Source organism: Artemia sp. Qi Xiang Cuo, chromosome 1 (assembly GCF_049724085.1).
Source record: "Artemia sp. Qi Xiang Cuo chromosome 1, ASM4972408v1, whole genome shotgun sequence".
Lineage (NCBI taxonomy): Eukaryota > Metazoa > Arthropoda > Branchiopoda > Anostraca > Artemiidae > Artemia > Artemia sp. Qi Xiang Cuo.
Genome location: NC_142794.1, coordinates 87,709,208 through 87,853,386, shown reverse-complemented (window position 1 = coordinate 87,853,386; position 144,179 = coordinate 87,709,208). Strand labels below are relative to the sequence as shown.

General features: G+C 36.6%; 2 protein-coding genes and 1 long non-coding RNA gene across 4 annotated transcripts; 1 reads left to right on the top strand and 2 right to left on the bottom strand.

Moving 5' to 3' along the window:
• Window positions 1-39,201: 39,201 nt before the first annotated feature.
• LOC148956881 (uncharacterized) lies at window positions 39,202-127,531 on the bottom strand. 2 transcript variants are annotated; one of them, XM_089087645.1, is made up of 6 exons: window positions 127,493-127,531; window positions 76,488-76,693; window positions 70,164-73,474; window positions 61,875-61,991; window positions 47,291-47,414; window positions 39,202-40,290 (listed from the first exon to the last, which is right to left on the bottom strand). In XM_089087645.1, the coding sequence occupies exons 2-6, from the start codon at window positions 76,603-76,605 to the stop codon at window positions 40,094-40,096; spliced, it is 3,867 nt and encodes a 1,288-aa protein (XP_088943771.1). In that variant the 5' UTR covers window positions 76,606-76,693; window positions 127,493-127,531; the 3' UTR covers window positions 39,202-40,093. The 2 variants fall into 2 exon arrangements, with proteins under 2 accessions (XP_088943771.1, XP_088943764.1); XM_089087638.1 differs by lacking the exon at window positions 127,493-127,531 and adding an exon at window positions 114,457-114,508.
• LOC148956883 (uncharacterized) lies at window positions 46,091-68,427 on the top strand. Its single transcript, XR_016141634.1, has 3 exons — window positions 46,091-46,185; window positions 57,166-57,279; window positions 68,222-68,427. It is a non-coding gene; the product is annotated as an uncharacterized LOC148956883 (long non-coding RNA).
• LOC148956882 (uncharacterized) lies at window positions 117,203-118,018 on the bottom strand. The gene has a single exon (XM_089092540.1). The coding sequence runs from the start codon at window positions 118,016-118,018 to the stop codon at window positions 117,203-117,205; it is 816 nt and encodes a 271-aa protein (XP_088948666.1).
• Window positions 127,532-144,179: the final 16,648 nt, after the last annotated feature.

Sequence of the window (144,179 nt, the reverse complement as noted above, 5' to 3'; positions counted from 1 at the left end):
TTTGTGTGCATGTAAGTTTTCGTGTGCATGTGTAAGTTTGTGTGTGTGTGTGTGTGTAAGTTTTTGTGTTTGTGTAAGCTTTTGTGTGTGTGTGTTAGTTTTGGTGTGTGTGTGTGTGTATGTTTTCTTGTGTTTTTGCTTTTTTTTTTGTGTGTGTGTGTGTAAATTTTCGTTTGTTTTTTTAATTTTTCATGTGTGTGTGTTTTATTTTTTGTGTGTGAGTGTAAGATTTTTAGCATGTGTGTTAGTTTTTGTGTGAATGTAAGTTTTTATGTTCATTTAAGTTTTAGTGTGCATGCGTTAGTTTTTTGTTTTTTTGTGTGTGTGTGTGTGTTTGTGTGTGAGTTAGTGTTAGTGTGTGTGTGTAAGTTTTTGTGTGTGTGTGTAAGTTTTTGTGAGTGTGTGTAAGTTTTAGTGTGTGTGTAAGTTTTTTTGTAAATTTAAGTTTTTGTGTGCATGTAAGTTTTTGCGTGTGGGTGTAAGTTTTTGCGTGTGGGTATAAGTTTTTGTGTGTGCGTGTGTGTAAGTTTTTGTGTGTCTAAGCTTTTGTGTGTATAAGTTTTGACGTGTGTGTGTGTAAGTTTTCGTGTGTGGAAAAATTTAGAAGTGTCCAACTCAGAAAAGCCCGAAAACGTAATTTACATATCCCAAATCCTAAGTTTCAGACAACACACTCCTATGAGTGGCTAAGAAATCTAGCTCAGAAAAGTCTGAAATAGCAAACTAGTCATCCCAAACTATTGGTTTCAGACAACAAACACCTATGATGGACTAAGAATCCTAGCTCTGAAAAGTTCAAATAGCAAACTACACATCCCAAATAGTAATTTTCTGACAACATACACCTTTGAAAGTCTATGAAACCTAGCTAATAAAATCTGGAAATAGCAAATTAACCATCCCAAATCATAAGTTTCAGACAGCACTCACCTATGAACGGATAAGAAATCCAGCTCGGAAAAGTCAAAAATAGTAACACACACATCCCAAATCATAGGTTTCAGACAACACATACCTATGAAAGACTAAGAAATCCAACTCAGAAAAGTCCGAAATAGTAATTTACATATCCCAAATCATAATTTTCTGAAAGGACACACCTATGAAAGGCTAATAAATCGAGCTCGGAAAAGTCAAAAATAGCAAACTAGTCATCCCAAAATATAGGTTTCAGACAACAAAAACCTATGAAAGGCTAAGAAATCCACCTCAGAAAAGTCAAAATTAGCAATCCAACCATCACAAATCATAGGTTTCAGACAACACACACCTATTAAAGACTAAGAAATCTAGCTCATAAAAGCCGGAAATATTAATTTAAATATCCCAAATCATATGTTTAAGACATCAATCACCTAAGAAAGTCTAAGAAAACTAGATCAGAAAATTCAAAAATAGCAAACTATTCATCCCAAACTATAGGTTTCAGACAACAAACACCTATGAAAGGCTAAGAAATTCAGCTCAGAAAAGTCAAAAGTAGCAATCCACCCATCCCAAATCGTAGGTTTCAGACAACACAGACCTATGAAAGACTAAAAAATACCACACAGAAAAGCCCGAAATAGTAATTTACATACCCCAAATCATAGGTTTCAGACATCATTCACCTATGAAAGACTAAGAAACCTTAGCTCAGAAAAGCCTGAAATAGCGAAACTACTCATCCCAAACTAGAAGTTTCAGATAACAAACGCCTATGACTGAATAATAATCATAGATCTTAAAATTTAAAATATCAATATAAACATCCAAAATAATATTTTTCATACAACACAAACCTATTAACTTATAAGAAATCTATCTCATAAAAGACAAAATTAGCAAACCACTCATCCCAATCATAGTTTTCAGTCAACACACACCTATGAAAGGCTAATAAATCCAGCTCAGAAAAGTCAAAAATATCAAACTACATATCCCAAATCATCGGTTTCAGTCAACACACACCAACGAAAGACTAAGAAACCTAGCTCAGAAAAGTCAAAAATAGCAAACTACACATCCCAAATCATAATTTTCTGACAACACATACCTATGAAAGGCTAAGAAAACTAGCTCCTAAAAGTCGAAAATAGCAAACTACACATCCCAAATCATAGGTTTCAGACATCACACACCTATGAAAGACTAAGAAATTTAACTCAGAAAAGCCCGAAATAGTAATTTACATATCCCATATCGTAAGTTTCAGACAGCATTCACCTACGAAATACTATATCCCAAATCATAAGTTTCAGACAGCATTCACCTACGAAATACTAAGAAACCTTAGCTCAGAAAAGTCTGAAATAGCCAACTACTCATACCAAACTCGAAGTTTCAGACAACAAACACCTATGAGTGACTAAGAATCCTAGCTATGAAAAGTCCAAAAAGCAAACTATACCTCCCAAATCATAATTTTCTGAAAGGACACACCTATGAAAGGCTAAGAAATCTAGCTCAGAAGAGTCAAAAATAGCAAATTAACCATCCAAAATCATAGGTTTCAGTCAACACACACCTACGAATGGATATGAAATCCTGCTCAGAAAATTAAAAAAATAGCAACCCACACACCCCCAAATCATAGGTTTCAGACATCACACACCTACGAAGGACTAAGAAATCCGGTTATGAAAAGTCAGAAAAAGCAAATTACATATCCCAAATCATAGGTTTCAGAAAACACTCACCTATGAACGGCTAAGAAACCTAGCTCTGAAAAGTCAAAAATAGCAAAATAGTCATCCCAAACAATAGGTTTCAGACAACAAACACCTATGAAAGGCTACGAAATCCAGCGCAGAACAGTCAAAAGTAGCAAACTACATATCCCAAATCATAGGTTTCAGTCAACACACACCAATGAAAGACTAAGAAACCTAGCTCAGAAAAGTCAAAAATAGCAAACTACTCATCCCAAACTATTGGTTTCAGACAACATTCACCTACGAAATACTCGAAAACCTTAGCTCAGAAAAGCCTGAAATAGCAAACTACACATCCCAAATCATAATTTTCTGACAACACTTACCTATGAAAGGCTAAGAAATCCAGCTTAGAAAAGTCGAAAATAGCAAACTACACATCCCAAATCATAGGTTTCAGACACTACACACCTATGAACGACTAAAAAATCCATCTCAGAAAAGCCCGAAATAGTAATTTACATATCCAAATCATAAGTTTCAGACAGCATTCACCTACGAAATACTAAGAAACCTTAGCTCAGAAAAGTCTGAAATAGCCAACTACTCATCCCAAACTCGAAGTTTCAGACAACAAACACCTATGAGTGACTAAGAATCCTAGTTCTGAAAAGTCCAAAAAGCAAACTACACCTCCCAAATCATAATTTTCTGAAAATACACACATATGATAGACTAAGAAATCTAGCTCAGAAAATTCAAAAATAGCAAATTAACCATCCCAAATAATAGGTTTCATTCAACACACACCTACGAATGGTTAAGAAATCCAGCTCAGAAAAGAAAAAAAAATAGCAAACCACACATCCCAAATCATAGGTTTCAGACAACACACACCAACGAAAGTCTAAGATATCATGATAAGAAAAGTCGTAAATAGAAAATTACATATCCCAAATCATAGTTTTCAGACAACACTCACCTATGAACGGCTAAGAAACCTAGCTCAGAAAAGTCAAAAATAGCAAACTAGTCATCCCAAACTATGGGTTTCAGACAACAAACACCCATGAAAGGCTAAGCAATCCAGCTCAGAAAAGTCAAAAGTAGCAATCACCCCATCCCAAATCATAGGTTTCAGACAACACACACCTATGAAAGACTAAGAAATCCAGCTCAGAAAAGTCAAAAATAGCAAACTACATATCCCAAATCATCGGTTTCAGTCAACACACACCAACGAAAGACTAAGAAACCTAGCTCAGAAAAGTCAAAAATATCAAACTATTAATCCCAAACTATTGGTTTCAGACAACATTCACCTACGAAATACTAGAAAACCTTAGCTCAGAAAAGCCTGAAATAGCAAACTAGACATCCCAAATCATAATTTTCAGACAGCATTTACCTATGAAAGGCTAAGAAATCCAGCTCAGAAAAGTCGAAAATAGCAAACTACACATCCCAAATCATAGGTTTTAGACAACATACACCAATTAAAGACTAAGAAATCCATCTCATAAAAGTCAAAAATAGCAAACTACATATCCCAAATCATAAGTTTTAGTCAACACACACCGACGAAAGGCTAAGAAACCTAGCTCATAAAAGCCTGAAATAGCAAACTACTCATCCCAAACTATTGGTTTCAGACAATATTCACCTAGGAAATACTAGGAAACCTTAGCTCAGAAAAGCCTGAAGTAGCAAACTACACATCCCAAATCATAGGTTTCAGACAACACACATCAACGAAAGACAGGTGCTCGGGGAGAGTCTTTGAGGGTCTGTGGGTCCCTTGAGGGCCGGTGGTCCTTTGGGAGCCCGGGGGACCTTTGGGGACCGGGGGAGGGCCTTTGGGGCACATGGAGGGCCTTTGGGAGTCCGGGGGGACAGTTGGGGGGGGGGGGGCCATTGGGGGCGGGGGGAGGCCCCGTGGGGGCCTGGGTGGGCCTTGGGGGGCGCCGGTGGCCCTTTGGGAGTTTGGGGGGCTTTGAGGACTGGGGGCTTCCTTCGGATTGGGGTAGGAGGATTGGAACCCTTTGGGGTTGGGTTTGGGGCGCCGGTGGCCCTTTGGGAGCTTGGGGGGCCTTTGAGGGTCCGGGGGGGACAGTTGGGGGCCTGGGGGACATTTGGGGACCGGTGGAGGGCCTTTGGGAGCTTGGGGGGCCTTTGAGGACCGGGGGCTTCATTCGGGGTTGGGGTAGGAGGATTGGAACCCTGTGGGGTTGGGTTAGAGGACCTCACAACACTATTCAAATGAAACATGTGTATTATAACGACCACAGAGTTTCACCATTAAATTCTCTTCTAAAATCTCTTCAAAATCTTCTTTTAAAATGTCTCTATCTGTTTCGCCAAAATAGTTCCATAACCTGTCTAAAACGGTTTCGCCCAAATAATCCCTAAACGCAAATTCAGCGTGTTCCTTTGTTATTGGCATATTTCAACTGCAACAGCAGCAACATCGAAACTTTAAACGAACAGAAAATATTATATATATGATTGGGTTCACCCCGTAGTCAATGCCTCGCTCTTTAAGCCAAAGATTTTTTAGTACTTTCATAAGAGCTATTTATTCTAATTAGCGGCCTTTGTGATTAAGCGGTCATTTTTAAAGAATTTGAACAAAATTCAAACTTTCGCTTACAGAGCAAGGTATTGACTAGGGGGCGAACCCCATAATAAACGTATTAAAGATATATGAATATAGAAGTTCGTTACGTAAGTTAATTCGTAAGTTACGTATATTATTACTAATAAAAACGTTCGTAAATAAAATTAAGCAAGTTTCGAGAAAGCCATTTAACTAAATAAAAGAAAATAATATGAAAATTTTGTTTTAATTATTCATGTACGGTAAGCCAAGATCAAAACCTGCGTTCATTCAAAAACGTTCAAAAATTAAATAAAAAAAACAAGTTTTTTAAACTGAAAGAAAGGAGCGACATTAAAACTTAAAATGAACAGAAATTATTCCGTATATGAAAGGGACTGTCCCCTCCTCAACGCCTCGCTCTTTACGCTAAAGTTTGACTCTGTCTCACAACCTTATTTTTTAAAACAATAAAACACTTCAGCGTAAAGAGCGAGGCGTTGAGGAGGGGACAGTCCCTTTCATATACGGAATAATTTCTGTTCATTTTAAGTTTTAATGTCGCTCCTTTCTTTCAGTTTAAAAAACTTGTTTTTTTTTTATTTAATGTACTAGAAGAAACTGATCTGTTTCTGTTGATGCTTGAATTATGCAGGTTTACCATCAGGTTGAATTATCATCAGGTTTATGGTAGACAGCATAGATTATTCTTTCTTTGTTTTTTTTAGGATTAATGTCAACAAAGGTCAGAGTTGATGAATTCAACACAATACCGAAACTTAATTACTGTTTAGTTGAGCCTGGCTAAACATTTTGAAAGTAGAGTGCTGATTTTTGCCATTTTGGGCAACAGAACAGCAAAAATAAAGGAGTGAAAATCCCGATCATTCTGCCGTGGCCAAACTTCTTAGAGCTACTCATCATGGCTGCAGAAGTAATTACCATCTAATGACATCTTAGCGATACTTGGATCTAAGCTTTGACACAATACTCTACATGGCCCCCCTCTTCATAGGTTGAACCTTTGTAAACCTATATAAGAAAAAGTGATAAGAGGGCACCTAAAAGGGTTTTGGGGTTGATACAAACCACCAGAGACTGGGGTTGAGGGTTGTAAGTTATGCCGCGGGGCATTTAAGGCTTATATGGAAGGGATAGTTGTTTAATATCAGAAGAGACTCATTTGGTTGAAAATTCGAAGTTCTAGTTCCCTTTTAAGAGTTAAGTGATAGAGGGCACTTAGCCGCCCCCTCCTCTCCCCGACAACCCCTATTTTCACCAAACGCATTTGATTGAAATTATGAGATATCAATTTTTTTCAAAATAGTCCAAAGAGCATATAATAATGCCTCTAGGGTTGACACAACCCCCCAGCGTCCTGGGAATAGACCAGTCATAGGGGCACACAAACCCTAATCTTAGTGGATTTGGAGGAGGGGTGGGTGTGTGAAATTAGAGATTCATTTTTAGACCATTATTTTTCAATAATTTAGTGAAATAGGTAATTCTGGCGAATTACGGTGAGCGACTCTTTATCCTCCCTGTTTGGACAAATATTTTCGTGATAATAATGAATTTTGCTGCACTGTATTTTAACTAAAACCAAGCCTTTTCATTGGATTTATCATTAAAGTGTTGGATTTTTTCATTGGATTTATCATTAAAGCTATCATCAGAATTTGTAAATTCTGACCAATTTCAGCACTAGTGTTTCCCTTTCTTCCCCTGTGTGTGCAGTCTGAATTTGTGCAGTCAAAAATTTAAGTGCATCCTCGAAAAATTGTGGCTTAAGTTGAAATTTTTATTAAACCACAGACTTGTTGTTTGCCTAAAAAATTTGCTCAGTTGCCCTCACTGCGATTACTGTCGACTTGATGTTAAGAAATTGAAGATACAGATATGTTTATTTAATTCTTTCGTTTTTAAAATGAAACATTTCGACAGTAAAATAAAGCCTTTCGACCTTAAAAATACGGTAGTCTTGTTTTGTGTTCCTGTTTTGACCACACCGTCTCTAAAAAAAAAGAAGTAAAAACGGGACAACCTTTGATTTGACAGTGTAAAGGTCACACAATTGTATAAGTGACTATTTATTAACATTTTGAAATCTGTTTTCAAAGACAAATAAATAAAAAATAATGAAAATTTCAAAAAAGAGGGAGAGAAAAAAAGACAATGCAACAACATCAAAATCAAACCAGTAACAATGTCCAAAGACTATGGGTAATTTGTATGGGTAACTGGCGCTAGTATTGACAAGAAAAAACTATCAACCTCATCTAGTGTTTTGTTACACTTGGTATTTTTGCAGTGTAATAATAAAAACAAATAAATTTAATCAGTGTAATTGGTAAAATAATGGTAGTGTTCAGTCTCAGTTCCTAACAGAAAAATGATTAAGGAATTTGAAAAAGTCAAGTGTTGCCAAACGCTAGATGGCGTTGATAGTTTTTTTTTATCAACACTAGCGCCAGCTCTCACTCTTATAGGTTATCCATTCTTTTTTAATCAGACCACAAAGGCCCATTATCTCCAAACAAAGTATGTATACCGTACTAAAGGAAATAGTAATTAAATTATTTTAAATAATTAAAGCAAATTAAAGGAAATAAAGAAGTTTTTCTGCCAGGACTTCTAAGTCTATCATACATAATATGATTGATTTATTTGCAGTAATTTCAGCTGTTAGTTTAATTTGTTAAACCCTTCTTTTTGTTGAGTCAATTTTGTTGAAACCCTTAAGTTATTATCAAAAATTGTTTGAGCATTCTAAAATAAGATTTGGATTTGATTTATTCATATTTTGGGGTTTTCCCAGGCTATGGTAAAAAGGTCTCAGAGGTGTTATCAAATTATTGGATTTAAAATTTGCATTTTTTCACTTTTGGGATAAAGGGTTACCCCATTTTAGCGATTTTCAATATATTTGATTTCGAATTCCTTAAATCGTTGAGACGTAAATCATTTTTAAGTTTGATTTTACCAAATACCTATATCCTATTCTGTTTCAAAACGTGATTAAAAATACATGTACCCTATACGAGTCCCCATGACAATAAACAAAAAGTTGAAAGTTCAAACTAATAAAATCACGAATTAAATGTAAAAAATATGGGTACTTTGCTAAAATACTCAACAAGGTTGTGGCACGCTCAATTTCACCGAAAAAAGATCCCAGATGCAGTTTTCAAATTATTGGGTTTTAAATTTGTCTTTTTTCACCTTTAAATGTACAGGACAAAAATATTAATCAAAACCCCTCTTAGTTGAACCTTTAGAAACAAAAAATAAGAAAGAATTTTTTTTTTAATGTTTTCACTTTTATAACTTTAAGAAATAAAAAAAATGATTAAGATTTTAAGCATATGTATATTAAACTGACAATGCACATTTTATCAGTAAATTCCTTTGAATTTTTTCAGTAAGGTACAAATTATGTTCAAGCCTTTAGAAAGCATAGGGTTCAGAACTCTACACAGTTTAATTTCTGCTCGTTTTGAGTTTGACTTATTTTAATATCTGTTTGTTTTGGGTTTCATTTATTTATTGATACTGACTTGTGGTAGTTGTATGCTTGGTAGATTATTTGATTCTATTTTTTTTTTCATTTTTGGTTTAATTGATTTACTTACTTTTTTTGGAAAAACTTATTTTTTGCAAGAAGTTTTCTCCATTAATCATATTACAAAGGAAAGTGAGGGCAATTTTGACATGGATCTGGCCACTAATCGAAAATTTTCGTCCAAAAGCAGATTCATAATTTTGTTATTTTTGATTTGGAGAAGTTTTTAAAAGAGTTTACACAAATATATATATATTTATATATATATATATATACATATATATATATACATATATATATATATATATATATATATATATATATATATATATATATATATATATATATATATATATATATATATATATATATATATATATATATATATATATATATATATATATATATATATATATATATATATATATATATATATATATATATATCGAGTTGCGAAATACGGAGACATGTCGAATGTAGTTGCTAACTGTATTAAACGGTTAACTGAGCACCCTTCTTTTAATTGCCCCACTAAACGTAAAAACCGATCAAGAGGACATAGGAAAAATAATAAAAGGAATTATTTAGATTTAAATGCATTTTTAATGCATTTTAAATGATTTTTAATTATAATTCAATACTTAAAAAACTGGACAGGGAGAGTAATTGGAAACCGGTTTGTAATTGTGAGCAATTTTTACCGTATGTGGATCAAACTTATAAGCATATTGTAACGGGGGATTAGTCCATTATAAAGCATCGTGATCTTCAAAATATAATGAAAATGGGTGCTAAGTTCCGTATTTCTTACTGCATAAGGCCAGCATATATTCTTAGGGGATTAAAGAATGATTTAAACTTATTTATTGATAATTGGTGCAAGAAGGAGAAAATTACTAAAGATAGATTTCAGAATTGGATAAATTTGATTTTGACTAGTGTAAGAAATAGTATGTATAGAATTAATTCAACAGATACTGTGAAAAATTCAATATTTTATAATGACAATATGAAACAAGCAATTGCTAATATACAGAATGAATATATAATTGTACCAGTTGATAAAGCTAGCAATAATTTTGCCATAATTTGTCAGAAACTCTATTGTGATATTTTATCAAAAGAGTTACAAACAACAAATACATACGAAAAGGCCCATATGGAGGAGAATAGTTTAATTGAAAATATAGAAGAAAGAATTTTGAAAAAAATTCAATATTAAAATAAATGATAATGATAAACAGTTTCCTTTCTTATATTGGACGATAAAATTTCATAAAAATCCACCAAAACCACGTTTTATTGCTGGGGCAGCAAGGTGTCCAACAGGAATTGCGGCTACTGACCTATCTTTAATTTTAGGAGAAATTAGAAATACATTTAAAGCATATTGCTCTGGAATTAAAAAAATTTCTAACTTTAACCCATATTGGAGTGTTAATAACTCGTTACAAGTGATAGATTCTTTGGCGAATGTTTCAGCTAAAAGAGTTGATTCATTTGATTTTACTACTCTGTATACAAATTTGTCACTAAATTTAGTATTCGAAAAATTGAAAATGGTCATAAAGAAATCTTTTCTTTTGTCTAATATCGGATTTTTGAAAAATTGATACTTTTAATAAAAAAGCCCGATGGACGAATTTCTTTAGAAGTACTATTAGTTCAAGATGTAATAGCTTGGATATGGTATGTGATCTATTGGAATTGGTTCTATTTAATACATATATAAGATTTAATGGGAATTTATATAAACAAACTGTAGGTATTCCTATGGGTGGGAATGCGAGTCCATTCATAGCAGACCTGTTTTTAAGTCAATTAGAATACGAATATATGATAAATAAAAATAGCCCAAGCAATGTAAAATATAACCTTTCAAATAATAAAAGATATCTGGACGATCTCTTAGTAATAAATCTGCCAGAAAAATTAGTTGGCAATTCAAAAAATTTAGTTTTATGTATCATGGACTTTTAAGTAAATATACAAAAAATTATAAAGAAATACTGAATGATATTTTAATATAATTTCTCTTGCGCTTTTCTTTTTTGGAAGTTTGAGTTTGTAGTGGTTTTCAAACAAGCTTGAGGATCTTTAAATTGGTAATTGGTTCCAGATACCACTAAAAGATACATCTGGAAATGTCTTCATTTGTACCAGAATGGTCTCTGTCAGTGAACTCTGGGATTTTATTAAGGAAACATTGAAACACTTTTTGTATGTAATTTTTAATAGCTTGACTAGTATGCATGTACTTCACAAGTTTTACCCGACATAGGGTTACCATATAGATCGTGTGGTAGAGGCTCCACCGTGCCGGGTAAGGAAAGTAAAGCCTCGAAACCCGTTAAGGCAGGTGGTGTTTCTTCTGATGAGCCCTAAATGGAAGGTTCTACTTGGAAATATTTTGGTAGATTTAAGGTGGTTTTGCTTGTAAATTTACAACGACTTACATTTATTGATGACGACTTTGCATGGACTTGGACATTCCTATTTGGTTGACGGTTCGGGTATACTGTTTGGTCCTAGGTAGTTGGATAGATGGGTAAGGTAAAAGCCTCGTTCAAGCGCACATTTGTCTCAATTGCTGGATTAGGACGACAGTTTTTTTTTTTTTTCTTTTTTTTGCCAAGTAATTACCTCTTAAACATAATATATATATATATATATTTATATATATATATATATATATATATATATATATATATATATATATATATATATATATATATATATATATATATATATATATATATATATATATATATATATATATATATATATATATATATATATATATATATATATATATATATATATATATATATATATTTATATTTATATTTATATATATATATATATATATATATATATATATATATATATATATATATATATATATATATATATATATATATATATATATATATATATATATATATATATATATATATATATATATATATATATATATATATATATATATATATATATATATATATATATATATATATATATATATATATATATATATATATATATATATATATATATATATATATATATATATATATATATATATATATATATATATATATATATATATTGTATATAAATCGACTTGTATTGCTCGTGCATGTATTGCTTCGCTCAGGCGGGTCATAAGAAGTTAGGGCATTCAGCCCCCTTGGCTTCTCAGTGAATTCCAAATGTTAAGACTTTCCACACAGTGAAGACAAAGTTGCGAAGTCTATACTTGCATTTTAATATGCAAGTCCATACAGCTGAGTCTCTAAAATTTTAAAGTCATTTTTTCAATCTCTGAAAGTAGAAACTTCCTTTCAGCCAGGCTGGAAGAAACTGGCAACATAGCAAACACCTTTCATAGTATATAGCACAGTGGGATGAAATTAGTGTCAAAATCGTTTACTGCATTTTTCATATTTCATTGTTTCGGTCGGGCTCCATAGCCCTTATCTCATCCAACTTTAATATGTAAGCTGTAATGCCAAACTCGCAAAGCTCCAATTCTGCTGTGAAACAGCCCAACTCGATTTTGGGCAAATCACTTTCATAAAGCTGAACAAGACTTGTGAAGCTTTTCAAATCTTCTGAAGAAAGGAGTTTACGAGAAAGCAAAACAAAAATTAAATAAGAAACAATAAGAGCAAAAGATTTAGTTAACAGCTTGGTCAAAATTAATTAGGCATTTTAAATGTATTGCTAGAGTAATAGTAAAAGCTGATGAGAGGCTACATTTAAGTAAAGAAATTTTCCATTTTTATCAATTCGTAAGTAAAACACTGTCTGCTCAACACACCTGTAGCTAAACCAATACGTTACAAAAACGCCTTCGCTGTAGGACTTCAAAGTAAGGGTGTGTCGAGTTATCCTATATATGGATTGATTGAAAAAAAAAACAGGCTTCTTCAGCTGAAAATAAGGAGCAACATTATAACTAAAAATAAACAGAAATTATTCCGTATATGAGGTGGACTGTCTCTGCCTCAGCCTTCGCTCTTTACACTAAAGTCTTAAAATTCTTTAAAAATACTTCTCATTCAAATTCAACGTCCTTTGTATTTAAGCAGTTTTTTTTAAAGATGTGTGATAAAAAGTCAAACTTTAGCGTAAAGAGTGAAGATTAAGGAAGAGACACCTCCCCCTCATGTACGGTACACAATACTTTCTGCTTCTTTTAAATTTTAATGTTGCTCCTTACTTTCAGTTGAAAAAGCTTTTTTTTAACTTAATTTCTGATCGGTCTTTTAAATCATTCCGGGAAATCCGTGTAAAAAAATCCCCACCGTGTAAAATTCCCACCATTAAACTTTGTTCTCGACGGAATATTCCCCCCTTTGGAAATTACTCCCCCCCCCCAATTTCCGTTTGTTTCCCAATAACAAATGCTAAATGTAAGCAGTGGGTAAATTGGACAACCTACAGTTCTTTCTCCAGGGCTTATGGGGTCATGTCATCCTGAGTTGCATGGTTATTGGACCTTTCAACTATGCTGAATCAAATGGCCATCTCAAAATTTGGATCATGCGTCTTTGGGAAAAAAGGGGAATGGGAGTGAGGCTAGTTACCCTCCAAATATTTTTGTCACTTAAAAAGGACACTTGAACTTTTGATTTTCGTTCAAATGAGCCTTTCCCCGATCTTCTTGGACCATTGTTTCGATACGGTCACCCCGGGGAAAAAACGAACAAACACGCATCTGTTATCGGTCTTCTGGCAAAACATACAAAATTCAACATTTTTATACATAGGAACTTGAAACCTCTACAGTAGTGTTGTATGATATGCTGAATCTGATGGTGTGATCTCCATTAAGGTAACTTGACTTTTGGGGGTGTTTCACCCCTTTTTGAAAAATCACGCAAATTTTCTCAGGCTTGTAGCTTTTGATGGGTAACATCAAACTTAAGAAATTTTATATAATTGTTATCATTATCAAAAGTCATTTTTTTTAGTGCATCAATTGTTATTGAAATTATGTTTTTTAGAATTTCGGTTGCTATTGGGCCGAGTCGCTCCTTACTTACAGTTCGTTGCCTCTAGGCACGAACCGTTTGATTAAATTAAAATGAAGCAAGTTTGTAGTGACATTAAAACTTAAAACAAGCAGAAATTTTTTCGTATATGAGGGGCTCTACCCTTCCTCCAACATTCGCTGTTTATGCTAAAGTTTTATCGGGGTTGAACAATATTTTTTATTCACTTCTTCCTTGTCTTTGGGTAGTCGTTCTTAAAACATTGGGACCAAAAATAAAAGTTTAGCCTAAAGAGCAGGGGGGTTGAGTATGGGGCAACCCCCCTCATATACAGAATAATTTCTGTTTTAAATATTTTTTAAATAATTGTCAGAAACAATTTTCTGCAATATGAAGGGAGTTGTCACCCCTTAGCACCCTTATATAGGCTTAATCTAAATGAAGGGAGATGAGAGATTAATTCCTACTTCCCCCAGACACGTCTCTTTCTATATTCATTTGAAGACTCATGGAGCGTCTGGGCATTGAAATGCACTCTTTGAGGTATCTGCCCCCTCCCTCAACCTACACAAATACCCCCTGTCCCCTTTTAACCATGTCCCTGGGGTCCATAATAGAATCTGGGGCACCCTTGCCCGGGGTCATAAATACAGGCGGAGGAGGAAGAAGGCCCCTCAAATGTACACTCAAAAGGGCCCACTGGTTTATCCACAAGTTCTTTGAGTTGCAAACCTTCTCCCAGTAATGGGTTAAATTGCATGGTGATGCAGAACACCATCGCGGGAGGATCTTCTATAGGAGGACATCTGTGGCAGGGCGTAAGATCCAGGTCTATGGACACAGGCATCTGCAAAGAGCTGTCTCGACCTTTTTGGGATACCTGCAAGACTGGAAACCTTGCGGTCAACTCTATTCCTACTTGAAGAGTGGTGCCTCCCAAGGAAATTATAGCCTAGTAAACGACACAGCATTCGCACGGGATTCTGACTAATGGACAATTCTTCTGGGATTGGTATGTTTTGATAGGCGTCTTTGGGCTGAAAAACCTCTTCCTAGCTAATTTATCTATTACGGGTTGCCTCCCGTATTAGCATAATATTTGTAGGCATGAATATATAATGAGTCGGAGGTAATAGGCTTGAGATTGTCTGTGCAGGATTTCGACTCTTGTTGATAGAAGAGCATCGCCAAGTGCTGAAAACCATGTTGTGACCAAGATGGGCCCAGGATTGCACAAAGCCTCCATTAATGGAGGTCCCAGGGACTTCTTGCTGTCCGGTTTTAAGCCGGCTTAAGCACTTCGGTGTACACTTGAGAAGATATGTGATCCCCATCCTGCACTGGTATCCGGGATCATTGCTTTTCCTGAGGCGAAAAAAAATTTCAATGATTTAAAGAACATGAAAATTGGAACTTGGAATGTTACGACATTAAAAAATGACTATCGTATCGACATTTTGACTGACGAATTCAGACGATTCGAACTGGATTTATTAGGAACTTCAGAAACTCATATCCCAGGGGTAGGAAGCATGAAAATAGGTGATATAGAATTTGTTTACTCAGGCAGGAAGGATGGGTTACATAGACAGGGAGTAGGGCTCATGATGAATAAGGAAGCTTCTAAGTCTTGTTTAGGCTGGGAAGGTATTAATAATAGAATACTAATTGTTCATTTTATGACTAGAAAGTTCAAGGTATCAGTGAACTTTATACGCCACTGTAGAACCGACTGATGGAGATACTAGTGACTCAGATGAATTTTACTTACAGTTACAGGAGCAAATAGACAAGCGCCCAGGTAGAAATATGATGTTATTTCTGGGAGATTTTAACGCCCAGGTTGGTAGAAATAAGGATAGATGGTATCCCAGCTTAGGTAAATTTGGTGTAGGAAAAGAAAACAGTAATGGCTACAGACTTTTGCAATTTTGTAGATATAACAATCTAGTTATAACCAATACAGTATTGGGTCATAAAATGGCCCATAAATTAATATGGTATTTACATGATGGTAAGACAGCTAACCTCATTGATTAAGTTATTGTTAACCGAAGACTGGAAGGGTCAATACAAGATACTAGGGTATATAGGAGTGCTGTTATTGATGTTAAAAGTAAAGAGCACCATCTAGTAGTGGCAAGGGTTAATTTAAAGCTGAAATATCGGAAGGGTACTTACCTCCCGGGAAGTTATGATGTTAGTAGACTCCAGGATGAGAATTTGAGAGAAACTTTCCAGGAACAGTTGAATACTAAATTTGAGAGTCTAAAATTTGAGAATGTGGAAGATGGTTGGAATAATTTTAGAAAAACAATTTGTGAAGTTGCTGAAGGTGTATTAGAGAAGAAAGCTAGAACTGCAGCTAAGAATATTAGTGAAAAAGCGTTAAGTTTAATAGAAACGAGAAAGGACTGGTACAAGAATTATCTGAGTGATAGATCACATGAAAACAAAATAAATGTAAAGAAAGTGGAGAAAGCATTGAAATATGAACTAATGAGGTGTGAAGTGGAGGCCATGGATAAAATTGCCGAGGATTTAGAAGATGCAGCTAGACGGCATAATAGTAAAATATTGTACTGGCACGTTAACAAATTGAGAGGTAGTAGTCAATCAGGACTTGTCCCAGTTACAGATAGGAATGGGGTGGCAATTAGCGATAAGGCAAAAGCTAAAGTGAGATGGGTCGAACATTTTGAGAATTTGCTTAACCGAGATAGAGTTGCAGGAAAAAATATAGAGGGAAATGAAAAAGTTTGTGATACCTTGGATGTGAATGAAGATTTGTTTTGTGAGGAGGAATTAGAAACAGTACTAAAAGGATTAAAGAATAATAAGGCTCCAGGTGCTGATAGGGTAGTGAATGAGTTTCTTAAATATGGTGGCTCTGAGGTTAGAAATAAGTTACTGAAGATTATGAATATGATATTTGAAAAAGGGGAAGTACCTAACGATTTTAGGAAAACCTTAATTAAGCCACTTTATAAGAAAGGTGATAAAAGTGAGTGTGGTAATTATCGAGGCATTAGTCTGGTCTCTGTAGGTAGCAAATTGCTTAGTAATATGATACTTTTTAGACTGAGAGATGCCGTAGACAAAGTTTTAAGAGAAGAGCAGTGCGGTTTTAGAAAAGGTAGAGGTTGTGTTGACCAAATTTTCACTCTTAGGTTAATAATTGAGAAGTGCCTAAGTTTTCAAACACCTTTGGTCCTCAGTTTTATAGATTATGAGCAAGCGTTTGATTCTGTCGATAGAAGTGCTTTAGTAAAGATTTTATCCTTGTATGGTATACCAGAAGAATACATTAAAGTGATTAGTGCTATGTAGGAGAATAACACTGCTGCGGTTAAGGTAGGAAATGAGGTTAGCAACTGGTTTTGCATTATATCAGGAGTTAAGCAGGGTTATGCTCTATCCCCTTTTATATGGATTATTGATGGACTTTGTCTTAAGAAGCACAAGAAAGACAAAGGAAGACCACGAACTAAAATGGGGAGGAAAAAGTCTCCTGGACTTGGATTTTGCTGATGATTTAAGCATCCTAGATGAAAGTGTGAGCAAAATGAATAAAGTTTTAGAGGTTTTGCGAGCTCAGGGTGCTAGTATTGGTTTGAAAATTAATGTTAGGAAGACCAAGTCACTAAGGCTAGGAATAAGGGAAGATGAAAAGGTGACGTTGGGTAATGAAAAGATTGATCAGGTGGGCAGCTTCACTTACCTTGGTAGTATTATTAGTAGAGACGGTGGGAGCAGTGAAGATGTTAAAAATAGAATAGCCAAGGCTCAGGGTGTTTTTTCACAGTTTAAAAAAAATCTGGAAGAATAGGAAGATAAGTCTGCAAACCAAGATTAGAATTTTAGAAACTACAGTGATGACAGTGGTCAAATATGGCTCTGAAGCATGGACGCTCCGAAAAGCGGATGAAGATTTGCTAGATGTTTTCCAGAAAAAGTGCTTAAAGATTGTTGTAGGTACCCAGCTGACTGACCGTATTTCAAACAATGGGCTATACGAAAAATGTGGTTCAATACCGCTTTCTAGGTCTATAATGAAAGAAAGGTTGAGGTGGTTAGGGCATGTTGTGCGGATGAAGGATGACAAATTGCCGAAGATTGTTCTTTTCGGCCAACCATTTAGGGCTAAACGGAAAGCAGGTCGTCCCCGTCTGGGGGGGGAGGACGTCACAAAGACATATTTAAAGGAAATGGGAACTTTGTGGGCGGGTGTAAAAAGGGAGGCTTTGAATAGATTGGGGTGGAGGAGGAGCATGCGTAGCTGTGTTGGCCTCAGGCGGCTTGGTGCTGCGATGAGTTGTTAGTAGTAGTAGTAGTGATGTGCAATTATACATCACTGAACATAATTTTATGAAAAATTAGATGGACGAGTTAAATGAAACATTAAAATAAATGTCTATGTTGCCATTTATCTTATATGGGCTGTGTGACTTTTCTGTTGCAAATGCGCCACCGTGTGGCATGGTTTGCTCTGCAATTAGGAAGCTCAATGTATATTTTTTGATACTTCGAAATCGATTGGTGATTTCAGAATTTTCGATCGATAGCAAATTGGTCCTCTTTGGGGCAAAATCGTAGTTTGGTGCCGTTAAATGGCAGAATATGCCACTTCCACGTGGTACAATCGTTTTAGCCACTTAACAAGGGTTCTAGAACTCTTTGCTTTCGTTCAAGTGATCCCTCTCCCGACTCTTTAGGGCCATTATTTTGATACAAAGCCTCTGAGGAAACAAAAACAATGAACAAAATAAACACGCATCCGTGATCTTTCTTCTTGGGGAAAGAAAGTACAAAATTCTACATTTCTGTTGATAGGATTTTAAAACCTCTCCAATGGGCTTCTCTGATTACTTTGATAGGAATTTGTCTGAAGGAACACGACAGAGGTTATGGGAGAGCACGTAATCAAATGGGAAAGTAAAACTCTCCTATGACTTTGATTATGCTGATGACTTGAGTGTCCTAGATGAAAATGGAAGCAAAATGAATGATTCTTTGGAGGTTTTGAGGGTTCAGTGTGCAAGAATAGGTTTGAAAATTGATGTTAAGAAGACGAAGTTGCTGAGACTTTGAATTAATTGAGGCGAAGAGGTGATCTTGGGGAACGAGAAGATCGATCAAGTAGATAGCGTCACTTACCCAGATTATATTATTAATAAAGATGATGGAGAAAGTGAAGATGTTAAATAGCCAAGGCCCAGGGTGTTTTTCACAGTTGTAGAAGTTTGGAAGAGTATACGCAGATAAGTCTGAGGACCAAGATCAGAATATTGGAAGCTACAGTGATGACCGTGGTAAACTGGGGTTCTGAAACGTGGGCGACCCGAAAGACGGAGGAGGATGTGTTAGATGTTTTCCAAAAGAATTGTCTACGGGTTCTTTTGGATACCGGTTTGGCTAACCATATTTTAAACAGTAAGCTGTGCAAAAAAAAAGGTTCTATCCTGCTTTCTAGGGCTACAATGAAAAAAAGGTTGACATGGCTAGGACCCGTTCTGCAGATGAAGAATGACAGATTGCTGAAGACCGTTCTTTTTGGTCAACCATCTATGGCCAAACCAAAAGCAGGTCGTCTCCAAATTGGGCAGAGGAGGACTTAGAAGGATTTAAGGGAAATTGAAACTTCTGGGAGAGGGGTGTAAAGAGGGAAGCTTTGAACAAATTGGGACAGAGAATGAGTGTGCGTAGCTTTGTTGGCCTCAGGCAGATTGGTGTTTCGGTGAGTTGTTAGTAATACTAGTAGCTCCTTACTTAAACTTCTTTATCACAAGCTATTTGAAAACAAATGAAAACAAAACGGAAAAATTATTTAAACATAAATGATATTTCAACCGTAAAAGAATTTACAAAAAGTCACAATCCTCAGTCTCGTTACAGTCCTGTTTGGAGTCTATATAAACTGGGTCTTGTCATAGTTGGTGAGTGTAAAGCGCTGGGTTCTGGGTTTATATTTCTCTGCATTTCTGTACTGTTGAGAATAGTCCATGTTTTCAAGCGGTAGTTCAACTTACTGATTCGTTTGTCTTGACGAAAAAGTCTATATTAATTGACGAATAAGTCTATATTAATTGACGAATAAGTCTATATTAATTGACGAATAAGTCTATATTAATTGACGAATAAGTCTATGTTAAACCTACGAAACCGATTCCTAATGACTGTTTAGGTCTATGGGTAGAAACGTCAGCTTATCACCGAAGGGTTTTAGATCGACTCTTACCTAAGCCAAATGCTTTTATTATTTTCTTCTTTTCAAAATTATGACAATTTATGTATGCCTCTTTGCAGACACTTTTAAGGAGGTTGAGGGAAGGTTATATATGTAAAAAAATCAACAGTGAAAACACCAGAGATTTTTACGAGACATTTCTAATATTTCACATGTTGAATGTTTAAAGTTTTATTCAAATTTTGTTTTAAATTAAATAAACTATTTAAATTATTCAAAATTATTTTAAATTTTAATTCCTCTTGATTTTTCGGGCTGCTGAGGACCTTGACTTTGACTTCACCGGTGTGCACCTATGCCTGTCTTGTATGAATGGGCTGTTGGATAATAAATGCTGATTATAGTGTATCAAGCTGCATCCACATCGAAGCAGTAGTATGCATTTAGGATTTCCTTTGAAAAGGGGAACTTTGTGATTTTTCGGTACTTGTATGATATAGCCCCTGCCTAATATTCTTCTGATGTGTTTCTCTGACGCTCAATCCTAACGAAATATACCAAAGTTAGATAAGAATATAACACTTTAGAAACAAATTTGGGCTATTTATTTGCACATTAGGGGGGGGGGGGTAAGTGTAGCGGGTTTGCATGCTTAATGTGTTAGGTACAATTATCCTGCATATTATGTACCGTAGTAAGAATTGTTTTTTTTTACTTCACACTGTCCAACTACTTTACCATACTTCACCAAAAAACATGTGTAAGTTTGCTGGAATAAGTTAAAGGAACAGAAGACATTACTCATTTGGCGGAAAACAATCAAAATGGCTTAAAATCAACTGGCTTTTAAAATGAGAATCTTATTGATTTTTGTTTACCATGCTGAGAAAACTCAGAGCAGCTAGAAGATTGGGGCGATGGATTTCTAGGAAGGATCTTGAGCTTCTATTCCACGTGAGACTAAGCCAAGGATTGTTAACACCATAACTGAATAAACAAAAAACTTACTTACTTAATCCTCATGCCGGTTTAGCGTTGAGAGCATCGTCAGCCTTCTCCATGAGGGACAGTCAGCAGCAAGGGCCTCTGCATCGGACAGCAAAATTCCTGCCTGGTCCAGGAATTTCCGAGACTTTCATTCCGCCGGAACTTGGGTCTTCCTCTTGGACGTTTCCGGCCACTACCGGTTTATTTGAAGTTGTAAAGAATCCGAGCCGAAGTGTCGGAAGGCAGTCGTGAAAGATTTCAGAACCAGCCAAATGTCCGCTGGGGAACCTGATGTGACAAGAGCAGGGGCGGATCCAGGATTTTTTTTAAGTGGGGGCAAAAGAAATTGATCCAATAAACTTGCGTTTGGAGCAAGTTTAATTAACGCAAACTTGCGTTAATTAGGTAAATTACACTATTTTAGACTACGTTATTGGGGGCGCGCGTCCCCTCGCCCCCTGAATCCACCACTGTACAAGTGGAAAATTAAAAACAACCTTGAGTTTTACCATTTTCACAGAAGGGGGATTACTGATTTTACACGGATTTGTCAAGAGAAATAAAAGAAGAAGAATACTTTAAGGTAGTAGTAAGTACTGACATATGCTGTTTAAAGAAACAAATTAAAATACTAATTTTTTTCTGGTGTTGAGGGTTCAACATGTATCAGGGGCAAATCTAGAGTAAAGTATTGAGAAAGGCCCAATATGACATGGGCGCCAATGATTAAAATATTTGGGGGGGGGGCAATGTGAAAAAGGTGCCAATGATTCACCAAAATGACAAATTTATTCTAAAGAAAGGGGTGAAAAACAGTGAAAGAAGGTGCCAGAAAGAAATCTTGGGGGACCCGGGGTCCCCAACGCCCCCCTGGATCTGCCAGTGACATGTATATAAAAGGCTAGAGCGTTATTTGCGTTTTGCCTAAAACTAAACAGATAGTTTAGTTCAGTATTTCTTTTTCCAATTGGTATTTTATTCATCTAAAAGGGAAGAAAAGCAAAGAAAATTTGTCGTGTTTTAGACTAGTAAAACTAATAAAACTGATTAAATCGTGATAAAAGTTTTGATCAAATAAATCTTTAAAACTATTTTATTTCCAGCTAATGCCTAGACTTTTGGCGGGTTTTAGAGAGCTTTTTCGAACACGCCAAAGCTGTTTGATAACAACATCGTTGAATTGTCTGTAATACTTTCTCAATATTGTTTTTAATGCTCCATTTAATCTAAGTAATTCTTTACATATTTGAAAACAGTTAAAGTGATTTTCGGAATATTTCTTGTTTTTATACATGCTTTCTATTATTTTTGGAAGCCGGGACAATAAAATATTTTACGATCTCTCTTATGTCACAAGAAAATTCCAGGGTTTTTATCCATTACCTATCTACTGTGTATGTATTGGTATGTATTAGCTAAACCCTAATTAAAATAATGGCTATGCCGCAAGGGAAAGAGCAAACAAACATGTACATTCTCCGTCATTGACCTAACTTTAGAACACCTGTCGAAAGTAAAAGTAGCAACTCTACATGATTTAACTCGTTATCTCTTTAATGAGAATAATGCCCCAGTCACATCAGTCGTGCCCAGCGTTGCCATTGCAGTACAGTTCTACCTCTTTTGGAACATTTTAGAGGTCCCGATACATTACGGTACAGTGGAATTTTTAGGTAAAAGCGAATTTTTCGTTGATTTTTGGTTTTACTTATATCTGTTCAAGTTTCTGTTTATCGAAAATTTTCGTCTTGTTATGGTAAATTTTTAACCTGCTGTTCAGGTGGCACAAATTAATCTCTTGCGATACAATTTTAGTCGGAAAACTGGTTGGCCTATGGTTTCATTCAAAGCGTTGGCAACGCTGCTTGGCAGGTGGGTACAAGGTGTACTAAATATGGCAATGTTTAGTATTACTAGTGTTCAATAAGCCTATATAATTTTTTAAATTCGAAATAAAAAAAAGTTTTATAAACGATTTTGTTTTTAGACTATGATACCGGTAGGCTACTAGCTCATCAGTTTCTGCTAAATTAATATTAACTAAACCAATAAAGATGGAATACGCATCATGCATCCCTAATTCGTTATGTTCGTTAACTGCACATCTTTGTACCAGGCCTGGTGCACATCACCATGCTTGGCATAGTCTCGCCACAATGAAATAGCTCCACCACGCCTGGCACAATTCCGCCACCCTTGGCACACGGCACCCGATGTATATGAATCTGACAGACGATAGCCCCTTGGTATAAATTAATCTCTTGCGGTAAAATTTTACTCAGCAAACTGGTACAGTTTATTTCAAAGCGCTGGCAACGCTGGTTGCACCTTTCGATAAAAATGAGTGGAGAATTGAAATAGCAAGAAATTGGTTTGATAAGTTTGTATTAGCACTGAGTTGTTCCTTACTATTGCATACTAATTTTACGGCCTACGTCTGTGTACCTTTTGTAAGATCTGTCTTAAACATCCTATAGATGTCCATGTTGAAATTCTTATCCACATAGCGTGTGAGTACTCCTTTGTGACGTTTTTTGATTTCCTCGCCGTGTGTCTGTATAAAGTACACCTTCAGGCTTACAAACATACCACGGGAAATCATGTTGCTTCCCGTTTCTGATTTAAAAAAAACAAAAATTTATTTGGCACCCGACATTTCACTAGCTCTGGGTAAAGCCCACTCCAATTAGTGTAGTCCATCCGCAAGCTGATGATTACACCGTGCGCCAAATCATCAAGTAGGTTTGGGGTTTTTACTTTTAGCAGTAAAGAATCTGTGTCCCCGTAGCAAACCTCTACTTGCCCCTTCTTCGGCCACTGTACCCTAGCCAACTTGTAGCAGAATTCCAACGTAAGCTTTTTAGAAATCTTCAAGATAACACTGCCTACAACAATATTTTTATTCAATACAATGCGTCTTTTTTTTCTATTCAATAGTACCATGTCTGAGGCAATGATTGTGTAGGAAGCATAATTCGGATCGGCAATAATTCTAGCACATTGTTTGGGATTGGTCACGACATCAAAACGATTTCTATTGCGAACACTCTCGCACATTTTACCAAAAGCCAAATTTAAAATGAGCCTATAAATTTCTTTTTTGGCTTTTGTCTGCGCTTCAGAACGTTTCTTGACAAAAGTGTCAACAAACATTTTCAGATATAGGTTTTGAATAAACTGGAGGGCTCTATGAACCTTTGTGGAGTTGAAACCATTGTTGCACATCCATTTTAAAGCCACATGATGTACAACAATATTTTTCTTCGGCAGAAGGTCAGCAGTAAGTTTTTGTTTTGAAGGTGACCAATGCAATCCGTCCACCTTGACCATACGTCTGTTGCGGGGGCTCAAAGAGTGCCTAGTCACAGGTCTATTGATGCATGGAAAAACAAAATCCTTTACCGAATCGTGAAGCTCAACTGGTATCTACCCATCAATTTCAAAAAACCATCCAACCGGCCCATTCTCCTCTACACTTATCCAGTGGAAATTACTCTGTTTTGCCCCTCCTCCCTTCCCTGAGGTTTTGTCTGACTCGCAAAATAGCAATATAAATATATAAGCAAGTTTTGTCGCGTTTTGTAAACTTTTGGTTTACCCCCTCCCCCCGAACTAATATTCTGGATGTGGTCTTGCTTGGCCCCCTAAATTTTATAAAACGTAAATATTCCAAGAATCAGCACCAAAACGAATTGAATCAAAATATATTTTGACTGTCCTGGCTCAGTCGCTTCATACCATCCTTTTTCAAGCAGGTTGTTACTTATAAGAATTAATTTAAAAAAAACAAAGTTTTTCCGAGGAAAGTAAAGAGTGAAGTTGAAACTTAAAACGGACAAAAATTATTACTTCATAGCCTATTTAATATATATTAATAAAAATAGCACAAATAAACCAACCAATTATGTTTCCCTCTGCTTTTAGGATTATACAAAACTAGCGCTTTACTGAAAACACAAAAGTCAAGTAAAAAAATAGGATTATTGATCTAAGAGTCAAAATTGAGTATTTCGCCTGACAACACTAAACGAACCTATAAAGCTTTTCCTAGTTTTACACCAGTTGTGACATTAGTAACTTTAGTATACAATTAAATTATCTTAAAAATATAGGCGTAAAACTAAATATTTTGTAATAACCGCGAAGTAATTGAACAGCATACAGAAATATTGGATTGATTTATCAAGCAGCATTTCGGTCTCATGAGAGTAGAGTAGTAAGCTATACTTCTATGGAAGCTATAGGAATTACCATGCCATTCTATGAAAGCTATAGGAAAACATTTCTAAGGAAGCTCTACACCTTTTCAAAGAGAGTCAGTACTCCCTCACATGGTGTACACAACAGTTTGACATGTACATTGTAAAAAGTGAGCAGTACGAGTGGGGATTCCCCACTGGTTCCTGAAGTCTAGCTTGTTACACAAGTTTGCTTCAACTCCACGTTTTCAACCAGACTGGTTTTTGAGACAACACCCATTTTTTAGGACCAATCAGAGAGAGTGGAGGTTACTCCATATACGATAACTTGATCAGTAATTGGATTCAAATAAAAAGAAATGATGTTCATTCGTCCTTGAGATTTTTATAAAATACTCATGCCTTACGATTAAATCTTCATAATGTTTTAACACATCATGGATCACACATCTGATATTTTTGACTTTGAAGCTATGGATACATCAATTTACAATGTAAGTTCAGTTTAGTAATTTTTCTTAATTTATTTCCAAATAAAATCATTTTACCACCCCACTAGTAAATTCAAATTCAGGGCATATCCCCACCCCCCCCTCAATAATACAAACTCTACAATATGATGATTATAGTCGGTAGAAAACGTAAAATACGCTCTTTTTTACATTATGTAAACCCCATCGTCCCCCCAATTACAAGTTTAATTCATTCATTACAAATAGTTCTTAAAAATAGTTCTTAAATAGTTCAAAAAATGTCCTTTTCCCGTTCATGCTTTTAAAATGTGCTTTCTTTATGGGCTTAAATAAAACCACCTGTGTTTGACCTTTTTACAAAAGGGTGATTTTCATAAGACAAAAACTTCACACGCTTCTCTTATCACTATGGATTAATGCCATATGTGTTTGTGTAATTCAATACACTTTGAAAGAGAGATTGTATTTTGACCAAATTAGACGAGATATTCTATTTAATGAAAGCAAATGGGTTTCATCGATGATTAAGAGGCTTTTATATAAATATAAGGCGGGGAAGGGGGGCAATGTATCAATTCTAACACCTTCGTTGTAAGGTGATAAACAAACTATTTCGGCGCATGAAAAGTAAGGGGGGAAGGGGATTCTTTGTGCAGACACGTATACCCTTTGACAAGAAAAACTAATGTGATCATTCCGACATGCAACACTGAAGTTTAGTGTTTGGTTAGCTTTTAATTATATCATACTTATGGCTGACTATTTTTAGATCTATATTTTAAATAATTGTATTGGATTTCAAGCAGCGGGGAGTAGTAATTTTTTTTCTTCTGTAAAAAGGGGAATCATTTTTCCATACTAAATTTTTTCTTCTTTTTAAGGACAATTTTGAAGAATGTCTGCCTCCCCCTCAAAAGAGAGCTAAGGCTAATGGCGCTACTCCAATACAACAACAACTGGAGATAGCTAGCAAATCGAGAACCACCCACATCCCTTCCAGACTGCAGCTGCCTGCACAAACCCCATCCTTGCCAGCCTCTATTCAGCCAGGTAGAAAGCTGAAAAGAGAGTGGATGGCTGCTCACATGTTGGTGACTCCCGCTGCTCCAACCCCCCAAGCTAGTGACATCGCAGCCACCACCAGATCTATGCAAGAAACGGACGTCACCGTCCCATCTATCCCCCATCATGCTTTGCCAGGACCATCCAGCACTCAACTGTAGTCTGAATTTGGAAATGTGAGCATTTTACCTCTACCTTCTACCTGATTATAGAAATATCCACCTCTTTTGAGCGTGTATGTGTGTGTGTGTGTGTGTTTCTATGTGTGTGTGTGTGTGTGTCTGTGTGTCTGTGGGTTTGTGTTTGTTTCTCACTGTCTCTGACTGTGTCTCTTTGTCTGTCTTTGTGTGGATTTGTTTGTGTGTGTGTGTCTGTTTGTGTGGGTATTTGTTTTTTTGTGTCTGTGTGTGTCTGTGTGTGTGTGTGTGTGTGTTTGTATGTGTGTGTGTGTGTGTGTGTGTGTGTGTGTGTGTGTGTGTGTGTGTGTGTGTGTGTGTGTGTGTGTGTGTGTGTGTGTGTGTGTGTGTGTGTGTGTGTGTGTGTGTGTGTGTGTGTGTGTGTGTGTGTGTGTGTGTGTGTGTGTGTGTGTGTGTGTGTGTGTGTGTGTGTGTGTGTGTGTGTGTGTGTGTGTGTGTGTGTGTGTGTGTGTGTGTGTGTGTGTGTGTGTGTGTGTGTGTGTGTGTGTGTGTGTGTGTGTGTGTGTGTGTGTGTGTGTGTGTGTGTGTGTGTGTGTGTGTGTGTGTGTGTGTGTGTGTGTGTGTGTGTGTGTGTGTGTGTGTGTGTGTGTGTGTGTGTGTGTGTGTGTGTGTGTGTGTGTGTGTGTGTGTGTGTGTGTGTGACGGGACGGTGACGTCCGTTTCTTGCATAAATGTGATGGCGGCTGCGATGTTACTGGCTTGGGGGTTGGAGCAGCGGGGGTCACCAACATGTGAGCAGCCATCCACTCTCTTTTCAGCTTTCTACCTAGCTGCATAGGGGCTGGCATGGATGGGGCTTCTGCAGGTAGCTGCGGTCTTGAAGGGATGTGGGTGGTTCTCGATGGGCTAGCTATCTCCAGTTGTTGTTGCATTGGAGAAGCGCCATTAGCCTTAGCTCTCTTTTGAGGGGGAAAAAAATACACCAGTCTGACTTTCGCCAACATTCGCCCCATTACACTCACTTCAGTTTTTTCCAAACTTTATGAAAGTTTCCTCTGTGACTAGCTTCCACCACCCATTACCTTGTGCTCTTAATGCATACCATCGTAAGTAACCTTGATAAACCAAATATTTTGCTGAACCTTGTCTTAGTTGATTTCCAAAAAGCTTTTGACCTGGTTGACCACAACATCCTAATTCATCCACTACTGGTTAACTTTGAACTTGATCCTCTGTTAGTATATATTGTTATTTCGTTTCTTTCGAATAGATCCTAAGTTGTTAAATACAAAAATATTTACCCTGGCCTTCTTCCTAGAGATAGTTGATTTTTACAATAAACCTTATTGGGACCACTTTTATTTCTAGTCATGATTCAAGATCTTGGTACAGGTTGTTCTCAAAGTTACAAATACATAGATGTATTGTGGATCCTTGAGGTATGTCACAATAATGCTAAAAGTGACCCCCTAGGAATCCTTACCCCCATTTCAGATGAAGCTATGAACCTAAACATGAAAGTAAATTCCACCAAATCAAATATAATGACGATAAATTTTTTGAAATCCACTCCCGCTTTCCTTGACCCTATCCCACCCGAAATGCTTGTGAAAAATGTTAAACTCCTTGGTGTCACAATTTCAAATAATCTTAAATGGGACATGCATGTTTCTAATATTGTTAAAAAAGGAAACGTTCCATTATCTATGTTAAAAATTTTAAACAAACTTAATTGCCCCAAGATGCAGTTCCTCCGTGTTTATTTATCATTTATCAGGCCGCTATTAGAATATGCATGTCCGGTCTGGCATTCGCATCTTTCAAGGGAGCTTAGTGACAAAATTGAGTCGGTCCAAAAGCGTTCGCTCCGGATCATCTACAAAAAGAGCAAAATTCCATACTCCTTCCTCCTTAAATCCGCAGGTATTACCACGTTAAAAGAAAGGAGAGAACAAATTTGTTTGCGTTTTGCTAAATCCGCAATATCTAATCCTCATACTGAGGACATCTTTCCCAATTTACACGACCCCATTAGACCCCGTATCCCCCACTTAGCTTCCTTGACAATTCCAACATATTCACCTATCCATACCGTTACTGAGAGGTTCCGGAAGTTTTATCCCCTTTATTTTGGTGCACCTAAATAATCCCTGAACTATGCTCTGTAACAAAATTAACTACTCCGTCACTTATTTTAGTTGTGTATGTTGAAAATTATCATGCATCATTTGTTTTCTCTTTATCTTTGTTACTTTTATTTTCCCTTTTTCTAATACTTATTTATGTTAAATTTCTTTTCTTACCTTTAATTCTAATTTTTTTTCTCCCTTTAATTGTATTCCTTTCTTTAATTGTAAATTTTATGTGTTGGACCTTGAACACAATGTTACTAACACTTTGCTTCTTGATTCTGGTTACATTTTATCCCTAAGCCCTTCTTCTATTCTTATCTGTCCATCCCATTCATTTTCGAATTAATTATCATCAATTTTCATGATTGATTGACTTTAACTTTATTACTATATTATTTGTTCCTTCGTTTTGCTTTGTCTATTTGTTTTTGACATATGAAGCGAATTTGGCTCTATTAGAGCTTGTGTTAGCTTTTGGAAAAAAAACATTATTTTATCTTATCTTATTTCAAATCCTGGCAAATGAGCAGACATAAAGTTATAAGCCAGGGATGAGACAAGCTACTCAGCAAGCTGTTGACGCTCAGATAAAGAATAGCCGGCTGGAGCTGTTGATTCAGTTGTAGTTTGCTAATTTAAGAAGGAACTTGACTGAGATGGCTACCCAAATGGAAGATGCGAACTCTAATTTCTCCACTGACTGCCCTGGGAGAGTTCTTTTGAATGGCTATCATGATGCACTTATGTCGCCACAGCAGCTAGGTCTTCTTCTGCATGGCTTTCCTCCTCTACCACTTTTTTTGCCCCCTTTACTTCCTCCTTGATTTACGGATCGACTAATTACACTAGGACTAGGATCCCCTTAATTTATTTCACCTTATTGCGATTATGAATGAAGATTAAGGTCCTTAAAAAAAATGTTACTGGCTGTGGTGACCCAGCTTTCGGTGAAAGAAAGTTAGCAGAACTAAAAAACATGCGGTTTTTTTAGCACTACCGCCAATTTCCGCTTCTATCAAATTCCTATAGGCCTTTTAATGGACCTTATGACGCAAATAAATTGATGAAGAACAAACCATGGAGCCCACCTTATCTGATCATTACTACCAGTAACAAAACCATAAGCGTACTCAGTTATCGGAATCACAAATACAAATAACAGTTAAAGTTAATTAGATTATCAAATTCTCGCAACTTCTTCTGTAATAGAAGTATAACATATGCAATTTTCCAGTCACTAAAAAGTAACTGAGTTTCGAACAATTTACCACATCATAAAAAAATAAAAATCCTATTCGTTAAAAAAAAAACATATTATTCCTAATCAACAAATTTAGTTTTATTTCGTAGACAATTAAAACACAAAACCACCGCACACTTTAAACACTCTTTAAAACACTCCAACTCCTACCAGCGTATGGTGACTAAATCTGATTCCGAATATATTTCCAATGACAGAACTTCAAAAAAAGCACAAAATAAAATCATTAGTAAAACACATTTTTCATAAAAAAAAAATTCAAAAAAAAATACAACATATCAGTTTGAAAAGAAAATGTTAAAATTCTAAGACGCCGCAGCGTAACGTAAAGAATTCTTAAAAATAAGATAGAAAAAAAACAAAAATAATAGTAGATATGTCTCAAGACCAGCTTCCAATTCTTCAATTACTACAAGTAAGAAATATATAAACGCAAAAAAATAAATATAAAAAGGAATATTTAGCATAGATGAACTAAACTTGTCTTTAAAAAAGCGAAATGATTATATTCATTTAAATTAAAAAATAAACCCATTACAAACCCAAACAAACAAATAAGCCATTCCCTCCGAATTATACACATTTTCAGATTCATTCGCAAGCAAAATTCAAAGCCTTATATATTACTTAACAAGCAAGTTTTTTTCTTTACTTAAAGGCCGTAGATGAATAGGATTTACTGTTGACATGGCTTATCGTTATTAAACATAATTTATCGTATTTCAGAAACTGTTTTATAAAAATATTGAACGGATACCAGGTTTGACCCCCCCAACCAGACCTTTTTATCTGACTCGTAAAAATGTAGCAAAAATGCATAAAGCTAAATTTTTTATGCGTTTTTTTTGGTTTTGAGTATGTGACTTCCTACAAAGGATAATACCCCCCACCCCCACGAAGGAAAATCCTAGATACAGCCTTGACCGCAATGTATGTTAGGAGAATGAAAATTACTATTATAAAATGCATTTTGAAAATATAATCTTGACGGCAGTACTTCAAAAACCGTTTTCCTACACTCAACTTTTAGAAAACCAAAAAAGCATGATTTTTCGGCTGTTGTTAATGACCGGTTTTTGTTTGCAAATTTGTTTTTTTTTTTGCGTCCTCCTAAAGTACGGCAAAAGCTGTTTTCATATAAAAAAGGTCTAATCTATAAGTATTTCTGTAAGTGAAAAAAAAACTACCGCATTAAAAAAATTGAAACAAGGGTGTATCCATCATTTTTGTTCAGGAAGGTGGGGGTAACGGCACAAAAAACTTCACAAAACGAATTATTATTCAGCCATATACATTTTTTTACTTTTTTCCTAGCCAGACAAAAAATTAATGGGGGATGGGTTCAAACCTGATAACTCCTTATACAGCCTCGCAATTAATCTATGAATTTTTTTTTTGCAACTTCGAAAAAGAAACAGAAAACATTAAAATGATAGAACAAAGATAGCGCCGTTTAAACCAAAGAATATGGGCAATTAAAAGAGTGGAAACTGACACTGGTAATAATTGTTTGGTCTCAGTTTCTGAGATGTACACAATTAAGAAGTAAGAAAAATGCCAAGAAACACCAAGTCCTAGATGGTAGTGATCACCTTTTGTCGACACTTCCACCAGCTCCCACTCTTACAGGATGCCATACTCTCGAGTAAACATCAAATGCAACACAAATTACCATATTAAACATTACCACAGGAGCAGTAAAGCATCTTTACATTCAGGGCAAACAAAACCTACCAGACATGTTTCTGGGTCAAACCAGACAGGTTTCTGAGCCATAAGCTATAGGGAATATTGGAGGAGATCGTAGCTACACAATATGTTGTACAAATACGTTTGGATCGATTATTGATGAAAGAGGTAAAAAATTAAAATGGCTTACCAACTAAAAGATAAGTCTCACCGGACACCAGACACACAAACACACACACACAAACACACACAAACACAAACAAACACACAAACACACACACAAACACACACACACACAAACACACACACAAAAACACACACACACAAAAACACACACAAACACACACACAAACAAACACACACACATGCGCAAACACACACGCACACAGACAACAATAACACACACAACAACAACACACACAGACACACAGACACACAGACATACAGACACACAGACACACAGACACGCAGACACACGGACACAAAGACACACAGACACACAGACACACAGTCACACAGACACACAGACACACAGACACACAGACACACAGGCACGCAGACACACAGACTCTCAGTCACACAGACACACAGACACACAGACACACAGACACACAGACACAAAGACACACAGACACACAGACACACAAACACACATACACACACACACAAACACACACACACACACACACACACACAAACACACACACACACACACACACACACACACACACGCACACACACACACACACACACAAACACACACACACAGTATCAGATGAAAATGTAACAAAGTACTTAGGCCTCCTTTTTATGACATGCAGCATCATTTTATAGCCATTGAGTAAGTACCACTTGTTAACTGAATTTTCACATTTCTATCCAAAATTTTATTCTGCTGATCGTCGGTTGAGTCCATTCCAGTTTTATTAGTATTCTTTCGATTATCTGTTGTTAGCTACCCAAGTTTTCATATGCTCTGCAAAATTAAAGAGTTTTTAACTATGGGTATTTGTGCTAAAAACCTTGTAAAATTCAAAAGATAGAATATTTTCCAGAACAAGATTAATGAGTTTCAGCTTGGCTTAAAAAAAAATAGTAAAAATTTCTTTTTTGGAAACAGTGCCTGCGTTCAGTCACTTAAAAATTCTTCTTATGTATGGTTTAAATTTTCTTCGGCTCTTATCGACTAAATTATGAGCAATTAACGCACATCTGCTTCAGTATTAATAATAAAGAATAATTAAATCAAAAATTAATTCATGAGCAATAAATTTACTTTCCTGTTTGTTATAAAAATAGTAAATTCAGATACGCTGATAGTAGTCATGCAAAGGGCTCGCCACATAACTAAGCCAACAAGGCTAGGAACGCTCTTCGTCCATCCCACCCTTTACAGTTTTACTCTGATCAGTTCAATAAATTTCCTTCATCATTCAGATGGATTTATTCAAACTTAATAAGCACTAAATTAAAAGAATTGTGACTAGTCAGGTGTTAAAAGTATATATGAAGACTAAAGTCTTAAGTTTATACAACACAAACTTACTGCAAGTTTGGTGCTACCACGGCACTGTGAGAAAAACTGAACAAGAATGTTAAAGCAAATGCCTCTATAAATATTTTAATCTGACACTATTTTCAGGAGTTATGGGCTATTACATTTCTTAGTATTGTACGTGATCGGCTCTTATTAGGTTGCTAGCTACCGCTGCAACCCGGATAGACATTGTATAATAGCGGCAAGTAATATCAAGAAATTATCTTTTTTTCCGTTGATTATATGCTCTCCTTTTTTTGTTTCATTTTTTGTGCGCAGGTAATAAACAAATAAATTTACCCTATCCTCATGTGCCTTAAGAAAAAAAAATCTCCCATTTTCATTTGTTAAGTCCAAGTACTCACTACTAATAACAACTCACTGCAACACCAAGCTGCTTGAGGTCACCATAGCTACGTAGGCTCCTCCATCCCAATCTATCCTAAGCCTCCTTTACACCCTCCCAAAAACTCCAAGTTCTTACCACCTCTTCTCACTCCTATTGGGGACAACCTGCTTTTTGTTTGCCCCTAGATAAATTGGCCAGAAAGGACGATTTTTGACAATTTATTATCCTTACCCGCAGAATGTGTCCTAGCAACCTCAACCTTTTTATCATTACAACCCTATGAATTGGGATAGAATCATTTTTTTTGTATATCATGTTGTTTGAAATAGGGCCAGTCAGACGGGTACCAAAACGAATCAGTAGGCAATCCCTCTCAAAAACATCTAACAAAGCCTCCTCCAACTTTCGGAGCAACCAAGTTTTAGAGCCATACTTGACCGTTGTCATTACTGTAGCTTGCATCATTATAATTTTGGTTTCCAGACTTATATTCCAATTCTTCCAAACCTTTTCAACTATGAATAATACCCTTGGCGTTGGCTATTATGCTTTTAAATTTTTCACTGCATACATCATCTTTACTAATACCTAGTTTCATGAAGCTATCCATTTGATTGATTTTCTATTTACCCAATAGCATCTCTTCACCTTTACTTATTACCAATCTAAGTGAACTGGTCTTCTTAAGGTTAATTTTCGAACCTATTCATGCACACTGAACTCTTGTAACCTTCAAGAAATCTTTAATTTTACTAATATTTTCATCTAGGACACTCAAATCAGCAGCATAATTTAAGTCCAGGAGAATATTACTTTCCCATTTGATTTGATGCTCCCCCGCAGCCCTTATCTTTGTTCCTTAGGACAAAATCCATCAAAATAATCTATATAAATGGCGAGAGAAGGCAACCCTGCTTTACTCCTGATTCCAAAACTGTTTAAAAACAGCTACTAATGTCATTTCTGCAGCCATGTTATTCTCGTATATTGTGCTAGTCATTTTAGCGTATGTATCTGGCATACCCTAAAAGGATAAGACCTTCACTGAAGCTCTTCAATCAACAAAATCAAACGCTTGCTCATAATCTATAAAACTGAGGAACAAAACTGTTTGATAACTCAGGCACTTCTCACTTATTAATCTAAAAGTGAAAAGTTGCACGAATCTTCCTCTCCAATTTCAAAAACCAAACTTTTCTTCTCTTAAAACTTTATATACGGCATCATTGAGTCTAAACATCATCATTATACTGTGTAATTTGCTTCATTACAAGACATGTATGACAATGTTAGAGGAATTTGAGAGGTAATACGACTTATCTTTAGCTCCATATTACCTATATGAGCTTTAAATTGAAAAACTTGGATTGAATAATAAGGGTTAACAACGGATTTAATAACGTTACCTCCGAACAGCTGCAAAGAAGCCAAAGATAAATGCTTTGCAACGAATCAACTTAACTTTGGGCCAGGAAGAAAGATATATTCTGAAAATGACTCTCTAAGATACCTCTTCTCCCAGCTCGCCAGTTTTGTGCCCAAGATGTAGTATCTGGTGGGAGAATTGGGAGTAGATCTTTGAGATCCGGAGATATTAGAGGGAAAAGGTACGGCCTTGAAACCCTGTTGTTTCTAAACTCTGTTATAGCCTCCACAATTACCACACCCACCCTTATCAGCTTTTTTATAGAGGGGATATAGAAGGGTCTTTATTTGGCGTTTTTTGGTAAGACTGGAAATTAAATAAACCAATGAAAGTGAAAGAAGCAATTTTCCGCAGGTTATATATTTGTTAGTTATTCTCACCATATATTTTTCTCCTGCTGGTCACAGCTGCAATTCTTTGCAATTATTTTGAGATCAGTAACATACTGCTCAATGGTTTCAAGCTCTTTTTGATTCCACTTGTAGTATTCCAAGATTGGATTTGAAGAAGGTACTAAAGATGTCCCTGTCTTTTTCTCTTACCCTTATGAGAATGTACGAATATTTCACCGCGTTAGATTTTCCTTGCAAAGGGCTGCTGATCTTTAGCTCCAAATGTTCGTAGATATTGAACCGCGGCTTGAAGTCAAGTTCGAAAATAGGTAGCGCTAAACAAACAACAAAATTTAAACTTAGCGGCACGCAAGGTTGCCACGGGTAGTACCAAAGTACTACTTTTAGTACTTTTTGATCAAAGTAGTACTTCTTGAATACTTTCTGCAAAAGCAGTACTTTTTCAATACTTTTTGTCAAAAGTAGTACTTTAGACCGAAAAGGGCAATTTTACAAGCATATTAGGAATCAAAGTTATTTGTGCCATTGCCCATTGGATTTTTCGCTTTCAGTTTCGTAGGGATTTTAAAATCTTATGTAGCGGACTTCGTGAAATCTTTTTGACAGCGCCTCTTGCTCGCGTAGATTTCGAATGAATTCATGAATGCGACTTGTTAGAACCGATAATTTCAATCTGAGGTAATTTTGATTTCAAATCCTTGATCACTCCAGAAAAAGTAAAGGTAAAATTTTACTTTAGCTACTTATGACTATCTTGGAAAGGGGTTAGGTTAAGAAAATGAAACTTTCAGGGATGGTTCTACAGGCTAAAGTATGTCCCGGGAAGATATTTTGAAGTACCCACCTCCACTCCTTTAAAGTTGCACAGATAGCCTACTGCCCAGTAGAAGCAGAACATAAACAAATCACTTTTCACTTTATATCCTTTTTTTTTTTTTTTTTTTTTTTAGGGTCTTTGCACCCTACATTACATGGGTAGCTCTACTACACAACATAATAACCTCAAAAATTTTGAGAATATTGCAGTCCAGCTTCATGGGAAGAATAAATGAAGAATAAATGAATCAATTTTTTATACATCACTGTTCAAATGGGCAGCTCTATGACAGTCTAACCAAAATAAATGTTAAAGGTGCAAATTAGTCCCCCCCCTCCCTGATAAAAACAACTTATTTCTTACTGCATATTATTCAGTGGATTGAGCTGTAAAGTTGCTGTCCAATAGAAACAGGATATAAACAAATTGCAGTAAAGGTCCTGCATCAAAAGGTAGGATATACAGTAAGAAGTGAGTTGCTTACATCCTGCTTCTACTGGGCAGTATCTCTGCAACTTTACAGCCCAATTGACTGAATAATAGGATACAGTAGCCTACTAAATTGGTTGTTTTTATTAGGGGTAGCTAATCTGCACCTTTACCCAAATCACTTCTTACTGTATGTCATGCTTCCAGTGGTAGGGGCTCTGCACCCTACACTACAGTCGTAACTAATTTGCAAATACACCAAGTAAATGGTAATTGTTTGTTACAAAATTATTGTAAAATGAGAAGTTTAATTACTAATAACAAATACTCTAGAATTGCATACTTACCTACTTGCCTTTTCTAGGCAATTAGAAGGTAAGCAAAGGCATTTCTTTGCAAGCAAACTGAATTGCCTTTTCTATTACCCTGGCACAGGACTATCAAAATATCCAGTTAAAATAGTTTGTCACAAGTCAGATAGTCAGATTATCATAATTCAATTTTATAGTCAATTGCAAGGCTTAGACAATTCAAGCTCTGCAGTTCAAACCCACTGGGTAGCATTGCCCCTCAGGTATATGCATTCAGGAGCAGTAACTTTAGAAGGCGTCTCATTTTGTGGGGGCAGTGCGTTTACCAATGATGTAAACTTGGAGGCACCTTATCTGATTACAATTCCTAGGGATGCACACTGCTGCTGCACCTCCTTTAGAGCTGGCATCTCTGACTTTTTGCCACTGCTAACAATACTGCCTCCTCTAAATGAGACGCCTTCTAAAGTTAGTGCTCCTGACTGGGTATATGGCAAGTCTGCACCAGCCATTACCCAAGCAGTTTAAAGGTGGAACCACAGCATAACCAGTAACCTCAGATGAGTGTGCCAGAAGTTACAAATTACAGGCTGTAATTTGTAACTGGAAGTAATTATTTGTTGCTTTTAATTAATTACTGCCCATCTCTGTGTACCCATATATAGGGAACAGCCAAACCTTTATTTCTTTTTAATTTTCCAATTGTTTTACTTTTGGCAACCAAATTCTTAGATGGTTGGCTAAAGCCATGTTAAGTAATAAAAACACTTGTGGAGGGGAAAAATCACTACTGCTTGTTCTTTAGCTGAGCCAAAGGTGAATAAAGAGAGGCTGGTGTACCCTTGATGAGTAAAGGTATCCCAGTGGGAGCTAGTACCAGATCATTGGGGAGTAGTCAAATCCAATTTTAGTCATATCTCTCTCTCTCTCTTGTGGGGTCATAGTCCCCCAAGAACTGGCATCTTTGAACAAAACTTATGATCAAGTCTTACCTTGTTTTACCCTTGTCAAGTCACTACATAGAGTAGCTTATTAGTGTAATAAGCTGTAATAAGCTATTAGTGTAATAAGATAAGATAACTTTATTTATTTAACAAACAAACAAATTAAATGAATAAATTATTTTCTAAACTGGCCGACGGGGAGCAGGGCTCGATGTGTCGGCCAAAAAAAAAAAAAAAAAAAAAAAAAAAAAAAAAAAAAAAACCGAAATAACAAATAAAGCATATCAATAATGAAAAAAAAAAGACACACATGACAGGAGATAACAGAGGAGGCCACACCAGCGCGAGAACACCACAACAAATTTCATACTAAAATCCAAATTCACCAATCCCAACATCCAGGCAAAAACAATTTTTGAAATATGTTTTCAAAGAAAATCGGCTCTTGAATCTTGGGGACACATCTATTAAATTAAATTTATTTGCAATATGAGGAATCTGGTATCTGATTGAGAATCTAGCTCTTTGAGATTTAATTGGGGGAAGGTGATACTTCTTGGAGCGGACGTGGTGGGCAGGAGAAATGGGAGTCTCAATTATACCCAGATCATGGAAATAATTTGCCGAAGATTGGATATCATAATACCACATTGCTGTATGCAGGTCTTTCAGTTGTTTGAGATTAAGTATATTGAGAAAAATATATAAAGTTTAGGTTTCTGAAAGATTTTGAAGCCTCACTGGGCGATGAACAAAAGTACCCAGGATTCTAACCGCCTTATTTTGAATTATCTGAAGAGGTTGGAGATGGACCATAAATGTGTTGAGGTATATTACAGGGCAATATTTAAAATATGATTCAATTAGAGAATGATATAAATTTTAAGGATGGAAAAAGAAAATACATGTTTCATTCTATGAAGACAACCTAAGTTATGGGCAAGTTTCAATCTCAAATAATCAGAATGCTTACGGAAAGATAAAAGCTCATCAAGAATAATCCCAAGGTAACGAAATGAATTTACTCTTTTTATCCTACTTTGATTTACAATTAACTCTTCTATGGTAATTTTATCTACTGCCCGCTGTGACCGCCCAAAAATCATGAATTCAGTTTTATAGGAATTCTGAGCCAGGTAGTTACATGCAAACCAATTATTCAAAGAATTCATTGCTGTCACCATTTTCTCAGCCAACAAAGATGGGGTTTTAGCTTTTACTGTCACCGCCGTATCATCTGCAAAAATTACTGCTAAACTACTATCTTGGGGTAAACACCTCGAAAGGTCAGTTTCGAAGCTGTAGTTTACTGTATTGTTCAGTAATGATATCAAACTGACAAGTTTAGCGTTTCGTTGCTTTGAAATTTTGAACTGAATCTGATCCTTAAGGGACACCATGACATTCTTCAGATTAGCATAGGTGATGCCACCAAAACATCAAGTGACAATCAAACTGAAAAAAATGGTCAAAAATAGACAAATTATATAACCGCCGTTACAATTAAAGGTCATATCTGATATTTTCACATTTCTGAATTAATTGCCAAAACCGTTTCCTAAGTGCTCCTCAAAGCGAGGAGGAGGCACAAAGTGTGATTGAATTATTGCCTTACTAATCCGCCTTTTGAGATGAGTTTAGCAAACCATTGTTAGCAAATATTTCAGAAGTTTTAAAACATCAGATACGAATTTTTGCCGTAACAGCGACAATACACAAAATATAATTTTGTGTAAATTTCATAAAAATTTTGCGATTTGGGTAGGACAGTACCAAACGCTTTTAACTCGTACATTTGACATCTAAGCACTTTATTTGTTAACATTAAATAAGTATTACAATGTGGTGTCAATTCACGGAAATGAATGGGAGGGGGGAGGCAAAATGCATTTTCTAAGATCTTCAAACATTCATCCACTAGGTCCACACTCCATCCAGCCATTTCAAGGATTTTAAGACTGGATAGTAATGATAACTCGGATCAATATACACAAATGAGCCCCAATCAATCACCACAAAATTTGGGTTTCAATATACGACAAACATTCATTGACCAGGTCGGCACACCATCCAGTCATTTCAAGGACTTTTGATACATTTTCCGGGTAGTCTAGAAGATAAGAGCCAAAGTTGTACAGACGTAAATGTGAAACACACTCCACAATCCATTTTCGGTCAATAAATAATATCCCTTTCTCGGTTAAATCTGAAAAAAAAAAAATATTTTTAAGCTTTACTTACACTCTGATGTAGATACACATTGCTGGTTTATAAATTTCAAGTGCCCTTTCAGAGCCCGCACTGAAATACCCCTCCCTCAACACAGTATTTTTTTATTTTAAATTAACTTTCTTCCTGTATTTTAGCTAGTTTTGTCGTATTTAGCTAACTTTTCTTTTCTTTTCCTTTATATTTTTATACATTTCCTTTATTTCACCTTCTTGATGTTATTTCGTTTCTAAATATCTAGAATGTCCATCCAGAATGCCCTTTCAGAAGCCATGTTGAAATAACCCTCCTTCTGCACATTTTAATTAATTTTTGTAGTACCTATCCCCTTCATCTCTTTCTTTTTATATTTTACATATCTTTTTTTCTTTAGTGTTACCTTCTTCGCATGTTATTTTGTTTCAAAATATTTGCAATATCCATTTGGAATACTTGTTCAGAGCCCAAGCTGAAATACCCCTTCTTCAACACAACAGTTTTTAATTTCAAATGACATTCCTTTCCGTAATTTAGTTAAGATTAAGAAAAAAGAGCATAAAATTAGGAAAGGAGAGGAACTAAAGAAAGAATAGAGAGAAGGGGATATTAAGACCTTATGGCGTATAGTTATGAAATCTTTCAGAGGAATAGAGGTTTATGATGGTATACCAGCAGTGGATTCTTGGCCTACATATTTAGAAGAGAGAAAACGAAGTGATAAGGGACCAAGGAAGAACTAGTTTGAGTGTAGATCTGGTATCTGTAATAAGTAATGATAGGCCAATGAAAGAATGTGATTATGATTTTGTTGCTCCCATCCAGGTAAATGAAGTTTGGGAGACAATGAAAAGAATGAGAGGCGGGTCTCCTCCAGGTATAGATGGGACTCCAGGCACACTTTGGAAGTGGGGGCCTGTGTGGTTGCTGCCGGTTATAGCAGGGACATTTTCTTGTGTATTGAATAGTGCAGAATGGCCTTTGTCTTGGGCTACGTCTATTCTAGTGCCGTTATTTAAAAAGGGGGATAGATTTGATTATGGGAATTATAGAGGTATAAGCCTAGGTAATATGCTTAGTGAGGTTTTCACTAAGATATTACGTTGTACAATAAATAGTTGGATAAACCAAAATAGAAATTTATCAGATTCGCAGGCAGGGTTCAGAAAAGGCTATAGTTCTATAAACCAATTTTTTTATTTTATAAGGGATGATTAGGAAATAAATTAGGGAAGAGGACAGACTATTTTGTTGCCTTTTTGGATTTAAAAGAAGTTTTTGATAGAGTGGATAGCTTAATGATAATGAGAAGCTTAATGATAGAGTCGTTGTTAGCCATAGGGCTAACAAGGTACTTGTTAAGATTATAGCATCTATGTATAATACAGTTAAGATTGAAGTACGGGTAGGTAAGGATTTTTTAGAGTTATTAGGAGTAGAGATGGTGTTAAGCAAAGATGTACAATTTTCCCAAGGCTATTTTCATTGTATATTAATGATTTTGAAGAATATTTGATAGGTAGAGGCACCCAATAATTAGTCTTTCAAATGCAAGTGTTCGTGCACTACTTTTTGCGGATGAACTAGCACTAGTAGCAGAAAGTAAAAACATTTGCAGCAACTGCTAGATCTAGCATCTTCTTATTTTAGGAATAAGAAACTAGTATTAAACGTAAAGAAGTGGGTGGTTATGGTTTTTAGGAAAAGTGGAGAACAGATTGATTCGCAGTGTAAGTTTACGTATGAAGGTAGGACACTAGACGACTAGATTAATTTCAGTACTTAGGTTGTATGCCATCGTCAGGTGGGAAGTGGAATAAATATTTAAAGATGGTAGAAAGTAAGGGAAATAGACTACTAGGGGTGTTAAGTAACAGTAGTATTAAAGAAAATAGGGATGTAGGATTTCATAAGGGGGAAAATTTAGAAAGAATCCAGTTGATGTATTTTAAGTGTATGTTTGGCCTTGATAATAAGTTTAACAGGTTAGTGCTGAGAGGGGATATAGTAGTAAAATGTATGAGACATACTAGGCTAAGGCTAGGTAATTGTTGAAATGAGGGAAAGAGGATAGGAGGGATGGCAGAGACCGTATCTAGGTTAGTTGCTACTAGGTTAGATACTCAGGAAGTTCAGGTTTGGCAAGCTGAGAAGGCCGCCTCACCGTCCCTGGGGCTATATGCGGACGTCAAAGAGAACTGGGGCGAAGAAATCTATCTAAAAATGGGATTAAGTCCGGAAGATTTAATATAGGTGATGTCTGTGAGGGGGAATTTTATGCCCCTTGGAGAACGAAGGCATTAATTAGGGGGGGGCTAGATTAAAGGATGGTCTTTACAGTTACCCTATGTGTGGAGAGATAAATGAGTCTTTGCATGATTTTCTAGGCGAATGTAAGGAATTGAGGGAATTGCGGCTAGAAACATTTGGTAGGGAGGTCGGGGAGAGACTGGATTTCCGAAATTTTGAAAAGTATGTGTTATATAGATATAGGCTAAATCATATTGGAAGGTTCGTCCAGATAGGTATGAGGCATCGTGACGATTTTCCTGAATAATCAGTTTTAGTGTTTAGTCGGTTTACGTTTTGTTATTGTATTTTTTTGCTCGTTTGTTGTGTGTCCCAATAGGGTTTTCGTGTGAATAAATCTATCTATGTATCAATTTATCTATCTCTCTATTTTTAGTATACCTCCCTGTTTTCTTTCATTTTATCTTTTTACAGATCTCTTTTTCTTTATTATTTCCTTCTTCATATGTTATTTCGTTTCTAAATATTAATCTGGAAAACTCTTTCAGAGCCTGTGCTAAATTACATCTCTCTCAACATAGCGTTTTTAGTATATTTTAAATAGCCTTTCTTTGCGTATTTTAGCTAATTTTGTAGTATCTACCCCTTTTTTTCTTTACTTTTATTATTCTTATACATCTTTTTTTCCTAATTATTACCTCCTTCACAGGTCATTCCATTTATGATAATGGTAATAAGCTTACCTTAGCTATGGATGTCAGGTTATTTTATTTAGTGATTTTATATTCTGGCAAGAGTCTTGAATTTGAACCTGATGATGACAGGCACAGGTCCTGTCGAAATTATCGTTCCAAGATAACACAATACCTGACATCCATAGCTAAGGTAAGCTTATTACCATTATCATGTATAAGAGTCAGGTTGGCCTCAGAGAATATATTAGTAAGACCTATGGAGGGTATGTGGCCAAGCAAGTCAAAGATCTATCTCTCCTATTTAGGAAGAAAGCTAGAATCATTAATCACCAAAAATTCTTACAACAATGTATGAAACAAGATTTAATTCCACACTCTAAGAGACCCAGAGTGAAAAAATCTATCAAGAACGATAAATCTGGTCAACACAATACAGGCCTAATCTTTATTAATCATGAACTAAAGGACCTTCGACGGAAGAGAAACATGGTTTTTCAACAGATCAATACAATTAGACAACAAATGAGTAATACTCTTACCCCAAAAGATTTCAGTAAGGTTGGCAAGATCCATGACAAAGATTTTAAGTTTGTCTTTTTCAATTACCAGGAAAGTACATGTAGACAAGCTAGAAAAACTTAAATTTGAGAAATTTGCTACTAGGATTACACATAATCCTAGAGTGTCACCAGGTCTCCAGCAGTCATCAATTTAAGTCAACGAACATTTGACCAAAAGAAATTAGACATTCTTTCAAAAGGATGGAAATTTTCTATCCCCCCCAAACATTTACCAGTAGAAGAAATCATCTCCACTCCACTTTAATTCTAAACAAGAAAACAATCAATGTTGATCCACAAGATATTAGAAGCTTGGTTTCTAATACCCTCAGAAAAGCTTTGTCCAAAAAGAAACATATTGAGGAGAATCTAACAAGAGATGAAATGAAGGTCCTCACAGATCTCAAGAAAAATACCAACATCATAATTACCAAAGCTGATAAAGGTAATACAATAGTAATCCTCAATGAGACCGAGTACGTCAGCAAATCATTAAGCCTCCTGAATAACAACAAAGTATATGAAAAAGTTAATGTCAATGCTGTAAAGGTTGCTTATGATAATGTCAAAAAAGCTTTGGATAGTCTTAGTCTCACAAATAGGATTAATGATCAACTTTATCAGAAACTCATTCCTGTCAGACCAGTCATTCCTAGATTTTATGGTGCACCCAAAATTCACAAACCAGATATTCCCCTTAGACCTATTGTGTCAACAATAGGTTCAGCTACACAAAAGTTGGAAAGGTATTTGGCTGGTATTTTAAGATCCATAACTCTTAGCAGTCAACACACAATAAGAAATACCAAAGAAGCAGTTGAAAGGCTAAAAAGCATCAACATCTTGGATAATACCACAATGTGCAGTTTTGATGTTGTATCTCTGTTTACTAGCATACCCTTGCCCCGACTTATACCAGCTTTACAATCAGCTTTGGAAAATGATGATTCCTGGAAAGAACTGACCAGCTTAGACACCACCGACATCATTATTCTCACGTCTTTATGTCTGAACAATGCTTACTTCACTTTCAGGCATCAAACCTACAAACAGAAGTGGGGCATACCAATGGGATCAGCATTGGCACCAGTTCTTAGTGAGGTGTTTCTCCAATATATCGAAAATAATATCTTCAAGCAGGACTTCAAGGATCTCCAACTCTACATGAGATATGTAGACGATTGCTTAATAATTTGGAATGGGACAGAAGACAAATTAAGATCCTTTCTCAATACTTTTAACCAGCAGGATCCAGATATAAAGTTCACCATTGAACTTGAAAATAACCACAGTTTACCCTTCTTAGATGTTCTCATCACCAAACGGGAAACTAGGTTTGACTTGAGTGTATATAGAAAGCCAACTCATAGTGATAGATATCTGAGATATGACTCTTATAACCACCCAATAATTAAAAAAAAAAAAAAAATCTGTAGTCTATTCGCTGGTTGATAGAGCGTTTATAGTGTGTTCCTCTGATTTGGAGCTGAAGGCTGAACTTGATCATATAAAAGATGTTCTTATAGGCAATGGCTACCCCCAACAAGTCATTGATAACGTTATCTCCAGGAGAAAGATTAGCACAAAAACGAAGAGCTCCCCTAAGACTGAAGAAGATAAAACCTTTTTGTTATTATATTATATTAAGGGGATTACTGACATTTTAAGCTCCAAACTCACTAAGCTAGGTTTTAAGGTGTTTTTTCCTTCTGGAATGACCGTCTTCTCCTTCTTAAACAAAGGCAAAGATAAGATCACTTCAGATTCACCAAGAGTATATGAGATTCCATGCAGTTGTGGTGATACCTATATAGGTCGTACCATGAGATCTCTACATCACTGATTAAAAGAACATGCTGATTCCATTGATGCCTGCCTTAAAAAGACAAAGCTTAAGGAGGAAGATAATTTTTCTGCACTGGCCCATCATATTTTTGAAAACCCTTCTCACTCCGTTGATTTTGACCAGGCTCAACTTATTTCTATTGTTCCACAACTCTTAAAGCAGAAAATCAGAGAAGCTCTTGAAATTGCTAAAAACAAACCAGCACTTAATAAGGACAATGGAAAGTTTTGCCTCAGTAAAATGTTGTAACCCATTACCCATATGCTAAGAACTCACAAAAAATTCCACCCTGCTTCTATAGTACCATACTTTTTGAGACCTACAAGGATAGTAGCCATCAATGCCTCTACCAAAATCCGGCCCATTTTACAACAATAATTCCTGGTTCGACTGATTATTAGTGTTGTTCAGTGATGTTAGTTTTATTTTATTTAGTCATTTTATATTCTGGCAAGAGTCTTGAATTTGAACCTGATGATGACAGGCACAGGTCCTGTCGAAATTATCGTTCCAAGATAACACAATACCTGACATCCATAGCTAAGGTAAGCTTATTACCATTATCATGTATAAGAGTCAGGTTGGCCTCAGAGAATATATGTCATTCCATTTCTAAATATTTAGAATGTAAATTTGAATGCTTTTTTAAGGGCCCGCTTAAGAAATGCCGCCTTTATTGTGTCTTGTAAGATCAGATCGAAAAATAATTTTTTATATGTTCTAAGCTACATATTCTGCAAATCAAACTGCATATGCTTCAAACTACAACTTTGACTGCAGCAACTTAAAACTAGTTTATTATACACAGTCCTTTGATTTTGGATGACTATGATCTACAAACTTGAGAACAGAGTGCTATATCTAATAAACTTCAAACTGCAACCTGATGCTGCAGCTACCAAATAATGTGTCTATTTTATATACCGCTTGGAATATGACGACTAAACTCTTCAAACTCTCACATGAAATGCTACGATAAACTTAAAACTATTTAAGTTTTAAACCACAACTAGTACTTAAGTTTTTTTATGTTTCGATTTCAAAAGACTGCGCACTTAAAACTCCCAAAGAAAACGCTAAGTTGATAAGTTTTAAAATCAAACTTCTTACCACAGCTACTTAAAGATTCATGGTCTGAAATAATTTTTTAATTCCAGGCAACTACGTTCTACAAACACTTACATAAAACGATACGTTTAACAAACTTCTAACTACACAAGCTTTAAACAGGAAGTACTAAATACATCTACCGAAAACTTTATAATTTACGACAATATTTTGACTGTAGATGACTGCAATCTTTTAACTTCCCAACAAAACATTAAGTCCAATAAGCGTCAAACTACAGCTCCAAACTCCAAAGTCCGAACAATGAATTTAAAAGGTAAGCTTAAAGATTATTGACTTTACAAAATATTTCGGCTTTCGACAAACTGCTATTTAAATTCCTAGATAAAACACAAAGTCTGGTAAGCTCCAAACCTCAACCTGCGTAAAATACAAACTGCATCTTCTCAAACTTGTTTATTTTAAACAAATTGACTGTAGACAACTATACATTCCAAACCCAACTAAACATTCCGAAGCCCACCCTACGATACAACAATTCGTCTGATCGGTCCCTTTTGTAAATCCAAGACACGTCTTTACCTCTAATCATTTCAACATATTTCTGAGACTCATCCATTTCCATTATAACAGCCTGTCGAATTCCTAATGGTTTGAGTTCATTCAAGTTTTCGACAGTAGTCCCTCCACATGAACAAATTATGTCCTGAAAACAAATATATTTAAAAAAATGAAATCAGAATAAATACAAATTATGGTAACCGGCTGAAGTTTATTTGTGGGCTCAACATAAAAAAGAAGAAGAATAAATGATGTTCCGCATCCAAATCAAATGAGTGAAAGATAAGCTAAAATAGATATATCTACAATAATAAGTTTAAAAGTATTGAGGGCTCCAAGTACACTAAAAAAAAAACTTCAGCTGCTCACATAAGCCAGATCTGTTCACCTCAAACATGGTCAAATAATGTCGTGTAAACAAATCAAAAGAGCAAAATAAAAGCAAAAATAAACACAAATTATTATTATAGGTATAAATTGGATTACATTTTCATTTCAACAGTAGAAATATTTACTGCACAGAGGGACCCAAATAATAAAAAAAAGAGAAAAAGAAAAACAAGAGCTTTTCGTATAAGCCAGATCTGTTTAACTTGGACACGGGCAAATCAATTCCTATAATTAACGAAACAATAGCAAATTAGCGAAACAAAGTAAAAGTAAATATAAATATGATAATAGGTTTAAGTAAATTAAAGGCTCTGCGTAAATCTGATTTCAAATATTGTGTTGTGACCGAGAGTTCTAGGACAAGAACCAGAACTATTTCTAGGAAAAGGAACAGCGGTTGTGACATGTATGTATAAATGTTATGACATCATTTTATCAAATCTTGAAATTCTGACCGCCAGTGGCCAAAATCATGAGCAATGAATTTATCGGTACATCCAACTTGCACCTGTCTTCATTAGCACGCAGTTAAGAACAAAGTTGAGAGGTGGCTAACCAAGAGGAGTGGTTAGGTCATTCGGCTTAATCCTTTTCAAGATGGATTAAGCCTGTGAATTTCAATAAATGCTATCTTTTATGAAAAATTATAGTACTAGTTCTTCTTATATAATTGATTTTGTGTCGGAATACAATAGTCGCTAATGTTGCAACTGCTCTGCAGTTCCCTTAGTCCCCCCCTCCCCCAAAAAAAACCTTTCCCAATTTTCTCAATTTTACCTTTGATCTTTAATAATTAATATAGAGCATTCTTATATATATTAAATAAAAAAAACAAATTTTTTTTAACTGAAAGTAAGGAACGACGTTAAAACTTAAAACGAACAGAAATTATTCCGCATATGAAAGGGGCTGTCCCCTCCTCAACTCCTTGCTCTTTACGCTAAAGTTTTTTATTGTTTAAAAAAATAAGAGTTGTGAGAAATTCAAACTTTAGCGTAAAGAGCGAGGCTTTGAGTAGGGGACAGCCCCTTTCATATACGGAATAATTTCTGTTCGTTTTAAGTTTTAACATCGTTCCTTACTTTCAGTTAAAAAAAACTTGTTTTTTTTAATTTAATTTTTGAACATGTTTGAATTAATACAGGTTTCGATTTTGGCTCACCGTACATGAATAATTAAAACAAAATTTGCAGAGCAATTTTACTTTTATTTGGTTAAATGGCTTTCTCGAAACTTATTTAATTTTATTTACGAACGTTTTTATTAGTAATAAATATACGTAACTTACGAATTAACGTACGTAACGAACTTCTATATTCATATATTTTAAATACGTAGGCTATATTAGGGGGCTCGCCCGCTAGTCAATACCTCGCTCTTTAAGCTAAAGTTCGAATTTTGTTCCAATTCTTTACAAATGACCCCTTAATCACAAAGGCCGTTATTTAGAATAAATAGCTCTTATGAAAGTACTAAAAAATCATTGGCTTAAAGAGCGAGGTATTGACTAGGGGGTAAACCCAATCATACACGTAATATTTTCTGTTCGTTTTAAGTTTTGATGTTGCTCCTTATTTTCAGTTGGAAAACTTGTTGTTTTTTTTATATTTAATTTCTGATCTTTTTTTTTAAATAATGCTGGGAAATCCGACGCCCCCTCATAGCAATGTCCCTTACCCCATTAAAACTTCCTTCATGGAAAGATCCTCCCACATAACGCCCGACCCACCCACCCCCGTACTACCAGAAAAAATCCCCCCTGAAAACGTCTGTGTACTTCTTAATAACCAATAGTATATGTTAACATTGGGTAAAGTTCATAACTTTCAGCCCACCCCCCGGGGACTTCGGGGGATTAAGTCATCCTAAAGGACATAGTTATCAAATTTTTAACCATGCTGAACAAAATGGTTATCTCAAAGTTTTGCTCGGGTGACTTTAGGGAAAAAATGAGCGTGGGAGGGGGCCTAGTTACCCTCCATTTTCTTTTGTCACTTTAAAACGGCACTAGAACTTTTAATTTTCGTTCAAATTAGTCCTCCCGCGATGTTCTAGAACTACTGGGACGTTACAATCACCCCTGGGAAAACAAATAAACACGCATCCGTCATCTTTCTTCTGGCAAAAAGTACAAAATTCCACATTTTTGTAGATAGGAGCTTGAAACATCTACAGTAGGGTTCTCTGATACGCTGAATATGATGGTGTGATTTTCTTTAAGGTTCTATAACTTTTAGGGGCTCTTTCCCCCTTTTTCAATAATCAGCCAAATTTTCTCAGCCGCGTAACTTTTGATGGGTAGGACCACAGTTTATATAATTAACAGTATGATCATTCTCTATCTCACCCATTATAAAAACCCGGACCTGGGTGCCAGTGCACCGGAGAACGTTTTTGCAGATATAAACATAGGCGAAGTCAGATTAGCGGGGATGCTGGTTAGTGTGTTTCTAATTGTTTCCATCAAAGTGCATTGAAAAAATCGGAAATAGACTAACCAGCATCCCCGCTAATGCAGAAATAAGTGGGAGGAGCTTTTGTTCGCACCGAGAACGAAGACCAGAAATGATCTGCGATAAGCTTACTGGTATATTCTGTCTACTGTGGGTAGGACTAAACTTGATGAAAGTTATATATTTGAAATCAGCATTAAAATTTGATTCTTTTAATGTATTTAATGATATTGGTATCAAAACCAGTTTTCTAGAGTTTCGGTTACCATTGAGCCGGGTTGCTCCATACTTACAGTCCGTTACCACAAACTGTTTGATATATATATATATATATATATATATATATATATAGGAAAAATAATAAAACGAATTATTTAGATTTAAATGCATTTTTAATCGATTTAGGTCACATATTTGAGACTAATGGAATGACTAGTTTAATAAATTTTTTAAATAAGTTATCAAGGAATAATTTAATAAAAGTATTCTGGATTGCAAAAAAATAGTACAACATGTAACTCAAAAATAAATTAATTTATGATGCAGTTTGCATTTTAGCTAAATCAAAATTCATTTCAAATTATAATAAATGTGATAAAATTGAAAATAAGGATAATAGATTATATTTGTCAATTAATTTTTGCTCTAAACAAATAGAAGATATTAATTTGCCAAGAATCTTAAACCAACGGAGAGTAAGGAATGCCCTTCCATGTAATTTGGTGTATAATGGTAGTCCAATTTTAACATATAAATTTTCAAAAACAATCGGTCAAATGATTTTTAATTATAATTATATACTTAAAAAACTGGACAGGGAGAGTAATTGGAAACCGGTTTGTAATTGTGAGCAATTTTTACCGTATGTGGATCAAACTTATAAGCATATTGTAACGGGTGATTTGTCCATTATAAAGCATCGTGATCTTCAAAATATAATGCAAATGGGTGCTAAGTTCCGTCTTTCTTACCGCATAAGGCCAGCAGATATTCTTAGGGGACTAAAGAATAATTAAAATTTATCTATTGATAAATGGTATAAGAAGGAGAAAATTACTAAAGACAGATTTCAGAATTGGATATATTTGATTTTGACTAGTGTAAGAAATAGCATGTATAGAATTAATCCAACAAATTCTGTGAAAAGTTCAATATTTTATATTGCCAATATGAAGCAAGCAATTGCTAATATACAGAATGAATTTATAATTTTACAAGTTTATAAGTCTATAAATAATTTTGACATAATTTTTCAGAAACTCTATTGTGATATTTTATCAAAAGATTTACAAACAAAAAAAATACATACGAACAGGCCCATATGGAGGAGAATAGTTTAATTGAAAATATAGAAGAAAGAATTTTAAAAAAATTCAATATTAAAATAAATGATAATGATAAACAGTTTCCTTTCTTATATTGGACGATAAAATTTCATAAGAATCAACCAAAACCACGTTTTATTGCTGGGGCAGCAAGGTGTCCAACCAGAATTGCGGCTACTGATCTATCTTTAATTTTAGGAGAAATTAGAAATAAATTTAAAGCATATTGCTCCGGAATAAAAATAATTTCTAACTTTAACCCATATTGGAGAGTTAATAACTCGTTACAGGTGATAGATTCTTTGGCGAATGTTTCAGCTAAAAGAGTCGATTCATTTGATTTTATTACTCTGTATACAAATTTGTAACTTAATTTAATACTCGAAAAATTTAAAATGGTCATTAAGATATCTTTTATTTTGTCTAATATTGGATTTTTGAAAATCGATACTTTTAGTAAAAAAGCCCGATGGACAAATTTCTTTAGAAGTACTATTAATTCAAGATGTTATAGCTTGGATATGGTATGCGATTTATTGGAATTTTTTCTATTTAATACATTTATAAGATTTAATGGGAATTTATATAAACAAACCTTAGGTATTCCTATGGGTGGGAATGCGAGTCCATTCATAGCGGAACTGTTTTTAAGTCATTCAAAATATGAATATATGACAAATCAAAATGACTCAAACAAAGGAAAACATAACATTTCAAATGATAAAATGTATCTGGATAATCTAATATCAATGAATTGTGCAGAGTTTATTGAGATTTCAATAAATATTTATCCACAAAAGTGAATTCTTGAGCCTAGTTATGGGATGGGACACTCCGACCATTTCTTAGATTTAAATATTAATATTTCAAATAATAATAAATTAGTTTTTGAATTATATAATAAAACAGATGATTTTAATTTTGAAGTAATTAATTTTCCATTCCTTGAAAGTAATATACATTCAAATATTACTTATTCGGCTTATTATTCCCAATTATTTAGGTATGCAAAAATATGCAGTACTTACACAGATTTTAAAAATAAACTGATCTCAAGAGGATTTTCTGCCAGAAAAATTAGTTGGCAATTCAAAAAATTTAGTTTTATGCATCATGAACTTTTCATTAAATATACAAAAATTGTAAAGAAATAATGAATGATATTTTAATATAATTTATCTTGAGATTATCTTTTTTGGAAGTTTGAGTTTTTAGCGGTTTTCAAACAAGCTTGAGGATCTTTAAATTGGTAATTGGTTCCAGATACAAATAAAAGATACATCTGGACATGTCTTCAATTGTTCCAGAATGGTCTCTGTTAGTGACCTCTGGGATTTTATTAAGGAAAAATTGAAACACTTTTTGTATGTAATTTTTAATAGCTTGACTAGTTTGCATGTATTTCACAAGTTTTACCTGACATAGGGTTACCATATTATGGTAGAGGCTCAACCGTGCCGGGTAATGAAAGTAAAGCCTCGAAACCCGTTAAGGCAGGTGGTATTTCTTCTGATGAGCCCTAAATGGGAGGTTCTACTTGGAAATATTTTGCTAGATTCAAGGTGCTTTTGCTTGTAAATTTACAACGACTTACATTTATTGATGACGACTTTGCATGGACATTTCTATTTGGTTGACGGTTCGGGTATACTGTTTAGTCCTAGGTAGTTGGATAGATGGGTAAGGTAAAAGCCTCGTTCAAGTGCACATTTGTCTCAATTGCTGGATTAGGACGACAGTTTTTTTTTTTTTTTTTTTTTTTTTTTTTTTCCAAGTAATTACCTCTTAAACATAATATATATATATATATATATATATATATATATATATATATATATATATATATATATATATATATATATATATATATATATATATATATATATATATATATATATATATATATATATATATATATATATATATACATCAAAGTAAGGAGCGACCCGGCTCAATGGTAACCGAAACTCTAGAAAACGGGTTCTGCCTTCCCACTGATTTTTCTTTATGTTTGTTTATTATCCTTTTACCATGATGTAGCTTGGCTTCTATAATGTTTTTGTCATGTCAGCACACTTGCAGCTCATATAATTTTCACTGGTCCTATATTGCATTTTGGGCAAATATTATGAATCATATATGTTATCCCACTGTTATTTATTTTTTTTTTATGTTTGTTTGTGATCCTATCACCTTTATTATTTTTCTCATGTCAGCACACATGCAACTTGCATAATTTTGACTGGTCCCATATTATATTTTTGGTCAATATTTTGAATAATATATCATCTCATTGATATTTCTTTATCTTATTTTTTTATGCTATTACCCTTGTGTACCCTGAATTCTATCATATTTTTCTAATGTCAGTATATATGCAGCTCTTATAATTTCTTACTACCCATAGTATACTTTGGGTTAATATTTGGAATAATATGTGTCATTCCATTGATATTCATTTATATTTGTCTGTGATCCTATCACCTTCAGGTAGGCTGACTACTATTATATATTTTTTTTCATGTCAGCATACTTACAGCTTACATAATTTTCTGGTCCCACATTATAAATTGGGCCATTACTTTGATTCTACTTTCATTCTACTGATCTCTTACTATCTACTTGATCTCTTTATGCTTTTTGTGATCCTCTCACCTTCATGTAGCCTAACTTCTATTATTTTTTTGTCAGTCCAGTACACTTGCAGCTCATGTAATAGCAACTGGTGTCACATTATACTTTGGTCCAATACTTTGGATAATTTGTGCCATCCCACTTATATTTCTATGTGTATATTTATTATGTGTGATAATAATGGGTGATTTCTCTTTTCTTTTCAATTCTCCTATTCTTAATTCGGTTATATTTGATCAACCAATTAGTGCTGGTAAACAAGATACTCACACGCTTGACCCTCTCCTTGAATCTATGGTTAATTCTAGCTGTAATTATCACACTACCATTGATTATTGTGATAGAAATATACCCTCACTGTCTTTAAATAGTAGCTTTAATGTATTTTGTTTGAATGTGCGTGGGATAAGAGATAAGTGGGATAGTCTGAAATCGTATTTGTTGTCTGATAATTCTTGCCCTTTTGATGTAATAGGTTTAACAGAAACATGGTTATCTGAAGGTGAAAATTTTATAACCTATGATATGCATGGTTATTTTGCTGTCCATATCCCCAGAATGATAACAAAGTGTTCAGGGGGTATTTCTTTATTTATAAAATCTGATATTGAGTTTAGAAGAAGATCTGACCTTGAATCCTTGTTTACATCAGTAGTGTCAAATAGTAGGACTGTTTATTCTCTTGTTATTGATCTGAAAAGCCAGTTTGCATGTGACACTGCTTGTTTGTTTTATAAGTCCCCTCCTTTTCCAACACATTTGTTCTGTGATTTGCTTGATCAACTTTCTTGTGTGGGGTTTTTCTCTAAAAAACCTATTTGTGTTTTGGGAGATTTTAATTGTAATATGTTAAATTTTGGATCAAGTGATGAATGTGACCATCTCTTTGATGTGCTTTCTACTGCTGGTCTACTTCCTTCAATTTTTTTTCCTTCTCGTGTTGACCCTACTAGAAATTCTGCCACTTTTATAGACAATATTTTCATTTCTCATTATTCTAATTTGAAGTTTACTTCTGGTCTTTTTTTCACTGATCTTTCTGATCACTTCCCTATTTATGTTTCACTTTTTGTGCCTCAAACTGAGATTGCTGTGGATGAGCAGGGTGAGTCTTCTTTTAGAACTTCCACAGATAAAGAAATTTCTAATTTAATACATAGTCTTCAGAGTAATTATTGGTCTAGTGTTCTTGAAGCTAAATGATGTCTTATTTCAAAGTTCAGAGCAAACACATCTAAAATCTAAAATCGGATAACTTATGAACATTATTAAATCAGTGAATTTCGTAACAACAATTGGTTTGGGATTATAGTGATGTATAATCCTGTCCTATGTTTATCAATTAATTCGTTGGTGATATACTTTTGACGAAAAGTGGATATTTTTCTTGAAGCTTTTGGTGAATTTGAGATTGGATAATTACTGATTAGATATTTACTTTTCGTGAACTGGGATGTCAGAAATCGTAGGTAAAGCTTAGCAGGCTCCATGGATCACTGAGCCAGCTTTCCATAGAGTTGATAGCCACTTCAGCCGTGGGCCTCCCCACGTAAAGATAAGTCTATTTCCTGCCTTTTTTCTTTTTTTTTCCTGCCTTTTCTTCGAAGCCGTGATGCCCTTGTTTCAGGATTATGACCTAGCCCTGGCAAGCTTTGCGAGATATCCTTTATGGCCAGTCAGAATTCTCCGTTCTGTCGCAGATAAATCTGGTCGATTTAAGTACCAAGTATTTTGTTACGGATCGCATGAAGTTGAAATGGTTTTGGAACAAAATTTAAAAAATTTCGAATCAAACAAAACCGAAGCTATGAAAAAAGTTGGAAGGGAGTTAAAGGCTCTTTTGAGGAACTCGCTCTCAGCCCGCTTGTTTATAAAAATTCGGCTACAAGTTCAGATACTTTGGGGCTTATTGAGCGAACTCTTAAAGATGTAGCAGTAACAAAAGAAAATATGAAACAGGCTATTGCGCAAAAAGTTAACGAAGCACTTAAAATTCACCCCTCGACCACACCATCCGCTGCTGAAATTGAAAAGATAATTGGCGTAGTTCACGATGCGATAATACTGGAATATACTCCGAGATTTGACAGGATTGAAAAAGACCTGAAAATATGTCAAAATCAACTGGAATTACTTGAAAATCGAGTTGATAGAGTTGAAGCCAAGATCGATGATGCTGACCAAGAGTTGAGACTGGATACACTACTGTTTAACGGTGTCAAGTAACCCCCCGGTGTTGACGTAAAAGATGCAACAATGAATATTATACGCAATAAGATGGCGTTTTTAGGTCTTGCTGATAGTGATGTTATATCTGTGCATAGGTTTCGGCTGAACTCTGATGATAGCCGCTCTGATAAAATTGTTCCTATTTTAGTGAAGTTTAAAGACCGCCACACAGCTGTGAAAGTTTTTGCTTGCAAAAAAAACCTTGTGAACACGAAGATTTTTGTGGCTGAGAACTTAACAAAGAAAAAAAGAGAATTGTTGAATGCTGCAAGGGAAAAATACGGCAATAAGTTCGTGTGGTCAAACCAAGGTCGGATCTACGTCCATCCGAAGAATGCAACTTCTGCTCGTAGACTTTGGTCTCTGAATGACATATTCGATGGTGATTGAGTGTCCTGTTTTTTTTGTACTTAAATTTTGAGTCTTTCTATGTGTTTATCTATTCTTATTATTATTCAATTATTCCTATTTCCTTTCTTTCCAGTTTATGTATGGGTTTTATCCCTAATGAAGAAAACGAGATCATGGCTTTTTATTTTATTTCCTTATTATGGTTAGTTTACTCCCAATACCTCGGTTAGAGTTGCTTGAAAAAAATTAGTTCTTAGTTGATGATGTTTTATCACATCAGATAGGTCTCAATGTTTAAGACTCCGCCCTAGCAGCTAAGTTCGTTTTGAAGAGTTCGGTCAAATTAAAAAAGAGATGTATAGTCTGTGTGTTGATCAATGGAGTTGCCAAATAACGTCGGCTTTTAAAGAAATATTACAGTTTTTAAATAATATTAGTAGTGTGATTGATGTTTTGGGAATTTGTGAATCATTCTTGAGTTTGTATAGACTTCTCTCTTCCTACGCTTTTCCAGGTTACCAGCTGATATCGAAATCACGGCTTTCAATGAGGCGCGGGGGACTTGCATTTTTGTTGAGAGAGGGATTGACTTTTAAGGAAAGGGAGGACCTTTATTTATGGAATGAAGGTAAGATAGAAATTTTTTGTATTGAGATTCAAATAGATAATGGCAAACATTTAATTGTTTGCCTGGTTTCTAGACCCCCTGGTGCTCGTCCGGAGGAATTTTTTCAGGAGTTTGATATGTTTTTAAGCAGGGCCCAGTCTAAACGATCAGACTGTGTTTGGTGTTTACCTCCTTGAGTTACCTTGATGTTAATACTTCTAAGACAAATTATATGATTTTTAGTAGGGTGGGAAAAATTGTAAATAGTGCTTCCGTAGTATTTGAAAATTTGTCGCTTTCACAGGTTTTTGAAAATAAATATTTAGGATTTTATGGTTGATAATAATTTGAGTTGGAAGAAACACATAAATATGATTTCTTCTAAACTTGCACGAGGTCTTGGAGTGATGCGGCGTTTGAAACATGTATTACCCTTAAGTATTTTAAGAAATATATATCATACTGTTTTTCATCCTTTTATTTTTTATGGTTGCTGTATTTATGCATCTAATTTTACTTCAAATATTAAAAGACTGCAGATTCTTCAGAATAAGGCACTTCGAGTACTGGGTGAGTTTGTTCAGTATGAGCATACACGTGAATCTTTTACTAGTTTTAGAATTTTAAATATTCATCAGATCAGGGACCATCAGGCGGGAGTGTTTACTTACCAGGTGCTTAATAGATTATCTCCAGAATATTTTAGAGAGTTTTTTAAGTTTAATTCTGATTATCATCATCATAGGACTAGAGGTCGTGGAAGCTTAGTCTCAGAAGTAAGGAGTACGAGTCGATCTAGTTTTGCAATTAGAAATTATGCAGATATCTTGATATCTTGAATGATATTTTACGGTAACTTGTTGAAGGAATTATCTTCCCGGTTGTTGAGGGTTTGATTGCGACACTTGTGGTAAAGATTATGGCAGAATACTAGGAATTTAATTCTTAGAAGTTGTGTGAAAGTGAAATTGTTCCGGGTGGAGGACTAGTGTTATTTATTTGTTTGTATTTAAATCGGTTGAAGGTTCGGCTCTCAGTGTTATTTGAAGGTTGGTTAAGGATGTTGTAAAAAAAATTTCTTGGGTATATATTTTTATTTTTTGGATATTTTCGATTTTGTTTATGTTTATTCCATAGGTGGCACTATATAGGGGTATGCCAGATTATGGCATGGCGCGCTCAAATTGCCTGGGTAATGAAATTTAAGCGCCGAAACCCATTTAGGCAATGAGTTTTCATCTGATGAACCCCGATATATGGTGATCACCTTGGGAACAAATGTTTTTGTAGATTTAAGGTGCTATAGCTTGGTTTTGGAACATTGACATATGCTTATTCATGCTGATTTTGCTCTATTTTGGACTTGATTTTCAGATTGTCGGATTGGTTATACTGTTTTGTCCTGGGGAACTGGATGGATGAGTAGGGTCTAAACCTTGTTCAAGTGCTCATTTATTTCAGTTACTAAAGTAGGAAGACTTTTTTTTTTTTTTTTTTTTTTTTTTAAGCCAGGTAATTACCGTAATACACTATATTTACTCATTTAAAAAAAAACGTTAAATTGTAATTAAGTTGTAAAACAAAAAGTTAAAAAAAAGTTAAATTGAGTTAATTTGTATTGAATGGTATGAAAAGAGTAGAAAGAGTGAATGAGTTTTGGTTTATGATAAAAGATTGTGAGACGCTGCTCAAGTCACAATAGTGGCTTAATAAAACGTCATACGTTCTTACCATTTCTACGTTTGTTGATAATGTTATTCAAAAAAAGTGTTGTAAGTGCTAGTTAAGTATGATGTATTATTAGTTGAAAATAAAAGTCAAGTCAAGTAAAAAAAAAAGTCAAGTCAAGTCAAAATTTATTTTTGTGTCGTATGGGAGCACTGTTGGATAAGCATTTTCCTCTTAGAAAGAGGCCAAGGAATTCCATACCTAAATTTCCATGGATGTTTAGAGGGCTAATCAATGCTGTACATATGAAGGCATCTCTGTTCAAGGCTGCATGTAAAAGTAAGACACAGGAAGATCTTTTGAAGTATAAACTTTATAAAAATGTGCTTACTTTTTCCGTACATGCAGCCAAAAAGCTCTATTTTTCGCGTCGAATTGATGAGTGTAAGGGGAATTTGCGAAAGGTTTGGACTGTAGTTAACGAAGCTCTTTCCCGCAAGAAACTCAAACAGTCCCCCCTGGTCGCTAAAGGAAAGCTGATGGATCTTTCGTGGACAAAAATTCTTCAGCAAGCGCCTTCAATTCGTATTTCACCTCACTTCCTTCATTTCCTAATCCACTCTAGCGCAGAGTAAGTAGTTTTCCCTTAGCAGAAGAGGCATTTTTCCTTTTCCCATGCAGTGATACCGAAATTTCTGGAATTATTTCTCAGCTTTCAAGTAGCCGTTCAGTTGATGGTTTTGGTTTGAGCTGTAATGTTCTTAAAAAAATTGGTCAGTTTGTTTCTAACCCCATCTCACACATAACTAACTCCTCTCTTTCTTCTGGTGTTTTTCCTCATTTATTTAAGGTTGCTAATGTTGTAACTTTGTTTAAAAAAGGTGATTCATCTCTAAATTCAAACTATAAACCTATTTCTCTCCTTCCTGTAATTTCTATGATTGTTGAAAAAGTAGTGTATTGTAGACTCTCTTCATTTGTATTTAGTACTAATATGACTGCAGGAAATTCTCTCATAACTAACCATCAGTATGGCTTTCGTCCCAGTTTTTCTACCTTGCATGCACTTTCAGATGCAACAGAGTTTGTGCATGTTAACCTTGATAAGGGCTTGTGTGTTTTGGGTCTATTTCTTGACTTTTCAAAGGCATTTTATATGGTCGTTCACTCTGTTCTTTTGCCTAAATTATCTTAATTTTGAGTGCATTGAGTCCCACTTGAATGGTTTAGGTCTTCCCTCTCAGGGAGATCTCAGTTTGTTTCGGTAATGGTACTTCTTCCTCTACCTTGCCTATTTTAAAAGCTGTCCCACAGGGCTCTGTGCTTGGACCATTTTTGTTTTTAATTTATATTAATGATCTTGTTGATGGTCTTCATCCCCTTTTGCACCCTTTTCTTTTTGCTGAAGACAGTAACTTTTTCATTGCTGCAGTGGACCTGCCATCTGCCATTTCCCTAGCTCAAGGTCCTCTTGATAAAGTAAAAGATTGGTGCTGGTCAAATGGTATGACTCTCAACAGCCAAAAAAGTGCCATTGTACACTTTAGAACCCCTTATCGTATGAGAGACGCAAGGGAACCAACCATCCTGACTTATGGGAATGATATTATACCGCAAACTACTATAGTGAAATTTTTTGGTGTGTATCTTGACTGTTTTCTTTCTTTTAAACCCCATATAACTCATACCCGTTCGCTTGTCCTCTGCCAATCTTCAATGTTATACAGGGTTAACTCATTTCTTCCCCCAGATGTTATGCTTTCTCTTTATTATGCTTTTATTTTTCCTTACTTTTCTTATTGCTGTTCTGTCTGAGGTAGTACTAATAAATCTCTTCTCTGCTCACTTCAAAGAGCCCAAAATAGGGCAGTGAAGGCTACTTTTCTTCTACCTCGTTTTTACCCTTCTTACCCGTTTTTCTCTGATCTTTATAATGATACTGGAATAGCTCCACTGGATCGTATTGTGGGTAAAAGTTACCTTTATTTAGCACATTCTGCTTTTCTAGGTACACTTCCACCCTCTCTGCAGGAGTGTTTCTTTCTATCAGGCTCAGGTATATATATATATATATATATATATATATATATATATATATATATATATATATATATATATAATATAACATAATACATAATCTTTTCTGAAGTCACTTCACCATCAACAAATCCACTCATCCCTTTCAGCGAAATCCACCTCGTCATCTCTTTGGCTTTTTCCAAGTGGAACGGGGGGGGGGGGGTAAATGCATGTTTTTTTTTTAAATTTAGTATTTTGACTTTGTCAAAGAAAATACCAAAAGGCATATTTCAATTAAATTACCAAAAAGTGGATTTTTCAAAATCTAGGGAACAAGGGGACTCACAGCCCCTTTAAAGAGTATTTTTTACTCAGTATTTCTATTTTTGCACTGAGAGAGGTTAAACGAAGCTCTCGAATGAAATATTTACAATATATTTTTTTTATCACAAGCTGAAATTATCCTCTTGTTTCCTCCGTCAAATTTTTTTTTCATTTTGTTATTCCCCCACTCCATTTAACACTACTGCTTTTTCGCTACTTTCGGTTATTTTTTCACAGTTTCCTGTCGCAAAAGTAAAATGTGAACAAAAAAGGGGTTAGATTCGGAATCGAAGCAAAGACTTACTCCATGCAAGGTAGACATCTTAACGCCCATCCTGTCGTATCATGTAAATCAATCTTATTTTAAATATCAAGACACAAGTACAAGAATTCTAAAATTCACCTCCGCTATAAGTTGTGTAATTGTATTAATTAGGTAATTCATTGACATAATAAAAATTTTAATCGTATTTTTCACTAGTCAACCAAGGATTCACAAATTTTCAGACTTTCCATAGTAACTTATTAATTAAAAAAAATAATTTGCATTTAAAAATGACGGATGGCCATTATTTGTCAACTTTTGACGATTATGAAGGACATACCTCTAAATCTTCTTTTGACACTTCGTTGGTTGGGCCGAGGATATGAAAAGTGCATCCTTGAAACACGTCACAACCATGTTCTTTCACTTTTTGGATTGATTCAGTCTGGAACAATTCCTAGGAGAAAATAATAAAAACAGGATAAATAAACGTTGAAAAAAAAAAATGAAATTCTAGGCATAAAAGCAAACTAAGAAAAAGATGCGTTCTAAGTAAAACTCGATCCTAAAGCTTACTGATGTTACGGGGACGCAAATTCACGCTGATGTCCGGGGGGAGGGGGGGGCAAAGATCTTCCACAATTTGTGCTTAATGAAAGTACAAAAGGATTTTTTCAATAAAATAGCCAAAAAACGTAATTTTCAAAATCCTTGGGGTGGGGGATATCCAGGGTTGGGCTAAAAATTCAGAAAGGTAAAGGCGCTCCCTCCCCCAAATTAGCGCCCCTCGATGTTACTTCTATCCGGTTTTCATAGGTTGTACCTTTCCTTTTAGAGTAAAATAATTGATTTTTTTTAATTTTTTTTTAGAGAACTTAGTTGTCAAAAAACTTCGTGGATGTAAAATCTGTCCAACACATTAATATGTATTAACTTCAGCTTCTTTATCTTATATGACGACAAGTATATAAGATAAAAATAAATCCTAATCTCATATGATTCGAAAAACAAATAGAAGTAAAATAAATTAACTAATGATGAGTGACTAAAAGAAATAAAATGAATAAGTAAACAGAATAAGAAACAAAATTCTCACATAATAAGATATATTTTTACCTAATTTTTTATTATTTATTTGAAAACTCATTATACAAAAAAGACGGAGCAATAATAATAATAATTAAAAAAAAACATTAGAGATAGAAATTAAACACTTCCTAACATATATGAAGTCTATCACTACATCACAATACTAAATTCCTTATACATCACAATCTCAACAGATTACTGTGTCAGTACCGATATCCAATGATGATTCAGTTTTTATAGAACTGTGCTTAGAAACTTGCTATTCTACGGCGGCAATGGGGTCAACTGTGTAGAATTTTCTTACAAAGATAAGAATTGCGAGTCCATGAGAGTGGCGTAATAGATATTTCTTGAATCCAGTGAAAACTAAACAAATTTTTGACTTATCTGAAAAGTAAAAAGGTCCAATGTGTAGACATTCGAAAATAAGTAAGTAATCCAAAAGTATGGCATTCGAAGGGCCGAAGCTTATACGATAGTTCAAATCGACGTTCAATGTAAGCTATTTGTATTTGTCGTGTAAGCTTTACGACGAACCAACAGGGAGGCCGAGATAAGCGATGCGATCAACTGGTTGTATCTGCCGATCCCATTGATCCCAAAAGAAATGTCCACTGGCAGTATTTAAACAGCAGGTAACAGCTTCAGGCTTTTGGGTATTGAACTAGAGGCCAAGCTTTGCATACTTAGATTGCGGTGATACAAAAACCTTACTAATGTGCTCGAACGTACAACTCAAATTCAGAATATAGTGTGCATAGCAGATGAGCGACTAATGACGACTGGTAAGCATGAAAGACGACGGAGCAGCTGAATTCATATCAGGAACTCCTTTGTTGAAGAGTGAACGGAAAAATGGTACCTTGAGGGGTACCGTTCTCATCACCAACAAAAATATCGGGAATGGGTAGGTATTGAGAAGAGTCAGCAAAAGATTCGCAAAAAAAAAAAAAAATCAATACACTTTGTACTATATTATCAAGAAAATTTTCAAGTCAATTAATAATAGTTACATTTGCAAATATAAGTATTTACTAGTAGCAGTTGGTTACTACTACTACTACTACTAACAACTCACCGCAGCACCAAGCCGCCGGAGGCCAACACAGCTACGCACGCTTCTCCTCCACCCCAATCTATTCAAAGCCTCCCTTTTTACAACCGCCCACGAAGTTCCCATTTCCTTTAAATCTTTCTTTATGACGTCCTCCACCCTCAGACGGAGACGACCTGCTTTCCGTTTAGCCCTAGATGGTTGGCCGAAAAGAACAATCTTCGGCAATCTGTCATCCTTCATCCGCACAACATTCCCTAACCACCTCAACCTTTCTTTCATTATAGATCTAGAAAGCGGTATTGAACCGTATTTTTCGTATAGCCTATTGTTTGAAATACGGTCAGTTAGCCGGGTACCCAGAACAACCCCTAAGCAATATCTGACCACTGTCATCACTGTGGCTTCTAAGATTCTAATCTTGGTTTGCAGACTTATCTTCCTATTCTTCCAGACTTTTTAAACTGTGAAAAAACACCCTGAGCCTTGGCTATTCTATTTTTAACATCTTCACTGCTCCCACCATCTTTACTAATGATACTACCTAGGTAAGTGAAGTTGCCCACCTGATCAATCTTTTCATTACCCAACGTCACCTTTTCATCTTCACTTATTCCTAGCCTTAGTGACTTAGTCTTCCTAACATTAATTTTCAAACCAATACTAGCACCCTGAACTCGCAAAACCCCTAAAACTTCATTCATTTTGCTCACACTTTCATCTAGGATGCTTAAATCAGTCAGCATAATCCAAGTCCAGGAGACTTTTTCCTCCCCATTTGATTCCGTGGTCTCCCATTGCCTTTCCTGTGCTCCTTAAAACAAAGTCCATCAAAATAATCCATATAAAGGGGGATAGAACACAATCCTGCTTAACTCCTGATTTAATAAAAAACCAGCTGCTAACTTCATTTCCTACCTTAACCGCAGCAGTGTTATTCTCATACATAGCACTAATCACTTTAATGTATTTGTCTGGTATACCATACAAGGATAAAACCTTTACTAAAGCTTCTCTATCAACAGAATCGAACGCTTGCTCATAATCTATAAAACTGAGGACCAAAGGTGTTTGAAAACTTAGGCACTTCTCAATTATTAACCTAAGAGTGAAAATTTGGTCAACACATCCTCTACCTTTTCTAAAACCGCACTGCTCTTCTCTTAAAACTTTGTCTACTGCATATCTTCCTTCACATCCAAGGTATCACAAACTTTTTCATTTTCCTCTATATTTTTCCTGCAACTCTATCTCGGTTAAGCAAATTCTCAAAATGTTCGGCCCATCTCGCTTTAGCTTTTTCCTTATCGCTAATTGCCACCCCATTCCTATCTTTAACTGGGACAAGTCCGGATTGACTACTACCTCTGAATTTTTTAACGTGCCAGTACAATATTTTACTATTATGCCTTCTAGCTGCATCTTCTAAATCCTCGGCAATTTTATCCATGGCCTCCACTTCACACCTCATTAGTTCATATTTCAATGCTTTCTCCACTTTCTTTACATTTCTTTTGTTTTCATGCGATCTATCACTCAGATAATTACTGTACAAGTCCTTTCTCCTTTCTATTAAACATAAAGCTTTTTCACTAATATTCTTAGCTGCAGTTCTAGCTTTCTTCACCTAATACACCTTCAGCAACTTCACAAATTATTTTTGAAAAATTATTCCAACCATCTCCCGCATTATCAAATTTCAAACTCTCAAGTTAAGTATTCAACTGTTCCTGGAAAGTTTCTCTCAAATTCTCATCCTGGAGTCTACTAACATCATAACTTCCCGGGAGGTAATTACCCTTCCAATATTTCAGCTTTAAATTACCCCTTGACACAACCAGATGGTGATCTTTACTTTTAACATCAATAACAACACTCATATATACCCAAATATCCTGTATTGATCCTGCCAGTCTTCGGTTTATTATAACAAAATCAATAAGGTTTACTGTCTTATCGTCACGTGAATACCATGTTAACTTATGAGCCATTTTATGACCAAACACCGTATTGGTTATAACTAGATTCTTATACCTACAAAATTGCAAAAGTCTGTATCCATTACTGTTTTCTTTTCCTACACCAAATTTACCTAAGCTGGGATACCATCTATCCTTATTTCTACCAACCTGGGCGTTAAAAGCTCCCAGTAATAACATCATATTTCTACCTGCGACCTTGTCTATTTGCTCCTGTAACTGTAAGTAAAATTCATCTGAGTCACTAGTATCTCCATCAGTCGGTTCTACAGGAGCGTATACTACTATAACTGATATCCTGAACTTTCTAGTCATAAAATGAGCAATTAGTATTATATTATTAATACCTTTCCAGCCAAAACAAGACTTGGCGGCTTCTTCATTCGTCATCAGCCGTACTCCCTATCTTTGTACCCCATCCTTCTTGCCTGAGTAAAAAAAATTATACCGCCTAGGTTCATACTTTGTATCCCTGAGATATGAGTTTTTGAAACTCCTAATAAGTCCAATTAGGATCGCCTTAATTGGTCATTTAAAATTTCGGTACGATAGTCATTTTCTAAGTAAGTTGGTTACTTAACCAACTTACTTAAGTTGGTTACTACCAGTTGGTTAGTAAGGTAAGTTAATTAATAAGTTAATTAGTAGTATTCTTTGTTCTCAGAAACGCATTCAAAATTGTGAGAAAAACGTGAAACTGTTCAAACAAGAAGAAAAACATATCAGTTATATCGAAGAAAAATATATCAGCCCATATTGGTTTCAAATAATACCTACAGAATATAGTCTAAATTATTAACTATTATTATTAACTATTAATTATTAACTAAATATAAATTATTAACTAAATTATTATTAAGAGAATTGATTGATGCCTGGAATCCTGGGACGATATCAGTTTTGTGGCATTCAAGGAAAGAAGGCTCAGCATATTCTCAACGTGTTGCATGACATGTTGGTACGCAGAGGCGACGAACTGGAAAAGAATAAGGTGTTTCTCGTACTAGCTTGTCTACTGTGTATGGATGTTACCAAAACGTATAGTTCGGTTATAAGATTGATACTGTGGACACCGATGAAGGACAACTTTGGGTTTGATCAACGGTTTGTGAAGTGGTATGAAAATTTGTAAAAGAACTCGATGGCGATTGTGAATATAAATGGTTACACTAGTGGAAGGCTGAAGCTTGAAAAGGCAGTGCGAAAAGTGATCCGAATGCAATTTATTAATTCGAACTTTATATCGATCCGCTTTTTAAGTACGTCGAACGGCAGATACCGGGATTGCGATTACAACTAACATTTCCTTAAAATCACTGGCTTTTGTAGATGATGGGTCCTTTCTACCTAGGAGTGTGGCTGATTTGATGGAAGTGATGAGAGGTCTCAAGTGGTATGAGGAGCATTTCCTTGTAAAAAATATACAGAAAAAAGCCAGTTACTAAACATAAATGAGTGAGCACGATTAGATGATAGTGTCATCGATAAAATAATAAAAGGATAGGCCTTAGCGGAAGTAAATACTAAGGAGGATGAACTAGCAAAACAGAAAATGATCAGCGATGTGACAGACAAAATTCATGAAGTTATATGGTGCATTGAAGAGACAAAAAACCTAGGCGTGCTGAGCGAACACGTGAAAATGTCAAAAGGAAAAAGAAAATGGATGGATATTTAGAGAAAACGAAAGAAAAAGTGTATTTCTAGGTGAAAAGAAAGGAACCCTTTGTGTTGAGAAAATGCATAGTATACCGTCTAGTCAGTTTATGAAGGAATTTATGTTTATGTTTATTCATGAGGTACGGCCGCACCAACATCGAGTGAGTCCTTTTACTCGAGACGAAGGCCCAAAGTGCAAGCTATGTGACGAAACAGTGATAAATGGCCTAAAGTACGAATTTTTCGATTGTAAATATAATGATGGAATTGTAGATAAATATTTTAGTGTCTTAAGTGTGGAGTGGTTTTGAACACTGAGGAAGATAAGATAAAGTTGATCAAATTGAATCTGGGAATTTCCAGAAATGATGTGAGTGAGCGAGCTGTGGTGTTGATTGTGATAAAATCTTGTGAATATGTATGGAAAAGCAGGAAGAGGAGAAAAACGATTGAATTAAGAAGGTTTCTTTTCGAGTGTAGGAGAATGATAGTGCGTTTAAGTGAGAGTGAAAGGTGGAAAGAGCGAGTGGGTATTGAGTGGATGGAGTTTTTAGTTGAAGAAATTATTGGAAAAACGTAGATTATGTCTGAGGGAATACGTTGTGTGCGTGTGTTTGTGTGTGAGTATAAATGGGCAAACCAGCGTTGTTAGTTTTTGACACTGCTTTTTTTTTGTTGGAGTTAATTAGTAACGGAAGCATAATTTAAAGGGGAAAAATATGAAAAGATAAAGTTGAGAAGTGGTAGCACTTTCCTCCGATGTTTTTGTAGTTTTTTTGTAAATATTTTGGTGTATTTTACTGTAAAAGAGTTATAATGATAGTAAATTTAAAATTTTTTGTTTTATTTTGTTTAAATTTAATAGGTTGTCTTGAATTTGTTATTATTATTATTATTTGTTTTTAGATGAGTGACACGTGGGACCACTCTCCAGAAAAGATTTGAAGTATGGTAAGAAATAGCTACCGTATGAAGGGCTTCCTGTTGGCGAAGGGCGCCGTTTCCTACGGGAATAGCAAGATTTTTATAGGGAAGTTTTTTGGTAGTATATGGGGACTTGAAGTGCATCTATTTCAGCTGCTAATTAATGTTGGAAAAAAGAGTAGGTGACGTTTAAAGTTAAAACTAGATGTATTTTGAAAGTGAAATTTGTAATTACTGAGAGGAGAGAAGGTGGGATTAAAAAAAATGAAAAAACAAGAAGAAAAAAAACTACGAATAATTGTACACAGAAGGAAAGGAAAGATACAACAGAAGACAATCGTCTCCCCTATGATAGTATTTATAAACACACCTGAGTAAAGAAACGGACTCAAGAGTGGGAGGGGGGATGTCATGCCCGTGTCCCCTAAAATTTTAGGATTTTTTAATTTACCCTATCACTTTGTATTTTTATTAGAATTTTACTGGTAAACGCGACAAGGATAGGCCGGGTATAAAGGTTGGAACTGTTCCGGTGTTGTCAGATGGTTGGGGGTCTTCGTTCCGCCATTAGCTTCTTCCTCCGTCCCTATCCCCAAGAAGGGAATCCTGCTTGCGTGGCGTCAGAGTACGCATTTGGCGAGTTTGCCAAACCCGAACAGTGACAGAAAACTGCAATGCAGGGTGATATATGGGAGAGGCACACGTCGAGGAAATAATAGAGTAGTAAACGACATTTCCAGAGGAATTGTCTTGGCCTTTTTTAGGTACCCGTATAGCTGACCGAATTTCAAACAATCTGTGCGATAAATTAGTTTCTAATCCGATTTCTACGGCTATAATAAGAGAAAGGTTCAGCTGGCTAGGACACATTCTGCGGAAGAAGGATGACATATTGCTTAAGATCGTCCGTTTACTAAACAAAAAGCAAGTCGTCCCCGAGTGGGGTGAAAGGTACTTGTAAAGAAGTATTTAAGGGAGAATGGAGCTTCTTAGGAGGGTGTAAAGGAGGTGGCTTTAAATAGATGCGGATGGAAGAGGAGCGTACGTAGCTGTGTTAGCCTCAGACGGATTTGTGCTACAGTGAATTATAAGTAGTAGTAGCAGTGTCACATGTATTTTGCGGTCTTTTGAATGTCCCCCCCCCCCCAAAAAAAATAGTTGCATTATATGATTGGATAAAAATAGCATAGAAATCTTGAAAACTGAGGCTGCCTTTTCAAAATGAATATCTTCATCACTTCCCCTCGCCCAAAGACTGAACAAGTGTTATACATAAAACAACAAACAGCTGTTATACAAACAGCTCAAGAAGGTGTAATATTCCCTTGAAAGTTTTATTTGTCTTTGAGAGTCAACAGATTGTTAGCATTTATTTTCAAAGCAGAGATGCATTTTCAAATATAACTAATAAGTTCTACTTATTTCTTTTCAAGGTCAACGCGGCAACACTGACGAAAATATGAAACATCCCTAAAAACTTTATAATCTCGAGACAACCAAAAAAAAAGATTTTAATAAAATTTCAACTTTCACGTATAAACTGACCTAAGATGGTTCCACGGGGTGAGTGATGGCTTTAAAGTCTGCTTTACATGTAGTAGAACTCGGGGTCGACTCCAGATGAGCCGTTTTTTTTATTTTTTTCACATTTTGTTTCTGCGACAGGAAACGGTAGTGACAAAAAGAAGCAGGGAAGGTTTAGTTTTATCAGGCACAACCAAAAAATTAAAGACAACACTTCTTCAAAAGCTGGGTAGAAGGACCCCAAGGAAAATATAATAATTAGGACTGAGAGCGCGCTTGGGCTTAGTTAACATACAACACCTCCACCCTCATTGTGTCAAAGAAAAAACAGCTTACACTAATGTAAATTGTGATGGAAACAGGGTGTCTGAACTTATCATTAGTCTATTTAAACACTCACCTCTTCAAGCAGCTCTTCGGCCTCCAAAGATTTTGATATCCAATCAATCGGTAACACTGTCTTTTTGTGTGCCAGTCCTTTGATATACTTCAATGTTCTCACAAAATTTCCTCTGCTATCTGTAGCACAAATGACATGTGTGATTTCATCTGTAAACGTAGAGCGGTTCACAAAGTCAAATTTGTCACAGAAGGTTCTAACCAATGATTTGCTACGTGCATATATACCAGTAGTTGTTAAAACTTTCGTATGGTCGATAGGCACACTAATCTTGATGAACCTGGATGAAATGGAAAAATATGGTCGTGTTCTAGGGGTATCAAAAGTATTGACATTTTCAACACCCTTTAAAGGACTGGGAGGGATTTCGATGCTTCTCTTTGGCGCAGCAGTACCCAATAATTGTTTATTGGAGGCTAAGTTTTCTTGGCAATTTTCGAAATAGTCACCAACAGTAACTGGTTTATAAGTGACTCGCAATCTATTTTTAGTTGGGCTGGATTTTTTGAGCATTGTAGTTCGTTCAAATTTTCTCGCTTCTCTGCTTTCTATATTCACGGGTGTTTCCACCAAAACTTGAGAGTCAATTTTCAAAGCTCTCTTTTCATCATCTGCAAAGAGATCTTTGTTATCTTCATCAACTGGAACAATGTCATGAACTAGAGTGCATGCATTTTCTACATCTGGCTCAGTTACTGGTATGCAAGACTCCTTCAAATGACGTTTCTCAATATTTTCTTTGCAAACATCAGCGTCGTCAAGTATGATAATTTGATGCTCATCACACAAATCTGATTGAGTTTCCAAATCAAGGCTCTCACTTTCAAGTTCAAAAATTGATACTTCTTCAATTTTAGCTGAAGCCAAGCGCAAACGACTTAATCTAGGAATTGTGCCACTTTTTGCTTCTGAAGAAATGAGAGCTTTTCCTAAATCGTCGGTCTCTTCATTCGCTATATTTCTTTTTTTTTCACTGACTTTTCTATTCTCAGGGCTACTCAAAGAGATATTAGAGACGGTAGCTACGTTATATTCTCTCTTTAGTCGCTTAGTAGGACTTTGAAAAGAAGTTACCACATCGTCTGACTGGAGCTCAATGACTCTATCATGGACATTATCCTCAACCCCATCAAAGGCTAGCGGGGGGTCACTTTCTCCAAGTGGGTTTCCCACGTCTTTTTCTACTTGACTAATAGGGCTTATGGAGTGTTTTCTGCCCTGTTGAACCAGTGAACTAACAACAGTGTTAACATTAAGTGATTCTTCAACAGGTAAAGGTGCATCAGAATGGCTTAATTTACCTTTCAGAAGGAATGGAATCGTAGGTCTGACCTCAGGTGATTTAGGCGGAGTTCTGATAGCACCCCTTCTAAAAAAAGGAACCCTTTGAAATTCAATAGGCACTGATTGTTTCTCATTTTTTAAATTGGGTTCAACATTAACATACAGGCTTTGCGTCACTTGAATTTCAACATTTCTAGTGTGAGGGTGAGAGTGGCAGCCCCACTCATTCACTTGATCAGAAGGATGAGTTTTATCCTCACAGTTTGCTGTCACAGTTGCAGTACCTTCCGATTCAAGTATCTCAGTTGCCGCTGTTGAAATATTTTCAGCAACTTTTTCAACAGAAAAAGAAGAGCTTGGTTTTGGGACAATTCTTATTTTCTTACCCAAAGGAAATGACAGAAGTGGATCTTTGACACTTAAAGGTGGCCGAGTCTGAAGCTGCTCTTTCTTCTTAATCATTTCAACAAACAGGTCTTGTGTTGATTCTTTAGAAGAAATAGCAGATAACTCCTGTGTTTCAGCTTGAATTTTAAATGTTGCGCGGTTAAGTAGCTCTGGAATATTAATATAACTAGTTTGTTTTTTCGGTGAAAAAGGTATACTACGAGTGGGTGAATTTTCATTGAGATTAGATAAGACCATAAACTCTTGCAGTTTAGAATCCATTTTTGGGACATCAACTGCTTGTATGTCATCAAAAGAGGAGCAGATATAATCAGCTTCTTTATTCTCAGGTCCCCGGACTGCGTTTGATGTAATAGTCACGTCTAATTTCACAGTTCTTTGCCTTTTATCCAAATCTTCTTTCAGTCCCTCAATGCGGGACCAGCCGGGGGATTTCGGTAACTGCCCAACCTTGTTTCCACTTTTTACTGGTGAGGTAATGCATCTATTCAAAGGTGTTGCAGGTTGTTGCGAGGTTAGAACAACCTTTTCAGGGGTAGTAGTAATAGGGTTGTGTTGCAACTCTTCAACTATACTCGTTTTTTCTTTCTCTTTCTGGGTCGTTAGTGATTGTAGCACTGAGCTTTCGTTACTTGATCGAACGTCGTAAAGAGCTATTTCTGTTGGGTGTTGGAACATGACTTTCTTTTTGCATACTTCTCTTTCGCTTCCGGGCCCTTTCAAGACTGACACCAATGATTCAGCTTTCTCAGCTGAAATAGGTGCAGGTGGCTTAAATTTACCCATATTCTTCACAAGCTTACCATTGAAACTCTTCCTTGACACATCTCTACTCTCTTCTATTTGTGGACTATCATTAATTTCTGGAGGAATAAAACCCGATTTAGACGTTGTTGCAACAACTCGACTTTCAAAAATAACATTCTTCTCATTCGCAAAAAGATTTTCCAAATTTAAATCGTCCTCAATCAGAGTTTCAGCTTCTTTCTTCGATTTGGAGCGAGGTACTCGTTGTTTGGTCTGTCTAGGCTCTAATTTCTTAGAAGAAGCCTTGGTCTTATGAGGTGGTTTGTCCCAATCTGTCACATAATCATTAAACTTAGATGGCTTTTTTTGACTTGAAGCCCTAGGCTTCTTCCCAAGTTGTGATCTCATAGGGGTTCCGGGGAAGGTATTAATTCTAAATCTCTGAGGCGGTTCCTTTTTGAAAAATTTTCTTGCATATCTCTCCCCACTCGTGTATGTTTTTTCAAAAGCATTGCCACTTTTATTTTTTACTTTTCTATCTTCCCGTTTCTCTGTCTGTTTTGGACGTCGTTCAGGTTCTTCTATTTCTGCTATCATGGTTAACGGTGATGCATTTTTTTCGTCGATTGTTTCCAACCAATCTGAAACTTTTTGTTTTCCTGCTGTGCTTGATTTCAAGTCAATTTTTTTAGCTTGCTTCAGGGTTCCAAAATCGTAGACTGGCTCAGAACGCTGACTGACCGATAGGAACTGACTATCTTCGCAAACGTGTTTCTGCCTTGAATAGTCTCTTTTTGCTTTCTGGTTAGGCTTTTTGGGGAATCCAATATTGGCATGGAACTTACCGCCCTCTTCTTCCTTTATAACCGGATCTGGAAATAAAATAAATACTAAAATCAATACTTTCTCGAACTTTAATAATTTTTATTTGTCATTTATATCCAAGAAATTTTGAGGCAGACTAAAGCAAAAGGGTCGTTAGCAAATTATGCGTGGCTCCTTACATCTTTTGCTTTTATTTTCAAACCTTCAAGACAAAAATTAGCATGCAATTAAAGAAAGAACTAAACCTAACTAGATTACATTTTAAATAATTACTTGTGAATCATTTTTTTTGTTAAAAAATTGAGGTAGAGTCTGGACCTATGGAGTCCTTAGCAAACCATGTTCCAGTGCCGTACATGTTTAGTCCTTATTTTCAGGCATCAATTCAAAATATTAGTATAGAAATAAATAAAGAACTAAACAAAAAAATATTTTTTTCTTTTAAACTGAAAAACATCAGTCTTTTGCTTCTATGTTCCAAAAAAGTTGAGAAACAGAGTGACACAATTCAACATCTAGAAGGTTGAGTTAAAACGTTCAGAGGATCCTGAGAAAGGAAGGTCTGAGCTCACATGGGTGAAGAGAGCGGTAGGCAGTGGATCACCGAACTTCGAAAAGCCTTTAGGTTTCGTGCCATGGACAATTTTAGAGAACGGTACAGCGAAAGAGTTTCGTGCCATGGACAATAAGAGAGGACGGTGCGGCGAAAAAGAGTTCCGTCCCATGGACAATGAGAGAGAATGACACGGGGAGAAAGATACGAATCTAAGAAAAATAATTTTGCGTCTTGGCTGTTAAAAATTTTTGACAACCGGTTATTAGGGAAGGTGTTCTTTATTGTTATCTGCTAGGAGGTGTTGGGAAGGACAAAGGGTACCTAAGAACAGCTAAATCCGTCTTGCCTTATGTATGAAACTTCCAGAACTTACAGAAACTTACAGAAACTTCCTTATGTATGAATCTTATTTTTCAGGACAAAATTTATTATTAAAAAACCTAATATTGTCACTAGTAAACTCAAATCTAAAGAACAAAGAACAAAATAACAACGGCTACAGCTTACGTCAACGTTATAGCTTACGTCAACGTCCGGATGACAAAATTTTGGTAGTTCAAAATTGTTTTTAGCAACCACTAAAGACAGGTCAATTAATATTGGAGGAATCAGCAATTATTGAATTGGAGTTACGGAATCCTGGACTTAAAAGAATTGATTCAGGATCGTTTGTATACGAGCTTCCAGTAGAGACAGCAGCAGAACCTTCAGAGATAACGGAGGCTAGCTCCGTTTCTAGAGGACAACCGGATGTCCGAATAGAGCCTAGTCCTAGCTGATCCAGAAGTAGATAAAGGTTAAATAGAGGAAGAAGTAAGCTCAAGTGGAGAGTAAATTAGAACTAGTTGTTCTCGGAGAATCAACTTATAAGCCTCCAGGTTATTACAGAGTGTTAAAAATTATTATTATTATAGAGATAGGTAGAGTGAGGTTACTATAGAAATTATTAAGAGACTGGTATGTTATTACAGCATAAATGGTGATGGAAATAGAAGTCACAGTCAAAATGAAGAAGTAGATAGGTTTTGTGCTGATTAACTTGACAGGAGAAATGCTTTCTCTGAATAAGAAATAAAAGAAAGATAAACATGAGAGGCGAAAGCTGTGTAGCAAATTTTCATAAATGGCGTATTTACTTTCTATTCATATCTTGTGAATAGTAAAAGAATCGAATAATTTGAGGGGCAGAAAACTTAAGTTTTGATGAAAGAAAGAAAAAAAAGAGGAAAATATAAAGAAACTTTCATTGTGGTTGAAGATTTGTATTTTTGTTTGAACGTTATATATAAGGCAAGTTCTTTTAAAAGATATTTTGATTATGTTCAATTTTTTTCTATTAGTGGAACGACATCAATGATGCCAAGATGAGGCTCGAACAATGGAAGGAATACTTTGAGGAAAAACTGAGCCCAGAAGTAATGACTGACCCAAATGCCCTAAACTCCTTCCCAATCATAGGTCGAGACCCCCCTCCACCTCTACTTAGAAGCGAGACCAAAGCGACTATAGAATCCCTGAAGGGAGAGAAAGCTCCGGAAACAGACGGTATCACCGCTCAATTGATAAATATTGGTTCAGAAGACGTTGTTGACCTATGCCCCAGTCTTATATCAGCCACCTGGTTTACTGGACACGTCCTGCAGCAGTAGTGCAAGTCTAACAGAGACCTCAGTCAGCTCTTTATTGACTTCCGATAGGCATTTGACCTAATATGGAGGAAAGGCTTGTGGCATATTCTAAGACACTATGGTGTCCTGATACACGTTGAACATGTATCCAGAATAGGCTGACTGCATTTCGCAGTCAAAGAAGCCGTTTGGTATGCAGATTAACGCAAACAAGACCAAAGTCATGGTTACATCACAACAGGAAATGACAGCCGGCCCCCCCCCTCCCCTCGATAGTAATAGACGGTGAACAAACGATAGTAATAGACGGTGTAAGGGTGTGAAACCTGGACATTAAAAGCTGAAAACAAGCGCAACCTCCTTGCATTCGAAATGAGATGTCGACACCGGATAGCCAAGATCAGATATACTGACCATGTCACAAACGAAAAAGCCTGAAGTAGCGAGACACTATCCTGAACAAATCCCAAAAACAGCAACTGCGCTGGTTCGGCCAGGTTAAATAAATGAATCCCAAAAGTTTGCCCAAGATCGCGCTCGAAGGAACAGAAGGACTTCGACCACGGGGAAGACCTTACACAAGATGAGTTGAAAACTTTGACCGACAACACATTACCAAATATCCGGAACTGCACTTGACAGAACAGCATATCGAGCCCTAGTTCCTCAGATTTTGGAAGAAGTGGCCCCAAGATGTCACAAGAGGATCGATTGGACTTAAGTAAGTAAGTAAGTATGTCTATTTCCTAGCAAACTAAATTCATTATTGACATTTCTTGAAAGTCAAGTCTTGACATTTGAAGGTTAGGTCTTGGTGAAGTTTTAGGGGTTTAAGTGAACATAAGCGACAAGTTAATAAATGAAGCTGTAAAGTACCTTTATAGACTTGAATTTTCTTCTTCTCATTCTTGCTCTTTGTCTTTACGATTAAATTTTCTGGACCAGAGTATCTTTCTACTTGAACAGAGCACTTAGGCAAAACTTGAAGCTTCATTCTACTCTTCCCTTGAGGCCAACAGATACTGGCAAACTTCCAAATTGACTTTTTCCTCTTGAGATTTAAACTTCATGAACAGTCTGATCTGAAAAACAGCAAAATTAAAGTTTCTAAAGTGCTCACCATAGCCTCATTAAGTCAGATTTACAGCAAAACCGAGCTGTTAGTATCATCAGAAATGGAAGTTCTATACATGCATAGGAGAACTATAGTAGGTACACACCTTAAAAAACCTATAACGTTTACAGGAGTACCAAAATCCGAGCCTTTGGGTGGCAAAAGATTATATACCAAGGGGTCTTAAAAATACGGAATGAATGGATTAATAGCCCTTTTTTCGGAGGAGGGAATCGATTACGGGAGTTTCCCTACGTCTCTATACAACTGTGCACGCATGGTACCAACCAAGGTGTGTCTCAAACCACCTTTTAAACTAACAAATTTTTTTTTCTTGGCTATGTTGGAGCACAAAATCTTTTAAGGCAGGCTCGTATGCAGGAGCTTACTTTGCATTCAGTTACGTTAAATTACGTTTCAATTACATCAACTACGTTAAATTTAATTTTTTACCAGAAGAACGATCACAGAAGCGTGTTTTTTTCCAAGGGTGATCGTACCGAGCCAATGGTCCTAGAAGACCGGGAGGGAGCTCATTCAAACAGAAATTAAAAGTTGTAGTGCCCTTTTTAGGTGACTAAACGACTAGAGGAAACTAGCCCCCTCCCATGCCCCTTAGTTCCTCCTAGACATCCAATAAAAATTTTGAGACACCCATTTGATCCAACATAGGGGAAGGGTCCAAAAAATATGCCTCTGGGGATGAGATGGCCCTCAGATCCCCAGCGGAAAGGGTTGTAAGTTATGCCGTTTGCCCACTGTTCCACGCACAGTATTTGTTATAATGAAATATACAGATATTGTGAAATATACAGAAATACTTCGGGTACTGGAAGATTTTCCATGCGAATAATAGTTCGTAGAGGAAAGTTTCTTGGAGAAATTTTTCAGGGGAGATTTTAAACGGGGGGGGGGACTTCCTGGCATTTGAAAAACGTTCAGAAATTAAATAACAAAAAAACAACATTTTTTTCCAACTGAAAGTAAGGAGCAACATTAAAACCAAAACAAAAAGAAATTACCCTGCATATGAGGGCGGATGCCCCTTTCCAAACCCCTCACTCTTTACGCAAAAGTTTTGACTTGGTGTCCCAATCCTTTAAGAACAACTATTGACACAAAAGGCCCGTTGAATTTGAATAAGAATTATTTAAAAAAAAAAAAAAACACTTTAAGACTTCAATGTAAAGTGTTGAGAAAGGGGTAGCCCCCTCCGTGTACGGAATAAATTCTATTCGTTTTAACTTTTAATTCTTCTCGTCACTTTCAGCTGAAGAAACTTGTTCATTTTATTTAATTTTAACTTAACTCGACAATGCTACATTATGACTAGAGGTTCTTAGTACCAAAAACTACTAGCATCACTGTCACTGACAATGGGGTGTTCCGCAGTAGAATCAGTGCTGCCAGATGTCTGATTTAAAATTGAGCCGCATTAAAAGTGAAAATGCGCCGAAAGCGCTGTTTTTCTTGTGAAAATGCGCCGAATGAACAATAGCCCCCCCCCCTCAGAAAAAACACACCAACTTGAAAAACTCAATGCGCAACGGCCTCAAAAAGCCCCAAATGGCGCGAATGTGCCACATCTGGCAACTCTGAGTAGAATTAGAAGAATCCAGAACAATTTTACCTTATATTTATCTAAATATGGATTTGAAGGAAAGGTCTGAGAAGCATACAATATATTTTTTTCTAATTATGATTTTTATTATATTTTAGTTGGTTATGAAATAATCAGGGTTAGACTAGCGTGCAAAGAACACGCACGTTAAAAAAATAAACACAAATATACCTATTGTGGCCTTTTGGAAAAGTTAGCTTCCATCCCAGATTCAATGTGGAATAAATATAAAACAGAGATAAAAACATATAAACACAAATGATATATTTATTTGGTTTTTAATTTTATGATTCCTTTGAGTAACACTAGATGGCACTCTTCGTTTTGGACTCATTTTTTATACATTTCATTTGACTTCCGTCTGAATGAGCCCTCTTTCAATCTTCTAGGACCATTGGTTCGATATGATCACCCCTTGGGGAAAAAAACATGCATCCGTGATTTCTCTTGTGGCAAAAAATACAAAATTCCACATTTCTGTAGATAGGAGCTTGAAAACTCTAAATTGAGTTCTTCTTACATGCTGAATCTGATGGTGTGATTTGCGTTATGATCCCTTAAGTTTTTTGGGATACTCTCCGTCTTTTCGAAAACCAGGCTAATTTTCTCAGGCTTGTATCTTGGAATGAGTGATGTAGGGTGAATCGGGGAAAGTCCGACACCTTAACATGTTTTTTTTTGTTAAATTGACTCTCAAGATTTTTTTTTAGGAGTATCTCATATCATCTTCTATCAACCTTTTTTTTGCAACAGTTTCCCATATTATTCACTTTCTGATTTTCCCATATACTGTGCTTGTAGCCCATCACCAGGTCTCAAAGTTGGTGGAGCCTGCTATGTTGGACTTACCCCAGCTTTGGGGGAAGTGCAACATATCCTACTAGCTTTTTTCAACAATATGTCAAAAATAATATGACTTCACCATCTTAAAGGGCATCGAGGAATCACTATAAGTCCATAAGCAAACAATTTTTATGTCAAACGGACTGGCATCAAAAGGCCAGAGCATACTTTTTTCTGCTGCTGTGGGGTAACTCCGACAGTGTCAGACTTACCCAACAGATAAACGTTACAAGTATCATAGACAAGGTGCACAAATCACTGAATGTAAATGATTGCTTGTATTTTAAAAAAGAAAAACATATCACACAAATTATGGTTTGACTCCAGATACAAAAAGTTACTCATATATGTTGTAGCTTACGTGTATGGGCATAAAACAAAGATCTACTGACGCTTGCTAGTAACTGCCTTGTACGATACAATAACCTGACGGATATGGGGTATTTCAAATGGTCCGGTTTTCCCACTAAGTTTACTGGTCCTGCAAAATGTATTTGTCATCCACAGTATCGATATTGTCTTTCTTTGGCCAATTGAAAGAGTAGGTGGCAAGAATCAAGCAGTGAAGAAACTTGAGCTTTACTTTTCCCTCGTCAGGAAAGTCTAGAACCCTTCCTATGTAACCTTGTTCGTCATTCCTTGCATCGTATCTAACTGCATAGTACTCATTTAGCTTGGGAACAATCTTTTGCTTACTGGGTGTCTCCTTGTCATCGCTATCACTTTCTTGAATAGTATCTTGAATACTCTGATCATCCTCATAAGAGCCAAGTTCAAGGCTGATGTCTGATTCACTATCACCCGTATCTCTATTGGCTTCCCTCTTAGGAAAAATTTTTTTGTTCGATTTTATACCCTTCCCATCTGAACTTTTCTTCTTCCCTTTGCCTTTTGCTTTCAGATTTTCTTCCCTCTTAAGCACCTCTAGATGTTCTTTTGATGTTATCACTTCTGTCTCTCTTGCAATTTTCTTCCGTTTTTCTATTCCTGAAACTGATGGTAGGTCGGGGCGCTTGATTGAGTCAAGAAGAATCTCTTCAAAAGTTTTTGATTGGTTGCCAAGCAACTTCTTTGGACTAAAGGTAACAGAAAAGGTTATTTTTTCTAGTTCAGTGTTGACAGTGGTTGTGACTTTAGATGTGCCTGAATTTTCCTCTTTCTCCTTTTTTATTTGTGCATAGCGTCAACTTGGTAGGTTCAAACTTGGTTTGGTCAATTACGGATGGGTTTACTCTCATTGGAACACTCAGGTCAAAGATTCCAGTTGCTTTGAACGACTTTTCAATCAGACTAGGAGTGAAATAGGTATCCCATACCTTTGATAAGAGACATACAAAATCCTTCTTTGACAGAATGTTGCCAGGGTGCTCCACCTGCCATTTCGAGAGATTCTGATCATAAGACACTTTCATTCCCTTGAAAACCACTTTATGGAGAGGTTGAAGCATGTGGGATGCATGTGGAGGTAGCTTGAGAATTGTCACGTTATTTTCGTTTGCAAGTTTTGCAAGAGCAAGAGAAAGCTTTGCAAGTTTTGCAAGAGCATGTGTGTCATGTCCATCTAAGATGAGAAGTGCCTTTCCCTTTACATGAGGAAGAAACTGGAATTCAAACCAGTTCATAAAGAGATCAGACGGCATCCACCCTTTATTGGTAGATGAGTAAGATGCACCATGGTAAGCTCCATCTACAGGTATCCATGAGGTCCAGGTATTCTTTGCAAAGAAAACTATTAAAGTTGTGAATTTTTCTCCGTTTGCATTGATACAAACCAAGGCAGTTGTATTTTCACGTCCATTACCACCTGTTCTACGAGTCGCTGGTGAGCCTTTGGCTCCAGCAACTTTCGTGTTGCCAGGATCCCTGCAGAAAGATGTCTCATCCAAATTAAACCAGCACTGGAGCTTGTCAAGAATATCCATCGCCGTGGCAGTTTCATACAACAGCTCATAAAAACCATACATTATGAAGAGGTCAGATTGCTGCAAAAGTCTTTTGTTTTCTAACCTTTCTGGTTTCTTTAGTGAAATTTTGTTTCGGCACTTGAACCCCACCCACCAGTCATGACCAGGTTGGTTGTCCTTAAATCTTGTTTGAACTCTGTTCTTGATGAGATAGTCTTGGACTTGGTCAAAAAATTCCTGCTTGCTGAGACCTATGCCCCACTTTTCAAAGTATTCGGAGACCCTGAGCCATATCCTTTTCTATTTCAGCAGGAATTTATTGACTCCTCCCTCCACCACAAACTGTTTTTTTTTACTTTTGTCTTCTTCATAAGATGGTCATGCAAGGTAGTGCGCAGTATTTGAAATACTTTCAAAGCCTGTAGCATAGACATTCTCTTTGAAGATATCTCTGCTAGCGCGTTTTGTAGCTGAGTTGCATCATATGTTCCTCCAACCCCGCGTTGTGTTTTCCGAACATAATTTCTAGGCATCTAGAAAAGACAAAGGAATTATGAATGAATGGATGAATTTATTCAAAGGGGAATTATGAATGAATTGATGAATGTATTAGAAAACCTGTCACAAGCAGGTGTGCAAAAAATTCCAAAACTGCCAGTAGCAGAATTCCAAAAGCTGCCAACACTTTAGCAACAAAATCTGTGATTTGACAGCTTTTCTTTGAGCAAGAAGTATTTCTATAGGTAAAATTTTCAGAAAAGTAACAAATGTAACTTAGTATAGCTTGTGGTTAGAAATATCAATAGTTTTCTTAATCATATTTAATCATATTAAAGTACTGTCTCATATTTACTCTAATACTGCTAATGGCGCATAGTATTCAAAGTCTCAAGTATGCAGTATATAGCTAACTGCTGATAGTTTATGGATTGAGTTGTACACTCGAATGATATTGGTATTATAAAAATAATACACACCCAACTGCATTCTTAATATTCATTGATCACTGTACTACAACTATAAAAAGGTCAGTATACTTTTACTAGCATAGGAAGAAAGGTCAGTAATTCAATGATCTATGTCTGGTTTTGATGTGTAGTAAATAATTGAGACATAAACTTTTGAAAATAGTGAAAAAATTATTTCAAGTCAAGTGAAAGTAATAGTTACTAGGGGTGGATTGTCATCAGTTTTAAATCACTAGGGGTGGCAACCCTGAAAGAAAGGGGATTTTTGGGGAACCGATTTTGAGAATGTTTATGAGAAGACAGATTTTGGGGGAAATGCCCAAAAATTTGGGGATAGTGGAAGCACTGGTATTTTTGAAAAAAAAATGCCAACAAATTTTACTAGGCCATGAAAACTGTCCAGTAGCATTGCTAATATGCTATCCCACTTTTTGCACAGCAGAGCATGACTTGTGTTTTGACACCTTTTCTTTGAGCAAAAATTATTTTATATGTAAAAAGGGTATTTTCAGACAAAATCTGCCAACAAATTTGATACAAGCCAAGTAGCATTTCTACTTTGCTACACTTTTTACACGGCAGGTCACAAGTAAAGGTTAAGACGAAAAACAAATTACAAGGGAGAAAGATAAACGAAAGCAGGCACAGAACTGCAATACATGAATGATCAACACAACACTACATTCCACTAAGTTAGTAGAGCCATATAAGGATGGTTACTGGCTTCAACCTTTATTATCTAAAGCTTAGAATCTGTTCTACCATTTAAAATATCCATCTTTGGTAACATGGGGTAAGTCTGACACCCCAGCCAAACATCCCCTGTAGGGGGTAAGACCGACATGTCGGACTTTCCCCAGATGGGCTTTTTTGGGGGTAAGACCGACACCCCTCTTATCTGTTCAACTAATAACATCAGCTTGTTTTAAAAAATCAGGAAGATGCTCCTGGTATTCTAGTTTATAAGAAATGAAAAAAAAATTCTCTATCTCTCTTACTTTATAATCTGCATAAGTTAAAGTAAAGTCAGTTACCTGTGTTCCTAAAAAAACGCCGTCCAAAAAACTTCAAAACCCTCTGAACAGAAGGCATGCTAACTCTGCCAGAAGTTGATGGCACTGTTGCCTACTGCTACTAATAAGGAAGAAAATATGAAAGCCTCCCACAGATACAATGGACCATAGACAAATTGAAGGTCGGTATCGGACTTACCCCACTGTCGGACTTTCCCTGATTCACCCTATCTATTGTTATCAAAATTTCGCTTTTAGACTGTCGGTTACTATTGGGCCGACTCTCTCCTAACTTACAGTTCGTTACCACAAACTGTTTGAACTACGAGCAGTTCGTGGTAACGAACTTTTTGATGATAACAAAAACAAAAAGAAATAAAAAGTCCAGTAAAAGTTGAACACAACGATCCAGAATCCCTGTCTTCAAAGACCCTCTCCATAAAACGTTAACGCAAGTACTAGTTGTGTCAGAAATTCAATATCTACACAGGGGGAAGCCACGTCATCATTTTCAAGATTTATTTTTTGCTTCAATATCGAAAATGACCCCAACCCTGAGCAGTTCAAACTATATTTCTCCATTCTTATAAAACTCAGAAGTTACGATCTTTAGACTCATCAGCGACGATATGGCCCCGTCAAAATAGCAATTAACTATAGATAATAGAATTCTAGCTAATTGAAACGTGTTTTCTAAGGGAACTACGGCAGTTCAAACTACATATGAATTACAACCCTTTCCCTATCCTTATGTCCTGTTATGCAGTAGCTGAGATGTTTTTACTACTGCTATTAACAATTCATTCCAGCAGACAACCGCCTCAGACAATGACACAGAGCCACATCAGCTTCGTAGCTATATTAAACTATTCGTGGTAACGAACTGTAAGTAAGGAGCGACCCGGCTCAATAGTAACTGAAACTCTAAAAACCGGAATTTTGTAACAAATAGATACATCAATAGAATAAAATTTTTATGCTGATTTCAAATATTTAAGTTTCATTAAGTTTAGTTTTATCCATCAAAAGTTACGCGCCTGAGAAAATTTGCCTTATTTTCGAAAAAATCACACCATTGGATACAGCGTATCAGAAAACCCGACTGCGGAATTTTCAAGCTCCTATCTGCAAAAATATGGAATTTTGTATTTTTTTTTGTCAGAAGAAAGATCACGGATGCGTGTTTTTTTGTTTATTTTTTTGTTTGTTTTTTTTTTATTTTCCCAAGGGTAATCGTATAGATTCAGTAATTGTAGAACGTCATAAGAAGGATTACCCGAACGTGAATTTAAATCTTTGGGAACATTTTTTAATTATCAAAAAATTGGAGGGCAGCTTCGCCCCCTCCCACGCTCGTTTTTTTCCCCGAAGTTACCAAATCAAAATTTTGAGATAGCCATTTTGTTCAGCATAGTCGAAAATTTAATAAATATGTCTTTGAGGATGACTTAATCCCCCCAGTTCCCGGGGGAAAGGCTGGAAGTTATGAACTTTGCCCATTGTTTACATATAGTATTGGTTAATGGGAAGTATATATGTTTCAGGAGGGATTTTTTTATGATGGGGTGTGTCAGAGGAGGTGGTTACGGGGGAGGATCCTTCCATGGAGGATGTTTCCTTGGGGGAAGGGAGATTTCTATGAAGGGGGCGCCGGATTTCCCAGCATTATTTAAAAAACGATCAGAAATTAAATAAAAAAAACTAGTTTTTTCAAATAAAAGTAAGGAGCAACATTAAAACTTAAAACAAACATAAATTATTACGTATATGAGGGGGTTTGCCCCCTAGTCAATACCTCGCCCTTTTCGCTAAAGTTATTTTTAGTAGCCTACTTTCAAAAGAGCTATCTATTCTAATTAACCGGCCTTTGTGATTCCGGGGTTTGTGATTCGAACAAAGTTCGAACTTTAGTGTAGAGAGCAAGGTATCGACTAGGGGGCAAACTCCCTAATATACGTAATAAAACATACGAATATAGAAGTTCGTTAGGCCTACGTAAGTTAATTCGTAAGTTACTTTAGAACAAAATTTCGAGAAAGCCATTTAGCCAAAAAAGTAAAATTAATATGCAAATTTCGTTATATTAATTCGTATATGGTTAGCCAAAATCAATGCTGCACTAATTCAAAAGAGTTCAGAATTTAACTAGAAGAACAAGTTTTTTTAACTGAAAGTAATAAGTAACATTAAGAATTAAAACCAACAGAAATTATTCCGTATATTAAAGGGGCTGTCGCCTCCTCAACGTCTCCCTCTTTACGCTAAAGTTTTTTTATTGTTTAAAAAAATAGAGTTGTGAGAAAGTCAAACTTTAGCGTAAAGAGCGAGGCGTTGAGGAGGGGACAGAGCCTTTCATATACGGAATAATTTCTGTTCGTTTTAAGTTTTAATGTCGCTCCTTACTTTCAGTTAAAAAAAAACTTGTTTTTTTTATTAATCTACTTTGAGGGTTGCTACCTCTGAAGGGATAAAGCGTTTTCAGTGCAATAAAAACATCAAAAATTAAAACATACAGGTTGAAAACAGAAATGTTTTGTGGTAAAAATAAAAAGAATGTGGCATGAGAGTAGTAACCGTGTGCACAGTTTCAGTCCTACATTCAATCCTACAAAAATATGCTCAAAAGTGTGCACAGTTTCAGTCCTACATTCAATTCTACAAGAAGTCTGGTTTGGTGGGTATAATCTGGTTTGGTAGGTACAATCTGGTTTGGTGGGTATAATCTGGTTTGGTTCAAGTTTTTCTGACACAATTTACCGGATTTCTAATTCACGGTATACATGTCTTTTTTAGGGTAAATCCCGTATCAGAAAACCGGTGTGTCTTGTTTAGCTGTTAATAAAAGGAATTCAAATATTTTGTCTATGAAATAGAAGCTAACTCAATTTGCGAAAAGGTATTCCATTTGCACAACTCTGATCTGATTGAATTGTCGCCGACAATGAGATGTAATCACTGCTAAGCCTTTTGTTATTGCAAAAGGGTTACCAAATTGGTGATTAAGACGGGCTTTGTCTAATTCTAGCCGGAAACTCAGAATTGATAGGAGGCAAGATCAAAAAAGGGGGTAATTAGTGATTGGATAATTTTTTAACGTGAAATCTCTTAATAACATATTTTTGGAGAAATTATTTAAAAGGTATAGTTTATTTATTCTAAAGATAATGACAAATACCTTTCCAGAGCATGTACTTGACGATGGAGAAAAAGGGTTAAAGTGATTAGCAGTTACGAGCGAGGATTCCCCTCTGGTCTCTGAATTGCCTTATGTTCCTAGGTACCTTTCCAGAGCATGTACTTGACGACGGAGAAAAAGGGATAAAGTGATTAGCAGTTACGAGCGAGGATTCCTCTCTGGTCTCTGAATTGCCTTATGTTCCTAGGTACCTTTCCAGAGCATGTACTTGACGATAGAGAAAAAGGGTTAAAGTGATTAGCAGTTAAGGTAATCTCAATGGCGTTTGAACAGTGTTGTCAGTTTAAAATAGAGTCTAATGTTATAGTAAACTAGAAAGTAGATACTAAGAGAGATGTAGATGGCAAGAAAAGAATTTTAATAGTGGATAGCTCTACCTCTCCGACGTGTTCTGTATAAAACGCAAGCGGTGCTTGAACAGTGTTGTCAATTTAAAATAGTTTAGCGTTATGCTATACGAAGACGTTGATACTAAGAGGGATGTAGATGGCAAGAAAACTGTGTTTATCTCTTTGGGATGTTTATGACTCTTTGGGCTGTTTGTGTTTCTTTGGGCTGTGTGTGTCTTTTTGGGCTATGTGTCACTTAGTGGTGTTTGAGTCTGTTTGATCTGTTTATGTTTCTTTTGGGCTGTTTGAGTTTTTTTGGTCTGTGTTTGTCTCTTTGGGGTGTTTGTGTCTCTTTGGGCTGTTCGTGTTTCTTTGGGCTATGTGTGTCTCTTTGGGCTGTTTGTGTCATTTTGATCTGTGTGTCTTTCTTTTGGATGTTTGTGTCTCTTAGGGACCGTGTATGTCTCTTTGGGCTATGTGTGTCTCTTTGGGCTGTTTGTGTCATTTTGATCTGTGTGTCTTTCTTTTGGATGTTTGTGTCTCTTAGGGTCCGTGTGTGTCTCTTTGGGCTATGTGTGTCTCTTTGGGGCGTTTGAATCTTTTTGGTCTGTCTATGTCTGTATGGGCGTTTTTTGTCTCTTTGGGATGCGTGTGGTTGTCTTTTGGCTTTTTTTGCATATTCTGGCTGTTTGTGTGTATTTTTGCTGTGTGTGTGTCTCTTTGGGCTGTGTGTGTATCTTTTGACTGTGTGTCTCTTTCGGCAGTTTGAATCTTTTTGGTCTGTGTGTGTCTCTTTTGTCTTTTCGTGTCGTTTTGGGCTTTGTGTGTCTCTGTTGGATGTGTGTGTCTCCTTGGGCCGTGTGCATCTCTTTGAGCTGCATGTGTCTCTTGGGCTGTTTGAGTCATTTTGGTCTGTGTGTGTTTCTTTTGACTGTTTGTGTCTCTTAGACGCCATGTGTGTCTCTTTGGGCAATGTATGTCTCTTTGGGGTGTTTTTGAATCTTTTTGGTATGAATGTGTCTGCATGGGCGTTTTCTGTCTCTTTGGGCTGTGTGTGTGTCTCTTTGGGCTTTGTGTGTCTCTTCGGACTGTGTGTATGTCTCTTTAGCCTGTGTGTGTGTCTCTTTGGGCAGTTTGAATCTTTATGGTCTGTGTGTGTCTCTTTTGGCTGTTTGTGTCGTTTTGGGCTTTGTGTCTCTCTGTTGGATGTGTGCATCTCTTTGGGCCGTGTACGTCTCTTTGAGCTGTATGTGTCTCTTTGGGCTGTGGGTGTCTCTTTGTAATGTGGGTTTCTTTAGGCTGTGTGTGTCTCGTTGGACTGTGTGTCTGTTTGCGGGTGTCTGAGTCTTTTTGGTCTGTATGTGTCTCTTTGGGCTGTTTGAGTCTTTTAGGTCGTTGTTTGTCTCTTTGGGTTGTGTTTCTGTTTGGGCTGTCTGTGTCTCTTTGAGCTGTTAGTGTCTCTTGAGGCTGTGTGTGTCCCTTTGGGCTGTGTGTCTCTTTGGGCTGTTTGAGTCTTTTTGGTCTGTTTGTGTGTCTCTTTGGGCTGTTTGAGTCTTTTTGGTCTGTGTTTGCCTCTTTGGGCTGTTTGTGTCTCTTTGCGCTGTGTGTGTTTCTTTGGGCTTTGTGCGTCTCTTTGGGCTGTGTATCTCATTGGACTGTTTGTGTCTTTTTGATCTGTTTGTGTCTCTTTGGGCTGTTTGAGTCTTTTTGGGCTGTGTTTGTCTCTTTGGGCTGTTTGTGTCTCTTTGGGCTGTTTTTGTTTCTTTGGGCTATGTGTGTCTCTTTGGGCTGTTTGAGTTGGTCTGTGTGTCTTTCTTTTGGCTGTCTGTGTCTCTTATGGGCCGTGTGTGTCTCTTTGGGCTATGTGTGTCTCTTTGGGGCGTTTGAATCTTTTGGTCTGTATGTGTCTGTATGGGCGTTTTTTGTATGTTTGGGCTGTGTGTGTGTGTCTTTGGGCTTTGTGTGTCTCTTCGGGCTGTGTGTGTGTCTCTTTGGGTTGTGTGTGTCTCTTTAGGCTGAGTGTCTCTTTGGGCAGTTTGAATCTTTTTGGTCTGTGTGTGTCTCTTTTGGCTTTTTGTGTCGTTTTGGGCTTTGTGTGTCTCTGTTGGATGTGTGCGTCTCTTTGGGCCGTGTGCATCTCTTTGAGCTGTATGTGTCTCTTGGGCTGTTTGAGTCATTTTGGTCTGTGTGTGTTTCTTTTGGCTGTTTGTGTCTCTTAGAGGCCATGTGTGTCTCTTTGGGCAATGTGTGTCTCTTTGGGGTGTTTGAATCTTTTTGGTATGTATGTGTCTGTATGGGCGTGTTTTGTATATTTTGGCTGTGTGTGTGTGTATTTGTGCGTTTTTTTTATATTAGGACGGTTTGTTTTTCTATTTATACAGTGTGTGTATATTTTGGCTGTGTTTGTATCTTTATGCTGTGTGTCTCTTTGGGCATTTTGAATCTTTATGGTCTGTGTTTGCGTCTCTTTTAGCTGTTTGTTTCGTTTTGGGCTTTGTGTCGATCTGTAGGATGTGTGTGTCTCCTTGGTCCGTGTGAGTTTATTATAGCTGTCTGTGTCTCTTTTGAGCTGTGTGTGTCTATTTTTGAGGAATGTATATTTAGGGTGTGTGTGTCTCGTTTGTCTGTGTCTAGTTTTGGGGCGTCTGAGTCTGTGTGGTATTTTTGTGTGTCTCTTGTGGCTGTTTGAGTCTTTTTGGTCTGTGTGTGTATCTTTTTGCTGTGTGTGTTTCTTTGGTCTGTGTGTGTTTCTTTTGGCTTTTTGAGTCTCTTTGGGCTGTGTGTCTCGTTGGACTGTTTGAGTCTTTTTGATCTGTTTGTCTCTTTGGGCTGTTTGAGTCTTTTTGGGCTGTGTTTGTCTCTTTGGGCTGTTTGTGTTTCTTTGGGCTATGTGTGTCTCTTTGGGCTGTTTGAGTCATTTTGGTCTGTGTTTGTTTCTTTTGACTGTTTGTGTCTCTTAGGGGTCATGTGTGTCTCTTTGGGCTATGTGTGTCTCTTTGAGGTGTTTGAATCTTTTTGGTCTGTATGTGTCTCTTTGGGCTTTGTGTGTCTCTTCAGGCTGTGTGTGTGTCTCTTTAGCCCGTGTGTGTCTTTGGGCTGTGTGTGTCTCTTTAGGCTGTGTGTCTCTTTAGGCTGTGTGTCTCTTTGGGCAGTTTGAATCTTTTTGATCTGTGTGTGTCTCTTTGGGCTGTGTGTGTTTCTTTGGGCTATATGTGTCTCTTTGGACTGTTTGAGTCATTTTGCTCTTTGTGTGTTTCTTTCGGTTGTTTGTGTCTCTTTGAGCTATGTGTGTCTCTTTGGGGAGTTTGAATCTTTTTTGACTGTATTTTTCTGTCTGAGCTTTTGTTTGTATCTTTGGGCTGTGTGTGTGTCTCTTTGGGCTTTGTGTGTCTCTTCGGGCTGTGTGTGTCTCTTTAGCCTGTGTGCGTGTCTCTTTGGGCTGTGTGTCTCTTTGGTCAGTTTGAATCTTTTTGGTCTGTGTGTGTCTCCTTTGACTGTTTCTGTGTCGTTTTGGGGTTTGTGTGTCTTTTTGTTGGATGTTTGCTTATCTTTGGGCCTTGTGCGTCTCTTTGAGCTGTATGTGTCTTTTTGGGCTGTGGGTGTCTCTTTGTGATGTGTGTCTCTTTAGGCTGTGTGTGTCTCGTTGGACTGTGTGTCTTTTTGGGGTGTTTGAGTCTTTTTGGTCTGTATGTGTCTCTTTGGGATATGTGTGTCTCTTTGGGCTGTTTTAAGTCTTTTTGGACTGTTTATGTCTCTTTCGGCTGTTTGTGTTTCTTTGGACTGTGGGTGTCTCTTTGGGCTGCGGGTTGATTGGCAGAAGTATGTATTAGCGAAGTTATAGTGGAGGGCGAGTTGCTAGAGAAAAATCTAAGTTAATAAGGGTTTTTGACCGTAAAATTTTGTAAGAAAATTATGGAAAATACAATTCGTCGGTTCATAGGTGAAACTTAAGTCCAGGTATGGATAAAAAAATAAACTATTTCTGTAGAATCTGAGCTAATAAGGGTTTTTGATCATAAACTCTAGTTACCTATAAGAAAATTATGGAAAATACAATTCTATCGTTCAAATGTGAAACTTAGTTCTATTCTCTGGTTCAAATGTAGAAAAACCTGTGTGGGTGAGTTGAAATAAAAAAAATTTGACAAGAAATGACTGAAAAGTGTGTTGGGGGAGATGGCTTGATTGGCAGAAGGATGTAATAGCGAAGTTATAGTGGAGAGCGACAAAGTCGTCAAAGTTAAGGCTATAAGAAAAAAAAGTTCTGGATATTTTTGTAAGTTTGTAGTTAACGCACTAATATCATATCAGTAACGATTCTATTTGAACTTTCTCCAAGTTGATCAATCAAATGTGAAACTTAGGTCCATTCTCTGGTTCAAATGTAGAAAAACCCGTGTGGGTGAGTTGAAATAAAAAAAAATTTAACAAAAAATGACTGAAAAGTGTTTTGGAGGAGATGGCTTGATCGGCAGAAGGATGTATTAGCGAAGTTATAGTGGAGGGCGACAATGTCTTCAAAGTCAAGGCTATAAGAAAAAAAGTTCCGGATATTTTTGTCGGTTTGTAGTTTACGCACTAATATCAATATCAGTAATGATTCTATTTGAACTTTCTCCAAGTTGATCAATTTGATCTCTAAACGGTTCATGATACAAAAATAGTTTGGGACAAGAAAAAAAAAACTAAAATAATGTCGTGAAATCATTTTCAACACTCAGAGAAGTTCTTTTTTTGTGTGTAAGTTTTTGTGTGTGTATGTGTAAGTTGTGTGTGTGTATGTGTAAATTTTTTTTTGTGTTTGTAAGTTTTTTTTGTGTGTGTAAGTTTTTTGTGTGTGTAAGTTTTTTTTTTGTGTTTAAATTTTTTTTATGTGTGTGTAAATTTTTTTTATGTGTGTGTAATTTTTTTTTTTTTGTTTTTTTAATTTTTTTTTGTTTTTGTAAGTTTGTTTGTGTGTGTAAGTTTTTATGTGTTTTTTATTTTTTGCGTTTGTTTATATTTTTGTTTGTTTGTTTTATTTTTTGTGGTTGTTTTTTTTTTTGTGTGTGTGTAAGTTTGTTTTTTTTTGTGTGTTTGTGTAATTTTGTATGTGTGTGGTTTTTATGTGGAGGGCGAGTTGCTAGAGAAAAATCTAAGTTAATGAGGGTTTTTGACCGTAAACTTGTTTTTTTTGTGTGTGTGTAAGGTTTTTTTTGTGTATGTAAGTTTTTGTGTGTGTGTTATTTTTTATGTGTTTGTAAGTTTTTGTGTATGTGTATATTTTTCTGTGTGTGTGTGTAATTTTTTGAGTGTGTGTCAGTTTTCGTGTTTGTGTTAGTTTTTGTGTGTGTGTGTGTAATTTTTTGTGTGTGTGTATAAGTTTTTGTGTGTGTGTGTAAGTTTTTGTGTGTGTGTGTAAGTTTTTGCGTATGTGTGTAAGTTTTTGTGTGTGTGTAATTTTTTGTGTGTGTGTAAGATTTTGTGTGTGTGTAAGATTTTGTGTGTGTGAAAAAACTAAAATAATGTCGTGAAATCATTTTCAACACTCAACAATACGGAAATTTCATTCAAGAAATTATGAAAATAATTTTAAGTAAGTAACAAGCTCTTTATTGACTTCACTACTTGAATATAGTGTACAGATAGTTCATTCAAGAAAAGTGATTAAACACGTTTTGAAACTACATGCTATTTGCATACCTTTCCTTGGTACCTTTCCAAACAAGTGGGTATTCCCCACTGGTTCCTATACATTGCAAAAAAGTGAGCACACGCACAGACACGACACACAAACAGAGTCATAGTGAGAGAGATATCCAAAAAGATGGGTTGATCTAGGTTCACTTAGAGTGGCGCGCCACTCTATCTCCAAAACACCTCCAGCCATCTCCTCCAAAACACTTTTCAGTCATTTTTTGTTAAAATTTTTTTTATTTCAACTCACCCGCACGGGTTTTTCTACATTTGAACCAGAGAATGGAACTAAGTTTCACATTTGAACGATAGAATTGTATTTTCCATAATTTTCTTATAGGAAACTAGAGTTTATTATCAAAAACCCTTATTAGCTCAGATTCTACAGAAATAGTTTATTTTTCGATCCAGACCTGGACTTAAGTTTCACCTATGAACCGACGAATTGTATTTTCCGTAATTTTCTTACAAAAGTTTACGGTCAAAAATCCTTATTAACTTAGATTTTTCTCTAGAAATTCACCCTCCACCATAACTTCGCTCATACATACTTCTGCCAATCAACCCGCAGCCTAAAGAGACACCCACAGTCCAAAGAAACACAAACAGCCGAAAGAGACATACACAGTCCAAAAAGACTCAAAACAGCCCAAAGAGACACACATATCCCAAAGAGACACATACAGACCAAAAAGACTCATCCACCCCAAAAAGACACACAGTCCAACGAGACACACAAAGCCTAAAGAGACACACATCACAAAGAGACACCCACAGCTCAAAGAGACACATACAGCTCAAAGAGACGCCCATGGCCCAAAGAGACGCACACATCCAACAAAGACACACAGAGCCCAAAACGACACAAAAACAGTCAAAAGAGACACACACAGACCAAAAAGATTCAAACTGACCAAAGAGACACACAGCCAAAAGAGACACACACAAAGGCTAAAGAGAAACACACAGCCCGAAGAGACACAAAAAGCCCTAAGAGACACACACACAGCCAAAAGAGACAAAAAGAGACAAAAAAAAACGCTCATACAGACACATACAGGCCAAAAATATTCAAACACCCCAAAGAGACACACATAGCCCAAAGAGACACAAACAGCCGAAAGAAACACACAAAGAGCAAAATGACTCAAACAGTCCAAAGAGACACACATAGCCCAAAGAAACACAAACAGCCCAAAGAGACACAAACAGATCAAAAAGATTCAAACTGCCCAAAGAGACACACAGCCTTAAGACACAAACACAGCCCAAAGAGACATACACGGGCTAAAGAGACACACACAGCCCTAAGAGACACACAAAGCCCAAAGAGACACATACAGACCAAAAAGATTCAAACACCCCAAAGAGACATACATAGCCCAAAGAGACACACATGACCCCTAAGAGACACAAACAGTCAAAAAAAACAAACACAGACCAAAATGACTCAAACAGCCCAAAGAGACACACATAGCCCAAAGAAACACAAACAGCCCAAAGAGACACAAACAGCCCAAAGAGACAAACACAGCACAAAAAGACTCAAACAGTCCAAAGAGACACAAACAGATCAAACAGACTCAAACAGTCAAAAGAGACAAAAAGCCCAAAGAGACGCACAAAGCCCAAAGAAACACACACAGCCCAAAGAGAAACAAACAGCCCAAAGAGACAAACACAGACCAAAAAGACTCAAACAGCCCAAAAAGACACACATACAGACCAAAAAGACTCAGACACCCCAAAAAGACACACAGTCCAACGAGACACACACAGCCTAAAGAGACACACATCACCAAGAGACACCCACAGCTAAAATAGACACATACAGATAAAAGAGACTTACACGACCAAAAGAGACGCACACATCCTACAGAGAGACACAAAACCCAAAACGACACAAACAGCCAAAAGACACACACACACAGACCATAAAGATTCAAACTGCCCAAAGAGACACACAGCCTAAAGAGACACACATAGCCCAAAGAGACACACACAGGCTTAAGAGACATACACACAGTCCGAAGAGACACACAAAGTCAAAAGAGACACACACACCGCCCAACGAGACAAAAAACGCCCATACAGACACATACATACCAAAAAGATTCAAACACCCCAAAGAGACACACACTGCCCAAAGAGACACACATGGCCTCTAAGAGACACAAACAGCCAAAAGAAACACACACAGACCAAAATGACTCAAACAGCCCAAGAAACACATACAGCTCAAAGAGATACACACGGCCCAAAGAGACGCACACATCCAACAGAGACACACAAAGCCCAAAACGACACAAAAAGCCAAAAGAGACACACACAGACCAAAAAGATTCAAACTGCACAAAGAGACAATCAGCCTAAAAAGACACACACAACCCAAAGAGACACACACACAGTTTAAAGAAACACAAAGCCAAAATAGACAAAAACACCCCACAAATAGAAAAAAAACTCCAATACAGACACATAAATAACAAAACATTCAAACTCACCAAAGAGACACACATAGCCCAAAGAGACACACACGACCCCTAAGAGACACAGACAGCCAAAAGAAAGACACACAGAACAAAATGACACAAACAACCCAAAGAGACACACATAGCCAAAAGACACACAAACAGCCCAAAGAGACACAAACAACCCAAAGAGACAAACACAACCCAAAAAGACTCAAACAGCCCAAAGAGACAAAAACAGATCAAACAGACTCAAACAGTCCAACGAGACACACAGCCAAAAGAGACTCACAAAGCCCAAAGAAACACACACAACCCACATATACACAAACAGCCCAAAGAGGCAAACACAGACCAAAAAGACTCAAACAGCCCAAAGAGACACACAAACAGACCAAAAAGACTCAAACAGCCCAAAGGGACACACACAGCCTCAAGAGACACAAACAGCTCAAAGAGACACAGACAGCCCAAAGAGAAACACAACCCAAAGAGACAAACACCGACCTAAAAGACTCAAACAGCCCAAAGAGACACATACAGACCAAAAAGACTCAGACACCCCAAAAAAAAACACACAGTCCAACGAGACACACACAGCCTAAATAGACACACATCACAAAGAGACACCCATAGTCAAAAGAGACACATAGAGCTAAAAGAGACTTACTAGGCCCAAAGAGATGCACACATCCAACAGAGATACAAAACGCAAAAAACGACACAAACAGTCAAAAGAGACACACACAGACCATAAAGATTCAAACTGCCCACAGAGACACACAGCCTAAAGAGACACACACAGCCAAAAGAGACACAAACTGCCTAAAGAGACATACACACAGTCCTAAGAGACACAAAAAGCCAAAAGACACACACACACAGCCCAAAGAGACAAAAAAAGCCCATACAGACACAAACATACCAAAAAGATTCAAACATCCCCAAAGAGACACACATTGCCCAAAGAGACACACATGGCCTCTAAGAGACACAAACAGCCAAAAGAAACACACACAGACCAAAATGACTCAAACAGCCCAAAAAGACACACATACAGACCAAAAAGACTCAGACACCCCAAAAAGACACACAGTCCAACGAGACACACACAGCCTAAAGAGACACACATCACAAAGAGACACCCACAGCTCAAAGAGACACATACAGCTCAAAGAGACGTACACGGCCCAAAGAGACACACATCCTACAGATAGACACAAAGCCCAAAACGATACAAACAGCCAAAAGAGACACACACACAGACCATAAAGATTCAAACTGCCCAAAGAGACACACAGCCTAAAGAGACACACATCGCCCAAAGAGACACACACAGGCTTAAGAGACATACACACAGTCCGAAGAGACACACAAAGTCCAAAGAGACACACACACATCACAAAGAGACAAAAAACGCCCATACAGACACATACCTACCAAAAAGATTCAAACACCCCAAAGAGACACACATTGCCCAAAGAGACACACATGGCCTCTAAGAGACACACACAGCCAAAAGAAACACACACAGACCAAAATGACTCAAACAGCCCAACAAGCACATACAGCTCAAAGAGATACACACGGCCCAAAGAGACGCATACATCCAACAGAGACACACAAAGCCCAAAACGACACAAAAAGCCAAAAGAGACACACACAGACCAAAAAGATTCAAACTGCACAAAGAGACACTCAGCCTAAAAAGACACACACAACCCAAAGACACACACACACAGGTTAAAGACACACAAACCCAAAAGACACACACACACAGCCAAAAGAGAAAAAAAACGCCCATACAGACACATACAGACCAAAAGATTCAAACGCCCCAAAGAGACACACATAGCACAAAGAGACACACACGGCCCCTAAGAGACACAGACAGACAAAAGAAAGACACACAGAACAAAATGACTCAAACAACCCAAAGAGACACACATAGCCAAAAGAAACACAAACAGCCCAAAGAGACACAAACAACCCAAAGAGACAAACACAACCCAAAAAGACTCAAACAGCCCAAAGAGACAAAAACAGATCAAACAGACTCAAACAGTCCAACGATACACACAGCCAAAAGAGACTCACAAAGCCCAAAGAAACACACACAACCCAAAGAGACACAAACAGCCCAAAGAGTCAAACACAGACCAAAAAGACTCAAACAGCCCAAAGAGACACACAAACAGACCAAACAGACTCAAACAGACCAAAGTGACACACACAGCCTCAAGAGACACAAACAGCTCAAAGAGACACAGACAGCCCAAAGAGAAACACAACCCAAAGAGACAAACACCGACCTAAAAGACTCAAACAGCCCAAAGAGACACTTACAGACCAAAAAGACTCAGACACCCCAAAAAAAAACACACAGTCCAACGAGACACACACAGCCTAAAGAGACACACAACACAAAGAGACACCCACAGCCCAAAGAGACACATAGAGATCAAAGAGACGTACACTGCCCAAAGAGATGCACACATCCAACAGATAGACACAAAGCCCAACACGACACAAACAGTCAAAAGAGACACACACAGACCATAAAGATTCAAACTGCCCAAAGAGACACATAGCATAAAGAGACACACACAGCCAAAATAGACACACACAGAATAAAGAGACATAAAAACAGTCCGAATATAAACAAAAATCCAAAAGACACACAAACACCGCACAAATAGACAAAAAACGCACATACAGACACATAACTAACAAACATAGTCAAAAACATCCCTAAAGAGACAGACTGATGAAAGAGACACATATGGCCTCTAAGAGACACAAAAAGCCAAAAAAAACACACACAGACCAAAATGAATCAAACAGCCCAAGAGACACATACAGCTCAAAGATATGTACCCGGCCAAAAGAGACGCACACGTCCGACAGAGACACAAAGCCCAAAACGACACAAAAAGCCAAAAGAGACACACACAGATCAAAAAGATTCAAACTGCCCAAAGAGACACACAGCCTAAAGAGACACACACAGCCCAAAGAGAAACACACACAGGCTAAAGAGACACACACAGCCCGAAGAGACACAAAAAGCCCAAAGAGACACACACACAGCCAAAAGAGACAAAAAGAGACAAAAAAAAACGCTCATACAGACACATACAGTCTAAAAATATTCAAACACCCCGAAGAGACACACATAGCCCAAAGAGACACAAACAGCCGAAAGAAACACACAAAGAGCAAAATGACTCAAACAGTCCAAAGAGACACACATAGCCCAAAGAAACACAAACAGCCCAAAGAGACACAAACAGATCAAAAAGATTCTAACTGCCCAAAGAGACACACATCCTAAAGACACAAACACAGCCCAAAGAGACATACACTGTCTAAAGAGACACACACAGCCCGAAGAGACACACAAAGCCCAAAGAGACACATACAGACCAAAAAGATTCAAACACCACAAAGAGACACACATAGCCCAAAGAGACACACATGACCCCTAAGAGACACAAACAGTCAAAAGAAACAAACACAGACCAAAATGACTCAAACAGCCCAAAGAGACACACATAGCGCAAAGAAACACACACAGCCCCAAGAGACACAAACAGCCCAAAGAGACAAACACAGCCCAAAAAGACTCAAACAGACCAAAGAGACACAAACAGATCAAAAAGACTCAAACAGTCCAACGAGACAAAAAGCCCAAAGAGACGCACAAAGCCCAAAGAAACACACACAGCCCAAAGAGACACAAACAGCCCAAAGAGACAAACACAGACCAAAAAGACTCAAACAGCCCAAAAAGACACACATACAGACCAAAAAGACTCAGACACCCCAAAAAGACACACAGTCCAACGAGACACACACAGCCTAAAGAGACACACATCACAAAGAGATACCCACAGCTCAAAGAGACACGTACAGCTCAAAGAGACGCACACGGCCCAAAGAGACGCACACATCCAACAGAGACACACAAAGCCCAAAACGACACAAACAGCCAAAAGAGACACAAACACAGACCATAAATATTCAAACTGTCCAAAGAGACACACAGCCTAAAGAGACACACATAGCCCAAAGAGACGCACACAGGATTAAGAGACATACACACAGTCCTAATACACACACAAAGTCAAAAGATACACACACACCGCCAAAATACAAAAAACACGCCCATACAGACACATACATACCAAAAAGATTCAAACACCCCAAAGAGACACACACTGCCCAAAGAGACACACATGGCCTCTAAGAGACACAAACAGCCAAAAGAAACACACACAGACCAAAATGACTCAAACAGCCCAAGAAACACATACAGCTCAAAGAAATACACACGGCCCAAAGAGACGCACACATCCAACAGATACAAACAAAGCCCAAAACGACACAAAAAGCCAAAAGAGACACACACAGACCAAAAAGATTCAAACTGCACAAAGAGACAATCAGCCTAAAAAGACACACACAACCCAAAGAGACACACACACAGGTTAAAGACACACAAAGCCCAAAGAGACACACACACCCCCAAAATATAAAAAACACGCCCATACAGACACATACATACCAAAAGATTCAAACGCACCAAAGAGACACACATAGCCCAAAGAGACACACACGGCCCCTAAGAGACACAGACAGCCAAAAGAAAGACACACAGAACAAAATGACTCAAACAACCCAAAGAGACACACATAGCCAAAAGAAACACAAACAGCCCAAAGAGACACAAACAACCCAAAGAGACAAACACAACCCAAAAAGACTCAAACAGCCCAAAGAGACAAAAACAGATCAAACAGACTCAAACAGTCCAACGAGACACACAGACAAAAGAGACGCACAAAGCCCAAAGACACACACACAACCCAAAGAGACACAAACAGCCCAAAGAGGCAAACACAGACCAAAAAGACTCAAACAGCCCAAAGAGACACACAAACAGACCAAAAAGACTCAAACAGCCCAAAGGGACACACACAGCCTCAAGAGACACAAACAGCTCAAAGAGACACAGACAGCCCAAAGAGAAACACAACCCAAAGAGACAAACACCGACCTAAAAGACTCAAACAGCCCAAAGAGACACTTACAGACCAAAAAGACTCAGACACCCAAAAAAAAAAAAACACAGTCCAACGAGACACACACAGCCTAAAGAGACACACATCACAAAGAGACACCCACAGCCCAAAGAGACACATAGAGCTCAAAGAGACGTACAAGGCCCAAAGAGATGTACACATCCAACAGAGAGACACAAAGCCCAAAACGACACAAACAGTCAAAAGAGACACACACAGACCATAAAGATTCAAACTGCTCAAAGACACACACAGCCTAAAGAGACACACAAAGCCAAAAGATACACAAACAAGATAAAGATAAATAAACACAGTCCTAATATAAAAAAACCGCCAAAATACACACACACACAGCTAAAATATACAAAACACGCCCATACAGACACATACATTCCAAAAAGATTCAAACATCCCCAAAGAGACACACATTGCCTCTAAGAGACACACATGGCCTCTAAGAGACACAAACAACCAAAAGAAACACACACAGACCAAAATGACTCAAACAGCCCAAGAGACACATACAGCTCAAAGAGATGTACACGGCCCAAAGAGACGCACACATCCGACAGAGACACACAAAGCCCAAAACGACACAAAAAGCCAAAAGAGACACACACAGATCAAAAAGATTCAAACTGCCCAAAGAGACACACAGCCTAAAGAGACACACACTGTCCAAATACACAAACACACTGGATAAAGAGAAACACATACCGCCATAAGTGAAAAAAAAACCCAAAAGAGAACCCCAAACACCCAAAATAGAAACAAAACGCCAGTACAGACACATACAGACCAAAAGATTCAAACGCCCCAAAGAGACACACATAGCCCAAAGAGACACACACGGTCCCTAAGAGACAAAAACATCCAAAAGAAAGACACACAGATCAAAATGACACAAACAGCCCAAAGAGACACACATAGCCCAAAGAAACAAAAACAGCCCAAAGAGACAAAAACACCAAAAAGAGACGAACACAGACCAAAAACTCTCAAACATCCAAAAGAGACATAAACAGATCAAAAAGATTTAAACAGCCCGAAGAGACACACAGCCCAAAGAGACAACCACTGCCCAAAGAAACACAAACATCCCAAAGAGAAATAAACGGCCAAAAGAGAAAAACACAGTTTTCTTGCCATCTATATCCCTCTTAGTATCAACTTCTTCGTATAGCATCACGCTAAACTGTTTTAAATTGACAACACTGTTCAAGCACCACTTGCGTTTTATACAGAACACGTCGGAGAGGTAGAGCTATCCATTATTAAAATTCTTTTCTTGCCATCTACATCTCTCTTAGTATCTACTTTCTAGTATACTATAACATTAGACTCTATTTTAAACTGACAACACTGTTCAAACGCCATTGAGATTACCTTAACTGCTAATCACTTTAACCCTTTTTCTCTATCGTCAAGTACATGCTCTGGAAAGGTACCTAGGAACATAAGGCAATTCAGAGACCAGAGGGAAATCCTCGCTTGTAACTGGTAATAACTTTAACCCTTTTTCTCTATCGTTTAGTACATGCTCTGGAAAGGTACCTAGGAACATAAGGCAATTCAGAGACCAGAGGGGAATCCTCGCTCGTAACTGCTAATCACTTTAACCCTTTTTCTCCATCGTCAAGTACATGCTCTGGAAAGGTATATGTCATTATCTTTAGAATAAATAAACTATACCTTTTAAATAATTTCTCCGAAACTATTTTATTCAGAGATTTCACGTTAAAAAATTATCCAATCACTAATTACCCCCTTTTTTGATCTTGCCTCCTATCAATTCTGAGTTTCCGGCTAGAATTAGACAAAGCCCGTCTTAATCACCAATTTGGTAACCCTTTCGCAATAACAAAAAGCTTAGCAGTGATTACATCTCATTGTCGGCGACAATTCAATCAGATTAGAGTTGTGCAAATGGAATCCCTTTTCGCAAATTGAGTTAGCTTCTATTTCATAGACAAAATATTTGAATTCCTTTTATTAACAGCTAAACAAGACACACCGGTTTTCTGATACGGGATTTACCCTAAAAAAGACATGTATACCGTGAATTAGAAATCCGGTAAATTGTGTCAGAAAAACTTGAACCAAACCAGATTATACCCACCAAACCAGATTGTACCTACCAAACCAGATTATACCCACCAAACCAGACTTCTTGTAGGACTGAAACTGTGCACACTTTTGAGCATATTCTTGTAGGATTGAATGTAGGACTGAAACTGTGCACACGGTTACTACTCATGAGAAGGAACCAAAAGAAACATCCGGATTGCAGCCATACCAGGGGGGTCTTTAATGACAATTTACCTTTTCATCATAACTTAACACATAACATCATAACTTAACATAACTTAGGATTTCCTATAAAAAAAAAATGACTGTGGGTTGTCAGTTTAATAAACCTATACTGATATTTATTCCTTAAATAAAAAAAAGGTAAAAAAGAGTTAAAAAAAGTTTTTTACTTATTTAATTAAAAAATGCAAAACATTTAAATACATTTTGTTTTTAATAAAGCGCAAATTATGTCCTGGTATTGAGAAGGCATGAGGGTTACCAGCCCTACTAATTTTAATTTTTGCTCGTTTCGAGCTTGACTCAGCTATTTATTCTAATTTCTGTTCATTTTGAGTCTTATTTCTTTATTGATAGTGATTTGTGGTACTTTTACGCTTGAATGATTACTTAACTTCTTTTCTGCCCATTTTTTGGCTTAATAGAGCTCTTTACTTTTCTTTGAAAAGCTTGTTTTTAGATGAATTTCTGTTCGTTTTTATTGACCCAGTCATTTTCATGAAAAAAAATATTTTATATCTTCTGTTTTTTTTTCTATAAGAATCCATAGGTTTGCATAATTGTGAGGATTTGACTTGCCCAATATCCCTAAAGACATAGTTGCTGGACCGTTCTACTATGATGAAAAAATAGTTATCTCAAAAATTTTGACTAGATGTGCATGGTAAATAAATCGGCTTGAATGACGGGCTGATTGCCCTCTAATATCTTTTTATTCTTAGAAAGGACAATAGGACTTGAAATTTTGAATCGAATTAGCTTCTTTAAATATTTCAATGATATTTCTAGCTATTATAGAGTGGTGCTGCCTATGATATTGCTCATATGCCTTTTTGAAAACCTTAGAGTGGTGCTGCCTATGATATTGCTCATATGCCTTTTTGAAAACCTGCATGTATACATCCTTAAAGACCTAATTTCCAAAACTTTCAACTACATTGAACAAAATGGCTATCTAAAAATTTTGATTGGATGTGTTTGGGGAAAAGGTGGGCGTGAGAGGGGGGTTAGTTGTCCCCCAATCACTTTTGACTATTTAAAAGTGCAATAGTCCTTTCAATTTCCAATTGAATGCCCCCTTTGTTAAGTTTCTACAACAAAGCTTTCAATAAAAACCTTATATGCCCACAGGGCATAACTTGTAACCCTTGCCCTGAGGGCTCTGAGGGGGAGGGGTTGTCATACTTAAAGACCTAATTTCCAGAACTTACAACTATGTTGAACAAAATGACTATCTCAAAATTTTGATTGAATGTGTTTGGGGAAAAGGTGGGCGTGAGAGGGGGGTTAGTTGTCCTCAAACCACTTTCGACTTAAAAAAAGGGCACTAGCCATTTCAATTTCCGATCAAATGAGCCCTTTTTGAAATTCCTACAACAAAGATTTCAATAAAAAACCTTACATGCCCCCAGGGCATAGCTTATAACCCTCGCTCTGAAGACTGTGGGGGGGGGGGCAGTGTCCTGCTCGTAGGTATAATTTTCAGAACTTTCAACTACGCTCAACAAAATGGCTATCTTACAATTTTAATTGATGTGTTTGGGGAAACGGCGGGTGTGAGATGGGGGTTAGTTGCCCCCAATCACTTTCGACGATTAAAGCGCTCACTAGCCCTTTGAATTTTCAATTGAATGAGCCTTTTTTGAAGTTTCTATGACAACGCTTTCAATGAAACCTTATATGCCCCCAGCACATAACTTACAACCCTTGCCCTGAGGGATGTGGGAGAGTGTCCTCCTAAAAAAAGGGCGCAAAGCCACTCCATTCGGCTATTAAAAAGGGCACAAGCCACTCAAATTTCCAATTGAATCAGCCCTTTTCGAAGTTTCTGTGACAACTTCTTCGATACAAAGAGCCCTGGTCTAAAGGGAAAAAAAAAAAAATAATAAATTGTGCCTATGATAGTCAGCCTGGTTTTGGTCCTTTGTTTATGGCTTCCAGTATTCCTTGTTTCTGTTTCTAACCAAGAATTCAAACTGAATACATTCAATGCCATTTTTCAAGTGCTAAATTAAATTCCAGAATAATTTGTGTCTTTTATCCCATGACAACACACCAGCTCGTACCTCATATTTTTTTTGTGACTCTTTTTTGCCAAGAACAACAGTAATGATGCCTCAACCTCCAAATTTACAAGATGCCCCTCCCTGTGAATTTTTCATATTCTCACAAATAAACATAAGGGCCGTGGGTGTTTTAAGGGCCGACCTTGTAACTAAGCCTCTTTAACTCTTTAGAAAACGTAATTTTTTTCAAATAATTTAAAAAAGAAACTGAGTTTCTTTTTTAAACTTTAAATTCAGTATATAAAAAATTTCCTCTGACAGGGAATCGAAACCGGGTCTTCCGCCTGACAGTCAGGAGTATTGACCACTGTACTAAAGAGACACAATTGTAATTGTATTTTGAGTATGTGGAATCTATTTTTGACGCAAGCAAATCCCCACAAAACTTGATATTTGGTTTTTGGAAAACAGGGAAGGAGTGATCAGATTGAGCTGAAATTTCGAAGATAAGTTCCCAGACCCCAGGAAAGCTTATCCTCTAAATTTCAGCCCGATCAGACAACGTTAAAGGGCGGCTGTGGTGGGAAAAATTAATATGGGCTCTTATAGGAAAACGAGGTTTTTCGTAAATGTAAATTCGGGGGATAATTTTTTCGGTCTGAAAATATCAAAAGGCCCTAACAGGTCGAATTCTGCTTCAAATGAATCCTCATTCACCCGGATCAGTTGCCAAATGTGGCCTGTAGGCGTGGCTAACAAAAAAAAGAACTTTAAGTGGCTATATTTGGTTTTTAGAAAACAGGGAAGGAGTGATCGGATTGAGCTGAAATTTCGAAGATAAGCTCCCGGGCCCTATAAAAGCTTAACCTCTAAATGTCAGCCCAATCGGACAACGTTAAAGGGGGGCTGTGGTCGGAGGGTCGAAACTTCCGGCCCAGTTTTACCCATGAAGATAAAGTCGGAGGGGGATGAAATTTTGCAAGTTTCTTAGTCTGAGCTTGGGCTACATAATGTGATTTCCGCTGTCTCTCTGCGACCGCTAGGACCGGAAATCACTTAACATTGTGGTGGGTCGCCGCTTTATAGAGGCACAAGTGTGCCTCCTTGATGAGAATAAATTTCATGAGGATAATGTTGATTTAGATACATAAATAAGATTTTTTCAAATGAAGGATTATTCATCTGTTTTCTTCAATATATTTTTTTCTATATTCCTTGTGCCAGATACTTTGAGTTATCTGATTTGTCGCTATTCAATTACCTCGTTTTGAAACCTCAAGGTTTTAAATGTCTATTGAAGCTTCTTTTGAAGGAGTCAATAGAGGGATTTGCGGAAATAATATCCCCTGGAAGATTGTTCCAGACAGAAGTACAACACTGGATGAAGCTGTTCCTCACATACTTGGTTCTTGGTGTGTCCTCTTTTACATAATTGGACTGAGCTGTGTGCCTTTGCGTCTGTCTTGTTGGCTGGACAAAAGGGGGAACTGCATGAGAGGTCATTTGAAAGAGGCAAATTTATGTACTTGTAGTAAATGAAGTTTGAAAGCATCAAACTTACTTTGATGCAAATTTGGCAGGTTAGGCAAACTTGAAATTTTATTCACAGTTGGGACTTCCATCCATTTAGCCTTTAGAGCCTTGCAAGTAAGGAAAGAACAATGAAGTTGAATATGCCTTTTTAGGGCTTGAAATCCAACCCCTAAAGTTTTATTCATTTAGTAAACAAATAAATTAAGTTTAAGAAAGTCACACCAGAGGGCTAGATATAGTGCTCAAAAACACCTTGCTGGACTGAATTGAATTTAATTCCTCAAAATGCAAGGTCCTACCATAGATCTAAAACTACAAGTTCTTGCCAACACTAGGGTACAGGAGAAACCAAGGTGATGTAATTTAGTCCTGGAAAATCTTGAACTCTCAAAATGTTTTCCCCATTCCCCCTCCTTCTTCTTTTCAACTGACCTAAGGTCACCCAAAGAAGCTTCAACACTAAACCAGCTCTACTAGACTTACTTACTTAAGGCTCCTACCGAGGGTTCGGCGTAGAGAACGATGAGACCAGGCACCTCCAGGTTGACCTATCGCTTGCCAGACTCGCAGCTTCATCCACTGGGATTTGGGCTTGGGTGAGGAATTCATCAGCTTTGTCTTTCCACCTTGTGGGTGGGCGTCTTCTGGGTCACTTCCATCCGTGTAAGGTTGGGCCAAAGTTAAATGCAACCAGTTCTGGAGCGTCGTTTGACATGCGAAGGATGTGGCCGTACCACCGAACAGTACGCTGGGCGAGCTGCGTCGAGACAGGAGTTTGAGCGGTACGTGATAGGAGTCTGGTTGCTAACAAAGTCAGTCCAGTGAAGTCTTTCGATTCTTTGGAGATGTTTTGTCTGTGCGACATCGAAGGAGCTGAGTATAGGTTTTGCAACTGGCCACGTATCCGCTCCATACAGCAGGACGGTGCTGATTGACGCATTGTAAAAGCGCATTTTGGTAAAGCGGCTTATGTTTGGCTTTCGCCAGATGATGCTAAGCCTCCCAGCAAGTGCTGTCGCTTTGGCTATTTGAGATGTAAGCTCTTTTGTGATCAAGCCATCTTTCGACAGAATAGATCCCAGGTAAGTGAAGTCTTCAACCACATCTACTTGGTTGCTTCCGATGTTGACTTCTTTTACATTAGAACGGGACGTTGTGGGCTCCAGGAGCATAACTTTGGTTTTCTGCTAGTTGATCTTCAGTCCAACTTTCGAGGCTTATTCTAAGAGCACCTGGAGAGCTTTGGCGACCTTTTCGACGGTGCTCGCAACTAGCACTAAGTCGCCGGCGAAGTCAGCATCAGAGAGTAGCCGGACTCCGAACTGAAGATCGAACTGAAGCTGATTCTTTGTGCTGGTCATAAAATGGTCTATGACGCAGTTGAAAAGCTCGGGAGCGGCGGCGCGACCTTTTCAGACACCAGTCTTCAGCGAGAATGTGGGACTGCGTCTTTCATTGACATGCAAACAAGCTTTCCGTATCCTCATACAGCTTTTCAAAAAGTGAGAAATATTTCTTGGGTAGACCCGTAGTTCTTAGTATCAGCCAAAGTGAACGGCAATCAACAGAATCGAAGGCAGCTTTAAGTCCACGAATGCGATGCACGCTTTTTGGTGGAACTCTCGCGTCTTCTTGATCAACTGGCGCATAGTAAAAATTTGCTCCGTTGTCGACCTGTCAGGCATGAATCCGGCTTGGTGGACTCTTCTCTTTCTAGGGAAAAAAGTGGGACACCTGTCCAGGAGTGACATGGCAAACAGTTTACCAGGAGCGGAGAGAAGCGTGATCCCACAATCGTTGGAGCAGATTTGACGGCTACCCTTACGTTTCCATAATGGCAGTATGATGCCACCACGCCCGTCATTCGGTATGCTTTCCATCATCCATACAGCTGAGAAGATTAGCTGGAGCCACAGAATCATCGCTGCACCCCCTTACTTGAGGAGTTCTGCAGAAACACCACAGACACTGGGGGCTCAATTATTATTTAACCATTTTATAGCATTTTGGATCTCAGAGGTGGTAAACGGTTGCAATACAAGGTTGGAAGTAGCCTTGGGTGTGGTCATGGCTGCTTGAATCCGATCTGGGTCGTGATTAGCATTGCCTTGGCATTCAGAAGTGTTGAGAAATGACTACTCCAGGCGGAAATTTGGCCAGCATCGTCATCCAGCATGCTGTCGTCAGCACACAAAACATGGCTCACGGCGGAAGCCTTCTCTTTTGTCAGCTCACGGAGGTGTTCGTAGAGGGAGCAGACGTCTTCTTTCCTTGAAGCCTCTTCAAGATCGCTGGCTTTCTGGTCAACAAAGGTCTTCCTATCACTGTGCAGTAGGCTATTGAGCAGGTCATTGAGTCGTCTGTACTCTGGCATATTCTTTGCTAAGTGGGCCTTCCTGCGCAGCTCGATTACAGACAGTCTCCTGGGATATCCAGGGTTTATTCTTGTGTCTGCTGCAGCCAATGATACTGTCAGCAGAATCGAGTTTATTATCTTTGAAAGACTTCCATGCTGATTCGGAGTCGTCCAGAACTTGGAAGCAGCTAAACTGGTTAGAGATACCGAGAGCATACTTCTGTTGCATCTCAGATATAGCCATCTCAGATCAAGCTTGGGATGCCGTCTTTCTTGTCCTTGTGCTCTCAGGCATAGCCTCAGTGTGGCGACTACCATCCTATAGTCTGTGTTTCCAAGCTTGGCCGACCTATAAGTCCGGCAATTTATTATTGACGAGCGCCAGCAACCCGAGATCATAACACAATCAATCATCTTCTTTGTCTGGCCATCGTTATTATTCCAAGTGTATTTGTGTATATCTCGTCTCTGAAAGAGCATGATTGATATGACCAGATTATGCATATTGCAGAGCTGGAGGAATATTTGTCCATGGTCATTCAGTGAATCCAGAGTCACAGAGCCGAGAACAATTCTCCACACGCCCTCCCTGTCATTTATCGTTGCGTTAAGGTCTCCCAGAAGAGTGACGATGTCGTGGGGTGGGACTCTAGACAGGGTTGCTGAATGCTCTGCACAGAACTGATCCTTCACTTCCCCAGGACTTGGATTGGTGGGAGCATAGCATAGAATAATTGTCCACTTTCTATGCTTGATCTGGAGCTGAGCCATCAGTATTCTATCTGAAATTTGTTTATAGGAGAGAAGGCATCTCTTGGCTCTGGCATTCAGCGTGAGGCCTACACCATTTGTATTGCTTTTAAGGTCACCAGACCAGATCAGGTGATATCCTTCACCAATATTCTTGGACTCTCTTCCGACAAGACGGTTTTCCGTAAGACCATCCACAGCTATATTGAAGCGTTTTAGCTCATAGGCAAGCATTGATTTATCTCCAGTAAAGTTGAGTGTGAGTACATTCCAGATGGGAAGTTGTCTGCCACCTTGGTCAATAAGGTTCATTCGATGGTCTGAAATCAGTCCAGGGACATGCTGGGGTCGTGGAAAGTAAAGGGGTAGGTCATCTGAGGTAGTATCATCGTTTTTCATTGCAGTACAATTTTCGGGTGAAGGGTTCCAGGCCCAGCCAACCCTAGGTCATGGGATCTAATTAAGAGCTAGGATTTGCCTATATACTGAGAATCCCTGGGGTGGGCTCCACCCACCTCATCAGGTTGAGGCTGCCCATTAGCATGGAGTGTTTAGTTAGGGGAAATCCCATATCCAGAGGCACATGGTCAGCAAACATAGTCTGCCTCATTCCGGACGAACTCCATCCACCTACTAAACTTTGACTTAAGCTCTACTAAACTTTGACTTAATTTCTTATCAATTTAATTAGTATTAGCTTAGAAGAACCTATCAGAAGAAACTGTATCTGCAAACACAATTAAGAAATTCAAGATTCGAAATAGCAAAGACCAGCCACTCAGCCAATTCATCTTTTAGTTCTAGTAGTTCCTATGAGAAACATACAATTTCTAGAATGCTATCTTGAAGAAGAATGACTTGAAGTATTTAATGCAATAGTTGGAAAATCTTTTAGCACTCACTTTAGATTATAATACAGTAAACCATTCAATTACTACCATAAACAGTATTTTCATGCAAGTGTTTAATGCTGTTTTTTTTCAAAAGCACAGGCACAACTTACATCTACTGCAGTGAAGCATTTCCAATCTACTTTTTTTAAGGAAGCATAGAGTAGTCTGGTACTTCACCTTCTAGAAAATACTTACAGGGCTCTATATTTTGGATGTATTGAATTTTATCTGACTCTTCTCGGGAAATGATTGGGTGCCAAACATGGCAAGCATGTTTGAGCAGAGAAGAAGATAGGAGGTATAAGGGGGGACACAAAACTGTTAGCTGCTTCAACATGAATATTTCCCTATACCTTCCCTTAATCCATTTGAGAGCTTTAAGGTCCTCTAGAACTGTAGTGCTCTTGAGTTGATGACTCCCAGTCAAACCTTCACTACTTCTTCTCCCATTCTTTGTCAATTTGATGTTTGAAAGACTGGATGGAAGGAGTGCTGACAGTAGTCTTTCATTTCATTCCACTTGTTAATTACTTTTCTTGAAAAATACATTTGACAGATTCTTGATCTGGAGCTTAATTTTGGTAGATTCTTTGAATATTCTCTTGTGAGATGATAGCTGGCACTGTGATTCCCTTTGAGGATGGTGGAGTTTTCCTTTTGGAGTTTATAAGTCAGCATCATATCACTACACACGTGTCTGTAGACAAGGGTAGGTAGCTTGAGATATTCCTCATATGAAGCATACTTTAGGCTTTTCATGCACTTTGTTGCTTGCCTCTGGACATTTTTGACGAGCCTTACACCTTGCCGGTAAGAAGGAGCAGCCAGGCACAAGCCAAAATCAAGATGGGGTCTAACAAGCACCATCACTTTTTTTACTTCACTGAACAAAAACCATAGTGAAGCAGGTGTTGCCTCTAACCCAAAACATTTACCCTGTGGAAAGAGTTCAAGATTCTGCCCAAGGGCGGAGAAGGGTAATATTTTTAACATTTTTAAGTTTAATATTAACCAGCCTTCTAAACTTAGGCACTCACATGAAACATCTACCAAACCCTTTTTAATACCCCATGTTTCAAAAGCTCCCAAGGATTTATGCTAGAAACTAAAACTGTTGGGACTGATAATATTCATCCGACTTCTTTCCCCAAAGAAACCACCCAACAACCCCCCCCCCCCTTTGCATAAACTATCACCACATCTCTGGACAAAATAAAACAGTGGACAAAATAAAACAATGAAGAATTTGGACAACATGAAATTAGAAAACAATTCTTACTTCATAATATGCAAAATAATTGTAGCCAATACATTTTGCATGCAGACTCCTCATACTTTACCCCCACCCACCCCCAAAAGTGCAAATATATAAAACCTGAATTTGTTTCTAAAGTATTATATTTTAATCATACTTAGGTGTATTTCATTAAAATTAACCTAACTTCACTTCTTGAGTGTTGCTGCTATAATACATAAGTACCCAAAGTTTTGATAAAAATTTTGGTTTTTAATTTAGTTTTGGATCTGATTAAAGCATTTGGCACAAATCACCAAATACTATTTATAACTTACTACACAGCCAAGCCACAAAGCTGTCCTTAAGTATCCTAATCTATTCAAACCTTTTTTTCAATGGTTTTTCAATGTTTTTTTTCAATACAGATAATAAATTGAGAAAATAAGCACAAGAAATATACACATAGATCATTGCTGTTGGAACTGTGTAGTTGTTGATCAAAAATACACCAAAAGCATGATTTTTTGGATGATCCTAAAAATTTGATTGAGTTTCTTAGAAACTTTATTTTTGCAATTTTGATTTTTAGGCATTTGTAATCAATTTCCTTTCATGGATAGGCCGATGGGAGAATTCTAGAGCTTGACTTGTACTCTTGTTTTTGAAAAAAAAATAACATTCCACATAGCCTAGCCACAAAAAGACTGGAGGTAGGTAAATAACATAAAAATACATTCTTGGGCCCTAACTTTAGCAATAGATCACATTCGAAATTTTTAGACCTAGGACAAAATTTGTTCAAAAATTATTTAAATCAGGGCCTAGGAAGAAAGAATGAGGAGTAGGCAAGTATGTATCTGGGACTGACACTTAGCCTATGGTCATGGTAGCCTACCAAGTGTTGTGTGGGGAACCAAATAGCTAACTACTTTATTTAGTATGGCTATGAGAATAAAAGAGGGCTTGTAGGTAAATATTTACCAAATCATATTATTGAGTTACAACTAAAGTGAATATACCACTTGATGCCCTTTTCAAATATAATAATCATTTTTGGGTAAAGTTCTAACAAATCATATTATTTTGTTAGTACTAAATTTTATACACAATTCGTTGCCTTTTTTTATGCTTATTATGAATTTATTAATATTTTATATCGGAATTGAATTTAACCCCCCCCCCCCCGATATAGCCTATACCTACCCTAACCCTGAATTGACATATCTAGAGGGGAGCGGGGCTGAAATTCATTTCCGATAGAAATACTTATTATATTGTAATCAGCATAAAAAAGCCATTGAATGGTGTATTCAATTTAGTCCTAACTCAATAGCCTACTACTCAATGCCTTTTTTTTACACTCTTTCCAAATATAATAATCATTTTTGTCGGAAATGAATTTTACCCCCACCCCTATATATATATATCAATTCAGGTATATATTTACACATTAGGGGAGGGGGTGGCAAATTTTATTTCTGATGTAAATGGGAGGTAAGTTTAAAATTTGCCGCCCCCCCTAATGCGCAAATATATACCCTGAATTATAGGAGGGGGGGTAAAATTCATTTCCGACGAAAATGATTATTGTATTTGGAAGGGATACCACCAGATGGCTAATTGAAAATAGTACAGTCTATATATAAAGAAAAAAAACCTTAGCCAAGCATTATATATAGAAAAAATTGTCTAGCCAACTAGGTGGCTAATAAGGACGACAATGTATATATATATATATATATATATATATATATATATATATATATATATATATATATATATATATATATATATATACAATCTTTAAATTAGCCAACTGGTTGGCTATTAGATCTCACCTATATATACATTGCAGCCTTAGTTAGCCAACTAGTCAGCTAATATTAGAGTTCTATATACAATATAAGAATTAGCTAACCAGTTGGCTATTAATGTCTAATGTATACATAAACTTTAGTTTAAAATAGCCAACAAGTCAGCTATCAATACAGTTTCTAATAGCCGACATGTAAAATTAGCTAACTAGTTGGCTACTAAGATTCCATGTATATATAGCCTTCATTTGAAAATAGCCAACTAGTCAGCTATCAATAAGGTTTCTAATACATATTAGAGCCTAAAATTAGCTAACTAGTTTGGTATTAAAGTCTCAGCTATATACACATATAGATTAGCCAGCCAGTTGGCTATCAGATCTCATTTACCATGAAGACCTAATGTAAGAGAAAGAAACTTTACCAATAATATATTCTCTTTTCAGGCCATGTGTTTATGCTACAAGCTGAATGGAAGAAGGCCAGCACAATATTCGCTGCATTACTCCCAAACATGCTCTTGTTTGCAAGAAATTCAAGATATTCAAGGTTATATATACATGGGATCTTAGTAGCCAACTAGTTAGCTAATTTTACATGTGTAGGCTATTAGAAACTGTATTGATAGCTGACTAGTTGGCTATTTTTAACTAAAGTTTATGTATACATTGGACACTAATAGCCAACTAGTTAGCTAATTCTTATTTAGTATATAGAACTCTAATATTAGCTGACTAGTCGGCTAACTAAGGCTGCAATGTATATATAAGTGAGATCTAATAGCCAACCAGTTGGCTGATTTTAAGATTGTATATATATACACGGTTGTTCTTATTAGCCACCTAGTTGGCTAGACATTTTTTTCTATATATAATGCTTGGCTAAGGTTTTTTCTTTATAGGAATAGACTGTACTATTTTCATTTAGCTGTATAGTGGATATCCATTTGGTAAATATTTACCCTTCATTTAAGCAGAAGATCTATTTTGCAAGGTTTCACTTCTATAAATCACAGATTTTTAAAGGTAATCAAAGGTCAGGACCCTCTAGAGGGAGTAGGAGTAGAGGTAGATGCTTACCTTCCCAGGACAGACCCAGAACTGAAAGTTTAATTTTCCTAACCTAACCCCTTTCCAAGATAGTCAGAAGTTGCTAAAGTAGAACTTTACCATAGTAAACATAGCCTACCACTTGCTGCCTTTATTGAGCTCTTTCAAAATATAAGGGTGCAATGTTTGACTATTAACCTAAAGTCATTGGTTCTTTATACTCTAAGCAACAAATAGGCTATTGTCATTTATTCTTAGGCTACATAGAAAGTACTAGGCTATAAAATCAAACAAAAGACAATATTGTGTTTCCTTTACACGTGGAGAATGATATAAAGTCTTCTGTATGACTTTTTAACCATCAAGTTGTTATAGAGAAGTATGAATAAAGTTATACAGAAGATTTTTTGGTTCATTCCCAACAAAAATGATTGTTATATTTAGAAAGAGTGTAAAAAAGGCATTGAGTGGTATGTTTACTTTATTCATAAGTCAATAATATGAATAACAAAAAAATTACCAAATAGGTTACTTAAGAAGTTGGTGTAGCGATAGAAGAATACCAGGATGAAGTTATCTCCTGGCTCCCATCTCCGGGTTTATCTCCCTGGCCTAAAATTGCTTACCCTATAGATCTGCAAAATAAAAATTATCCTTAAAAAAACTGCTGAAACTTACAGCTCTCAACTGATACCAAATTTTTGAATTTTTTTGCTGTCTTTGATATTTTACTTAAAAGTACAAATATAAGCGGGAACTTAAAATTAATGAGTGAAATTTTTTTGACAGAATTTTTCATTTTTATTTGGAATTCCTTTGTTAGGAGCTTTTAAATGAGGTGTTACATGACTATATTTAAAAAATATTATTTTAACTGTTAGGCCTATTGAGGTGGAGGCAAACAAATTTTGTTGCTTAATTTTTTATTCAAAAGCTATAAATCAGCACATAATTTGAAAGCTATCTTTCTTCTAAACTTTTTTAAAAGGTTATTTTATACATCAAACCTAAAACGGCCCCATAAATCCTCTTTTGTCTCCCATCTCCCCTTTCCTCCCAAACCCTCCTTGTCAAAACAAGTAAAATGAAAATTCGTAGAGAGATTTGTTATAGTAAGATATATCTTAAATGGAGAAGTTTTCATTGCCTAGGAATGTCCTAGCTCCATAAACCCCCCTACCCCTGAATATAAGTACCTCCCAAAGAAAAGAGTTCAAGAGTACCCTGTGGAAAGAGTTCAAGATTCTGCCCAAGGGCGGAGAAGGGTAATATTTCTCTTTGTAATGGAAACTTATGAGGACTCAAGAGAAGGAAAGAACTAGCAACAAACATCAAAATGTTTTGGTCCAAGACAGTTCCATTACTGCCCATATCAAGGATGTTTGATACCAAAAATGTCATTTTGTAAGTCTCAGCATTGACTGACGGTCTCAAAGACAAAGCACCCATTAACAAATTTTATAAGCTTCATATGGAGCTTTCAAAGCAATTTGATTAAAATTGATAGGGAACTTAGATGTGTAGCTAGTTCAAAACAAAGGAAACCTATAATCTCTTACTAATTGTTAAGCAAAACCCTGTCTAATCAATGTTTTTACAGTATAAATAATGTGCATCCTGTGTCCAAAAAAAAATTTCAACTAAGGCAGTTAGCACAACAGGAAACTTCAAAACTGTCCAATTATCCAATAAGACTTCTTTTGATCTGATCCAAGCAGGTGTACTTGATATTTTTAGGGAATGCCTTTCCCTGAGCTTTAAAAAGAAAATTCTGCTCTGTTCAATCAACAGAACAAAATTTATACTCACTAATAATGCAGTTTCATTAAACCTGAATATTTCTATCTCAGACACAAAACTGGAAAAGTCAAATGGTTTTTTGAAGATTTCTGGGAAAGTAGGTGTCAGCTTTTAGTTTTCTTTCATTTATTTGGATCTCTTAGATAAGCTATGTAAGTTATGACAAGACTGCCTAATTAATTCTAAATAATTTGGTCATACAAACTAAAAAAGTTTGTAATGGACAAGGTAGGGTGATTCTTTATGGTATCAAAATACCTTAAAAGAGTTAAAGTTCTGGAAGACATGCTACTAAAATGGTATCTGGCATGTAGGAATTTTCTTACCCTGCAAGACTAACTAAACTAAAACCCCCAACATTTGTATATAGCAACAAAGTCTTTTCCACAAGGATTATCAATGATTAGAAAAAACCCTCTGAAGAAAGTTACTGCCAACTCTTTTGATGTTGGAAATGAAGGCTAGATTTTAAGTGGTTTGCTAGAGAGTGTAAACTTGACTGGGAATCTACTAATAATCCAACTGCAACTGATCACTAAGCAACACTGTAAACAATTTGCTGATCATTAAATCTAGAGCTTCACAATGAAAAATTCTTAAGATTGCTCCAAGCTGCAACTTCAGGTAATTACTTCAAAAATTCTCCCCTTTATACAGCATTTGATAAAACTCAAAACCCCACACATCCCTAGGAAGTAATATAAATAAAGCTTCAAGTTGTGATAGAGACTATCAAAATCCAGCTTTTCTTTTCTACATCAACAGACCCAGGGCTCATTTGCACAAGGACAGGAGCTGGATGGAAGGCATTAATATATAGAAGTCTGCTTTCATGCTGGCCTTGTTTGTCAGAAGTATATTTTGCTTCTATCCTCTTCTTATTTATCTTTTGTTGAACTTGAAAAAGCTCCAGTTCAGCTCTGTCTCAAGGCCAGAGAAGAATTGCATGGGGAACAATCCACAAGAACCTGTTTTCATGCTGGGTTTGTTTGTCAAAATTAAGTTTTGGCTTCCATCCTCCTATTGTTGGACCTAAAAACTCCAGTTCAATTCTACCTTGAGACCAGATTAGAACTGCATAGGGAATGATCTGCATAAACATGTTTTCCTGCTGGTTTTGTTTGTCAAAAGTATGGCTTTGCTTCCATCCTTTTCTTATCAATCTCTTGCTGGAACTGACAAATGACTAGTGTTCAATTCTGCCTCAAGGCCAGATTAGAACTGTATAGGGAATGATCTACCTGAAGCTGTTTCCATGCTGGATTTATTTGTCAGAAGTAGATTTTTGCTTACATCCTCCTCTTATCAATCTGTAGCTGAACCCAACCAAGAGCTCCAAATCAATTCTGCCTCAAGACCAGAGTTGAACTGGAAAGGGAACACCATTTTTGGTTGTTGAAAGCTTGTTTTTGTAACGATTTGTCTCTTCAAGCATATACTTCAAAAACCCAGGTCACAAAACCTGAAATAATACAAGCATAAGCAAAGCACAAGCAATACATAACAGCAAGCATAAGCAAAAGCACAAGCAATACATAACAGCACACATACACAAAATACAAGCAAAGCATGGCAAGTAAGTAAGGAATATTACATCTCCCTTCTTTTCGGAAGAGCTTGTCAATCATAGGTTTATTCTTGACGGTGGCTTGACTTGTCGACCACTCCTGGTAGTTACAGAACTTCTGAGACTGTTGTCGACTTCGGCCGCGGAAGGCAGGGAGACCACAGTGTTTTCCTGGCCAACGGCGACCGGCAATTCTGGCATGCTGGCTTGGCGAAAGTGCACGTCCTCTGTTTGGAGTAAGTCCGGAGAGTGATGCCATGAATTGTGTACTGACAAGCTGCCAGTGTTTGAATCAGAATCAGAACTCTTCTCATCTGTAGTCATGACTTTCAAGTGCTTTCTATTCCGGCGGTATTGTCTGTTTGCTTTCGTCTGTACTACATACAATCGTGGCGCATCTGCTTCTCGGAGGACTGTTGCAGGTTGCCAGGTTTGATCGTTGGACCGTACTCGAACTTGTTGGCCTATCTGCAGCGGATTAAGGCTTTTGGTATGTTGATCATAGTAGCGTCTCTGTCTTTCCCTTTCTTTATTCCTTGCGGACATGAATTCCTGCATAGGTATGACTTTTGGAGATAAGTGCTCAATGGTGCAGGGCACTAGGGATCTCAAGTTTCTACTCATTAGCAGTTGGGCTGGGGAAGCTAGACCATCGACTGGTGTGTTGTGGTACTCAAGGAGAGCTAGCTCGAGGTCAGTTTTCGATTTCTTTGTTTTCATGATCATGGCCTTAGCAATACCAACTGTTTTCTCAGCGAGTCCGTTGGACTGAGGATGGTTCGGGCTAGAGATGTTGTGTCGTATTCCCCACTGTCTCATGAAATCCTTGAACGTTTCTGAAGTGATTTGTGGGCCATTATCATATGTAATCATCAGGGTTATCCCGAATCTAAGAGAAGTGAGATTTTAGCTTCTGTATTATGAGGTTCGTTTATGTATTTACTCCCAGCTAATCAGCTTAAAAAAATTGACTATAATAATCCACTATGATCAGATATTATCTTCCGGATATGTAAAACAGATCAATGCCAACATGCTCCCATGGGTAGCTGGGAATATTGTGATGAAGCAAGGGTTTTCTTGCATTTGCTTTAGAATAAGTGCAGCACGCATCACACTTCTTGACGAAATCTTCTATTGTCTGACTCATCTTTGGCCAGAAAATGACTGATCTGGCTCTGTTTTTCGTCTTCTCGAGACCAAGATGTGAAGCATGGATGCTTTGCAATACAGCGATTTGCATGCTGTCTGGGATGACAAGACGGTCATCTTTCATGATGATGTCATCAACAACACTGAGATTGATTTTTACTGTCCAGAATTCAGTTATGGATGACGGAACCATTGATCTTTTTTTGGGCCAACCTTATTCTACCATTTTCCTCAGCAGCCTCAGCAGCTGTGGATCTCTGAGCGTTCCTTGTTTCAACTCAGATAGCTTTTCTTGACTGATTGGTATTAGTTTCATAACGGAGTGTACATAGTATTCAATTTCTCTGTGAAGCAATGGTTCCTCAGTTTCTAAGTGGAGCTGGGAGAGGGTATTGGGGTATTTCAGTGCCTGGTCAATATATTATGCTGAAATTGTAGGGTTGTAGATGTAACAGCATTCTTTGAAGTCTCGGCGACGACTTATTGATCGGCCGATTGAGGATTGTTTCCAGGGGTTTATGGTCACTGATGACTTGGAAGTGACGCCCATAGAGATACTGATGAAAATGGCGACATCCAAAAACAATGGCATACAGCTTCTTTTCGATTTGTGAGTATCTCTGCTCTTTTTCATTCAGCGATTTCGATGCGAATGAAACAATTTTATTCTCTTGAAGCAGGACAGCACCGAGTCCTGATTTGGAAGCATCAACTTGGATCTCTATTTGGTTTTTTGTAGGATCGAAGAGCGAAATTGTTGTTATGATCGATGCTTTAATTTTCGTGAGTGTGGCTTCGTGTTCATTCGTCCAGTTAAATTGCTTCTGCTTAGCTAAGGTCCTAAGAGGTTCATTGAGGCTTGACAGTTTTGGGATATAGCGTGAGAGGTAGTTTAATATCCCAAGGGTTGTTTGTAGTTCTTCCTGGGATTTGGGTGATGGCATTTTCTCTATTGCTCGGATCTTCTCGGGATCTGGATGGATTCCGTTTTCGGAAATGATGTGTCCAAAGTAAGGTATCAAAATTGATTTGAAGATGCACTTATCTTTGTTAAGCTTGACTCCCTTTTCTCTAGCTCTTAAAAGGATTTTTTGAAGATTTCTGTCATAGTCCTCTTCAGATACAGCAGATATGATCATGTCATCCAAAATTACTGAGAATCTCTTGAGGTTGCTGAATGCCTCTTCCATGTGGCGTTGGAACTCATCTTGTGCAGACTTGAGTCCAAAGGGCATACGTCTAAATTTGTATCGCCCATATGGAGTTGAGAATTTTGGAAGATTCAGTCATTTCGGAAGATTCGTCATCAAGACATAAGTTCCAATATCCTGTTTGGGCATCTAGCTTGGAGAAGTACTTAGCGCCTACATGCTTTTGCACAGCTTCCTCAAAAGTTGGCATAGGATGGTGGGGTCTCTTTATGGCTTTGTTGAGATCGTGAGGATCTATACAGACTCTCAAGGTTCCATCTGGTTTCTCAAAAACCACAGCTAAATTCACCCAATCAGTTGGATGGGTCACCTTCTCAATGACTCCTAGGTTTTCCATATGATCTAGTTCTTCCTTGAATTTGGACTGGAGACTCAAGGGGATTCGTCTTGTGGGCTGAATGGATGGCTGTGAACCTTCCTTGAGGATTATTTTACATTCACCTTCCAGTTTCCCAACTCCTTCAAATAGGTCGGAAAATTCGGTGAGTATCTTATCGGTGCTGAGCTGTCCAGATTGAAGACTAAGTATAAGCTTTATCAGGTTCAGCTTACGACTCGCACTGAAGGCAAGGATAGGAGTAGGGGCTGACTGCACTACAAAAAACTCTATGGGTTGACTATCATTTGATTTATAGGCACAGTCGATCTTACATGTCCCCATGATAGGGCTAGTCTGATCGCACAATCTTGTTCAAATACGATTTTTAGGGTGGATTGCAGGTTTTGGATTCAGTCTTTCCACTGTCTGCCTGATAATGATGCTAGATTGTGCCCCTTTTTCAATTTTGAATTTCCCACTGAACTGGTTGGCAATTCTTAGTTTAGCATATGGCTGGTCATCAGCTTTATCCATCATTAGTTGATGGATGAATAGTTCGTCAGTTTGTTGAGCTTCAGAAATGATTATGTTCACAGTCTTTTTGCTACCACAGCAGACATGTGCAAAATGGTTGGGTTTTCTGCAGTTACTGCAGATCTTCCCTTTTGCAGGGCACTGGTGATTCTGTGAATAGTCTCCGCCACAGAAGTAACATTCACGGTTTTCAATTCGGTCACGATTGGGTTTCCACAGTCTATTTTGATTCTTCTTGATGATATCAACTTCTTGTTTTCCATGACTAGTTGATTCTGCTGACCTTGTCTTAAGTTGTACCTGGATTTCTGTGTAGGTTCTTGCTACTTTGATAGAATCTGAGAGAGTCAATTTAGATCCCGATTGCAGTAGTCTTTCATAAATCTTCTGGGATGATGTTCCAAAGATGAGGCAATCACGGACCATTTTGTCAACTCTCGAAGCTCCATATGAGCAGTCTCGCACTAAGATTTTCAGTTCAGTTGCCGATTATTCACTAGTTTTGCCTTCCCTTTGGTCACGTTTGTGGAATGTATATCGGGAGAATCTAGGGTTTGATTGTGGATTAAAGTAGTCATCAAATTTGGCAAGGTATACACAAATTTTGTCTTTTTCATCAGCTGCTAGCGTCCAAGTACTGAACACATCTCGTCCTTTTTCACCAAGCCAAATTAGCAGATATGCACACTTGATTTTCTCACTTTTTCCGCTCAGGGGTCCATCAAACATTAGATTAGCATGACTTTTGAATCTAGTCCAAGCCTCTTTTAGATTGTCCGATTCCCAGTTCAGCTCAGAATATGGGACGGAGGTATCCATCTTCTACTCTGACACCATGTAACGATTTGTCTCTTCAAGCATATACTTCAAAAACCCAGGTCACAAAACCTGAAATAATACAAGCATAAGCAAAGCACAAGCAATACATAACAGCAAGCATAAGCAAAAGCACAAGCAATACATAACATCACACATACACAAAATACAAGCAAAGCATGGCAAGTAAGTAAGGAATATTACATTTTCATGCAAATAAGGGATGAAAATGACTACAACAGCCACCATCATGAAAACTATTTGAAAAACTACTGAGTGCAGCATCAAGTTCTTCTAGAGCCAATAAATTTGATTATGTCACAGCTGATTTTGGCAAAGACACTTTACAGCCCATTCTGAAAGCTCAAGAATGTGGAAGTTATTTGAAACATCTCAAACAAGAGAATATGCAGCATAAAACCTGCTCTCATGGCTTTACACTGACACAGAACAGAGTATTGACCATCATCAAACACATGATCAAGGTAAATAAATTGCAATTTTCTTCTTTTTACCCTTGTTACACTTCCATTGAACATTTTTAAGTTTAATATTAACCAGCCTTCTAAACTTAGGCACTCACATGAAACATCTACCAAACCCTTTTTAATATCACTAAAGCTGTAAAGCTGTAATATGATTGCTGTAACCTCTTTCCTTCTAGTTATTGGTGACAGTGACCATGTGTACATTCCAAATGATACAACCATCAGTAATTGTCATAGTTGTAAAGTAGATAAACATATTGACTAACTGGTGACTGATTTATGATGAGCTAGCTTGCATGAACTGGGAGCATCAGATAGATGACAATTGCTAAGGTAAAAGGATATTTACCTTGTAATCAGCTTTACTCCTCTTCTTATCCCAGACTGAGATGATTGTTTTTGTCAATCAAAAAGCCCCCCTCCCCTCCTTCCTTCCTAGCAGTGCTAATGGGGATAAAAAAAAATAGAGCATATAGGAATCCTGTGGAATACAAATGCAACAACTACTAGAACAACTTTGCAAAGTCTAGAACAAACTATACAACATGACTAAAAAGGTAATTCAATTCCATTAAATGGGTATAGCAAATAGATCAAGGTATAACACCAAAAGATTTGATCAAGATTTATCACCATAACTTTTCCTATTAGCCCATCCCTGAGCGGAGGGAGTTTTTTTTCTTTGGTTAATTACTCACAGAAAATGGCCAATGGTGTGTCTACTATAGCATCAAATTGACATTCAAACCAGCAGGTACTATAGCTCCAATTACAAAACCTGTAGTTGTGTATACTGCCATACCCCATGTTTCAAAAGCTCCCAAGGATTTATGCTAGAAACTAAAACTGTTGGGACTGATAATATTCATCCGACTTCATTCCCCAAAGAAACCACCCTACAACCCCCCCCCCCCTTTGCATAAACTATCACCACATCTCTGGACAAAATAAAACAGTGGACAAAATAAAACAATGAAGAATTTGGACAACATGAAATTAGAAAACAATTCTTACTTCATAATATGCAAAATAATTGTAGCCAATACATTTTGCATGCAGACTCCTCATACTTTAACCCCACCCACCCCCTAATGTGCAAATATATAAAACCTGAAATTGTTTATAAAGTATTATATTTTAATAATACTTATGTGTATTTAATTAAAATTAACCTAACTTCACTTCTTGAGTGTTGCTGCTATAATACATAAGTACCCAAAGTTTTGATAAAAATTTTGGTTTTTAATTTAGTTTTGGATCTGATTAAAGCATTTGGCACAAATCACCAAATACTATTTATAACTTACTACACAGCCAAGCCACAAAGCTGTCCTTAAGTATCCTAATCTATTCAAACCTTTGCTTTTTTCCCCTCTCAAGAAGTTTCAATTTCCTTTGGTCTCTTCCCACTCTGGTTGGGGATGAGTACTTTTTGTTTGGCCCAAGTTGGATGACCAAAAAAGATGTTCTTTGGAAATCTGTCATCCTACATCTACAAAACATGTCCTAGTCATCTCATCATTTTCCTCATTGTAGTCTTAGCCATCTCATGTCACCAAATATGATTGCACAAATGTTAAATTTCATGGATTTCTTTCAGAACTACTGCCAAAATTGAAAGCAGAGGTAGCAAGAGAGTGAAATTGAAAGAATGCATCAGTCTCTAGTGATGAAAGGGAAAGCTGACTTTTTCTCTGTTCTGATTTATTTTTCAGAAATTCTGATATAGTGGCAGCCCTGGATTAACTGATCCTACTATGCCTTTTATTTTATCTTAAATTACCTTAGATTGCAGCTTGGAGCAAAATTAAGGATTTTCATCCTTGTAATGCTCCATTATGACTTCATTGGGTTTGAGGTTGAGGACTCAGCAGCTTCCCAGTCATACAGGAACTCTTGCTGTAGCCATTCTTTGTCCAAACTTCTCTTGAAAGCACCTGTTGAATCAGCAGCCACTGTATTTTCAGAGAGTAGATTCCACAAGTTTGTTACTCATTGGCTGAAAAAATGGCTTCTTTCTTGGACTAAGGAGCATTGCTTGAAGGTCTTTTTGGAATGACCTCTAGCAACAGAATGTTCTGGGGGAGGGGTAAGGAGACGAGGGAGAAGATTTTTGGAAATAGTTTTGTGGGTTGTTATCATGTCATCATGCTTCCTCCTGTATGCAAGTGGGAACTTTCAAGTGATGTTAATACTCTTTGCATGGCATTTGTTTGAGGCCTTTGAACATTTTGGTTGCTCTTTGTTGAACTCTTTCTAGAATGTCTTTGTCCTTCTTGAAATAGGGTGATGCCAGGGACATTAAAACCTCTAGGCGCGGGCAAACTAGTGCCTTGTAGAGCTTCATAAACACACTTGGACGTCTGCTAGAGATAGTTCTTTTAATCATTCCAAGAGATTGGAGGGCAGATGATGATACAAATTTTGCATGGGTGCTGAACTTTAGTTGATGATCAATGACTCCAAGATCTGTTTCTTCAGAGACTGCAGAAAGAGGGTTACCTTGGAGATGGTATTGCTGATGTGTGTTATGATTACCAAAGTGGATTACATGACATTTGTCAATATTGAATGAGAGGATTTCATTCAATGTTGAGACAATGAATTAAATTGCATTGCCCAGCAAAATAAGGCAAAAATCTGGTAGAGTACCTGGTCAGTGACAATAGGGATCTATTGGTTTGGTAGCATCTCACTCAATTTTCCATGGTTTGGTGGACCAATTCTTATCAACTGCTTTTCATGTCATAACTTTTACCAAGGGCTGGTTTTTCAATGTTTTTTTCAATACAGATAATAAATTGAGAAAATAAGCACAAGAAATATACACATAGATCATTGCTGTTGGAACTGTGTAGTTGTTGATCAAAAATACACCAAAAGCATGATTTTTTGGATGATCCTAAAAATTTGATTGAGCTTCTTAGAAACTTTATTTTTGCAATTTTGATTTTTAGGCATTTGTAATCAATTTCCTTACATGGATAGGCCGATGGGAGAATTCTAGAGCTTGACTTGTACTCTTGTTTTTGAAAAAAAATAACATTCCACATAGCCTAGCCACAAAAAGACTGGAGGTAGGTAAATAACATAAAAATACATTCTTGGGCCCTAACTTTAGCAATAGATCACATTCGAAATTTTTAGACCTAGGACAAAATTTGTTCAAAAATTATTTAAATCAGGGCCTAGGAAGAAAGAATGAGGAGTAGGCAAGTATGCATCTGGGACTGACACTTAGCCTATGGTCATGGTAGCCTACCAAGTATTGTGTGGGGAACCAAATAGCTAACTACTTTATTTATTATGGCTATGAGAATAAAAGAGGGCTTGTAGGTAAATATTTACCAAATCATATTATTGAGTTACAACTAAAGTGAATATACCACTTGATGCCCTTTTCAAATATAATAATCATTTTTGGGTAAAGTTCTACAAAATCATATTTTTGAGTTAGGACTAAAGTGTATACACCATTTAATGCCTTTTTTTATGATGATTATGAAAAAAATAAGCATTTCTATCGGAAATGAATTTCAGCCCCCCCCCCTATATAGGCTATACCTAACCTAACCCTGAATTGGCATATATAGAGGGGAGAGGGGCTGAAATTCATTTCCAATAGAAATACTTATTATATTGTAATCAGCATAAAAAAGCCATTGAATGGTGTATTCAATTTAGTCCTAACTCAATAGCCTATCACTCAATGCCTTTTTTACACTCTTTCCAAATATAATAATCATTTTTGGTGAAAATGAATTTTACCCTCACCCCTATATATATCAATTCAAGGTATATATTTGCAAATTAGGGAGGTGGGGGTACATTTTATTTCTAATGGAAATGGGAGGTAAGTTTAAAATTTGCCCCCACCCCCCTAATGTGCAAATATATACCCTGAATTATAGGGGTGGGGGTAAAATTCATTTCCAACAAAAATGATTATTGTATTTGGAAGGGATACCACCAGATGGCTAATTGAAAATAGTACAGTCTATATATAAAGAAAAAAACCTTAGCCAAGCATTATATATAGAAAAAAATGTCTAGCCAACTAGGTGGCTAATAAGGACGACTAATATATATATATATATATATATATATATATATATATATATATATATATATATAATCTTTAAATTAGCCAACTGATTGGCTATTAGATCTCACCTATATATACATTGCAGCCTTAGTTAGCCAACTAGTCAGCTAATATTAGAGTTCTATATACAATATAAGAATTAGCTAACTAGTTGGCTATTAATGTCTAATGTATACATAAACTTTAGTTTAAAATAGCCAACAAGTCAGCTATCAATACAGTTTCTAATAGCTGACACATGTAAAATTAGCTAACTAGTTGGCTACTAAGATCCCATGTATATATAGCCTTCATTTGAAAATAGCCAACTAGTCAGCTATCAATAAGGTTTCTAATACATATTAGAGCCTAAAAATAGCTAACTAGTTTGCTATTAAAGTCTCAGCTATATACACATATAGATTAGCCAACCAGTTGGCTATCAGATCTCATTTACCATGAAGACCTAATGTAAGAGAAAGAAACTTTACCAATAATATATTCTCTTTTCAGGCCATGTGTTTATGCTACAAGCTGAATGGAAGAAGGCCAGCACAATATTTGCTGCATTACTCCCAAACATGCTCTTGTTTGCAAGAAATTCAAGATATTCAAGGTTATATATACATGGGATCTTAGTAGCCAACTATTTAGCTAATTTTACATGTGTAGGCTATTAGAAACTGTATTGATAGCTGACTAGTTGGCTATTTTAAACTAAAGTTTATGTATACATTGGACACTAATAGCCAACTAGTTAGCTAATTCTTATTTAGTATATAGAACTCTAATATTAGCTGACTAGTCGGCTAACTAAGGCTGCAATGTATATATAAGTGAGATCTAATAGCCAACCAGTTGGCTAATTTAAAGATTGTATATATATACACGGTTGTTCTTATTAGCCACCTAGTTGGCTAGACATTATTTTCTATATATAATGCTTGGCTAAGGTTTTTTTCTTTATATATAGACTGTACTATTTTCAATTAGCTGTATAGTGGATATCCCTTTTGTAAATATTTACCCTTCATTTAAGCAAAAGATCTATTTTACAAGGTTTCACTTTTATAAATCACAGATTTTTAAAGGTAATCAAAGGTCAGGACCCTCTAGAGGGAGTAGGAGTAGAGGTAGATGCTTACCTTCCCAGGACAGACCCAGAACCGAAAGTTTAATTTTCCTACCCTAACCCCTTTCCAAGATAGTCAGAAGTTACTAAAGTAGAACTTTAACAAAGTAAACATAGCCTACCACTTGCTGCCTTTATTGAGCTCTTTCAAAATATAAGGGTGAGCAATGTTTGACTATTAAAGTCATTGGTTCTTTATACTCTAAGCAACAAATAGGCTAGGCTATTGTCATTTATTCTTAGGCTAGCCTATATAGAGAGTACTATAAAATCAAACAAAAGACAATATTGTGTTTCCTTTACACATGGAGAATGATATAAAGTCTTCTGTATGACTTTTCAACCATCAAGTTGTTATAGAGAAGTATGAATAAAGTTATACAGAAGATTTTTTGGTTCATTCCCAACAAAAATGATTGTTATATTTAGAAAGAGTGTAAAAAAGGCATTGAGTGGTATGTTTACTTTATTCATAAGTCAATAATATGAATAACAAAAAAATTACCAAATAGGTTACTTAAGAAGCTGGTGTAGCGATAGAAGAATACCAGGATGAAGTTATCTCCTGGCTCCCATCTCCGGGTTTATCTCCCTGACCTAAAATTGCTTACCCTATAGCTCTGCAAAATAAAAATTATCCTTAAAAAAACTGCTGAAACTTACAGCTCTCAACTGATACCAAATTTTTGAATTTTTTTGCTGTCTTTGATATTTTACTTAAAAGTACAAATATAACCGTGAACTTAAAATTAATGAGTGAATTTTTTTGACAGAATTTTTCATTGCTATTTGGAATTCCTTTGTTAGGAGCTTTTAAATGAGGTGTTACATGACTATATTAAAAAAATATTATTTTAACTGTTAGGCCTATTGAGGTGGAGGCAAACAAATTTTGTTGCTTAATTTTTTATACAAAAGCTATCAATTAGCACATCATTTGAAAGATATCTTTCTTATGAACTTTTTTCAAAGTTTATTTTATACATAAAACATAAAACGGCCCCATAAATCCTCTTTTGCTTCCCATCTCCCCTTTCCTCCCAAACCCTCCTTGTCAAAACAAGTAAAATGAAAATTCGCAGAGAGATTTGTTATAGTAATATATATCTTAAATGGAGAAGTTTTCATTGCCTAGGAATGTCTTAGCTCCATAAACCCCTCTACCCTTGAAATATAAGTACCTCCCAAAGAAAAACATGACAAATTTAAATTTGGTTCAAAAACTATTGGATAAAACTTGGATATTTGAAATCTTTATGTCAGGAGCTTTCAAATGAGGGGTCGCATTACTATATTAAATTATATTTTATCTTTATTGTTACAGAGGTAGGCTAGAGGTAGACCAAATGAGGTCTTTCATTTTTTGTCAAAGCTTATGAAATAGCACATCATTTGAAAGCTAGCATTCTTCTGAACATGTTCCTAGCGTTGTTTCCTACATTAAACCTAAAAGGGCCACACATATCCTCTTTTGCCTCACATCTCCCTTTTCCTCTCAAACCCTCCATATCAAAACAAGAAAACTGAAAGTTTGTAAAAAGATTTTTTGTGGTAACATGCATCTTAAATGGAAAGTGTTCCTTGCCAAGGATTGTCCTAGCCCCATAAACCACCCGCCCCCTGACTATAAGGACCTCCCACATAAAAACATGGCACATTTATATTTAGTTTGAAAACTAGTGCATAGGAATTCTATATTTAAAATCCTTATGTCAGTGGCTTTCAAATGAGGGGTTCCATGATTATATTCTATTATATTTTATTTTTTATTGTTATGTAGGTAGACCAAATGAGACCAAATGAGACCAAATGAGGTTTTTTGCTTTTTGTCAAAGCTTATCAAACAGCACATCATTTGAAAGCTACCCTTCTTCTGAACATGTTTCTAGTCTCGTTTTGTGAAAAAAATATAAAAGGGCCGCACAAAACCTCTTTTGCCTCTCATCTACCCTTTCCTCTCAAAACCTTCATGTCAAAACAAGAAAAATGAAAATTTGTAAAGAGATTCGTTATAGTAAGATATATCTTAAATAGAGAAGTTTTCATTGCCCAGGAATGCCCTAGCTCCCTAAACCCCCCACCCCTAAATATAAGTACCACCCAAAGAAAAAAAAGGCAAAATTAAATTTGGTTCAAAAACTATTGCATAATCTTGGATATTTAAAATCATTATATCAGGAGTTTTCAATTGAGGTGTCGCATGACTATATTCAATTATATTTTATCCTTTCTGTTACAGAGGTAGGCCAAATGAGGTCTTTCATTTTTTGTCAAAGCTTATGAAACAGCACATCATTTGAAAGCTATCCTTCTTCTGAACATGTTCCTAGCGTTGTTTTCTATATTAAACCTAAAAAGGCCACACAAATCCTCTTTTGCCTCCCATCTCCCCTTTCCTCTCAAACCCTCCATGTCACAACAAGAAAAATGAAAGTTCATAAAAGGATTTGTTGTAGCAACATACATCTCAAATGGAGAAGTTTTCCTTGCCTAGGAATGCCCTAGCTCTATAAACCCCCCACCCCTAAATATTAGTACCTCCCGAAGAAAAACATGGCAAATTTAAATTTGGTTCAAAAACTATTTGATAATACTTGGATATTTAAAATCTGTATATCAGGAGCTTTCAAATGAGGTGTCTCATGACTATATTCAATTATATTTTTTCTTTACTGTTACAGAGGTAGTCTAGAGGTAGGCCAAATGAGGTCTTTCATTTTTTGTCAAAGCTTATGAAACAGCACATCATTTGAAAGCTACCCTTCTTCTGAACATGTTCCTAGCGTTGTTTTCTAAATTATACCTAAAAGGGCCACACAAATCCTCTTCTGCATCCCATCTACCCTTTCCTTTCAAACCCTCCATGTCAAAACAAGAAAAATGAAAGTTCGTAAAAGGATTTTTTATAGTAACATCCATCTTAAATGGAGAAGTTTTCCTTGCCTGGGAATGTCCAAGCTCCATAAACCATCCTATCCCTAAATATAAGTACCTCCCAAAAAAAACATGGCAAATTTAAATTTGGATAAAAAACTATTGGATAAGACTTGGATATTTAAAATCTTTATATCAGGAGTTTTCAAATGAGGTGTCGCATGACTATATTCAATTATATTTTATCTTTACTATTACAGAGGTAGTCTAGAGGTAGGCCAAATGAGGTTTTTCATTTTTTGTCAAAGCTTATGAAATAGCACATCATTTGAAAGCTATCCTTCTTCTGAACATGTTCCTAGCGTTGTTTTTTACATTAAACCTAAAAGGGCCACACAAATCCTCTTTTGCCTCCCATCTCCCCTTTCCTCTCAAACCCTCCATGTCAAAACAAGAAAAATGAAAGTTCGTAAAAGGATTTGTTATAGTAACATCCATCTTAAATGGAGAAGTTTTCCTTGCCTAGGAATGTCCTAGCTCCATAAACCATCCTACCCCTGAATATCAGTAACTCCCAAAGAAAAACATGGCAAATTCAAATTTGGTTCAAAAACTTTTGCATAAGACATAGATATTTAAAATCTTTATGTCAGGAGCTTTCAAATGAGGTGTCGCATGACTTTATTCAATTATATTTTATTTTTATCGTTATGGAGGTAATCTAGAGGTAGCCCAAAGGAGGGTTTTTGGTTTTTTGTCAAAGCTTATCAAACAGCACATCATTTGAAAGCTACCCTTCTTCTGAACATGTTTCTAGTTTTTTTCTGAAACAAATCTAAAAGGGCCGCACAAATCCTCTTTTGCCTCCCCTCTCCCCTTTCCTCTCAAACCCTCCATGTCAAAACAAGAAAAATGAAAATTCGTAAAGAGATTCGTTATTGTAAGATATATCTTAAATAGAGAAGTTTTCATTGCCCAGGAATGCCCTAGCTCCGTAAACCCCCCACCCCTAAATAAAAGTACCTCCCAAAGAAAAACATGACAAATTTAACTTTGGTTCAAAAACTATTGGATAAGACTTGGATATTTAAAATCTTTATATCAGGAGCTTTTAAATGAGGTGTCGCATGACTATATTCAATTATATTTTATCTTCACTGTTACAGAGGTAGTCTAGAGGTAGGTCAAATGAGGTCTTTCATTTTTCGTCAAAGCTTATCAAACAGCACATCATTTGAAAGCTATTCTTCTTCTGAACATGTTCCTAGCGTTGTTTTCTACATTAAACCTAAAAGGGCAACACAAATCCTTTTTTGCCTCCCATCTCCCCTTTCCTCTCAAACCCTACTACTACTACTACTACTAACAACTCATCGCAGCACCAAGACGCCTGAGGCCAACACAGCTACGCACGCTCCTCCTCCACCCCGGTCTATTCAAAGCCTCCCTTTTTACACCCGCCCATGAAGTTCCAATTTCCTTTAAATCTTTCTTTATGACGTCCTCCCACCCCAGACGATGACGACCTGCTTTCCGTATAGCCCTACACGGTTGGCCTAAAAGAACAATCTTCGGTATTCTGTCATCCTTCATCCGCACAAAGTGCCCTAACCACCTCAACCTTTCTTTCATTATAGATCTAGAAAGCGGTATTGAACCATATTTTTCGTATAGCCTATTGTTTGAAATATAGTCAGTCAACCGGGTACCCAGAACAATCCTTAAGCAATTTCTCTGGAAAACATCTAGCAAATCTTCATCCGCTTTTCGGAGCGTCCATGCTTCAGAGCCATATTTGACCACTGTCATCACTGTAGCTTCTAAGATTCTAATCTTGGTTTGCAGACTTATCTTTCTATTCTTCCAGACTTTTTTTTTAACTGTGAAAAACACCCTGAGCCTTGGCTATTCTATTTTTGACATCTTCACTGCTCCCACCGTCTTTACTAATAATACTACCAAGGTAAGTGAAACTGCCCACCTGATCAATCTTTTCATTACCAAACTTCACCTTTTCATCTTCACTTATTCCTAGCCTTAGTGACTTAGTCTTCTTAATACTAATTTTCAAACCAATTCTAGCACCCTGAACTCGCAAAAACTCTAAAACTTCATTCATTTTGCTCAAACTTTCATCTAGGATGCTTAAATCATCAGCATAATCCAAGTCCAGGAGAATTTTTCCTCCCCCTTTGATTAAGTGGTCTCCAATTGCCTTTTATGTGCTCCTTAAAACAAAGTCAATCAAAATAATCCATATAAAGGGGGATAGAACACAACACTCCTTAACTCCTGATTTAAAACAAAACTAGCTGCTAACCTCATTTCCTACCTTAACCGCAGCAGTGTTATTCTCGTAAATAGCACTAATCACTTTAGTGTATTTGTCTGGTATAACATACATGGATCAAACCTTTACTAAAGCTCCTCTATCAACAAAATCGAACGCTTGCTCATAATCAATAAAACTGAGGACCAAAGGTGTTTGAAAACTTAGGCACTTCTCAATTATTAACCTAAGAGTGAAAATTTGGTCAACACATCCTCTACCTTTTCTAAAACAGCACTGCTCTTCTCTTAAAACTTTGTCTACGGCATCTCTCAGTCTAAAAAGTATCATATTACTAAGTAATTTGCTACCTACAGAGACCAGACTAATGCCTCGATTATTACCACACTCACTTTTATCACCTTTCTTATAAAGTGGCTTAATTAAGGTTTTCCTAAAATCGTTAGGTACTTCCCCTTTTTCAAAAATCATATTCATAATCTTCAATAACTTATTTCTAACCTCAGAGCCACCATATTTAAGAAACTCATTTACTACCCTATCAGCACCTGGTGCCTTATTATTCTTTAATCCTTTTAGTACTGTTTCTAATTCCTCCTCACAAAACAAATCCTCCTTCACATCCAAGGTATCACAAACTTTTTCATTTTCCTTTATATTTTTTCCTGCAGCTCTATCTCGGTTAAGCAAATTCTCATAATGTTTGGCCCATCTCGCTTTAGCTTTTGTATTATCTTTAATTGCCACCCTATTCCTATCTTTAACTGGGACAAGTCCGGATTGACTACTACCTCTCAATTTGTTAACATGCCAGTACAATATTTTACTATTAGGCCGTCTGGCTGTATCGTCCAAATCTTCAGCAATTTTATTCGTGGCCTCCACTTCACACCTCCTTAGTTCATATTTCAATGCTTTCTCCACTTTCTTTACATTTCTTTTGTTTTCATGTGATCTATCACTCAGATAATTCTTGTACAAGTCCTTTCTCCTTTCTATTAAACTTAAAGCTTTTTCACTAATATTCTTAGCTGCAGTTCTAGCTTTCTTCCCTAATACACCTTCAGCAACTTCACAAATTATTTTTCTAAAATTATTCCAACCATCTTCCACATTATCGAATTTTAAACTCTCAAGTTTAGTATTCAACTGTTCCTGGAAAGTTTCTCTCAAATTCTCATCCTGGAGTCTACTAACATCATAACTTCCCGGGAGGTAGTTACCCGTCCAATATTTCAGCTTTAAATTAACCCTTGACACTACTAGATGGCGATCTTTACTTTTAACATCAATAATGGCACTCCTATATACTCTAGTATCTTCTATTGATCCTACTAGTCTGCGGTTTACTATAACATAATCAATAAGGTTTGCTGTCTTACCATCACATGAATACCATGTTAGCTTATGAGCCATTTTATGACCAAACACCGTATTGGTTATACCTAGATTGTTATACCTACAAAATTGCAAAAGTCTGTATCCATTACTGTTTTCTTTTCCTACACCAAATTTACCTAAGCTGGGATACCATCTATCCTTATTTCTACCAACCTGGGCGTTAAAATCTCCCAGCAATAACATTATATTTCTACCTGGGACCTTGTCTATTTGCTCCTGTAACTGTAAGAAAAATTCATCTGAGTCACTAGTATCTCCATCAGTCGGTTCTACAGGGGCGTATACTACTATAACTGATACCTTGAACTTTCTAGTCATAAAATGAGCAATTAGTGTTCTATTATTAATACCTTCCCAGCCTAAACAAGACTTAACAGCTTCCTTTTTCATCACGAGCCCTACTCCTTGTCTATGTAACCCATCCTTCCTGACTGAGTAAACAAATTCTATATCATCTTATGTCATGCTTCCTACCCCTAGGATATGAGTTTCCGGAACTCCTAATAAATCCAGTTCCAATCGTCTGAATTCTTCAGTCAAAATATCGATACGATAGTCATTTTTTAATATCGTAACATTCCAAGTTCCAATCTTCATGTTCTTTAAATCATTGAAATTATTTTTGCCTCAGGAAAAGCAATGATCCCGGATACCAGTGCAGGACGGGGATCACATATATTCTCTAGTCTACACCAAAGTGCTTAAGCCGGCTTAGAACCGGACAGCAAGAAGTCCCTGGAACCTCCATGAATGGAGGCTTTGTGCAATCCTGGACCCATCTTGGTCACAACAGGGTTTTCAGCACTTGGCGATGCTCTTCTATCAACAAGAGTTGAAATCCTGCACAGACAGTTTCAAGCCTATTACCTCCGACTCATTATATAATCATGTCGACCAATATTATGCCACTACGGGGAGGCAACCCTTAATAGATAAATCAGCTAGGAAGAGGTTTTTCAGCCCGAAGACGCCCATCAAAACATAACAATCCCAGAAAATTGTCCATTAGTCAGAATCCCGTGCGAATGCTGTGTCGTTTACTAGGCTATAATTTCCTCGAGGGGCGCCACTCCTCAAGTGGGAATAGAGTTGACCGCAAGGTCCCCAGTCTTGCAGGTACCCCGAAAAGGTCGAGGCAGCCCTTTGCAGAGGCCGTTGTCCATAGATCTGGATCTTACGCCCTGCCACAGTTGTCCTCCTATAGAGGATCCTCCCGCGATGGTGTTCTGCATCACCATGCAATTTAACCCATTGCTGGGAGAAGGTTTGCAACTCAAGGAACTTGTGGATAAACCATTGGGCCCTTTTGAGTGTACATTTCAGGGGCCTTCTTCCTCCTCCGCCTGTATTTATGACCCCGGGCAAGGGTGCCCCAGATTCTATTATGGACCCCAAGGGACAAGGTCCCCCCTTTGTCCATGCCTCCTATGGAGGTATCCTACATATCTGTAGAGCGTTCCCCTATCGCCACCTGGGGACATGCTGAATGGCCTGGGGGAGGCCAGATAAACGGATCACTTGTTTTGCAAAGGCAATAACTCAGTGACATATTTAACCTACTACTTATAAATATACATAACTCACTGACTAGGCCTATATAAGTTATATACAGAAATATATAACTCAGTGACACATTTAACCTACTACTTATAAATATGTGTAACTCACAGACTAGGTCTACATAAGTTATATACAGAAATATATAACTGAGTGACATATTTAGCCTACTACTTATAAATATGTGTAACTGACTGACTAGTCATATAAGTTATATACAGAAATATATAAATTAGTGACATATTTAGCCTAATACTTAAAATATGAGTAGCTCACTGACTAGGCCTAAATAATTTATAAACTCTCTATTTCAAATTGAATGAGCCCCCTTTTAAGCTTCTACAACGACTCCCTCCGTACAAAGTGCCTCTGGGACAAAAAAAAAATTAATAAGAAATAATAAAAAATTTGAGCCATATGGCCTTTACTATAGGCAACGCTACAGCGTTGCCTGCGTTGCCTCTGATTAACAAAATGGCTAACAAAAGTTTTCCCTTTATACATCCTTCCTACAAATTCCACCATCAGCAAGTTCCAAATGGCACTTTAGTTGAAACAAATTGTTGTTTTTTGACTTCTTGTCATTTTTCAAATCATGCTGGAATATCTACCCTCCCCCACTCCATGGAAACTCCCACTGAAAAGTTACCAGACAATTTGCCACTAGAAAAGATCCTTAATCTCTTAAAAAACAAAAAAATAAACACACTTCCGTGATCTTTCGTTACGGAAAAAAAGATGCAAAATTCCTCACTTTGGTAGATAGGAGCTTCAAATCTCTGTATTAAAGATCTCTGATATGCTGAGACAAATGGAGTGATTTCCATTAAGATCGCTTGACATTTTGGAAGTGTTTCCCCCCTTTCTTAAAATCCTGAAAATTTTCTCAAGCTCCTAGCATTTGATGGGTAAACATTAAACTCAATAAATTTCATACATTTCAAAACAGCATAAAAGTTGACTCCTTCGATGTATTACTTGTTATTAATAGTCCTTTGTTTAAATTGTCGGCTACTATTGGAATGAATCGCTCCTTACATTCAACTCATTACCACGAACTGTTTGATTATTGTTACCGATTTAAAAGGTTGGTGAGAAACTGTCGGTGAAAGACTGTTGAGAGCTTTACAGATTAGTCATTTATTTTCTGCAGGCTACTACTACTATTAACAACTCACCGCAGCAACAAACAGCCTGAGGCCAACAGCTTTGCACGCCCCTCCTCCATCCTACTTTCTGCAGGCTGCTTTTGGAATTTGTTCTTCCTAAGAGACCATCCTTTTTTGTGGGGTTAGTATTCCTGTTTCAGCAAAGCACAACAGATAATGGAAAATATCTAAGCCAGTTTCTTGCGCAATTTACTAAACTAGTCTGTGTCCGTTTTAAGTTTTGACTTCGCTCTTCACTGTCATTATTTCAAAAAACTTTTTACACAAAATAAGTTTTCAAAGAAAATTAAAGAACTCATTTAAACAAAAAATTAGCAAAAATAAAATCAAATAATCTACCAAGCGTGAAACTACCACAAATCAGCATCGATAAATAAATCAAACCCAAAACAAACAGAAATTAAAACAAATAACCGAGCCAAACCCAAAACGAGCAGAAAGTAACATAAGTTGGGCTCACAACCCCTGTGCCTTCGCAAGGCCAGAACACAATTTGCACCCCACTGAAAAATATTAATGTTTATACTTTTATAACTTTAATAAATCAAATAATATTAACATTTTGATTACAAATTATTAGTAGGCCTATATGTATATTAAACTGAAAATGCACATTCATTTGTATTTTTTCAGTAAAGTGCAAATCATGTTCAGGCCGTGGGAAGGCGTTGAGGTTTTGAGCCAAACCCACTTCAATTTCTGCTCGTCTTGAGCTTGACTCGGCTACTCATTGCAACCCCTGCTTGTTCCGGGCTTCATTTATTGGGGGGGGGCCTTTCGATTTCAAATCGAATGAACCCTTTTTGATCCCCCACGACAACGCCCTCTACAAACACCACACATGCCCCCAGGACATAAATCAAAACCACTACCCTAAGGGCCATGAGGGTGGTCGTCACCCTCCAAGACCCAATTTCCAGAACTCCCAACTACGCTAAACAAAACGGCTATCCCAAAATTTGGACGCGTCTAAGAAAATGTCAAAACAAGAAAAATTAAAGTTCTTAAAAAGATTTGTTATAGTAACATACATCTTAAATGGAGAAGTTTTCCTTGCTTAGGAATGTCCTAGCTCCATAAACCACCCTACCCCTGAATATAAGTACCTCCCAAAGAAAAACATGGCAAACTCAAATTTGGTTCAAAAACTATTGCATAAGACATAGATATTTAAAATCTTTATCTCAGGAGCTTTCAAATGAGGTGTTAGGTTAGGTTAGGTTCTACTTGGAAATATTTTGCTAGATTTAAGGTGCTTTTGCTGGTAAATTTACAACGACTTACATTTATTGATGACGACTTTGCATGGATCTGGACATTTCTATTTGGTTGACGGTTCGGGTATACTGTTTGGTCCTAGGTAGTTGGATAGATGGGTAAGGTAAAAGCCTCGTTCAAGTGCACATTTGTCTCAATTGCTGGATTGGGACGACAGTTTTTTTTTTTTTTTTTTTTTTTTTTTTTTTTTTTTTTTTTGCCAAGTAATTACCTCTTAAACATATTATTCAATTATATTTTATTTTTTATTGTTATGAAGGTAGTCTAGAGGTAGACCAAATGAGGTTTTTTGCTTTTTGTCAAAGCTTATCAAACAGCACAACATTTGAACGCTACCCTTCTTCTGAACATGTTTCTAGTGTTGTTTTCTGAAACAAACCTAAAAGGGCCACAAAAATCCTCTTTTGCCTCCCATCTCCCCTTTCCTCTCAAACCCTCCATGTCAAAACATGAAAAATGGAAATTCGTAAAGAGATTCTTTATAGTAAGATATATCTTAAATAGAGAAGGTTTCATTGCCCAGGAATGCCCTAGCTCCATAAACCCCCCACCCCTGAATATAATAACCTCCCAAAGAAAAACATGGCAAATTCAAATTTGTTCAAAAACTATTGGATAAGACTTGAATATTTAAAACCTTTATGTCAGGGGCTTTCAACTGAGGTGTCGCATGACTATGTTCAATTATATTTTATTTTCACTGTTATGGAGGTAGTCTAGAGGTAGACCAAATGAGGTCTTTCAATTTTTGTCAAAGCTTATCAAACAGCACATCATTTGAAAGTTATCGTTCTTCAGGACATAATTCTAGCGTTGTTTTCTACATTAAACCTAAAAGGTCCACACACATCCTCTTTTGCCTCCCATCTCCCCTGTCCTCTCCAACCATCCAAGTCAAAACAAGAAAATGAAAACTCGTAAAGAGATTTGTTATATTATGGCCTATCTTAAATGGAGATGTTTTACTTTACAATTACTTTTGTTGATCCTAAAATTCCCCTTTATATGAATAAAAATCCCACCCCAAGAACAAAATGGCAAAATAAATTTTTGTTAAAAAATTATTTACTAGGACTTGTATATTTAAAATCTTTATGGCAGGATCTTTCAAATGAGTTGTTGCATGACTATATTCAATTACATTTTATTTTTTATTGTTATGGAGGTAGTCTAAAGGTAGGCCAAATGAGGTTTTTCACTTTTTGTCAAAGCTTATCAAACAGCACATCATTTGAAAGCTATCCTTCTTCTGAACATGTTTCTAGTGTTGTTTTCTACATCAAACCTAAAAGGGCCATATAAATTCTCTTTTGCCTCCCATCTCCCCTTTCCTCTCAAACCCTCCATGTCAAAACAAGAAAAATGAAAATTCGTAAAAAGATTTTTTATAGTAAAATATATCTTAAATGGAGAAGTTTTCCTTGCCTAGGAATGTCCTAGCTCCATAACCCCCCTACCCCTGAATATAAGTACCTCCAAAAGAAAAACATGGCAAATTCAAATTTGGTAAAAAACTATTGAATAAGACTTAGATATTTCAAATCTTTATTTCAGGAGCTTTCAAATGATGTATCAGATGACTATATTCAATTATATTTTATTTTTACTGATATGGAGGTAGTCTAGAGGCAGGCCAAATGAGGTTTTTCGCTTTTTGTCAAAACTTATCAAACAGCACATCATTTGAAAGCTATCCTTCGTCTGAATACGTTTCTAGCGTTGTTTTCTACATTAAACCTAAAAGGGCCACACAAATCCTCTTTTGCCTTTCATCTCCCCTTTCCCCTCAAACCCTCCTTGTCAAAACATGAAAAATGAAAATTCGTTAGAAGATTCGTTATGGTAAGATATATCTTAAATGTAGAAGTTTTCCTTGCTCAGGAATGTCCTAGCTTTATAAACCCTCCTACCTCTGAATGTAAGTACCTCCCAAAAAAAACATGGCAAATTCAAATTTGGCTCAAAAACTCTTGCATAAGACTTGGATATTTAAAATATTTATGGCAGGAGCTTTCAAATGAGGTGTTGCATGACTATATTCAATTATATTTTATTTTTTATTGTTATGGAGGTAGTCTAGAGGTAGTCCAAATGAGGTTTTTCACTTTTTGTCAAAGCTTATCAAACAGCACATCATTTGAAAGCTATCCTTCTTCTGAACATGTTTCTAGTGTTGTTTTCTACATCAAACCTAAAAGCGCCACATAAATTCTCTTTTGCCTCCCATCTCCCCTTTCCTCTCAAACCCTCCATGTCAAAATAAGAAAAATGAAAATTTGTAAAAAGATTTGTTATAGTAACATATATCTTAAATGGAGATGTTTTCTTGCCTAGGAATGTCCTAGCTCCATAACCCCCCTACCCCTGAATATAAGTACCTCCCAAAGAAAAACATGGCAGATTCGGTTAAAAAACTATTGCATAACACTTAGATATTTAAAATCATTATTTCAGGAGCTTTAAAATTATGTGTTGCATGACTATATTCAATTATATTTTATTTTTACTGTTATGGAGGTAGTCTAGAGGTAGGCCAAATGAGGTTTTTCGCTTTTTGTCAAAGCTTATCAAACAGCACATCATTTGAAAGCTATCCTTCTTCTGAACATGTTTCTAGTGTTGTTTTCTGAATCAAACCTAAAATGCCCACACAACTCCTCTTTTGCCTCCCATCTCCCATTTCCTCTCAAACCTCCATGTCAAAACAAGAAAAATGAAAATTTGTAAAGAGATTCGTTATAGTAACATATATCTTAAATAGAGAAGTGTTCATTGCCCAGGAATGCCCTAGCTCCATAAAACCCCCCCCCCGGCCTATAAGTACCTCCCAAAGAAAAACATGGCAAATTCAAATTTGGTGAAAAACTATTGGATAAGACTTTAATATTTAAAACCTTTACGTCAGGAGCTTTCAAATGAGGTATCGCACGACTAAATTAAATTATATATTATTTTTACTGTTATGGACGCAGTCTAGAGGTAGGCCAAATGACGTCTTTCATTTTTTGTCAAAGCTTATCAAACAGTACATCATTTGGAAGCTATCCTTCTTCTGGACATGTTTCTAGCGTTGTTTTCTACATTAAACCTAAAAGGACCACACAAATCCTCTTTTGCCTCCCATCTCCCCTTCCTCTCAAACCCTCCATGCCAAAACAAGGAAAATGAAAGTTCGTAAAAGGATTTGTTTTAGTAACATACATCGTAAATGGAGACGATTTCCTTGCCTAGGAATATCCTAGCTCCATATGCCACCCTACCCCTGAACATAAATACCTCCCAAAGAAAAGCATGACAAATTCAAATTTGGTTAAAAAACTATTGCATAAGACTTATATATTTAAAATCTTTATGTCAGGAGCTTTCAAATGAGGTTTCGCATGACTATATTCAATTATATTTTATTTTTTATCGTTATGGAGGTAGTCTAGAGGTAGACCAAATGAGGTTTTTCTCTTTTTGTCAAAGCTTATCAAACAGCACATCATTTGAAAGCTATCCTTCTTCTGAACATGGTTCTAGTGTTGTTTTCTGAATCAAACCTAAAAGGGCCACACAAATCTTCTTTTCCCTCCCATCTCCCCTTTCCTTTCAAACCCTCTATGTCAAAACAAGAAAAATGAAAATTCGTAAAGAGATTGGTTATAGTAAGATATATCTTAAATAGAGAAGTTTTCATTGCCCAGGAATGCCCTAGCTCCATAAACCCTCTACCCCCTGAATATAAGTACCTCCCAAAGAAAAACATGGCAAATTCAAATTTGGTTCAAAAACTACTGGATAAGACTTGGATATTTAAAATCTTTAGGCCACGAGCTTTCAAATGAGATGTCGCAGGACTAAATTCAATTACATTTTATTTTTCTGTTATGGAGGTAGTCTAGAGGTAGGCCAAATGAGGTGTTTCATTTTTTGTCAAAGCTTATCAAACAGCACATCATTTGAAAGCTATCCTTCTTCTGAACATGTTCCTAGCGTTGTTTTCTACATTAAACATAAAAGGGCCACACAAATCCACTTTTGCCTCACGTCTCCCCTTTCCTCTCAAACCCTCTATGTCAAAACTAGGAAAATGACATTTCGTAAAAAGATTTGTTATAGTAACATATATCTTAAATGGAGAAGTTTTCCTTGCCTAGGAATGTCCTAGCTCCATAAACCCCGCCCTGAATATAAGTACCTCCCAAGGAAAAACAAGGCAAATTCAAATTTGGTTTGAAAACTATTGCATAAGACTTAGATATTTAAAATATTTATGTCAGGATCTTTCAAATGAGGTGTCGCATGACTATATTTAATTATATTTTATTGTTATCGTTTTGGAGGTGGTCTAGAGGTAGGCCAAATGAGGTTTTTCGCTTTTTTTCAAAGCTTATCAAACAGCACATCATTTGAAAGCTATCCTTTTAAATATGTTTCTAGCGTTTTTTTTCTACATTAAACCTAATAGAGCCACATCATTTGAAAGCTATCCTTCTTTTAAATGTTTCTAGCGTTTTTTTTCTACATCAAACCTAAAAGGGCCGCACAAATCTTCTTTGGCCTCCCATATCCCCTTTCCTCTCAAACCCTCCATGTCAAAACAAGAAAAATAAAAATTCCTAAAGAGATTTGTTATAGTATGATATAAATAAAAAAATAATTTTTTTAAACTGAAAGTAAGGAGCAACATTAAAACTTATAACAAACAGAAATTATTACGTATATGAAAGGGGCTGTCTCCTCCTCAACGCCTCGCTCTTTGCACTAAAGTTTTTTTATTGTTTTAAAATATCGTTTTTAAAAAGCAAGTTCTTTTCTTAATGTCCCTTCTAAACCCATTTTCCAACTTGAAGTACTCATCCTTTTCATCACAACCTTCACAGTTACATTCTCTTGATTTTTCAAAGTTCATTTTGAATTTCTTTCATTGAAATGCAAGAGTTGGATTATTTTAGTAGCGTTTTGTCGTGGTTTACATTGTCAAAGTTACATTCTCTTAATTTTTCAAAGTTCATTTTGAATTTCTTTCATTGAAATGCAAGAGTTGGAATATTTCAATAGTGTTTGGTTGTGGTTTACCTTGTCACAGTTACATTTTCTTGATTTTTCAAAGTTCATTTTGGATTTCTTTCATTGAAATGCAAGAGTGGGAATTATTTCAGTAGTGTTTTGTCGTGGTTTACCTTGTCAGAGTTACATTTTCTTGATTTTTCAAAGTTCATTGTGTATTTCTTTCGTTGAAATGCAAGAGTTGGAATATTTCAGTAGTGTTTTGTCGTGGTTTACCTTGTCACAGTTACATTCTCTTGATTTTTCAAAGTTCATTTTGAGTTTCTTTCATTGAAATGCAAGAGTTGGATTATTTCAGTAGTGTTTTGTCGTGGTTTACCTTGTCAAAGTTACATTCTCTTGATTTTTCAAAAGTTCATTTTGAATTTCTTTCGTTGAAATACAAGAGTTGGAATATTTCAGTAGTATTTGGTTGTGGATTACCGTGTCACAGTTACATTCTATTAATTTTTTCAAAGTTCATTTTGTATTTCATTCGTTGAAATGCAAGAGTTGGAATATTTCAGTAGTGTTTTATCGTGGTTTACCTTGTCACTGTTACATTCACTTGATTTTTCAAAGGTCATTTTTTATTTCTTTACTTGAAATGCAAGAGTTGCAATATTTCAGTAGTGTTTTGTAGTTGTTTACCTTGTCACAGTTCCATTCTCTTGATTTTTCAAAGTTCATTTTGGATTTCTTTCATTGAAATGCAAGAGGTGAATTATTTCAGTAGCGTTTTGTAGTGATTTACCTTGTCACAGTTACATTCTCTTGATTTTTCAAAGTTCATTTTGAATTTTTATCGTTGAAAATGCAAGAGCTGGAATAGTTCAGTAGTGTTTTGTCGTGGTTTACCTTGTCACAGTTACATTCTCTTGATTTTTAAAAGTTCATTTTGGATATCTTTCGTTGAATTGCAAGAGTTGGAATAATTCAGTAGTGTTTTGTCATGGTTTACCTTGTCACAGTTACATTCTCTTGATTTTTCAAAGTTCATTTTGAATTTCTTTCAATGAAATGCAAGAGTTGGATTATTTCAGTAGTGTTTTGTCGCGGTTTACCTTGTCACAGTTACATTCCCTTGATTTTTCAAAGTTCATTTTGGATTTCTTTCATTGAAATGCAAGGGTTGGAATATTTCAGTAGTGTTTGCTTGTGGTTTACCTTGTCAAAGTTACATTCTCTTGATTTTTAAAAGTTCATTTTGGATTTCTTTCATTGAATAGCAAGAGTTGGAATTTTTCAGTAGTGTTTTGTGGTGTTTTTACTTTTCACTGTTACATTCTCTTAATTATTAAATTTTTTTTTTGTATTTCATTCACTGAAATGAAAGAGTGGGATTATTTCAGTAGTGTTTGGTCGTTGTTTACCATGTCACAGTTACATTCCCTTGATTTTTCAAAGTTCCTTTTGGATTTCCTTTCGTTGAAATGCAAGAGTTGGAATATTTCAGTAGTGTTTTGACAGGGTTTACCTTGTCACAGTTACATTCTCTTAATTTTTCAAAGTTTATTTTGAATTTCTTTCGTTGAATTGCAAGAGTTGGAAAATTTCAGTAGTGTTTTGTTGTGGTTTACCTTGTCACAGTTACATTCTCTTGATTTTTCAAAGTTCATTTTGAATTTCATTCATTGAAATGCAAGAGTGGGAATATTTCAGTAGTGTTTTGTCGTGGTTTACCTTGTCACAGTTACA

Excerpts from the sequence above, each read along its gene's own strand:
- LOC148956881 (XM_089087645.1), bottom strand. The coding sequence starts at position 76,605 with ATGAAGCTTCAAGTTTTGCCTAAGTGCTCTGTTCAAGTAGAAAGATAC. Across the intron at positions 73,475-76,487 it reads GAAAATTCAAGTCTATAAAG|ATCCGGTTATAAAGGAAGAA; the intron begins GTACTTTACAGC and ends TTTTATTTCCAG. Across the intron at positions 40,291-47,290 it reads ATATGTTGAAATGATTAGAG|ATTTAACCGAGAAAGGGATA; the intron begins GTAAAGACGTGT and ends TTTTTTTTTCAG.
- LOC148956882 (XM_089092540.1), bottom strand. The coding sequence starts at position 118,018 with ATGATTACATATGATAATGGCCCACAAATCACTTCAGAAACGTTCAAG.